General features: G+C 34.5%; 1 long non-coding RNA gene across 3 annotated transcripts; it reads right to left on the bottom strand.

Annotated features, from left to right (window-relative positions):
* Window positions 1-28,571: 28,571 nt before the first annotated feature.
* On the bottom strand, window positions 28,572-111,376 carry LOC101711282 (uncharacterized). Of its 3 annotated transcripts, XR_015452330.1 has the most exons (6): window positions 111,003-111,376; window positions 78,309-78,397; window positions 73,516-73,686; window positions 67,060-67,112; window positions 66,415-66,569; window positions 28,572-64,464 (listed from the first exon to the last, which is right to left on the bottom strand). It is a non-coding gene; the product is annotated as an uncharacterized LOC101711282 (long non-coding RNA). The 3 variants fall into 3 exon arrangements; XR_205305.3 differs by lacking the exon at window positions 78,309-78,397 and having other exon boundaries at window positions 73,516-73,787; XR_015452329.1 differs by lacking the exon at window positions 78,309-78,397.
* Window positions 111,377-144,179: the final 32,803 nt, after the last annotated feature.

The following is a 144,179-nucleotide window of genomic DNA, read 5'->3' as shown; positions in this document are numbered from 1 at the left end:
GAAAGATTTGTGTCTGCTCCTTGTTTCTTACAAGAATGAATTTTGTGTTGTATTTCCAGTGTCCAAAATAATGTATTGGTGACATAATAGAAGTTAGTAAATATTTGCTAAATGGATATGTATCTTTATGAAAACCTCATTAAATTTATATTATCACTTTTTTTATTGTAGAAGAACCTAAGAAATAGAAAGTTCAAATAGTTTGTTGAAGTCTACCTAACTCACAGGGTTGGAATTTGGATTTTGCTTTTGGTATTCCAAAATCTTTTCCTTCCCTTTACATTTGGAGGTTTTCTGATGAAATCAGCTTGTGAAAGTTGAGATACCAATGATAATCCAAAAAAATGATAATCCATATCATTTATTAAACATGTACTATGTATTGGATAGGTATTGAATGCCTTATTTATATCATTATATTTAATTTTTGTGGTAACTCTATTAGATTGAATGTCTTCTTTAACAATGTAAGATGTAGAACTAGGCAGCCTAGATTTGAATTCTGGCTTTTATTCCTATTAGTCATGAGAACTCAGGTAAGTTGTTTAAACTCGCATTGACTTCTCTATAGTGATGCTATGTAGGAGGGACTACATTGGTAGAAATATGTAGACCACACGATATAGTGTGTGGCAATAAATGGTGATAAGAAATTTTAGTTTCTACCCTAGGACATTCAGGTATAGCAAATTAACCATTTTTTTAAGGTTTGGGATGTTGATATAAAGAACCAATAAATAGCACACTTTGCTAGAATTTTGAGGTAGCTGAGAAATAACAAACGTATAGACTGATTTAGTATCTTTGGTCATATTTGGGACAAAATTAATGTTAAGAATTGTGCCAATTTCACAGGTTCTGATGTAAAACAAAACAAAACAAAAAACTAACAACTTCCTACCTCCAGAGTAGCTAGTAGTGGTAGTAAGATTCATGTGAATGTAAGGATATTAAAATCACAAATCACATGTAGTTTACCTTCAGTAAAATATGGGAGATAGATCCAGTTTTTACTTTTATTACAGGCTAAATGATTTTAAAGAATGCAAAATTTATTTGTGAGCAAATAAACTTAATAAAACTGAAACCTATAATTAGACTATTTTTGTTCAGGTAATCACAGGCATTATTGAGCTACCAATTGGCTGTTCCTTTAGGAATGCAATTTCCGTGCATGCAAAGGATTAACTAATAAAGACAAGTAGGAAATAGGCCATTTACCTAGAGGAAGGAGAAATGAAGAGGCTGGACTCTGGGCACTCAATTTCTCCTCCAACTACCAATCAGAGTTCACTGTTCCTAGGGAAGAGGTCAGGATTGTTATATTAGTAACAATGGTTACATTAGTACTGTCACCTTCACATGAAGGAATCTCAGGAACAAGGTAAATATCTCATTGCATGGCAGAGCAAGTATCAAGTATAAGTTTGATTTCCACATCATATCTTTATTTATTGTGCTTAGCATACTTAAAATAACAGAAAGAATGGCATATGCTAAAGAATACAATTCTGAAAATTAAGCCTCAGAATGCACTGTGACTTATGAAAAATGCTAATGGTTCAAAGAGTCATGTAATTTTTAATTAAGAGTAAAAGCTACAATTGGATGAACCAACTGTGATGAAGAACTACTGAGATATAAACAAAGACAACTGATAGATTAAAGTCCTAATTTATTAAAAGTAATTATACTTAAATGAGCTCAAGTTTTCATATGTAAAAGAATCATGCCCAAGATTAGTAAAATGTGTTTAGTATTTAGTCAAGTTAATTCCAAGATTAATTTTGAGTATTCCTGTAGAAGAGAATGATTTTAGAAATGAATGAAAGATAAATGTTGATTGTTCTAAAAAGTAGAAAAAACGAGTTAGTGGAAAGGATAATGATTATTGGCAAAATAGTACAGTAGATTACCAGATGGATAATGGTACAGCAGATTACCAGATGGATAATATGTGAACTCTTCAGAAAGAGAAGAGTGATTACTTGCATCCAGCATGTATTTTCTTAGAGTTAATTATTCAAACTCTCCTCAGTATGCTCTATGCCAAACAACTGTACCTTTTCAGAATCACTTTCATTATTTATCATTATCATCTCCTGCTCTTTGACAGCTCCTCTCCCTCATGCATTTGAAACTATGACTCTAAAAACTTCCTCTCAGGTCCAGGGCATTGTAAGACTGTGGGAGCCATCAAAGATCTACAAGTAGGGAAGCAGATTTGACTGACAGCCTCAGATCTTGTCCCTTTTTGTCCGCCATTGTTTATATAATAAAGTTGTGCTTTCTTCTGGACACTCCCAAGCAAAGGCTGAGCATGAAAACCGTGCTAATAACGGCCTGTATCTGGAAGAGTTGAGATTCTGCTAGGTGGCGTTGTCTTAAGTATTTCTTTGTTCTGACCATGGTGCTCTTCCAGGCATGATGGAATGTGAAACTTGATCTGACTCAATTCTCTTTGCTTTCCTCTCTTCTGCTACAGATTATTTTGTGCTGAATGTCCTTATTTATTCATTTTTTCCCTTTCCCCTTCACTTTCATAATTATTTTCTTCAATGAAGCTTTCATCTGTTTAACATGGAGACATTAACAATAGAGAGGTTACTCATTGGTGACAAAATGAATCATTATTTAGAAATGTAAAGCTCTTTCTCTAGTAAAATATGCATTTATGGCCCTTTCTTTATTTCCTTCATAATTTCTTACACCAGGGATATAGTGTATTTCTTCATTCTTTTTTTTTTTTTCTTTTTTTTTGGTACAGGGATCGAACTCGGGACTTTGCACTTGTGAGGCAGGTGGAAGAACCACTGAGCTACATCCCTGGCCCTTCTTCATTCTTTTAATATTGCAATTTGTATGTGTCTTGCCTTGACTAATGGACTGTGGGAAGAGCTGACAGTTTACTAGTTTGGGCAGAGCTCATAAAGCACCGGGTTTTTCTCTCCTTGCCTTCTTGTGTTGGTGTCATTCTCCGTAAAAGACCCTGCTCTAGCTTTCTAGAGCTAAGGAAAAGGAGATTTTATATGGAATACTCCTGATCCAAACCCAAAGCCTCAAGCCAAGCATAATCTATGCACAACCTGAAAGAGAGCCTCATGAAGAAATAAGAAAGAAAAATGAGTGCTTACCATTTAAGTCACTGTATTTTAGAGTGATTTATTATGTAGAATTACCTAAACGACCCAGGTTAACTCTAGGCAAAAGATTCTCACCCTTGAGACTATGGACTTTTTAAGACAGGTAACTGTTGGGAGGGAGGGGAGTTCTTCTATGCATTGCATCTTTGATATTGTTGACATTCTCTCACTAGATGACAGTATGAGTTGTGTCAACCAAATATGTCCCTCGAGTGTCAAATGTCTGTTGGATTGGAGGCAAAAACAGTAATAGTTGAAAACCACCATTCTGCACTGAAATCATTACCTGATATGGTTGTTAATGTTTGAAAATTATACAGTAGGTGCTATGGTCTAAATCTTTGTGTTCTACCAAGGAATATCCGCTGGTGTCTTGATCTTGAACTGTTCAGTCTCAAGACCTATAAGCAATAAATTTCTCTCATTTATAATTTATCCAGATTAGGTCTTTTGCTATAGTAGCCTGAAAGATTCAAGGGAGTGAATAATCAAAACTGGTTTTCCTAGCACCATGAAGATTCTTCATGCAGCATTTACCTTAACTTGAGAAAGAAGAGATTAAGTAAATCAAGCTACTGATAGGAGCTAGTATTTCTAATTCAGTGGCAATAATAGTCAAAGGATCTGTGGTACCCAGAAAAGTAGAAGTGTGAGAGTAGAAGTGAAATTAGGGATAGAAAGAAGAAAACAAGAAAAATGAACAACTCTTGCTTTTGACTCTTTTGTAGTAGTATCCCAGCCCAAATGAACATACCTAGGGCAAAATGTATAAATACAGCTGCTAAGAAGCCAAAAAGCAATGTGAGAAAACTCAATCAGCTCATAGTGCTATACAGACAAAAGTTGGAGTTCAGGGTTTTCCATGTGCACTGTACTGGAAAATCCTTGTACTTAATAATGTAGAAAAGTCATGGCTTTTTACCTAAGAACAAATTTAAGATGGACCAACTTCAATTGTAACAAGAAGCTCTCTTTGTATGTTATTTGATATCCAGAAGGAACAATTTACTTGTAGGACAAAGAACAATATCCATAGCATTATGAGTTTTTAAAATTAAATTGTTAACAACCAATAAAAAAATTAGACATGCCAAGAAACAGGACCAAGTAAACATATGAGAAAAACCAAGCAATTTAAATAAGAAAATTAAATACTAGCCTTTAAAATAACTGTAATTAATATATTTAAGAAAATAGATTAAAAGAAGGTGAATATTTCTAGAACCTGGACTTTATTAAAATATGACAGTGGGAGTAGAAAATTGTAAACTAAATTAACTGAGCATAGAATTTAGAAAACAGATTCAACAGTAGATTTGACAGAGAAAGACCAATGATTAATGATCTGTGTCCCCCCAAAATCAGGTGCTAGAAAATTAACCTATGACAGATTTGGGAGGTGGAGAGTTTTGGGTGATATATAAATCATAAAGCTTCTGTCCTTATAAATAGATCAGTGTCTGTTTTAGTATGTTTTATGCTGCTAACAACATAATATCACAGATAGGGGGCATTGTGTTTGCTTATGGTCCTAGTACAACATTTATGATCAACATCTTGAGATGGTTTTCTTCTAGACACAGTTTCATCACATGGTTCAGGAAAGGGATGGCATAAGAGGTCTACATAAGCTTTTTTTTAATACCAGACCTATTCTCCAGAAAATCTAGTAGCTCACTAATCCATTAATGACATGAATGGATTAATCCACTCATGAGTCAGAGAGCTCTAATCATTTCTTTAAGGTTCCTCCTGGTCACAACTCTTATTTTTTATAATGAGGATTAAAATTCAATGTGAGTTTCAAAGGGGGCAAACATTGTCCAAAGTTTAGCATTTATAAAAAGCCATTATGAAAAGGCAGAGGATGTTCAGTCCTTTTCGTCCTTCTGCCTGTCCTATGAGGACATAAATCTCTTCACTTTGGAGGACATGGTATTCAAGGTGCCATCTTAGAAGCAGACAGCAATTCTCCCCAGAGGCTAAGGTCTTGATTTTGGACCTCCTCTCCTCTACATCTGTGAGAAGTAAATTTCTGTTCTGCCTAAATTACCCAGTCTGAACTATTTAAACTATAACCAATTGGAAGGTAAATCAGACAAAGAAAAAATTCTGAAACTCAAAAAAGATGAAAGATTGAAAAGTGCTAAAAGAAGTTAAATGGCATGTAGAACAAAATACCGTTTTTAACTTTCTATGAACTTTCAATTGTTCTTCAAGAGACATGAGAAAATAGTGAAGAAAAATTCTTTAAACAGAAACTGGCTAAAAAACATTTACACTGGCTCAAGATGCCAAATGGACAACTACAAAGTAATATATACATATAGGCACAGCATAGTAAACTGTCTACCAAACCCAGAGAGAATCTTAGTGAAAAACAGAAAGAGCACTTTAAAGAGAGCAACAGTAGAATAAACTGTGTAAGAGAAGGAGACTACAGTGAAATTTCAACTTTAAATGACTGGAAAAACTAGTTTCCAACAAAAACCCAATCAAAATCTTCAAAAACAAAAGTAAAAGATTGGTGTTTTTGTTTATTTGTTTGTTTGTTTGTTTTTTTAACAAATAATAGACAGTTGTTTGCTATTAGGCCAAAAATAAAGAAATTCTATGGAAGTTCTTTAAACAAAATAAGAATGATAGAAATATGGAAATGCAGGAAGGAATAGAAACACTAGAATCCAAAATCTCATGAGTGAATCTCATTAGATACTCAGTCCAGGAAGATCCTCTGGGCTTTAAAATATATGTACATTTACCATCTGTCTTAGTGAATTTTTCTTTTTGCTGAGACAAAATATCTGATACTAAAAGTTAAAGGAGGAAAGGTTTATTTAGCTCACAGTTTGTAGAGGTTTCAGTTCATAGTTGGCTGGCTCCAAGGCAGTGGCATGTCACAGGGGCATTCCAGAGGAGAAATAGTTCATGGTGGACAGAAGGCAGCAAGGCAAACAGCACACCACAAGTGACAATAGCAGCTTCTTTTACCTCTTTTATGTTCTATCTTGGCTACTTGGCTTAGGGTGGCTGCCAAACCAATCAGTGGACTAATTTAGTAATCACACACCCTTAATCCCAGCATCACACACTCTAGATCCAGTTACCTCTGAAAAAGCCCCACCTATGACTGCATGAGGTTTTGGTGGGGGTGGGGTGGGGGTGGGGGGGTACATCTAGACACAAACCATAGCACCATCCTAGCACAACAGTGTTTTAAGGATATTGGATATTAGATTGTCAAGAAAGTGATAAAACAAATCTTGAAAGACAACATGCTACTAAGGGAAAGTCATATCTGAGTAATAGAAAAATAAAATAATACAAGCAACAAAAATAAATGAAGAAATGAACCAAATGGAAAACAATGGTTAAGGTACAATATTTAAAACCAAATGTACCAGTAGTTCAAATAAATTGATAATATCAAAATAAACTCAATAATCCAAATCAGAAAGAGTATTTCATAAACAGAGAAAAAAAGATCACTATATTTGCTGCCTTACATCAATATAAGGACAGGCTGGAAGTAAAAAATGGGGAAAAATGAGATGCAAACCTAACCAAATGTATGTTGCTGGAAGTATAATAATATTGAAACAAACAAGAGTATTAGTAAATGTAAAGAGGAATATTTTATGATAATAAAAGGGAAAATACAACAATAATTGTTTGGAAAGCCAAACAATGCTTGCAATTCACAACATTATAACAGAGCATATACCTGAAAAGAACTTCGAAAGAGAAATAACAGATTCACTCTATCAGCTTTTAAACAGCACTGTCAGTAACTAATGGAACAGGTAGAAGTGAATCTGAAAACGATGTGGACTATTTCATTAATACATTAAAACTGATCTAATGAGTCACGTGTCTAAATAAATTTCAATGGAATCATCTAATATAAAATGTTTACTAAATGCCATTAGATAAATTCAGAAATAAATAAAAGGAAAGTAAAAAGATATATTTCAAACAGGTCACAAAAAATCAAGAGAAATTAGAACACATATTAATCTAAATGAAATTTAAAACACAGCATATTGAAATATATAGGGTAAAAAAAACTAATGATGAGAGGTAAAGTTACTGATACAAAAATAAAACAGAAATTGAAAAAAATATTAACACATTCAAAATATGGTTCTCTGAAAAGAGTAACAAAATTGGTGAGTTTCCTGTAAGATTGATCAAAAAGATACTATCAACACAAATTAGCAGTGAAAGGATGGGAAGAACATTAAACTTAGTAGATCCTCTTCCTATCAAAAGGATTAAAAGGGACTATGAACAAATTTATGCCAATAATTTTGACAAATTAGAGAAAAATAGATAATGTTCTTTAAAAACACAATTATCACTGTGTCTATTAAAGGAATGAAATCAGGTAAGAGCCATCAAATAAAACTTCAAGTGCAAACATTTCTCTGGTGAATTCTATCAATAATGAAAAAATGCTGGCTATAAAAACACTTTCAAAAAATAGAGAAAAAGGAACCAAAACAAGATATAATTTTTGGTAGTCAGCATAATAGTCACACTAAATTCTGTCCAAAGTATGTACAGAAAATTTTATGATAATATAACTCATGACTATAGACAAAAATTCCTTACTAAAATATTCTATTTTTTCTCCAAGGACTGTATAAGTAAATTTGCCTAGCTGCTCTTATTCATTTGTAACTGCAAAATCAATACTGTCCCAGTCATTTGCACACATTCTCTGCAGACAAGGACAGAGCAGTGGAAAAGCTGAGTCACCAGAGGTGTATGTTTCAAGCTGAAGTCTAACTGGCGGGTATGCTCCCATCTTCGCTCGTCTTTTATTCTGTAAACTAGTGTGCGTAGTGCCATGTTTCTCACTTTTTTGTTGTTTTGTTTTTCTGTTGGTGATTTTAAGATTTAAAATAGCATCAAGTGTAGTGGAAAAGAGCTTCTAAGCTAAAGTTTGTAATGTGCTGAGACACAAAAATGCATGCGTTGGATAAGCTTTGCTCAGCAACCTGTTACAGTACTGTTGCAAATAGATTAAATGTTAATGGATCAAATATATATAATATATAATATTATAATATATGACAAAATTAAGCAGAATACACATTAATGAAAATTATATATTGATTTGTTGACAAAAATTTTGTGACTAGGCCCATGGGAACCCAACTCAGTCTCCTGTTTCAGTGTTGGTGGCAACTTTAAAGAACATAATTAGGAAAAATAAAAAGACTCAACAATATTAACAACTCAAAGCCTAAAGTATAGTCAAAAATAGTCAGGTGAATATTTTTTTCTGGGCTTGAGAATTGATTAGGAGTGTATTTACATTACAATTCATCAAACTACATTAAAACTTGGGGTATTTACTATTTACCATACATCAGAAACAGTTACAACATAATAAAAATGAAGGTGATTAATGTCAGTAATCATGAATAGGTCCTCTTTTTGAACACAAGTTTGAGACCCACACATGTTATAATCTGTTCCTCTAAAATCTATTATTATCATTCCCTTATCCATCATTTAAGTATATTTTATTTGATTCACTAATCAATTTATTTCTGCACCTTTTCTTGGATCTGCTTCTTGCTACTTTCTTTATCTCTTTTACTGGTTCTGGGATCCAGAGGGAAAAATTGACTGAAATAGTGTTCTGGATCCAGTTTCTAATATATTTAATGCTATATTTATTACATGACAAATAGCAGTTGCCCAGCTTTAGGTTCATAGGAAGGAACCCCAAAATTTGGAAGATCAGCTATGCATTTTAGAAAATCAGTTCCAATTTTGGATGGAATTTGATGCTTAATCTGATATTTACTGTCCTCTCTAAGAACTGAATCATAGTGAGAAACCTAATACCAGGGTATTAGTGTAGTAGGGAAGCTCAACAAATATGCTCTAAACTGTATAGCGGCTTAAGCACAAGCAATTTGTATCTCTTTCATGTAAGATTTCAAGATCATCACAGATCTTCTTTGAAGGAGGTGTTTGTACAACCCTGAAGGGACCCAGACTGATTGAGGTCCTGAGAACTTCAACATGTGTTTTCCAAGGTCACTGGAAATTGAAATCTATAGAATGAATTCTGTGAAATTCATAGCATGGAAGAGTAGATTTGGGTGATTATATGGGCACAGTCTGTCAATTGATGAATTGACATCAATTCTACTGACAATTCATTGGCAAGAACTCATCACATAGCTTCACCTAAGGGAATTGTGGTCAAGTTCAGTTTCGAGGAAGGGGACAAAGCATAGATTTTGGTAAAGAGCCAGCAATTTTCACCAAAACTAGGAAGCATGATGATGTTGGAAATTTCAGGTATGATTGCTGGTACTTTTCATGATATCAATTACTATGATCTTTAGGTAGGGTAGCATATTACCTTGGAGCTTTTCAGACTTATGCTATCTATGCTACAAGACAAAAGACCTCATAAAGAAGAGGTCAATGCAAGATAAATTTCACAGAATAGATAAAGCCATTTATTTGTTTCAGAAATCACCAGTGTAATTAGAATCAAGAAATAACCATTTTCATGAAACCATCAGAGCACAAATTATAGCAACTGGGAGATCATTTCAGGATTGGAGGGAATTGTAGACATGAGCTTCATTATTTGTAAACCCTTCTATCTGTGGAAATAGATAATGACATATGCACTATTATAAGCATGGCTAGTGCTGCCACACAGCCAGTTTAACCTCTAGTTCTCAGCTGGATTTACTCTAAAGTTGGAGACTGCTGATGTTCCATATAATGATCCTTTTACTTGTTTCCATTTCAGTAGTTACCATTTTGTCTTGGCTCTCATAACTTCACACATGGGTTATTTCAACGGATTCCTAGCTCTTTTCCCTCAATTCGGTTTCATGCCAATCCATTCTTCATAGTGCTTACGAAATTAATCTTCCTGAAACACTGGTTCATCACATCTCTTTCCTTTTCCAGCATGACGTTGTGCCCAGTTACTTTCTGAGTCAAACATCAGGCCATCCACTGTTTTCTTTTAAATTCTGCCTCCATCATACTAACGTGCTTTTAGGAACCCTTCACATAGACATATAATCTTACATCTCTTCATTCAACATGTTCCTTCATAACTTAGTTTTTTATTCTTTCTTTTTATTTTTTATCCAGGGCTCCCTTCTTCAACTACAATTTACTCTTTCATTATGCAACCTCCTAAAAGATGTATACTCTTGATTTACACCAAATTTCACTGGTGGCTTCCTATTTACAAATTGAACTTTGTTCTTTGCCATGGGCTGGAGGAAATGCAGACATGCCTGTGATTTCCATGAACAAATAACATGTGTTCTAAATCTCTTGTTTGCCTTCAGAGTATACAGGATGAGGGACTATGTGCAGAAATTATTTGGCCTAAGTTATGTATTACTTATACAGGGATACTTTTATTTTGATCCTACATGTCAGGTTAAGACTTAGCTTTTTCACATGCATATTATATGGTAAGACAAAGTATATTGCATGTACCTGAGGCAAGAAAGGTTCTGACAAAAGTATATACCACTGACATCCTATAAACTTAATGAAAGCAAACCAGAAATTTAGCTCCGGTATTTGTAGCAGTCACCTAGTAGAGGGAATTCTGCATGGAAGCAAACTGATTTATCAGAAGTATTACATCTAATCCATATCCCATATGGTACATATAGCCTTATCCATAACCATATAACTATTTTTAAATAGACATTTTAAGATCATTTTTACTTTTTGACTTCTGAACCCTGGAATGGAGTTGATTAGGACAGATGAATGTTAAAAGAATTGCAACATGCATTACAACAAACCTCCCTAATATTCCAGGTATTCACTACAGAAGCAAGATGACTAATTGTTGGTATTCAGAGAAAACAAAATGATCTAATATTCAGTTGGTGCTAAGGAAGAAGAATTCAAGAAACAATCATCTTTGCAATTTTAAAATTTAAAGAGACTTTTATGAAAATGAGAGCCTTATTTTTAACCTACTTTGAATACTCATTCAACTTCATAGCTTTTTTGTTAAACTATTGGAAAGGGTCCTGTGTTCTTTGCTCAACATAGAAGGAACCAGCTGTCTATACATCATAAAGTGCTCCTTTTCACTTACGAAGAGAATCTGATTGAGTTCAGAAACTAATATATCAGTAAAAATAATTACTTGTTAGATTCTTGTCCTTGAGATAGATCCTTAGCACAGTACTGTCTAGTGAAAGGTAATGAGGATTTCTGGAAAAGCTTCTACTTTCCCAGTACAGCATTTAATTTTATGTCCGGGACATAGTCCTGTTGTCTGGTGAAGAAGCAGTAAGTTTATGGATTTGAGGCTACCAGTATAATGATGGTTATGGCTTGTATCTAGATGTGCCCCCAAAGCCTCATGTGGTCATAGATGGGACATTTTGAAGGTGGCTGAATTAGGGTGTGCAATGTAGGATTAAGGATATGAATTGGGGATGGAGGGTGTGATGCTGGGATTAAGGGTGCCCCACCCTAGGCGTAAGTGGCACCACACAAAGGTCAATAGTCTGGATGGAATATAAAAGAACAGAAGGAATCTGCTTCTGCTGCTGCCATTGCTTGCTACTTGCTGCTTTGCTGTCTCCTCCCTGCTTTTTATGGAATATTTCTCCTCTACCATGCCACCCTGCCATAGAGCAAGCTATGGACTGAAACCTCTACAAACTGTGAGCTACATAAACCTTTCCTCCTTTAACTTTGGGTGTCATTATTTTGTCTCAGCAAGGAGAAAAATAAGTAAGACAATGAAGGTCTACATCATTATGTTGGAGGACAGAGACAGAAAGGTTATGGTCTCTGTGAAAATTGTCATGCCACTGCATGAGTCATGGACAGCCTACCCTTTGATGTCAGTTATGTTATGATTTAAGTCTAAACTGTGAAAGTATCTTGAGGATATATGCTAGAATAATGGAAAATGAGGTGAAGTTGGGTAGAAGAAGGCACATCAGGTAAAACAGGACTAATGTGACAACCTAACTGTGAATTTGACATTTAGGCCTAAGGTCCAGTATCTATTGCCCAAAGTGTAGTTAACTGTTATTTAATCAGAGCTATCACTGGTACTCTATGGAGTTGCATATAACAGTTAAAATATTTAACAATTGCTTTATATTCAGGTAGGGTTATAGTGTTTCTAACTGATTGGAATTCCAGCAAGAAATTAAATATATGTGCAGTAACATTTTTTATTGCAGAATAAGATTAGTAAAAGCATGGTAACTCTCAAAATCCATATCCCTATTGCAAATTTCTCAGATTCAGAGTTGAATTTTCCTGGAGAAATAAACCCCTGCAGAATAAAAAAGAGGAAAATATTTTCAACAGAAACAGTCTATACAGTGAGTATGGAGACATATAACTTGAAGACACAGACCACTAAACTAAAACATTTGATATGAGGTGAGAAAGAAAGAGAAATGTCAGCCATGATCCAAGATTTTTGGCTCAGCCATTGGAAGGATGGCCATATCTTCGGGTGTTCAAAGAGACTTGTGGAGTTGTACCTTTGCAGGAAGATCAGTTCAGATTTGGACATTTCCAATTTAAATGTTTAGCAGACATCCATCTAGAGATATCAGGAAAGGAGTTGGAAATGCAAGTGTAACATTTAGGGGAAAAACTCTAGGCAGGAGATAAAAATGAGAATGATCAGCAAATAGATGATATTTAAGTTAAAAACACTAACTACGTTAATTATGATAGGTGACCTTGACTTGAATAAGATCTGCCTAGCAAATTAGTAAGGTTTTCCATATGTCTGTGGGTGGGTGGCATGTAGAATAGCAAGCTGAGTGGGGAAGACCCACCCTGGATGTAGGTGACATGAACCAATTGGTTTATATCTGTTCAGAATAAAAAGTAAAAGAAGAAGGAGGTCTTTCCTTTTACTTTTTCTTGGAGGAGCTCTGATCTTCACCACTGCCATAGATAAACATCTCCAGTTTCTTCTGCCCAGTGCTGACTCTTCAACCTTCCAACCCAGATTCTTTGGTTTTCCAACATAGACTCATCCTGGACTCTACAGTGAGTCTGAGGTCTTTAACCTTTGACTGGTTTGACATCCAGCATGCAGATGGCCACTTTGCATTTTTCTACCTCTGATTTGGTAGAAGGCTACTGGGAATCTTACACTTCTGATCCTGTGAACCTACCTAGTAAATATTTTTGTTAAATTATATGTAGTAAACCCTAACTAAAACCCTAACTAAATATAGTTAATAAAAGTTGAAGCTTGAATTGGGGTTTTTTTTAGATATAAGCAAGCATGTGAAGACAGGGTCTACAATGGATGGGTATGAAAAAATGAAGGCTAATACACAATGATAAAACCAACTGACTTTCTTGGCTGAAAAGCTGGTCAGAGAATGTTGTGTACCTGATACTGTAATGAGAAGTTTGCAGCCATGAGAAAAATGGAAGAGTAATTTGCTACCTTGAATTCAATATCTAATGTATCAGGGAAATGTCTGGAGTTAAGCTTAATATGGGATTAGGTGAAGACAATGGGTTAGAAAATAGTACATCAAGGACAATAAGGAGGCTCAGATACACAAGTGCACACCTAGTTATTGAGAACTATAGAATGCAATAGGCAAAGTGGTTAAACAGTTGCAAAAAATTGTTAGCAGGATTTATATAGTTATATATTATATAGCAAACATTCTTATTTTATGTATGATCATTCTGAGGTCTTCCCTGAAAATGCCATTTTTTTCTTGTATAGTTCTTATTTTTGAATGTGAGCTTATGATCTCTGTAACTATTATTTTGTACATTTTTCTGATTTAGAATGAGATGTTGAGTGAAATATAATTTTCTACTATGACAACTTGCATTAACTTCTAACTGGTTTCTAACTGGTCTTAACACATGACCATTAAATGTGAATCCTAAGGGGTATTGGGAAGAAATAAAAGTGTGATAGCATCTTTAATAAATGGTGCTGGAAATATTGGATACCCATATTCAGAAGAATTAACTCGGACCTCTATCTCTCCACATATACAGAAATTAATTAAAAATGTATTAAAGATTTAAATATAAGACCAGAAATTATAAAAGAAAAGAATAAAACATAAGGAAAATATTTCAAAACATTTGTATTAACAATAATTCTTTTCTCGATAAGAGTCCAAATGCTGGGTAATAAAAGATAAATGGCTTCATATTAAACTATCAAGTCTCTGCACAATCAATAGCATAATCAACAGAGTAAAAGAAATAACCTAAAGAATGGGGACAATATTTGAAAATTATTCTCCCAAAAATGTATTAATATATGGAATATACTAGTAAATTTAAAAACTCAACAACAACAACAACAACAAAATAATCCCATTGAAATGAGCAAATAATTTGAAGAGACATTTTTCTAAGAAAGTTTCACAAATGGCCACAGATTGAAAAAAAAAAGCTCAATATCACCAATTATCAGAAAAATACAAATGCAAACCACAATAAGATATCTTACCCCAGTTGAAATGAATGTTATCAAAAAGCAAAAGAAATGCTGAAATGGATGGGGAGCAAAAGAAAGTGTTAAACACTGTTGGTGGAATATTAATATTTCTCAAAAAACTAAAAATAGAGTTATCATATGATTCAACAATCCCACATGAAGGTATATGACCAAAGGAAATAAAGTTATCACATCAAAGAGATAACTGCACACCCATGTTTGCGTCACTATTCACAATAGCTAATGTACACAATCAACTGAAATGTCCATCTGCGGATGAATAAAAAATGTGCTGTACATATACCATGGAATATTATTCAGCCATAAAAAGTATAAATTCTGTAATTTGCAGTAAAACTGATAGAACTAAAGGACACTACATTAAGTGAAAAAAAGGAGAGATGGAAATACAAATACTGCTTGTGTTCACTCATGTGGACACTAAAAATGTTGATCTCCTAGGATAGGAAAATAATGATCAACAGAGGCTATGGGAGGTTGAGGAGGGTGGTGGGGTATGAGAAGTTTGGACAAAGAGTACCAAATACTTTGGTAAGAGGAATAAATTCTAGCGTTCTACAGTACAAAAGAATTACTTGCTTTCCAACTTAATATATATTATATGAAGAATTAGAAGAAAAGAGGGCACCGGTTTCCAACACAAAGAAATGATAAATGTTTACGGATATAAGGATTAAATCATTGCCATGATTGGGTCATTACACATAGTGTACATGTACTGAATCATCACACTCTCTGAGCACCATAAATATGTACAATTACTATGTGTCAATTTTTTAAAGAACTGTATGTATTATATGCAGTTGTATTGTAAAGAATAGTTTAGAAGCTCATGGGCTGCATTGGACCTTTGTTTCTAAAGAATATACTGTTAGTTTTGCTCTTTCCAAGAGGTCTTACCCACATAACTAAAATAAACTTTTATAGCACAGACTACAAATTCCAACTCATATAGTAAACATAAACTTAAATAACACAGGATGGAAATTGTTCACTTCTAGTTTATTCATCATGAAATGTGTGTTAATAGTAACCAAAATCTTGACTGGACTGGACTGTATCATATCCCCAAAGCTGAGAGGATGATGCTGTGAAACCCATCCCCATTCTGAGTGAAGTACCATGGTTTTTATAAGGGCAGTTTTATCATAAAATTGGCAGGAAATTATAGAGCAGTCTTTGCTAGCTTGTTTCTGTGATAAAAACAGGCATGAACTCTGGGACTGACCATCTGGCACCTTCAATAATAAATTAGAATTTAATTTTAAGTGCCTCCATACTTAATGTTAACAATTATTTTTGTGCAAAGAGAAGGTAACCTTTTCAAATTTAGAATTTTCTTCCTAAACTTTTGAATACATCTTGTCCTAATGCATTAATTTATCTCATATCTGCCTAAGAAAGGAGAATATCTCAATATTTATCTCTGGGGTTTGTGTACCATTTTACAGATATTAGTGCCTGTCTTAGTCTGTTTGGATTCCAATAATGAAATGTCATAAACTACTATAAATAATAGAAATTTATTTCTCAAAGTTCTGGAAGCTGGGAAGTCTGAGACCCAAGCAAAGACATAGTCAGTGTCTGGTGAGGACTTGTTTCTTAGTTCACACATGGCACTTCCTGCCTGTGTCCTCATATGATGAAACAAAGACTGCTCTGGGGCTTTTTCATTTGAGGGCACTGATCTCATTTATAAGGGCTCCAACTTCGTGACCTAATCATCTTGCAACCTAATCACCTCTCCCCACCTCCAAATGCCATTACATTGGAGATTATATTTAAAAGTATGATTTCAGACCATAGCAGTACTTACATGTCATCAGTTATTCAAGAAGTGCCCAAAGTAGAGAAATAAATATTATGATCATTTTTCCTCCAGGATCTTTGTGTCCTCCCAAATTATCAGAATGATTGGTTATAAAGCTGGGAAGTTCAGTATAGAAAACAATTACTCTACACATTACCACCAAAGGTGATACGGACTGTCACTGGACTATACTCTTTTTAGTATTTTAGGTTCATTTTTATCTTTATGGATAGGATTCCTTTTATAGAATCCTGGATTGTGCTTTTGGTTATAATTCCACATTTAGATAGAAGATATTCTTTTCTTGGCAAGGCTGATTACCAAATTTTAGTGGGCTTTTATTTGTTAATTTTGCAATGCATACAGTTCAGTATGTCTGCGTAGTCAATTTAAAATATGGGATAAGATCATATATATGCGTATATATATATATATATATATATATATTTATAGTGTTGAACAATATCAAGCTTAGCCAAGTGCAGTTTCTTCCTTTGCATTGATCTGAAAGATTTGAAATTTGGATTATGATGTAGATTTTGATTTTTGACTTAAAATTCACAGATCAAAGTTTTCTGTTTGAAGCCTGTTTCAATGAGGCCCACTCCAGTACTGACCACCAGGTGGCAGATAAAATAGTTCTCACGTGGAGCTATTTTCTTTAATTGCTTGTTGCTATCAGTGAGCCGCTATCATTAAAACTTTAGAATCTTAAATAGTTTCACCTTGGTTACTGTTTGTGGACTTTATAAAACAGGTATTTGGAACACTGGTCCATACGCACGCTTCATATAGTCATTTTATTTCACGTATTTCCGTTTTTAAAAGGGACTTTGCAAAAACCATTTTGGGGCTTGGCTGTTCGTGCCCGAGCACAACCCACCATGTGAGCCTTTCTAGGTTGGCCACTGGGTCCTCCAGAACCTTTCAGTTTGAAGAGGGTCTCACATGGAGAGGAATTTAAAAGCATCCCTTTGGAAGAGAAAGAAGGACACCAATTTCTGCCACATATTCTCTCATCCTTAGTAACAGCCAGTTTTCTCAAACATCAAAATAGTTTCCAAGAAGCAACTTTATTGCTTTTCCTTACAATTAGGGAAAAGGAGGCAGTGGTGTTCAAATGATGCTTGACAGCCCGGGTAACAGCACCAGCCATCTGTGCTAGAGCAGCACGGTTTGTATTTTTAATGTTTACACATACAGCAAAGATAATTAAAAATAACTATAATTAAAAATGATTACAACAAATTACTTTTCCCTCAACAGTAATATGTGTCTGTAACTTATAAGTTGTACTTACTAAAGTAACCTTTATGGAGTTTAACAAGAAAACATTAGAATTCTTGCCTTGTTTCTGAAAGTTTATAGATTTGGGGGAGGGAAAATTTTCCCAACCATGAAACCATTTCACTTATTGTATTTTGCTCTTAATAGTGTAGGAACTATTTCTGTATTAATAATGCAGAATATTTTTTGGACAGGAAATTAAATTCAGGTTTTTTTCCTCTAAAAATGTAAAGTAAAATAACTGGGCTGGGGGTGGGGGACTGGGGGTTTGTGAGAGAAATTTTTAAAATGCTACCTGAGCTTCCTGCACAGTTTTCCATTATGATTGCAATTATTGCTTTTTTAAAATGTCACATGCAATTTGCAGAGATCATTCACTTCAGGAACAGTCCTCTTCCTTGTCAGGTATTTTGGAACATTGGGATATCCTTGAACTCTTTTGTAATGATGGTGGTTATTAACTAAAATTGAGTAGATCATCCCAGGGGAAAAGTAGGGAAGTTGATACAGTCTTGTAGAAGGGCCTGAGATTTATCCAGGAAGTACACTGCAGGGGAAGGGCATGGCTTTGGGAACCATTCCTCCTCAATTCAAATTCCACACCCAGTATTTTTTAGGGCAGAGGTAATGTCACTCATGCCTCATTTTCCTCATCTGTACCACAGGGATTATAATGACCTATTTCAAATTTTAGTGAGGATTAAGGAAGTTCATCTATATATACATGGCTTGATACTCTGCACAAGCATAGTAAATTTAATAGTGACTGATATTAAATAAATTTAATAATGACTGGCTTATTTTTAGAGCTGGTTACCTGTGAAAGACTTATGATCAAGTTTATGTTTTTATACCCTCAGATCCTGACAATTACCAAATTCACTGTATTTTTCTTATTGTTGATAAAGGAGACCGTGTAACTATATCTTAGTTCCAATTCAAGAAATGAGGTCTCCATGCCTTGTGGATCTTGATGTGAGAACTCCAAGAGAGGAGATCCTGAAGGAGGCTGAGAGACAAATTAACATTTTTATGGTTTTGAAATACATTTTATTATTTTTTATTATTTCTGTTTATTAGTACATGTTTGTAGTATATAATGCTTAATATTTTAAATTCAGGTTTTTTTATTAGAAATCTCACAGAGATTTTCCAAAATTAGAGAATATCATCCTGTGTAATGACTGGCCTGACTCACACGACTGCTGTTTCCTTAGGGATTTCTTGGAGTTTCTAGACAGACTCTCCCGCATGCTCCAGGGTACATCTACGTTATGATATTTACACTATGTTCCCTCTTCCCACATGCTCCTGGGCTCTAGAGGAACTGTCTCTCTGCTGTTGCTCTCCAAGTCCCCAGGAGGTGCAACAATTTGCTGTTGGAAGCAGACCTGACCCTCCAGGTTACCAATACTCTATTCCAATCATAATTATGCTTCAAAATACTAAAATAATAACTTTTTTGTTTTCCTTATTTTTTTCCTAAGACCCAAGAATGAATCTAGGGACAAGAACAGACACAAATAATAACACCTCTCTGTTTATTTTTCCAGAATCTTGATTTTTTTCCAACAGCTAAATCTTTGTTACAAATGTCTTCAAATTTATCAAGAAAGTTCCTTCATCTCCAAGAATATGTTCTCTCCTAGGAAATTTTCTTACTTTTATTCACCTTTTCTCACAAATGGGCATCTGTGAATCTACCCCTGTGTTGGCCAATCATGCTCACATTTTTCTGGACCCCCATAGAAGTCACAGGTAAATACTTTTCCAAAAGCTTCTTAATTCCTCTAAATCAGTTTCCTTTAGACCAGAAACACCACTCCACTCAAGAGGCCCAGACATGCTATTAAACACAAAACCACTCAAAGGAAAATTTGAAACATATTTTGGTTACAGATACTCTGTCTTTAAGATTTTTTTGGACAATGCATACTTGAGCTATTCACAAAATTATTCAAGCTGAAGTAAATTCAGGTAATTTTGAATATTCTCCCTTTTATCTTTGAATGGACATTTCTTTCTCTTCTCTTATTCTCTTCTTCCTTCTATAACCATTTTTTTTTTTTCTCTCAAGTTTGGCTATTTTTATGGGAAATTAGATTGGAAAATTAGCTTGCTATTTTTCATTCCATTATATAAATCAGAATACCCCTTGAAGTCTCATTTTTAACAAATTTTAGAATCTGCTTTTTAGAAAAAATTAAGATATGGAAATAAACTTTATACTACCATGATTAATATATGATAATATAAATTACAATATAAAATATTTTTCATCAGATGAATTTCATATGTTAGTGGTTCATACTTCCTAATACTGTTGAGTTTTATGTGAACTCAGATATTTTCCACATTTGTAACACTGGTGAAATAATGGGATATAACAAAGAAAAAGGAAAAGAATCAATTTAGTACTTCCTGGTGTGTGATGATACATAGCTAGGTTATAAACATTTTAAGTCCTTTCACTTTCTCCAGAGAAATAAGTAGAGAAGGGACTCTAGGAAGATTTCGTTATGACTCATTCTCTGATACCTAAGAATTAAGGTTGTTTTTGAAATGGAAAATCTAGTGAAACAAAGATCTGGATTGCCACAGGAATACAGATAAATTAGAAATACCTATTTCATTTTCTGAGAAAATAAAAACATTGTATTAATAAATTAAACCTATTATATGCTTACAAGATTTATCAATTTAAATTAAGTGTTCCATATCAAATCACTAATAATTCAATTAGATTTAATAATGTATCTAGTTGGAACATACTAAAATATTTAATCCTTATATTACTGGGGAGGGATTGTGAGATTAATTGTATTTCAGAAACAGAAAACATAATTAAATGAGCACTGTTGTCATGCATATCATGAACACAAACTATACCAACAGTTTATCTAATGAGGTTATCACAAAGTCAACCAAACAAATACCCCAAAGGCCAAGTTTTGAGCAAGGAGAGCTGAATTTTGCTTTTGTTTGTGAGAATACTTCAGAGTGGACAAGTCTGAATGACAACTGGCAAATGTAGGCTGAAGAGAGCTGATATCAATGCCAAAGGAACTAGTCTTGCATTAGAGGTGGGAGAGGTCTGTATCTCAATGTAACAGGAGTTGATTTGACTGAGGAATGCTCACTGAAGAATGCAGGGGTATGAGCCAGGGTAACGTTGCCAGAACTCTCTTTCAGTGCTATTGAGTTTTAAGCTGCTGGCTCAGAAACTAACTTTGAGGACCAACATGAGGCTAGATCTATATGAATGATTGGGTACTGCTCTCGGGTTGAAATTGATGGGCAAAAATATTCTAGTGAGGATACGTTTAGAAGATTATATATTACATACCAAATCTGTACCAATTTGAAATCAATAAAAAATACGCAGCACAATATTAACTCTTGCACAAGAATTTTATATTTTTTCTCTTAGAAAATTGTTACAAACCTATGATTGATCATTATAACAGGATATTGACTGTATTGACAATGATATAAAACCAAAACCCAAATAAGAAATCTACCAACTCTTTTTCCTCTTGGACTAAATTTCAAATGGAATGTGTTAGCAAATTATGTTAAAAACAATAATAAACAAATACTACTTAAATTAATTTTGTTTTAAGGTGGGGGAAAAAGTATGTAGAAGGTAAAGTCTAAATAAATGAGCAAATAAAGGACAAAAAATGGAAAGGATCAGATGATAGAGGAATGGGATAAAATTTGAAAACAGTAACTCAGTTGAGTTTTAGATATTTCTACATATTTCTTAAATTTCTCAGAATTCTAAAAATTGGTTTTCATATAGGAAATCTAACGATGTTGACTGTAGCAATCTGTATTGTCTTATTTTAAGAAGTCAGCATGCATGGCTGGTTAAGCTGGGGAATTTCAGGTCATTTTTCATGTAAACAGGAGAAAACAACAGAAACAAATGAATAAACACTTTCTCAATCTATGTCCCATGATAAGAGATCCTTGGGCTATCACAATAATCAAATTAGATTGAATACATCGAAAAAATGATAACATTTATCTATATTTCCAATGTGACTTTGGTTTAGGTTGGTGAAGGCCTCGCTAGGGAGGTGACAACAACCTGATGTACAGTTTCCCAGTATGAGCCACAGGAGTCTGTTCCCATTTACTACCTACTCTCACAGGCAGCTTCACGATAAGTCCACCAAAAGAATTTTCAAATGTCCCTTTCATAACTTATTTATATATTTATTCTGGAGTTTGGAGATGAAGGTTTTGTAAGAAGAGAATTATGGAAGAAACTGGAATTCCAAGAGTAGCAAATTACATCATTTATTTTTGTTCCTTTCAATACAAATTTCATTTTAATATTTATTATCATATGCCTGTTTATAAAGTAATGAAACAGATTTTTTTAAAAGCCAGAGTAGAACTTACATAATCAGAGAATGTGATATTTCAAAGCATTCCCCAAGAGAATGCATACATTTATTTGAAATACGCTGATGTATTTCAAGCCACATTCACAATTACTCTTTTTAGATTTTCTAAAAAGTTACTGTTTTATAAGCCACACAAGAAAATACATCTTTTTATGTCATAATTAAACCACACAACTGAGAAACCAAATGCTCTATTATCCAACTTTATCACTGAATTTTCATGTCCCATCCTAGCTATGAAAAATTTCTTACTGTTACAAAAAAATATCAAGAGTCAAAAGATTAAGATTTATCTCTAGTTAGAATATCTTTGATAAGTGAATAAATGCATAGAACATTCAATAAGTTCAGAAGTATGCATTTTCAGTTTGGAAGATAATCTTAAGTGTTTCAACCTGATAATCTCAGCAACAGCAGAATTAGTCTGCAAGCTTTAGACTTATCCACCTAAAATAGAATGAGATTCATTTGCAAGAATAAGTGCTTCTATGTTCAAAAAGTATCACATAGCTTTATAGGCACACTGTGTAAATAGAAAACAGTGCTGCACACATAAAAATGAGTATAATGAGCATGTCCTTTTACCAAAAGGAAGCAATTATACTCAGTAGCAAGTAATTATTTTAGTGAAAAGTACATTTGCTTTTCAATTTTATTCCACACTAGAACTTGAGATGAAAGAGACCTTGGAGACAATTTAGTCCAAACCACTTAATGTTTCATAGAAGAGGAGAATGAGGTACAGAGAAATTGGAAACTAGGTGACTTTTCCAAAGTTACATAGTTGTCAGTCTTGGATGACAATTTACGTCACATGATCAGTGATAGGAGAGTCTTGCAGTTACACCATAGAACATCTCTGGTAGGATATATTTCATAGGAGATTTACATAATCTAAGGCAATTTTAAATGTTAAATTATAGAATATGTTAATGTGTCTTTTGTGGATTTCGAAGGGATAAAACAGTGCTGTTAAGTTTCTTTCACATGCCAAGAACAACTATGCTTTTTCAAACTCACATGTGGGTGATTCAGAAATGTGGATCATTTAAGAAAAAAGCCTAGTTCTTTTTTCATCAGTTTCACTGTTTGTTATATTACTTCTCTCAGACTAAACAATGAAATCAGAGTACTTATTTCCAATTTAATTCATTCATTTTCATTATGACATTAATATTTTCACAGTGGTTTTAATTTAGCCAATATTTTACTCTGTTTTCTTGGAGATCATTTCCCAAATATTTCAGAAAAACATTTTTTTTTTGCATTTTCTGATTGATAACTTTTTACAAAGTCATGAGTACCATCTTAGTCCATTTGGGCTGCTATAGTAAAATATCTTAATCTTGGTAACTTACAAACAGAAATTCATTTCTTACAAAATTGGAGGCTGGTAACTGAAAGATCCAGGTGCCAACAGCTTGGTGTCTACTTAACAAATGGTATTTTCTCACGCCTACCTCACACGGCAGAAGACGCAAACAAAGTCATTCAGGCATCTCTTATAAAAGCATTAGTTCCATTGATTAGAGAAAATGTCATTATTTTTATTACTTCCCAGAGTGGAACACTATTATACTGGAGATTAGGATTCAACATAGTTATTTTGTGGGGACACTAACATGGAGATCACAGCATTCTTACCATTCATTATCTAAAACATGTCCACAGAATACTTCCTTTTGACAATAATGGATACTTATAAATTGTTTTCAATTTCTATTCTTTAGAATTTCAATTAGATAATAGACTCAGCATGACACAATTTTCTTATTTCACTATAAACCTCCAATTTAAATTCCCAGCACTCACACTTTTGCAAGAGCACCATGGAGTAACTTCTCTTGTTTTTTATGTTATCTTTCTACATAAATTGACCTTGAGGTATGGAGGTGAGAGGATTAGTGAGAGTCCAGCAATCCCTTCATTAAGATCATACCACATGAGGGCCGGGGATTTAGCTCAGTGGTTCCGGTGCCTGCCTCGAAAGTGCAAGGTCCCAAGTTCGATCCCCGGTACCAAAAAAAAAAAAAAAAGATCACACCACAGCCTTTAAAAGAGACCTTCCATATCCTCAAAAGAAAGACTAAAGGAATGCATAACTCTGAAAATTATTTTCATCCAAAAGTAATGGAACTGTCATAAAATTATGCTGTAATAGTCTCAAAAAAGATGCAGAATATCACATAGTCTTTGTTAAATACAAATAGGAATTGCCAGCGTGATATAAGGTAGAACAATGAACACAGTATATTGAACAGTAGTAGTCCAAGATATGATAACCAAGCAGGACCGGAACAGAACCTATATTGAAGGGTTCAATAATATCAAAGCAAGCACTTGATTTTTGTGTGAGGAGAATGTTCTAGAAAGAGAAATCAGCTTGTGCAAAGACCTTATAAAAAAGAAAAGGCAGAAAGAATGTGGTCTTTTCCACAGCTAAAATCAATCTATTATGCATTAAGAGGAGAATGCTGGGGACATAGGCCAGGAATATGATGGGAGAAGTTAGCACAGTTTTTGATGGATCAAAGAAACATTTTTAAGGAGTTTATATTTCATCCAAAGGTAATATGGAGTTCCTGAAGATATTTCTTCTTTGTGGGATTGGTACAGAAAAAGTCATATATTAGAGAGATCATTCTGGCTGTAGTGTGGAAAATAAACTATACCTAGAGGCATGGGTGTTAGGTAAGAAATAGTTTTAAGCTACACGATACAGGATGGTAGCTTGGGTAAGGTTAATGTTGATAGAATTGATGTAATTGGATTCAAGATATATTAAAGTGCTTAACTGGATAAAATTTAGTGATCAGATATGTCACAAAAGGGAGCTGAATAAATTGGAGGTAAAATGTTGGTCTTTAACTTATTAAAAGCATACATGATGTGTCATTTACAGAGAAGGAAATGAAGAAGGAGCAATGACCTTTGGAAAGCATACCAACATCAACCTTTCATGGTGTATTTGAATTACATGTATGACAGGCATAATGGTTAGGGTTCTCTAGAAGAACAGAGATATATATTGTATATATATATATTATATGATATTATTAATAATTTATATCATGTATTAATACATAATATAATATTGTGAACCTTAAAACTTATTCTAAATGTCAAGCTTGGAAAAAGTAAGCAAAATACATGCCTGTGTGTTACACAAACACAAGAAGAGAGGAGATGAATGGATGACTCTTATGGCTTATATCTAAAATGTTCCCCCCAAAGTATCTTGCATTCAGAGGTGAGATTTATGGAAGGTGATTGGATCATGGGGTACTATCTCACTAGAGGATTAGTTCATTCATTAGTTCACGGCTGGCAGTATTATTAGGAGGTGGGTCCTGTTTGGAGAGGGGTCACTGGGGCATGTCCAGTGTCCTGGAAGTGTTTATGCTTGTCCCTTACTTTTCCCTTGTCTCTATACCTCCTGGCTGCCATGAATTCAACTGCTTTCCTCCGCCAGGCCCTTCTATCATGCTATTTCTGTCTTGCATCTAGCTAAGCACAGACTTATCTCTTTAAAACCATGGGCCAAAATCAACCGTTCCTTTAATTTGCGGATGTTTAGTTTTTGTCTCCATGATGAGAAAATGAAGAAAATTAATACCAGAGAACTGAGGTTTTTGTTGTGACTCACATAACCATGTGGTTTAGCAGTCTTTGGAATTTAGAGATGTGCAGTAGAGAAGCCTTAGATGGTTGTAAGCCAACAGTGGTGGGGGTTTTTGGGCAGATCTTAGCAGAACACAATGACAGTAAGTAGACCTTATATGTCAAGCCCATGATGCTTCAGAAGGAATTGAGGACTATATTGGAAATTAGACTAGAGGGCATGTATTTTTTATTCTGGAAAATAATTTGTCTACATCTTGTCCATGTCACAAGACATTGTGTAAGGCTGAATTTGAAGGTGGCAGACTAATGGATCTGGAGGAGGAAATTTCAAGACTGCCCAATGTTCAGACAGTGACATGGCCACTGCTGGCTGCTTTTAGCCAAATGTACAATGAGATTAAGAAGCAAAATACAGAGCTGAATGATTAAAAGATTCAGATACAAATGTACTAATTCCCTAAAATAAATAAAATTATTATGTATCATCACCATGTACTAATAATTTTCTTTAAAAATGCATCTTGGCCTGAAATAGTGTGTGTAAAGGTGAGGTCAAGAAGACAGTGGTTGCTAAAAGGCTTAATATTTTTTAAAAATCCAAACACTTTGAATCAGGCAAATTTGCAAGATTCCTTGAGGAAATGGCTGGACCACACACATCCCAAATTCAAGGCTGTAAAAGGGTAAACTCCCTTGAAAGACTGCCTTGAGAAGAAAGACCGCCTTGAGAAGAAAGACCCAGTGTGTCATGGTCATTTGGTCATTTACCTAAAGAAATGTTTCCCTGAGTTTGGCCATTCAAATATTCAAGGCCATTAGAGCCATTTTCCAAGGGGGCAAGTTTACTGCTTAAGCTGATAACACACCTCGGTATCATCCACATGGTGTTGGTTTTTCAGGCTTGCTGAATGTAAGCATCAATGAGGGCATGGAGGCTCCCGCCAAGATTTCAAAAGAAGCCTTCAGAGGTCAGGCTGAGATGTGTGATGGGTCACAGTCCTGCAGGAGTCCCAGATAAAGCAATACCTGAGGCTGTGAGAGTAAAGCTTGAAGGTGCAGTGGACACCCCAGGAAGCTCGAGATGATGTAAACATGGGATTTCTTCAGAGAAAAGTTGCACACAGTGATCAGAGCCAGCCCAAGTGAGAGTCCATTGGGCTGCAATCAGCAAGGCAATAGGGGCAGCGCTGTTCAAGTCATTTAGATCTCTTACCGCACCTTAACTTGCCCTGGATGCTAGACATGGAGCTACAGTTCACCCTGCTGGATTTCCATCTTGCCTTGGTCTGATTCCATTATATTGGCCTATTCTTTATTGGAATGGGAATGTTTACTCTGTACCACTGTATGTTGGAAGTATTTAACTTTTTAAATTTTACAGGGGTTCACAGCTTTGAGTCTTAGAGGAGTCATTGGACTTGAACTTTTCAGCAATGCTGGGACTGCATTTTGCTAAATCTTAGAAATGGACTAAATATTGCATAATGAGATAGTCACGAATCTTGGAGGCCAGAGGCAGCATTGTATGGTTTAGATCTAAAATGTCCATTCATGGTATCATGTTTTCAGAATATTGGCATTTTTGGAAGGTGAATGGATCATGTGGGCACTATTCCCATTAGTGGATGGATCCATTGGTGAGTTCATAGCTGGGTGTGCTGTCAGGAAATGAGGCCTGGTCAGAAGTGGGTTGCTGTGACTTGGCCTGAGTGTATTCTTGCCCCTGACTCCTCCTTACTCTCTCTGCTTTGTAGCTTCCAAAAGTGAGCAGTATTCCTTCCACCCTGATGTTTCTGCCTTGGAGCAAGACAGTCACGGACTGAATCCTCTGAGAACTGTGAGCCAAAATAAACCTTACCTCCTTTAACTTGTAGGTGTCCAGTATTTTGTCTAGCAATTGGAAAGATGACTAATACAATAAATAAATAGTGGTGTATATATACAATGAGATATCATTCAACCATAATGAGGTTTTACATGATACAATGTGGATGAACCTCCAAAGCATTACACCAAGTGAGAGACTCCCAAAACAAAAGACCACATATCTCATAATATCATTTGTATGAAATGTCCTGAACAGATGCATCAGCAGGGACAAAATCCAGATTGGTGAATGTCAGGGTCTAGGAGCAGGATTTGCAAATGAGGAGAAACTATTTAATGGGTAAAAGATTTTGCTCTGGAAGGATGAATGTGTTTTGAAATTAGATAGAGGTATTGTTTGCACATCTCTAAGAATATACCAAATGTTATGGCTTATATCTAGTTGTTTCCCTAAGCTTCATGGGATCAGAGATGGGGCTTTTCAGAGATGGGTGGATCTAGGATGTATGACGTTGAGATCAAAGATGTGATGTTGGGGTTGATTCATGGTGTGATTCTCAGTTTAATGGAGCCCAACCTGGGTGTGAGTCCTATCTACCCTAAGCTTGGGTAGCCCAGATAGGATATAAGAGACAGAAATAAGGTCACCACCAGTTCCTTGCTGCGTCTTTGCCACTTTGCTGCTTTGTTGCCTTCTGCTGTGCTGCTCTTCCTGTGGAATCAGCCAACTATGGATTGAAATCTCCACAAACTGTGAGTTACAATAAACCTTTTCTCCTTTAACTTTGAGTGTCAGGTATTTTATCTCAGCAATGTGAAAAGTAAGTAACCAAATGCCACTGAATTGTTCATTAAGAATTTATTGAAATTTTTATATAAAAAAATAAAAGAAAAAAAGAAAAAAGAAAATTTTATATCAATAATTTATTTTTATCTAAATACAAGGAAGGTAAAGGACAAAAATCAAATACATTTTCAGATTAAGGAAACTAAGGTCTAAAAAGTTTTCCTTTGTTCTAAAGGTAAAAGATCTCTTGGTATTGTAGTGGGAAGAGGCCAGATTGTACTGTGCTGAGGAATGAGTGGGAGGAAGTGGAGGTATTAAACGCTGAATGTGTGAGGACATTTGGCTGTGAAGGGTAGGAGGAAGGTAAATTTCTATTTGATCAATGTGTTTTTCAGGGAAAACATTTTCCTAAGCCAAGGCAACTTTAATATGTTTAACTGTTCACAGAAATGAGAAGGTAGAAAATGAGAGGTAGAGTTATAGGTCTAGCTTCCTTGCCACAGAAATAGGGGCTGTAAATTGATAAGGTGAGTAGAGATAAACTAGATTTCCCATTGAACTCATTTTTTCTATAGGATATGAAAGTAGAAGCCATCTTCTGAAGAGAGGCTTGGGTGGCCCTTCAAGGGAGTGAAAGAAGTTTCAGAGTATCTTTGTTGTAATGAGGAATGAAGCTAACCTGAAAATGGTATGTTGAGACCTCTGGGGTTAGAATGTGGAGTTTTGTGGCACTATGTATGCCTTCTTTTGAAGCGCTCATCTTCTTGGAGCAAGTGCATGTAATATGACCAATCCAAATGACCTTTGCGTGAGTTCCACCTATTTGAGGGACAGCAGAAAACAGTTAACAACTAGAGGCAAATCACCCTGTTTCTAATAACAAAATCTTTGCCTAGCTGTTTCAAAAATGCAGAAATGACCAGCATTTACACATTGTTTTCATTTTGCAATTTCATATGCATTATGCCCTTGATTGCCAATATAACAAAATGGGCTTTTTACTAATATTTCCATTTGATGAGTGAGAGAATAAAAAATCAGAGAGGTTAAAATGTGTTACAGTCCACATAGTCTTTCTGACTTTAAAGATTGTGCTCTGGAACATGCACATTAAGCATTAAGATCTATATTTGATTGGATGACTAGAGTTGGAATTTACCAGAATATAAGCTAGAGAAACAAAGACAACACCTAGATGGCAAATAAAAGAGAAAATGGAGGTTTCTATGAAATCTGACAACACACTTAGATGAAATATATAAAATGTATATTATATTTTAAAAGAAATCAATCCTTGGTTCATAGCTCAAAATAGCACATGTTTTTTCATGGTGTAGCAGAGGATGCACTGGTATTATATCAAGGAACATTTAGTGACGAAAAGTAACTGAATGCAATATATTTACCGACAAGAGTGCCAAGGCTTTTTAAGGCACAGAATTGATTTACTTCTTTCAAAACCAAACTGACAGCAAAAGGGGAAAAAAATCACATGATTCAAGGAAGATATCTGAGGATTTAAAAGTAGCAAACACAAATCCATTAGTTTTAAAATGGGTCAAAAGACAAACTAGAAAATCTGTTGACTAGTAAGTGAATCAGTGGATTCAACATCTATTACTGTATAGGAAAAATACAGGATTTAGTGTAAAGGAGATGGTAGGAGAAAAGCTTTCAGAAAGGAAGTAGCATAAGAGTTTATGAATCTATACTTGACCAAGTTCAGAGATTTTTTATTACTCTATTCACCAGTAAATTATGGGTTTTAGCATCTTATATTCAGGAGACATGCATAATTTATTTATTAGTCATTTTTAGAGTATTTGTAAAACTGTTCCAATAAGTTACTTATCATTGGAGAGTAAATATGGCAGGATCTTGTTTGCTCATCTCTTTCCCTGAGTGTCTCAGAATAGCTCGGATAACATACCCAGCTAGACCTACAGGAGGTGAAACTATACCTTCCTTGCTCTTATTGTTTTGTGGAGATTCTACCCTTAAGTTTTGAATTAATAGAACTATGAGCCTTGAGCAGCTAGCTGCTTATGTAACACCTTTCAGAATAGGTTGGTTATATTCGATTACCAAAATATTTCACCAAATTCCTATTTACTATGATGGAAAGGAAATGGGTACAAGCTTAGAAGGGATTCCAGAATGGCTGAGTCACTCCTGGGTATGAGAAGATGGAGGGATAACTAATACTGAGCCCAAATTTATATCACATCAGCTCAACCTTCATAATTTGCTAAATGCAGGATATTTTGTTTGCTCCAGTGCCATATCAATACCACTAATTCCTAAGCCATGAAAAGTCAGGAAAATCTTGCAAAAATGGTGTATTAGTTGTCTAAAGTTGAAGTAAAAAGCTCTTTTTACTTCTAAGCCTTTTACTTAGCTGTGCATTTATTTATACAAATGTACCAAAAAAATGCTAGAGTTGGTAGAGTTCTATTCAATAATTTTCCCTTGGTTGCATTTTAATATTACTACTATTTTTCTCATTGGTTCTTTGACAGACTCTGTAATTAGAGTTTCATTACCTTACAACATTCAAAAGCAGTATTTTTCAAAGTGTGCCGAGACTTTCAAAGTGTGCTTGTTAAAATGATCCTGTCCTAGTCCTATCCTAGATTTTCTAAATCAGAAGCTTTAGGAATACAGCACTGAAATCTGTATGCTTAACAAGATCCCTGGGTGACTTTTTAAAACATTAAGTGTAATATCTATAAAGAAAAGTGCATCTTTCACAACCACATATTGTGCTGAATTTTCATGATCTGAATAAATTCTAGTAACTCGCACCTTGATTAAGAAAGAGTATGACAAGACCCTTTTAAGTGACCCTTATTTTTTACTGTTCTCACCAAGTACAATCACTACCGAATTTCTAAAATTATAGATAAGCTCCACCTGTTTTGGTCATTTATATGAGTTGAATCAAACAAACACTATATACTTGTTTGTGACTCTTTTCTTTTGTTTGATATCATGATTGTGAAAAATGATTCATATTGTTGTTTGTTGTTGTAGACTGGTCTTTCCTAAGGTTGAATAATTATTTTTGTGAATATACCATGAATTACAAATCCACTCAATTGTTGATGGACCCTTGGCTGATTTCCAGTTAGAGATTATTTTAAATGGTGCCCCTAAGAACATTCTAGTGCATGTTGGGAATGTCAAGTTCAAACTCGGACTAGCCAATGTTGAGCATACAAGAAAGACTTTATTCAAAGTCACAATGAGGTACAAAGATCAGATGCAGTCTGAACTGTACTCTGCAGTAAGCATGAGTGGGTGGGAGAGTTATCAAGTGCTGGGATAGGTGTTTTTTAGACTTTTGTGTTTGCTAATTCACCACACCCAATTATCTGTAGTTTGGAAACAGGTACCCATTGAAGTTATCCTCCTTCTTCTCCCACAAAGACTGGGAGATAGATTTCCCATTCAATTGAATATTGATTTTATTTCAAAAGGTTGGCTCCAGATCCTTGAGGAAGCTGATTCTGTGTTGTGAAACTGGCAAGTGACATTTAAAAAATTTACTTCACAAACTGTAAGAAAAAATTTTTTACAAGAATTACAAGTTTTCTAAAGCAGAGGCTTTAAGGAAAGTGAAATCAGCAGCCTAGAGTAAGGTCTAAGAAGAATCCTATCTACCAACTCCCCATGGTAAATGGAAATCATTATATACTGTAAACATGTATTAATAAAAATAAAAATTAAATAAACAAGATGAGTCAAGCAGAGGGAAATATTAAAGTCCTCGTGGTCAATTATATATTTATGTGGAGAAGCTGGCCATGGTGGTGTATACTTATAATCCAGAACTCCAGGGCTGGAGATAAAGCTCAGTGTGAAGACCTAGGGTTCAATCCCCAGTACCACACACACACGCGTGCACACAGATGCGCATACAAAGGAAATTCTGCATCAGCATTAGGGGATATGATTCCATTTTCCACAGATGTTCTGCTAATTTAGTTATATTCCTTCTACCAGTGTAGGAAAGTTCTATTGGGTACACATCTTCATCAAAACTTAGCATTTTCCTTTTATTCTATTTTAATCATTCTTGTGGATAGAAGTGGCATTTCATTGTATCCATCTATTTCTATTTTATTACATGACTTTTAGTAGCTATGGGCTTTGAATTTTGTGCATGGCCTTTTATCACCCTTTGAGGCATTTTTGTGAGTTTTTCCCTTATAAATATTAATATGGTGAAGTATTTATATAGAATATCTAATACTGGGCCATCCTTTCATTCCCAAATTATTTGTATTAAAATATTTTACTTAACCATTGAATTACATTTGGTGATATCTCATTGTGGAATATTTCATTGATATTCCTGTGAGATTATTCCATAATTTTTTTTAATCATTATAGTCACTTATTTGCAAGCCTTTCTTGAAGAGGAGACGAAGCTAATCTTCTATGTATTGTTCCAATTTGAACTGAAGTGAACACATGCCCACTAAGGATTTTTTTTGTTATTGGTGATTGAACCCAATTGAACCCAGGGCCTCCCAGGGAGCTACATCCCGAGCCCCTTTTCTTTTAATCTAAAACAGAATCTTGTCTAAATGGCCTAGATTGAGCTGGACCTTGCAACCCTCCTGCCTCAGCCTGCAGAGTGCTAGGATTATAAGCATATTTAATTGCGGAGTGTAAATTGTTCACTATACTTGATTGTAATTGTCTTTTTTCCTCCTCTTCTTTTTCTTTCTGTTTCTCTTGCTTCTTGAGGTAGTTAATTGACTGATGGTAACTTGAGTAGGACCGCCCCCCTAATTTGAGTCAGCATGGTTTTCTGAACGATGTAAAAGGAGAACAGGAGGGGTTGGATTTCAGCTAATCTTCTTTGAAAGAACTTCGTTGTAGCTACTGTTCTTTGGAAGAGTTTCGGCGGTTTTTCTTCGAAGGAGCTTGGGCTGCTTTCTTTCTTGAAGGAAGCTTCAATCTTTGTCTTCATCTTGGACGTCATCTTGGACATTGTTTCCTGGCTTCCAGGGAGAAGCCAGCTGCTATCCTATCACTCAACTCCTATCCTTCAGCCTTTTGGCGCAGACACGTCCACTTCTGGCACTGGCCTTCAGGCTTTTCCAGCACTGGCCCTCGGGCCTTTCCAGCGAGGGTCCTTCCGTCTCCCATGTCGGATCCTTAGGCCACCTGAGAGGAACTTGCGCTGGACCTTGCGGCGGGCTCCAAGCCCTCCCATGGGTCCTTCAGGTCTCCAGCACGCAGACAGACATCTTGGACTCGTCTATGTCTGACTCTAGTAAGCAATGACTAATACACTTCTTCCTTCTTCTTGACCCGCTTCCTAGTTTTTACTGTTGTTTCTTTATTTCTTTTATATCTTAATTTTTTCATTGATTATTTACTTCATTTTATGGAATGTTTTGAAGCCTTTCAGGCTTATTGCAGATATCCGGTAAATATCAAATGAATGAAGAGTTGATAGAATAAATTTATTCTGTAATTTCAAGGGAGTTTATTTCTTTGGAGGTTTGTAATTTTTTTTCTTGTGAACTTGGCAGAGGTCTGTGGAAGTTCAGTATAAACTGGAAGGGAAAATGCTCAATTCTGACAGGAATTTAGGGGGTTCAATAACCCCCCTCAAACAGTATTGTGTTAATTTCCTAGGCTGTGTGCGTAACTTCACATAGATAGTATATATATTTGTACTTCAAACAAATTAGAAACATTGGTGAGACAATTTAATAGTTTAATACAATTAATTATTTACCATTTATCACAGTGGTATGATATGAGGCAGCTAAATTTCTATTCATTTCTTGTTGTAGAAAAGTGTTAACATATTGGCATTTTGCATCAGCTGAGGAGATACAAAAAGAGATGGTATAAATCATTTAAATGGCCAGGATATGGCCAGAGAGATGAAATGTAAGGAAATCCAAGGAAAAGTAACTTCTCAGAAGCTAAAAAGAAGCTTGAGTATGAATGGTAAACAGAGACAAATGCCACAGAGACTCAGATTCTGTAAGGACAGAAAATTATTTCCTTTGAAATATGAAGATTGTTGACCACTAGTGACTTTAGCAAAATTTGCTGTACCTGTTGAAATGGAGGTCAGACTGATTTGGGTTAGAAACTGAAAGCAGAGTAAAGAGCAGAGGCCATGAGTAAGAATTACACTCCAGAAAAACTTGGCACCAGAGGAAAGGAGATAAGTTGCAAAGTACCTAAAAGCAGTTACAGGAGTATGAGGAGGTTTTACTTAGCATGGAAGGGAGGAGGTCATGTTTCTAATTCTGAAGGTGAAGAGACAACAGAAAGAGAATAAAGCTTACCAACAGGGAGATGGATGGAATCACTGATGAAGAGACCTACCTGCCCTGGCAGTGGAGTCTAGAAATAACTTGAAAGGTTGTTCAAGAATTATCAAGGCATATAAAAGCCATAATTTTAATGTTTCCACAGCTGTGGCCAAATCCATTATGTGCTTACCCAAAAGCCATGCTACCTCTACTTACTTCATCTGTAAGCCTTTATTAGAGTGGCAATGTAGCCCACTCTAGGAGGTCATTCAAGCCATTACTGACTTAAATTGGTAATGAGAACTTCAAGATATTTATTGAAGTACTTATTTTCTTAACTTTTCTTACAGTTTGGTCTAGGAAGTGGGAAGTTCCCTAGGGGCCATCTGTGTTAAGTTTGTCAATTACTGGGAAAAAGAAAGAACTTAACAGAAAGATCCCTTTTCTACCACCCTGACTTCTGGCTTTGAATACTGTTGTTTTATGCTTGACTCACAGAACCCATTCTGAGACTGTAAGGTAAGGGTATAAAGATAAAACTTCAACAAGAATAGGACGGAAGAATGTCCTCTAAATCCTAAATATTTGCTAAACCAGTGAACAGTGCCTGAGTGTCCGTTAGTATTTCTCTGTTCATGCAAACTTTCCTTTCAGCAGTGATTCTCTAGATCCTTAGGATTACCCAGTTGATATGAAAGTGTATCATATACTGAGTAGTATCTCTATTTCAATTGATCCTAGGTCTCAAAACGTTTTAAAAACTGTCTGAAAATATCCTCCGTTTCACTATGATATTTCCATTTTAGTCAAGTAATGAAATTATAGCAAAAATTAGTCATTAGGAACTTTCATTAGGGAAAGTGCTTTGTTTTGCTTCCCATTACTTGTATAACTGAGATCCAATAAATAGCTATGCAATAAATCAATAAAATATAACTCACCTAATTCCTTTTATGGGAGAGGTAGTCTAAAATGTTTTAACTTTTCAAGGTGAATAGATTCTTCCTCTTTAAAAAATGTTATTATGTGCTATTTTCATCAATTTTGTAAAATTTTTTTCTTTTATTATAATTGAGGTATTTATTGCTTCTGTTAATATGATGCATGAAACAATTTCCAGCTAATTGGATATAAGCAGAAATAATCTACATCATTTCCAGATGCTATTGTCTAGTAGGGAATGTCCCACTGTCCTGTCTTAGAACCTGGAACATGGAGGGTGAGCCTGCACATGTGGGCTAGAGAAACAGTCGAGGGGATCTGGATTCTGCAGAACCTTACTAGAGCATTTTTACTTATTTGCCTTTTTTTCCCCCCTTAACTGACCTCACACAATATCCAGCCATTACAGAAGCTTTCTCTAATCTCAACTGCTGTTCATTGAAAAGGATGAGAAAGTATGGTGAAATCCTGACAATCCGAATATTTCCCTTAATTACACTGTGTAAACCTGGAAATAACTAGGTCATCCTGAATCTGATATGACTGTGTTTGTCCACTCCCTCACAGAAATGGAAGTTTCCACTAGAACTAAATTCAGTTTGATGAGCAAGATTTTTGCATATCTGCATATTTTCTGCATAGTTGTGACTGAGGATTCTAAACTAGATTACTATATGAAATATGAAAGATGATTTATTAATGTCTACTGTTTTAGCATTGTGTTTTAAACGTGGGGACTGATAGGAGGAAGTGAGACCTCTGGCCCATGGAGAGTACTAGTGATTGAAAACAAGTGGAACTGTGTAACTAGCATTCAGTTAGGAAACTATTAGCCAGAAAAAAATGTGAATAAAAGGTGGATTAATTCTAGAAGAATTAGAAACATCTTGTAAATTTAACGATTTCAAATACTTGTGATTACATTGTTGTTGGTTGAGAAAACAAAGCTGAAATCCTAAGTGTCACACTTTTATTAGGGATATTAAATAGAAAAAGTTCAAAAGCTTCCATATTTGGAGACTACCTTGGGGCTCTTTGGAATAAACAATTTCTATTGCGATTTTGACATTCACATTTGTCTTCATTGCTGTGTGTTTTTAAAAGCAAACAACCATGTTTTAATACAATACACGAATATCATGACAAATGCAAACTTCCTTAGAAGTGCGACTAAGCACAATACTGTAAACAAACTGCTTTAATACCATTTTTGGGTTCTATTGGCAGCTATATTAAAATGGAGGTTCCTTTGTAGGAAGATCTTGACAGAGATCAGATTCAAGAATACTAAAACACAGCATTGCAAGAAAATTTCTCCCTTGTCTATCTGCCCTTGGAGCTCTGATCGAGATTTTTCTGGGCACGGCCGAAGAAACACTGCTTCAGTGTCACCTGCCAATTTTAAGCCAGTACCAGCTCCCTAAGCATTACAGTCTCTTAGCTATTGTATAATGTTTATGAAGGATCTAGAGGTGATTATACCCACTTAACTTTTCCCCTGTTTATTTTAAATAGGAGCTGGATAAAGGAGGAAAGGGAATCTGAATGTTGCACAAATGTAACGATAAGAGAAATAACATGCACAGATTGTGACAATCCACTTGGACAAAAATCCAAACTAATTTTGTTCTATTTCTTCTAAGCCATCTGAGAGCCTTTCTGCATTTACCCATATAGACTAAATTATACTGGGATTGAGTTTATGGAGAGATAGCAGCACATATGTAGATGATAGCACAGACAGATATTTATGAAAAACTGGGTTTCTATAAAAAAATGAAAAGGAAAGTTGGTGGGTATTTTGAGGTATATTAGTTAATGTTTAAAAATGGAAACTTTAAAGAATATGCCACATACTCAAACATGCCGCTTTTGCTCAAAAAAGAGAGAAACAAGTTTTCCATTATAGATGGTTGTCAAATGTTGGCTTGGCTGGTACAGACTTTTATCTTCCCAGATGCATGAATCACCTCTACAGTATGTCTCTTTTGTTTGCATACTGGGATTCAGTGCCTGCCTGGGGGCGGGGGGAATGTGTGGAGAAAAACCTGTTACTTTGTTACCCTACGACCAGATTGTTTCAAGTCTGTGTGTGCATATTTTATTTCAGAGTCTTTCCTTAAATCTTGGCTTTCTTTCTTTTTTGCATATTTCTGCCCATCCTAAAAGAATAAACCTTGTTTTGAACCAAAAATAAATTGCATGTTATTAATAAATTAAATTTTCTAAATCCCTTCTGTTTATTCTGAAAATTGCTGGGATGAGATAGAAAATACACTGGCCTCCTGTGTCCCACTTCCAGAAAATCTAGCCTTTTCTTTATAAAACTATAATTTCCAAAATGCACTTGCATTTGTCAGTATAAGATTATGTCCGACTTCTTGGGCTTGCAATCTGTATCTATATTTACATACAGGCAGTTTATGTTATTTATAATTTGTACATGTATGGTGTACATACATTTACCAAGAATCTAGGCATTGATGGGAACATTATTTTTGTTAAATTCTTTTAAAGTTGGCACCAATATCACTGTTTCAGATATGGAAACAAACTTGGAGAAGTCAAAAAGAATTTGTCCTCACAGATAGCTTTGTCGCTTCACTACTGAACACATGCAGACAACCTGGTGTATAGAGGGAGGCCAGCCTGGGTTCCGCTGGGAAGTAGAGCCGTAGTTGAATCCAGAACTGTCAGGCAAACCCATGGTCTTTAAATTAAGCTAAATGGTCTTTTTTACTCACCCCAAATGGAAAAGAAATGTTTTAAAATGTTGTTTGATGGGACTGAGTCTCATCATAGGAAATATGTTTCATTACTTTTTGGGTTTTCTTTCTTATTATTTTGACAATTTAGACTTGGCCATCCATGCTGTAATCTTTCTGTTAAAATTTTTGTAGTTAAAAATTATATGTTCACTACAGAAAATTTGGAAGATACATAAATGTACAAAAAGTTCTGGCATTAAGCCACAGTCATTCTGGAATTCTTGCCCGATATACTTGTAGACTTTTCACAATGCATTGTGTCTGTATGCACATGCTTTTTTAGTTCTGGAAAAACTTTAGTTTTGGAAATTGTGTTTCCACAATTTCAATTCAATGTTCAAATTGTAAGAGTTGAAATCTCTCATGTCGCTATTGTAAAATGGCAATTATTTCGAAATAATGTATCATTATAAGATTGTACTTAATTTTTTGTAGCCAATCTTTTATTGTTTGGAATTTTAAGTCCAATTTTTCTGTTTTACAAATATTTCTCTGAATATGTCACAGTCTCCAACAGCAATATTTGCAAGTTTCTGTTTGCATACTTATACAAGTGTTGGATTGTTACAATTATGAAGTAATTTGCAAATTAGGTCGGCAAATGTTTTATTTTAATTTTAACTTTTATGTCTTGGTTGATTGAATCTCTTGCTCTTCCGTTCATGTGGTGATGTTTATTCATTCTTTTAAGTATGCAAATTATGAGATTACTTGCAGAGAACATTCTGTGCAGTGAAGTACATATTTGGTTCCAGCCCACACAAAACTTACAGGTTCTCAAGCCTAATGAACGGAGGACATAACAAACAAATGATTTTTTAATTGCAAATTTTTCTAAGTTCTCTGAAAAAAAGTCAACAGGATGCCAATATAGGAAAGAAAAACTTTCTTCTTATAAACAATGTAGTTTACATTTGACTAGTCAAAATATATGCATATACAAAAGTAAAAATATATTAAAGGAAACACCATGAAAGTAGCTCTCCTTAATCTATTCCAAATTTGATCTCAAAGGAAATCAATATTCATGTATTTCCTCTATGTATTTATAGAAATATTGTTTGCATGCATGTACACAAGATTTTTTAAAAAAGAGAAGACTCACCACTCCTCGTAACATTTTCGTTTCAGAAATATCCTTTTCAGTACATGTACAACTGCCTCATTCTTTGTAATGGTTACATGTATTTCAGAAAGGTTTCCCTATATGGTGCAATTTAAGATACCGCTAAAAATATTTCCTTTGAGTTGGTAGATGTGTTTGATTTCAATTATGCAGTCGTACCTTAAGTTATATTTTTTGTATTTATCAGGTTACTTTTATTCTTTCATATTTTATGTTCTTTGTAATTTTTATTTATTCTAATAGTTTATGCAGTATATTTATTGTAAATTTATGTGCAATTATAGTTCATGAATATTTTTTTAAAATACTGATGATTGTCTTACTAATAAACGAATGAAATTAATAAATTTATAAATAGGTTTTCTCTTCTACAATTCCATTTTAGCTGACTATATTTTTTTTACTTCAATGTAATGACATATACATACACAGTTATTTTATTGCTTATGAATTATATATTTTGCTTTTAGCTATAAAATATCTATGAATTTCTTTGTAATTATTACTATTACATAATTTCTTTGTGATTCTTTACCAGGTAATTTTTCTTAGTTTACTTTGTATGTGTTTATTAATTTTAATGTGTATTTTGTATATATCTGACAAATACATAATTTTTGATACTTGTATATATTGTAGAATAGCAAAATAGAGCTGTTTAACATATACTGTACATCATAAATTTATAATTTTTGTGGTGAAAATGATATCTATTCTGTAGCAATGTCCAGGTATACTATATATTTACTCCAACACCCATGTTGCACAGCAGATCTCTTATTTCTCTAGCATAACTGAAAGTTTGTGTCCTTTGACTAACATCTCACCAGTGTCCCCACTCCCTGAGATTCTGGTACCCACAATTAACTCACCATTTCTCTGAGTTTGATTCATATTATATGTATGAGTGAGAAAATGTGGTATTAGTCTTTCTGTGGCTATAAGGTGAACATGACATGTAAATGAATTTCATGTTTAGGTTTGGGGCTCATCAAGATACTTCATTATGTATATGCAAATATTCCAAAATTTGAAAATAACCCTTTAAATTCAAGACACTTCTGGTTCCAAGCATTTCAGAAAAGTGCTACTGCACCTTCAATTTCTCGTGATGCAGTCTAGTTCAGATTGACTTTGATTTGAGAATTTTGAGCCTTCCTCTATAGTATTTTGATATTTTTATCTTTCTCTATAATTGAAAAGTTCTTTGCTTTTATTTCTTGAAACATTTTGTTCCTTTGTCAGTGTCTTCACCTTCTTGAACTCCTGGTGTTTGAATATTTAATCTTTTGATGCAATCCATTAATTCCCCCAATTTGTCATATATGTATATATATGCGTGCACGTGTGTGTGTTTGATGAGTCATTGGAAAATTAATGTTCTTTGGTGGTATAATGTCTTTTTGGTTTTTCATGTTATTCGTTGACTTACCTTGATGTTCTGTGCATTTGGGGAGCTGTTTTCTCTCTTCTGTGCTCCAGTATAGTTTTTTTGTGGAAAGACCTTATCCCAAGAGGAATGAATGGGTGACTGCCCTGGCTAGGTAGGGTGCAGTGGTCCAAGTCCCAATGCAGGCATGGTTGTGAGATCTCTGTCCATCTACTTCTATTTATCTGTCCAGTTGAGGTTACAGTTTCTGGGGATTGCAAGATTCCTCAAGAGGCGATACTGTGGATATTCCCAGTTCAACAAAGATTATTTTGGACTTTGGTATCCATGGCTGCTAAAATCTGCCCAATTTCTTTTCCTCCCACCCACCAATTATGCTGTAATACAGGGAATCCCTTTTAACATTGGTTCTGCTTTGCCAGCTTGCTTGCTGTGATGGTAGGACTAGTTTCTGATGTGTGGTGCCTTTATACCAGCTACTAATGTCATTGTTACCCAGGACACAGACACCACACTGTTGCATTGGTAATGTGAGGTAGAGACACTTGTTAAACATTCAGGGAGCTAAGAACAGGTGTGGATACTCACCATGGTTTATGATAGGGTCACAGAAGGGCCTCACTATATAAAAAGCCTGAGCTAGTGCCTAGAGTATGGGCATATACAGTGAAAGCTTGGCTTAGAGGCCTGGAGTACAAAGTAGCTTATTTTCCTATGGTGATGGCTTTGGTGCCTGATCTCCTACATAGCAGGGTCTGCAGGCTATCTGGAGTATCGGCACTCCTATGGCTGGAGGATGCACAGGACTGGGAGAGGTGATGGCTTCTCTTTGGAGTCACCTTAACACTCAACAGCGGCTGCCTTCTGTGGGTGGGGTGTGCAGCTATATCTCCATCTTTGGGGATCCGTGGAAGGAATGGAAGTTTGTGCCTCAGTGCCTCACCAGAAGATCCTGATGTCCTTCATGGAGGAGATGTTTGGGATCACCATTTTCCACCATGTGGCTGATATTTGTAGAGGTGGCCTTTTGTCCTTGTTCCTAGCCATGTCCTGGTCTCTGTCATTTTCTGATCTTATCAGAGGTCTGTGTTAATATTTGGTTTTTATTCCACTTGATTCCTGTAGCTCCTTAAATGAATACTTGAGCCCTCTCTGAGTATTTTGGGTTGTGAGTAGTACATATATTTGTGTGTGTGTGTGTGTGTGTGTGTGTGTGTGGCTGATATTGCCTACTCTGCTCTCTAGTTAATTACATGCTTTCATTTTTCTTTGTAAATTTAGTTGTATATTTAAATATAATCAGTGTCTTACATTAAACTTTTGGTGTTTTTTTTCCCCTCATTTCAGCAACAGTAATAGCAACAACAGAAAGAATGGTGATTAGGCTTGCCTTGAAGTTATAGATTAATTTGAAAAGAATAACAATTATTTTCAGATTTCAGATCCATAACCACCATATATCTCAGCATTTATTTAGACTTTTAATTTCTTCCATCAATATTTTATAGTTTCAGTGTCCCAGCACTACTCCTATTTGTTAAATTTATTCATCAGTACTTTGTGTTTCTCTATGTAAATTAAATTACATATAATTGTAAGTTTCATTATCTACTCTCTTCTTGCTGCTATGTGGAAAGGTATTTGATTTTAATATTAAATGGTTACCTGTGACCTTGCTAAATATTAACACTGGAGCCAAAATATTTTTAAAATCTTCTTTTTTGAAATGGGAAACGGGGTTGGGGAAAACAGCCACAGGGAAAAGCAGAGAGTAGGGGAAATGGGGATTAAAATCAGAACATATATATGTGTAATTTCTCCAAATTGTAATTATTATGCATCACTAGCATATATCATAAAAATAAATATCCCTTTTAAAAGAAAAAAATTTAAAAATATTTTAAAGTCATCTATAGAGAATCATAATATACACAAACGTAGATATTTTATTTTAATTGGTATGCCTTTTAGTTTTTCTTGCTTTCTTGGTTAATTTAGGTGTGATGGACAAATTTCTTTAAAAACATCCTATCAAACTCACATGAAAAGAATTTAAATGCCCACATATTTCTGTATCAGTTCCAAAATTAAAATCATATATATACATACACATATACACATACACATACCTACATATATATAAAATATATATATATTTATATTTGGCCAGGACCTCCAGTACAATGTTGACTAAAAAAGTTGAGAGCAGACATCTTTTCTTTGTTTCTGATCTCAGGAATATTGCATTCAGTCTTACACAAAGTATCATGTTAGTGGTAGGTTTGGTCCTGATGTCTTTTATCAAAATAAGTTTTCTTCTATTTTTAATGCAGAGCGATTTTTCTTATTATTAATCAACATTAAATATTTAATTATTTTTTCTTTATCTGTTTAGGTAATTTTTTTCAGGCTGTTCATATGGTGACTTGCATTGACTACATTGATTATAGTTTTTCAGAAAAACAAAACTGATACAAGATATATTAAGAAAGATATATGCGAAGGGATTTCACAGAGGAATTTGCTTTCTTAATTATACATGCTGAAACATCCTAGAACAGGCAGTATGCATGATGGAGAACCAGGAGAGATACTGCTGTGACTTAGTCCAAGTTCAAAGGCCTTAGAGTCAGGGAAGCTGAAGCCAGAGATTCAAGAGCTGGAGGTGAAAGGAAAGTCATGGATATAAATCCCAGAGTGAAAAGGCTGGTGTTCTGATGCCCAAAGGCAGGAGAAAAATGACATCTGAGCTCCAGAGGACAGAGATTAAGAATTCATCTTATTAATTTATTTTTACTTCTTCCATCCAGTGTTCCCAGCTGCTGAGATGGTGCCCACGCATACTGTGGACAAATCTTACTCAGTCCACTAATTCACATGCCAGTTTCCATTGGAAACACTCTCAGAGACACATCTGATGAAGCCCAGTCATGCTAATCAAAGTAAAACCCATCTAGGTTTTCTTTTCAGTTCATATGGGATGAGCTCACTGGCTACAGAAACATTGTAAATAAATAATGCTTTAATAGCGATATGATTGTGGTGGTCAAGCTTCATTTTGTCAGAGTTATTGGCTTGTGAGCTACCCAGGCAATTAGTAAAACACTACTGGGTGTGTCTAGGCATGTCTAGATGGGTCATGAAGGGCATGACTTTGGGATTTGCATATAGTTCATGGTCCTTTCCTCTGGTGCTGTTCCCCTGCTCTGTTCCTCAGGAGCCATCAACTAAGCATCTTTGCTTTTCCAGGCTCTTCCACCGTGATGTTTCTGCCTTGGAGCGAGCTAACCATGGACTGAATCCCCTGCAGACATGAGCCCCATACATTTCTCTTCTTTAAGTCTGTGTGTCTAATGTTGTGTCTCAGCAACTAGAAACCTGGGTGATACACCGATGATGACTTGAGCCAGTTAATTTGGCAGTCAAAGTCAGCTATCACCACTGATTTTCAAATGATGAAATTTCATTACATTCCTAAATATCACTTGTTCATGATGTATTGTGCTTTTCTATATAGCTAGCTTTGATTTCATATGTTAAAATTCTCTGGGTCTATGTTCATAAGGGATATTGCTTTCATTGTTTTTTGCAATGTGTTCACCTGGTTGTTGTAAAAGGTTAATATTGTCCTCATAGACTGAGTCCTGAAATCTTTTATTCTCTATATTTTGGAAAGATTTTTAAGAATTTGTACTATTCCTTAATGAATTGTTAAGTCACCAGGTAAGCCTTACTGGCATAGACTTTTTTGATGTATGAAACACATTTTAACTACAAATTCAATTTCTTTAATACAGAACTATTTGGATTATCTAGTTCTTTTGAAGTTAATTTGCTAATTGGTATATCAGTGATTTTGTTCATTTCACCGAAGTTATCAAATTTATTGGCAAAAATGTATTAGTGGTATTCTATATTTTATTAATATCAAATTGTAGTGATATCCCTCATTAATTCTTGACAATTGAAATTTTGGGCTATTCTCTTTTTTCTGACTATATCTAGACAGATTGAGCAACATTCCTAACATTTTATATAACTGATACTTATTTTATTGATTTCTATTAGTTTTCTGATTTTTCACTAAATTCCTCTTTTATCTTGTCTGCTTATGTAAAATTAATTTTATTCATTTTTTTCTATTAAGTTGAAAGTTTTGATTAGTATTGTTAGATTTTGCTTATTTATTTATGGATATAAATTTTCCTCTGAATGTCAGTTTATCTGCATTTCACACCTGCACTTGTGAGGCAGGCATGATGCCACTGAGCTACATCCCCAGCTGAAATATTGAATTTTAATGTTATTTAAAATATTCTCTAATTTATTTGTCTTCCTTGATCCATGAATTATTTTGAATAAAGTAGTTTAATTTTACAATAATTAAGAATATTCTAAATTTAAACAAAAATTAATCTGAAGTTTAATTTCTTTATGTTCAGGTAATTAAATTTGTTTTGCTTTAGCTCTTTTAAATTATGTGACATTTGATTTTAAGTTCAGTAAATAATTTACCCTGGTGAATATTATTAAGTACTTGGAAAGAGTGGTAGAATGCTTTCTATTTACCAATTACATCAAGTGGGTTGAAACTATTGATTAAATATGTTATGTTCTTACAGATTTTATTTCTATTTGTTCTATAAATTATTGAGCTTGGACTATAGAAGTCTATTTTTTTGGTTTAGTTTTGTTGTATTTTACTTTGAATCTAAAAGATTAAGTGTATTTTTAAGGTGTTTTGACTAATCAGCCTTTATACCATTATACTGTGCCCTTTGCCTGTGGTGACGTCTGTTCAGAACTCCATTTTTTCTCAAATAAAGCTACCTCAGCTTCTGACTGGTATTATCATAATATAACTACTTTAATGATTTATATTCTATTTGCTTTTAAATTTAGTCTTTTTGTGGCCAGTATATGAGATGTGATACAAAGTATGATAAATGTATACATTTTAAAAAATTTATTATATAAAAGGCCATTAGTCACTCTCAAAATTCTCCTCTTGCTCTTTGAACACACTTATCCTATCATTCTTCCCACTTTATGAAACAGTTCTAGAAGTGCTCTTTCATGAATGCATTTACAGGTGTGATGAAAACTATGGTAAATGTTACTGCCAAGTACCATCTCATGATAGAAAGCCAGAGTCGTAAAGATATTATTGTGCATCCTCATCCACTTTACTCACCATACCTGGCACCACACAACTCTGGCTCTTTGCCAAAGTCTAAGTGTCCAGGAAAGTTAGCTGTTTTGAATCAGGACATCAAGGGAGCCAGGACAGAGCAAGTAAAGTCTTCCAGAACTGCTTCAGAAAGTGGCAAAAATGATGGGATAAGTGTGCTCAAAACAAGGAGTTTTTTTGAGTGGAATTAATGGCAATGTGTTTTTTAATATAATATATTTTTTAAAAAAATTAAACATTCACTTTGTTTTGATCATATATTATATAGTGTGATACTTGTCTGCAGTTTATAATTTTTGTATCTATTTACATTTAATATAGTTGTTAATATCTTCACATACCTTGTTCTTGCTATATATGATTTCTACAATTTTTCACTTTGATTTTTTTCTATTCTGTTGTTTAATTTTGAAGTAAATATTTTTATGGTTCTGTTTTATCGCCAGTATTGATTTACTAGTTATACCTCATATTTTAAAGTAGTTGCTTTGGGATTTACAGAATACATCTTCATTTTTTAAATTAATTTTATTGGTACATTTAAGTATACAATATAATGACATTCATCATTGGAAATTTGCACCTTTACATAATCTCTCTTGGTTATTTTTTCCCCATTCCCTGCCCTCCCTTCAACCCCTCCACCCTTCCCTATTTACGAAGACTTTGTTTCCATTTTTTCATTTTCTCATATTAATTCTCTTCCCTTCTTTCCTTTCCCCTACCCCTCCAACTTTCTCTTCCCCTTTGTCCCTTTTCTTATTTCATATTATCTATTACACCTTTTAGTCCTTATTTACACTTTCAGTTACTCACAGTAGAGAAATTATTTGGTATTTACATGTGTGTCCTGTTTATTTCACTTAAGAGTATTGCCTCTATGTGCATCCATTTAGCTATAAATGTCTCTAGTTTCTTATTCTTTATGGCTGAGTAGTACTCCATTTTATTAAAAAACCACATTTTCTTTATCCAGTCTCCAGTTGATGGGCAATTGGGTTGCTTCCAAGTTTTAGCTATCATGAATTGTGCTGCTATGAATATGGGTTCACATAAATCACTGTAGTATGATTCTTTTAATTCTTTGGGGAAGATACCCAGCAGGGGAATAGCTAGGTCAAATGGGACTTCCAGTCCTAGTTCTTTGAGGAATCTCCATACTGATTTCCACAGTGCTTGCACCAGTCTACACTCCCACCAGCAGTGGAGAAGTGTTCCTCTTTCCTCACAGCCCTGCCAGCATTTCTTATTGGTTGATTTCATGATAGCAGCCATTCTTTCTGGGTTGAGGTGGAATCTCAGTGTTGTTTTCATTTGCATCTCTAGAATGACCAGTGATGTTTAACATTTTTTCGTATGTTTATTTGCTGCTTTTACTTGTCTGAGAAATGTCTGTTCATTTCAGATGCCCATTTTTGGATTGGGTCTTGAAATTTGGGAGGTCTGATTTTTTTTAAGTTCTTGAATATTCTAGATAGTAGCCCTTTGTCTGGGGGACAGCTGGTGAAAAATTTTTCACACATTGTGGCTTGTCTCTTTACACTGTTGGTCGTTTCTCTTGCTGTCCAGAAGCTTTTTAATAAGAAGATCCCACTTGTTGACTGTTTATGCTAGTTTACGGGCAACTGAGGTTCTCTTCAAAAAAACTTTTCCTTTTTTTTTTGCTACTGGGGAACAAACTGGGGACCTTGCACTTGCTATGCAGGTGGCAGAATCCCCAGCCCCATAAAATCTTTTCCTACACAAATGTCTTCAAGAGTTCTCCCTAACCTCTCTTCCAGTCTGTTTAGTGTTTCTGTTTTAATATTTAGATCTTTAATTTTAGTTTAGTGATGGTGAGAGATATAGGTCTAGTTGTAGTCTTTGGCAAGTTGAAACCCAATTTTTCCAGCACCATTTATTAAAGAGGCTATCTTTCCTCCAGTGAGGGTGTTTGGCTCCTTTGTTGAAGATGAGATGGCTGAGTGTGTATGGAGTTGTTCCTGCATCTTCTAATCTGTTCCACTGGTCCTCAAGTCTGTTTCTTTGCTAGTACCATGCTGTTTTTATCATAGTAGCTTTGTAGTATAGTTTCAAGTTCTGGATTGTAATACCCCCTACCCTGTCTTTATTGCCTAGTATTGCTTTTGCTATGCTAGGTCTCTTCTTGTTCCAAATGAATTTTTGGATTGTTTTATCCAGGTCTGTGAAATATGGTGCTGGAATTTCAACTGGGATTGCATTGAATCTATATAGCAGTTTTGGAAGTATGGCCATTTTCATTATGTTAATTCTTCCTATCCAGGAGCAAGGTATGTCTTTCCATTTTCTGATATCTTCTTCAATCTCCTTTTTCAGAGTGCTATAGTTTTCAGAGAAGAGGTCTTTGATTTCTTTTGTTAGGTTGATTCCTAAGTATTTCATTTTTTTGGATGCTATTGTGAAAGGAATTGTTTGCCCCATTTCTCTCTCAGTCTGTTGTTCATGTAGAGGAAAGCTATTGATTTTTTTGTGTTGATCTTGTATCCAGCTACTATATTGAATTTGATTATTAAGTCTAGAAGACTTTTCGTAGAGTTCTTGGGGTCTTCTATATAGCGTATCATGTCATCTGCAAATAATGACAGTTTGACTTCTTTTTTTCCTATCTTTATTCTTTTATTTCTTTCTCTTGTTTTCTTGCTATGGCTAATATTTCCAAAACTCTATTGAACAAGAGTGGTGATAGTGGACATCCTTGTCTTGTTCCTGATTTTAGTGTGAAGGATTTCAATTTTTGACCATTTAGTATGATATTGCTGTTGGGTTTTCATAGATGGGTTTTATCAGATTGAGGTAGAGACCATCTATTCCAGTTTTTGGAGAGTTTTTATCATAAATGCATGTTGGATTTTGTCATATGCTTTTTCTGCATATATTGAGATGATGATATGATTTTTGTCCTTGCCTCTATTAATACAGTATATTACATTGATTGATTTGCATATGTTGAACAATTCCTGCATCTCTGGGATGAGTCCCACTTGGTCAAGGTGTATGATCTTCTTGATGATCTTCTATATTCTATTTGCCAGTATCTTATTAAGGATTTTTGCATCTATGTTCATTAGTGAGATTGGCCTATAGTTCTCTTTTTCAGTTGGATCTTTCTCTGCTTTGGGGATCAAGGTGATCTTGCTTCCACGAATGAATTTGGGAGTATTGCTTTCCTTTTAATTTCACTGAAGAGTTTAAACAGGAGTGGCAGTAGTTCCTCTCCAAATGTCTTGTAGACTGCAGCAGTGAAGCCAACAGGACCAAGGGTTTTCTTAGTTGGTAAGTTTTTAATTACATTTTCAATTTCATTGATTGATATTGGGTCATTTAGAATTTTTAGGTCATCTTTGTTCAACTTGGTAATTCACATGTATCTAGGAATCTGTCCATTTCTTCTGTGTTTTCCATCTAATTGGCATATAGGTTCTCAAAGTAGGTATTGATAATCCTCTGGATTTCTGCTGAGTCCATTGTAATTTCATCCTTTTCATTCCTAATTGCATGGATTTGGGCCTTTTCTTTCCTGTTTTTGATAAGGTTGGCTAAGGGTTTGTCAATTTTGTTGATTCTTTCGAAGAACCAACTCTTTGCTTGATTTTTTTGTATTGTTCTCTTAGTCTCCATTATACTGATTTCTGCCCTGGTCTTTATAATTTCCTCCCTTGTATGAGCTTTGGGTTTGTCCTGCTCTTCTTTTTCTAGAAGCTTGAGGTTCAGCATTAGGTTGTTTAATTGATCTCGCTCTGTTTTCCTAATGTTAGTATTCCCTGCTATGAATTTCCCTCATAAGACTGCTTTCCTTGTGTCCCGTAGATTCTGATATGTTGTATTGGCATTCTCATTTACCTGTAGAAACTGCCAGATTTCTTCAATTTCCTCTGTAACCCACTGGTTATTCAGAAGTGTGTTGTTCAATTTTCATATGTTAATGAAATTCTTGTGGTTTCATTTGCTATTGATCTCCAATTTCATTGCATTATGGTCTGACAATATACAGGGGATAATTTCAATTCCTTTGCACTTAAACATGTTGTATGAATGAGTATGTGGTCTATTTTGGAGAACAACCCATGTGTACCTGAAAAGAATGTGTATTCTGATTTTGTGGGGTGAAACACTCTGTAAACATCTGTTAAGTTCATTTGTTCAAGAGTTTGAGTTCTAGTATTTCATTATTTTTTGTCTAGTTGATTTATCTATTTGTGACATTTGGGTATTGAGGTCCCCCACTACTATTGTATTAGTGCTTGTATGATTTTTCATGTGTATTAGTATTTGTTTCATATAATTGGGCCCATTAGTATTTGGTGCATATATATTAATGATTGTCATCTCTTCCTCTTGGATTGTTCCCTTTACAAGGCCATAGTGTCCTTATTTGTCTCTCTTAATCAGCATTGGTTTGAAATCCACTGGATCTGCAAAGAGGATAGCTACTTCTGATTTTTTGGGGGGGGTTCCTGTCACATGGAGTATTGTTTTCCACCCTTTAACTTTCAGTCTATGAGTTTCTTTTTGAATTAAGTGTGTTTCTTGTATGCAGCATATTGTTGGATCTTGCTTCTTAACCCATTCTACCTATTCCTTTTGATTAACATTGATGGTTATAACTGATACATATTAACTTATCCTTCTCATGACTTTTTCTTTTTGTTGGATTCACCCCTTTGTGTTTAATTTCTTGTCGTGCCCAATGGATTCATTCTACAGGGCTTCCTGGGGTTGTGATCCTCATTGTCTTTTCCTAGGATAGTGTTTAAAATTTTTTGGAGTGCTGGTTTGGTATTCATGAAGTTTCTAAGGTCCTCTTTGTCATGAAAGTATCTTATTTCTCCATCAATTTTGAAAGATAGTTTTGTAGGGTACATCAGTCTGGGTTGGAGGTTGTTTTCCTTTAGGGCTTGAAATACATCACTCCATGCTCTTCTCGCCTTGTGGATTTGTGTTGAGAAGTCTGCTGTGATTCTGATGGGCTTTCCTTTTTATGTGATTTCTTTTATCTACGTGCTTGTAGTATTTTGTTCTTCTGTTGGATTCCCGAAATCTCAACTATTATATGACTATGTGAAAAATTTTTTTGATCATGTCCAGTTGGAGTTCTATATGCCTCATTTATCTCTGTGTCAAGTTCTTTTCCCCTGTTTGAGAAGTTTTCTGCTATTACTTCTGTGAACAGTTTTTTTTTTATGTTGTCTACACTCTGTCCTGTTTCTTCATTGACTCCAATCAGTCTGATGTTATTCTTCTTTGTATCGTCTAGCAGCTGCTGGATTGATTTCTCATAGTCCCTTGCTATTTTTAAGAAATTTTTCTTTTCATGGTCACTAATTGCAATCCTATCTTCTATATCTGAAATTCTATTCTTGCATTGGCTCGTTCCACTGCGGAAACTTTCAACGTAGTTTTTAATCTCCTGGAAATCTGTTTGCATGTGTTTTATAGATTCCATTTGTTTCCTATGTTGGGATTACATCATTTCCTCAGCTCCTCTATTTTTTTTTAATCTGTGTCCACTCTAGATTTATTAATCATGTCTTCTACTTGGGCACAATCTCTGCTGTTATCTGAGAAATTATTTCTGATTTCATTTTTTCCAGATCCTCTTTCATTGCCAGTTCAGGGAGTCCAAGTGGTTGAATATCAGATTTTTCCATCTCATTGCCCTTTGGTGTTGCCTTAGGTGATCTGGAAGTCTGGTTTTGAGACTTATTTATATGTCTTCTCATTTTAACAGATGCAGCCTCTGTGCTTTTGTTGAGGTGACTTTTTGCTCACCCAGTGGTCTTGAATTCTCAGCAAGCTACTGAACAGCCTTTACTGTGCTGCTCAACAGTACACCAATTCCTGGGTTCAGAATGGTGTCCTCTTTGGATCCCTGAGCTGACCTGTTGTCTGGGCAGGCTTCTGGCTGGGGCCTGTGCACACTTGGGATGGTATTTAGTTGTGCCTCTTGCTGGAGCACCTATGTAGCTGTTGTCTGGGAGGGCCTTTGGCTGGGGGCTATGCACCCCAGTTCCTGTTGTATGCGCAGCCTTTGGCTAGGGTCTCCATGCACTTATCTATGGTATTGGGGTGAGCCTCTGGGTATTGCTTGTGTGCCTGTGTGGCTCTTTTCCAGATGGGTCCTTGGCTGTGGCCCATGGAATGGTGGGCCTCTGGCTGAAGCCTGTGCTCCTGTGAAGCCCCCTTCTGGGTGGGCTTTTGGCTTGGGCAGGTGTGCCAGAGCCTTTGTTGTGGGGGCAGAACCCTGGCTGGGATCCGCCCACAGCCCCACTGGTCTGGACTGCGCAGCTGCTCCCCAGGATCTTAGCACACTTACCTATGGAATGATGGAATGGTGGGCCTCCAGAATACATCTTTAAATTACTGTAATATAGCTTCAGATGTTGTAATACCATTTAGAAAGTTTTTATTTTTCTCATTTTGAAATACATTTCATAGAATTCTAAATTAATGGGCTTTTCTTTTTTTAAAAAAATACTTCAAATATTTTATTATTATCTTCTGACTGGCATAGTCATCAGAAATCTGTTGTAATTCTTATGTTTTTATACCCCATAAGAATATTTTTTTTATTTGAAAGTTTTAATGATTTTGCCATTGGTCTCAGCAGTTAGAGTAAGATACTAAAATAAAATACCTGTATTTTTCTTTGTCATCTCCTTCTTTAATTTCTCTGAGATTATATTTGTTGTTTCCTCTTTAAGATATTCAAAGGTCTTCAGCTTTTGTCTGTTTTCTATATCTGAAATTCCAAATATATGAATGGTAGAGCACTTGATATGTTTGAAAGATCTTGTTTTCATTTTGTTTGATATTGCATTTTGGCAATTTCCACAAATCTTCAATTTCATCATTTTTCTGCTTTCTTCATTCTGATGACTAAAAATCATGTTTGATACCATATTATTATGTTTTAGGTATTTAGTCTTTGAACTTTATTCTGTATTATATACAGCCTTCTTCATTTTGATGAAATTATCCATATATTTGTTTGTGGTATTCACAGTATCCACTTATTCATTGGGTAGTTTACTGATTAATATTAAGTCCCTATCTGGTAGTTTTCACATCTGAGTCTTTTCTGAGTCTAATTTTCTTAACAGCTTTATTTCTTGACAACCAATTTTGTTCTTGGGTTTTTACTAATGTTGCATGATGCAAGCCAGACATGGTGGTACACACTTGTAATTCTAGCACTTGGGAGGCTGAGACAGGATTACCATGAGTTCAGTGCCAGCCAGGGGTACATAACAAATTCAAAGCCAGACTAAACCACATAGCAAGAACCTGTCTTAAAAAATCAAGGCAAACAAACATGATGCATGAAGAATAGAAATGAAGTACATGCAATTTGTACCTAATTAATTTTATAATTTACAATCCAAAGATTTGTCTTTTGTCTGTTTATTATTATGGGGGTGCAAACAATGTATTGAGTAGTTAAATTAGGTTTTTGAGTTATTTTGGCTTTATGGTTTTTTAGTGTGTCAATAATGTGAAATTCTGAAATTCCCATATGGCAGGATGATGTTATTTTACGTTTAGTATGTGACCTAGAATCCTACATTTCTTTTGCTTAGTGTACCTCTTCTGTGTGTGCCCCCTGGTGCTCTCTCCATGCTCTTCTCTTCTACCAGATATAAACTATACTTTCATGCTGTGTGGATCAAGTTTTCTGGTTGAGACAGCCATGAGAATTTTCTTGGTTATTCTCTTTCAACTCAATTTTAGACAGATCCTTTTACTTGTTTTTATGGGTATAGCATTTTCAATACTTCTGTTTTTTCTCCATAGAAATCTAATTCTTCCTTGTATCTTTAGGGGAATGGTCTCTAAATTCTGCATATGGTAGGATGCTCTTATCCTATGTTAAATGGAATTTTTTGACCCTTTCCCAGTGGTAGCAATCCTCTACTTTGGTCAGTGCGGTGTACTTAGCTTGAGTGGATTTTCTAAGCCCAGACCACTGTATCTAATGGACTTTTCTTCCATCCCTTCCCCTAGTGCAACAGATTTTTGCCTGGTACCAAAAGTGGCAGAGTTTGCTACTTCTGCCCCAGTGGCTTAGGGATTTTGTTTCTTTTGAAGCTATTCTGGGAGGCAGATAGCTTTTCATGTCTGTGTAACACAAAAAGCTCTCGTGGCTCCTGCTGTACCACATTCTTTCTTATAACTACCAATAGAAGCTCAAAATATTTTTTTTGTGATGTGGACTTCCAAAGATTCAAAACTATCATATTTAGCTAACATTAGGATTTTAAGAAATTAGTAACAATTTGTTAGTTTCTCAATCTGTTTTTATGTTAGTTATAACTATTTTCTGAACTCTGAAAAATGTAAAACTTTTTATGGCTAGGTTTTGGCTCATTTTTCATTTAGTTAACCTAATTAATCTATCATCTCAACATTCTAGTAAAATCAAGGAAAGTTATAATTTTGTAGATTTTAAAATAATTATTAGGCCAGAACCAAGGCTCTTTGGACTTTATCTTAATTCAAAGTAGAAACTATGATTTATTTGATATTTATTTTCTTGAGCTTTTCTAGTTAAGGTTTTGTTTCCTAGTGCTGATTTGCTGTGAGTATCTCAGAAAACTACATTGTATTATTTTTAAAATTATTTGAATTTAAAATTATAGAATTTTCATAGTTTTTGTGATAAATGGCTGGTGAAGTCTTCTCCATCTTCAATGTTTGTTTTATATTTCATCTTTTAAATTTTTAAAGTGTATTTTAAATAGTTACTATGTTCTTACTTGATAATTATTTCTCTTATAACATGAGATATTTGATCAACTCTTTTTCATGGAAAAGAAGGAGGGCTATGTTCATTCAATAGAATTCTTCCTAGTATCACCAAAATTCTAATTGTAGAAGATTATATGTGGATGAATTAGTAAACTTCTAGGCTCCTCACAACTCTCCATTTTTTCCTTTAATTCTGTTATTTCAGATAGACAGTATGATATATTATTTATGTGTGCTTTCTTTAATTCTTCATGGAGAAAATAAGAAGGTCCAGTCAATTTCAGATGTCACCTTGTGCAACAGGTCTTATTGTTCAAAATATAGGTTACTGATTTTTTACTCTTAAACTTGTTATATACCTCAGTTCTCTTTTCCTTAGGCAGGAGAAATAGATGTCTCAGGTTCAGAAGAGAGAGAGAGAGGAGAGAGAGAAAGAGAGAGGAGAGGGAGAGAGAGAAAAGAAAAATGGGCAGAAATGAATAAATTAATGGTACCATTCATATTCACTGAAGATGAATTTTCCTTCCTTGTCCACAGATTGAAATGCCAATTTCCTCCAAGAATACTCTCCTAGACATACCCGGAAGTGATGGTTTCCCAGTGATGTGGATATGTCTTGATCCAGTCACAATTACACCTAACATTTAACCATCCAAACCTCAAGAAGAATAATTTAATCATGGGTTAGAATTTTGAACTTTATCTGATGGTAATGATACATAATTAAACATTTTAAACTAAAGAGAGAATCATGACCAAATTAAAGTGCTAAAATAATTTACCTCATATGTGGATAATGTCTTGATTGGAAAAAACCAACAATGGAAACCAGTAGAAGATTTAACAGGTTATTTTGTGATCCAGAAAAATTAAAAATTATGATTAAGATTAATGTGGAAATTGAGAGATACAAACAAATTTAATAAATGATTTTAACGTAATGACTCCTTTTAATTTGTAGTTGACTTCTTGAGTACATGTTTATTATTTTGATTTATTTATAAGTTCTTTCAACATCTTAAAATGTGTTAGCTATACATTTGTAGATTTTCTTTTGCCTTTTACTATTTGACATTGGATTTATTTTATAGTATTTTGATATTGTTTTCAAATCAACATTCTTCTTTCCTTGGTGTTAACATTTATTGTTCAGGAATTGTACCACCACCTGTGTAATCTGTGATATAATTAATACATATCAATACGCTTCAAGGTACAATAGCATAATTATATACCACATAATAACTTTGTAACCTAGAGAAATCTAAATAATAAATACATATGCTATAGTATTATGCTGTTATTTTAGAATTTCAATAGAGTAGAACAAAACAAAACAAAAATATGAGAACACTTTTTCACTCAAGATTTTGACTTATGTAGAATCTTACCTAAATATTTTGGGTTTTATTTTTAGTAAGAAGAAAAAAAATTGTGGAGGCCTAATTTTACTGAATTATATACAGCATAGACATGTAGTCCCTTTGATTTTAAAATATGTGTACTTGAAAATGTGGATTTTATTAACACTAGATAAAATAAAGAAAAATCTCAGTTTATATTACATAAGTGTTTCTGGTACTTGAGAACTCACAACTTAAAAGTTACTATGATCATCAGTATGGTGACCTTTAGAAACAACTGAAAAGACTCATTTTTTCTTTTAGAGCTTCACTTTGCAAATCTGTGACGAAATGCCTAAGATCAGACTCAGAACTCTCATATTGAAAGGAAGCAAATACATTTCTAATATTAACAGTGCTATTCTCTACAAGTGTGGCTGGGTATTATGAATGTGTCAAATGTACCTGGACATTTTTGTCTTGAGGAAATTTTTAACACCAGTATCTGATGGTTTTATAAATGGTATGATGCTCCTCTCCCCAAGTTTGTTCTTTGTCCCCATTGATAGGAAGACCATGCATCTCCTTTGAGTTAGGAGACTGTTTGAAGAAATATTTCAATATCACTGTCAATTTCAAGTTATTCTCATTCTCTAGGAGAGAGTAACTAATCTATTGATAAAAAGCTTCTCATCCTTTGGAATATTGGACTCAGTAAAGAGATTTATGAGTTCCTTTTGGACTGCAGTATCAATAATAGAACAAAATTAGTTACCATCCAGGGATAGATACTACTGCATAGCAAGCGTACTCCATTGTTTCCACTCAGCCTCCAGATCAGTTTTCAACTCTTCCTTCCTGTGTCTCAGATCATATCATACTCCTTTCGCTCATACTGGCTGACCTTAGCACATCCCTGTATGATATTACAAGAAATGAGAGTGATGTCTGACCGTTATTCCCTTGTCATTTTTCTCTCTACAAGGTTATGTCTTTACCAGTACACTGAAGTTTACTGTTCCTCTCAGTGTTTCTTAACTTTGGTGACTATGTCCCTCTGAATTCATATATATATATATATATATATATTGCCCTCTTGGGCATGGGATGGTAGCAGTGTGTTACTAAGCCTAATGATGCTTTTTCTATATGACACACCTGAAACTATACATTTGTGAATAGTCCTTTTCTAAATAAGTTACCTCAAGTTACCATATTTTGAATGAACCATCTAACACAGGATGTCCTCATAGCTAAGAGCTTCATGGAAAGAAGAAAAGATGACTGGCCTTTTGAATGGAACTTGTCAACATTGAGATTTTATTTTGTTTACCAGCATGAAGGATCTGGATTTTGTTTGATGATAAAAGCTACCCTATGGGTAGATTTAATTTAAGAAAAATATCTGCAATGAGTCTCACCCTCTTGAAGCTGTCATCAAGTAGTAAATTAAAGTAGAAACTACTTATAGAATAAATCTCTACTTCCCCAATTTTCCTTTGCTAATAAACACTGCTATCAAAGCCAGGACCAGGTAAGCTGGGACTAAAAGCCAGGATCATAATGTTGGGTAAAGGCTATGAATGGTGGGAAAAGTTGCCATCTCTTCGAATGAAATATACTCCAGATTGTTTCTATTGGTAAAATAGGAAGAATTTCCTCATTGATAGGAAGCCATGCATATCAATCCCTTTATCCCATTCTCATAATAGTTGGTTTTATTTCCTGACTTCTTTGAACTTGTGGCAACATGCGGCTCTTCCTATGTCCCTGTCTTATTGGGTCCAAATTGGAGCTCATGCTGTTTTCTCTATTCTTAAAGTGCAGCTGAGACTAGGTTAGTCCATCTATGCCCTAGACAACTTAAAAGAAATATAATCGAATATTAGCATGGAGCTTAGTAAATATGAGAAAATATTGATCTCATTTTTAGATTGGGGAAACTTGCAGGCATATTTCTTGACTAGTTATCAACATGTCTACATGTGGAAAAGGCTCTATTTCCTATAAATGTTGAAATGATTCTCAAGCATGTCTAGGAATTTCAAAATTTATACTCTGAAAAGATTGCCTTAGAAAGATTAAGGCATTTCTCATGTCTAGGTTAAGGACTTCCTCCTGAATGGTGTAGTTGTTCAAAAATACAAACCTACTTCCAGCTTATGCACCAGGCTATTTCATTCACTGGACTCTAACCCAAATTTTCTCAGACACACCATTACTGTTTCCTCAACCTAATCCCTTCTGTTATAAAAATGGTCTCTGTGGCTAGCTGTTCTACTTCACAATAATACTAAGCACTTAGCTCTTGAATCATCTAATTGAAAAAAGTACCTCCCAAGACACTTTAAGTGAACTTTGTCCCTCACTTGTTCTCAGAAAAGAGGATAGTTTGCATGTTTCACCCTCTGGCCTCTTTGTTCATAAAGGTGCTTGGCTCACGCTTTTTTTTTTTTTTTTGTTTCCATGAGATCACATTCACAAAGGGTGGCTAGTATATAATAAACGCAAAATGGGCCTTACCATGAGAAAGGAAAAAGGGAAGACATGGATGTTACACTTTGATATCTATAATGAAATACTGCTGAACAGAAATTTTAAAGATTGGCTGCCTTGGAGATACAACACATCTATTAGGTACTAGTTTTGGTTCTTGCTATCACCCCCTCCCCAAAAAAGCCCCCAAAAACCTTTAGCCATGTTTCCCTGTGACTCTTGGTCCTTTACAAAGCTCTTCACTGCCCTCTGTGGCCCTATTCCATAGATTTCAACAAACTGTCCAGCCTTGCAACCCACTTAATTCTGTGCACGTATTAAAATTCAGGAATAGTTTTAGGATTTAACCAGATTTTTTTTGAAGTATAGTTTGTTGTTTCTTCAGCAATGGCATTTCCTTAAAAAATTTGCTTTAGGTTAATTCATGTCCAATAATTTTATGTTCCATTAATTACACCAAATTACTTTTCAGTCATCTTTCTGAATATTAAATATTCATTTATCCCCAAGATCATTCACCTTTCTTTTCATTTTAATGATTATAACTATGATAAAACAGGCTAATAGCATAAAAATGTTTTAATATGTTCCTTACCATTAGGCAGCTGGCTGGCTTTCATTTTTGTTGTTGTTGTTGTTGTTGTTGTTGTTGTTGAGAAGTCATAAGAGATGTCAAATATCTGGAGCATTGTTTTCTACTATGTGAGTTAAATAAACAATTAACTTTTCCAACCCAATCTATTAATAGCTTCTAGGTGTTCTAGTGGAAGCAAAATGCAAACAAAATATCCCTTCTAGAATTATAGTCAATTCTACCTCTGGCTTGAAATTTTATCAATTTCTGACTGAGTTCATCTCTTTCTTATACCTTTCTAAAGGCATTAAGAAACACTCAATAGACTGCAACACGCAGTTTTCATCTCCAAGCCCCAGGGTTGCCTCTCTTAATGGCAAGTGATTTACTTTCCAAGTAATTGCATGTGACAGTTTAAAAGAAATGGTCACGACATAACAAGACTCATAGTTTTCAAATTTGCAGTATCTGTTTTCTTAATGTGTCTGATCCAATAGCACATACTTTAGTTTTTTCAAAGACAAAATTGTGTTTTCATTGCTTATTTTGTTACTAGTTATTATGTACGCTAAACTATGACAGCACTGATAACAAGATCCTAAAATGGGGTTCAAATAAATCAGCAGTTTTTTCTTTCACTCTCCAAAACCAGTGCAGGGTGGCTGGTTGAAATCTGGTTGAGGCAGTCATCTCAGAACATGGCTTGCCATAGTTCATCTCTGTCCTCAATGTATGTGGTTGTGATGGTTTACAAGGGCAAAATACTAAAAACTGTTAGCAATTGAATACTGGTTTGTTGTAGTGGAATATACCTGAGATTTTTAATAATTAGAATTTAAAATAAATCTAAATATAAATAAAGTGACAGTAAAACTTGTAAAAGTATATATATTCTTCCAGCTTAACAGATAAGCATCTATGGATAAAAATTCATGATATGATTAAACAAGTATAATATGATGAACATTTCATTCACAGTGTAGCATCATATTTCTAGGTTGATACTCTAATATTAATTATGATCACTTAGCAGCTTGATAAAATAGCACTCTTCCATGTCATTTGCATGTATAATGACAACTAGATATTTTTCTTTACTTAGTCATCATAATATAGAGTGAATAATACCTATTCTCAAGATTTGTTGAACATGACAGGTTTTCCTAGGGAATGTTAAGCCCACGAGTCTATGTAAAGTGGCCAGTATGTTGTTCAAAGCACGGTGTAGTTGAAGGATATATAATAATAAAATAAATTTCTACTTCTTTTATGTTAAATAGGTCATCATATATGCTTAATGTGCTGTGTTTAACAAATAAATTAATTTTTCAAAACAGAGAAGTTTAAACTTACCTGAAGGATCTGAGACTTAGTAAATCATATTCATTTAGTTATACATTGCACAATAGCACAGACAATTTAACAGTTAGAAATGGAAAGAATGAGTGCTTACATTTAGAGAGAAAGAAACATATTCAGGCATTAGAAAATAATCTTCTGCAATAATGTTTTGAGGGAAGTGCAAGGGAGCAAAAACAGTCAAGATTAAAAAAGATTGGAATACAAACCATGGAATATTAAAGGTACCATTTTTTAGAAATTTTGAAACTATTTCCATGTGTGTGACACAATTTTCACTGGCAAAAATATCTGCAGAAGTAGGGTGAAGAATGAATATTAGTGTCAAGCATGGTTAAGCAGGTAAAACTTCTTCCAAACAAGTTAAAAAAGTGAAAATAAAGTACGAGTGAAAATGTGTCAAGGTTTTGAGCACCAATAGAGGCTGTGCGGTAAACTATCTGGTGAGAAGAAAGGAAAAGCATGCTTGAGGGTGGAGACAGAGGAGACATTACTTGGCTTTGCAATCCTAGTGGACCATCTTTGCACAGATGTTCAGTCTGCACTTTAAGGACTCTGCATCTGGCTTTTTAGAAGGTGGTGGAATTAAGGATTAAATAAATGAAATAAAGTTATGAATGTGAATGAGTTCTGCATAGCCAGAATGTAAAGCTATAATTGTTCAACAAATTAGTACTTTACTCTGTGGCCAGTGGGGTAGAAGTAAAGATCAAGAGGTCAGCAAAGTAGGTATCTTCCCTGCCCTAGTGGAACTTGCAGCATAGTTAGGCCAACAGAGGTAGGGAAACAACAATACACATTTTCAGAAATATATACTGTGGTAAGTGCTAGTAAATAAATTCCTGAGGTCTGTATTAGCATTAAATGAGGTTGACCTGGATGCTTACAGGGCTTTCTTAAAGAAGTAACTTGTCGAGTGAGAATTGTTGGATGAGAGGGATTAACCAGGCAAAGAATGGTTACCAACAAGAAAAATTCATGTTTTTTTCCTTATTGATGCATTCTCTAAACATTTATTTACTTAGTTATTTTTGCCAGAGTGATATGTTCTGAAAAAAATCAAATATCACCTAGAGATTTATGCTATGAAGGAACTGCTCAACATTGTGGCTCCTTAGGGAATTGTACAAAAGCTTGGGCAACAAAGAGTTTAACCAAATTGTTTAAAAGGAAAATCTGCAGAAATGACGCGTTCAAAGAGACTTAAAAGCACTTAGATGCAACCTTGGGATTCTAAAAGACAAGGAAAGCATGTTCAGTTGTGTGCCTGACCCAGACGGCATGTGTGATCAGGAAGGAACCCGAGCCCTGTGATTCCTTTCACCTCTGTCTAACCTTGAGTTTCTGCATACGAAAGAAAGGAAAGCTAAAGTAGAGTAGCAAAATGCCAAGCTGAGTGTCAGATGTGCACCCCAACACACACACACACTCACATGCATAGATAATCTTGGTAAATACTGTAGGGCTTATTCCTAAGTATTTAAGGAAACCTCTGTGGAATCACTAAGCCAACTAAACAGATCACGCGGGCATAAACAAACTAGTTAATGAAAATTACCTAAAAAACAAGAAAGTTTTTGTTACTTTTCCCCCTCTCAGCAGCGCATTACCCTAATTGTATCCCGCTTCTTTTGTGTCTGTATTTTTTGGTCCTTATTTCATGTTGTAGCCTTTCCTCAGATGTCCTATAATGCATGGGTGGGTGTCGGTCTATATTTAAAGTTAAGACACTGAAAACTGACTGGAAGTTCTGATTCCCTTTTTCAGGGTGAGTTCTGTGCCTGTGAGGAGACCTTGCTGATGATTGGAAGGAGAATGTCAAGCATCCAGAGAGGTTACAGAACCAGACAACCAAAGGACTTTTACCAAGACCACGGAGAGATTCCAGGAGAAGATACTCTAGAATGGCAAATGCAACAGAGAGAAGAGGTCTCTGTGAAGAGGTCAGTGGATTTGACAAAGAACAGCCTGCAGATGGCTACAGAGAAAGGTATTTCCACAGAATTACAGGTGTACACAGAAGGCCAGAGAGGCAGTGAAGGTGTTGGTGGGTGAAGGCTGTTTTACAGATGATCTAATTGAAAAAGATAGAGAGAGAGTGAGGATGAATTATAATCTGAAGCGGAGCCAGTTTGGGTGTTTGTTTTAGATGGTCTCTGTTAAAATGAGACAAACTCAAATGAATCAAGACAGTAGTCATTTTAAATTTTTCATTTACAAAAGCTCCTGCAAGTGATGTGCACAAAATGAATTTAGAGATTTTAATTTAATCTGTAATGGTTTCTCTAGTCTTTTGATTGATGGGCTGATCTATGGAGTAGTCTAGAGACAGATGGTGGGAAGGAGGAGGAATATCCAAAGGCCTAAGTCACTAATAATTTAGAACATTGGCCCCTGAAAAATGGTAACCATGGTTTAAGAAGGACCAGAGCCATCTTTTCATAGGATTGAGTTTACCTAAAATAATGTTATAAAATGTTGGGCCTACGTAATTTAATATGGTAAAGAAAACTTCCTTCCTTCCTCCCCAGTCTCCTATCCCTCTTTCCTTCCCTTCTTTCCTTCCTCTTGTAATAAGTTCAAAACTAATAAATGTGCTGAACTGGGTAGAATATTGTCTATATCAATCTATCATCTATGTATCTATCATCAATTATCTAAATATACATGTATATGGTTTATGTAGTATGCATATATAGAAAGGGAAAGGAACAGATTGATTTTTATTTTTTAAAGATTCCATCCAGTTGATGACTGGCAGAATAGCAGAAAAGTAAAAGAAGACAAATAGAAAAGAATTTCACTGAATATGTCTGATAAAGATATCATAAAAATGTCATTCCAATACTGCAGTGGTACTTTTTTGTCATTGCATTAGACTGGAATGCTTATTTGAAACAGGATCAGAATAAAAATGATAAATTATAAACATTTCTCTGAGGCAATGCAAAGTTAGCATCACAGTTTTTGTTGGTGAATAGTGAGAAGATCAGGCAATTGGGAGCTAATTTGTGTTTTCATAAGAGCACTCAGGACAGAGTGGGGCATAGATAAATGAGCATGCATATTACTCTATTTAATGGTTTATGTGGAGGTTTGGTAGTGACCCAGTTTAATATGTCATCAAGAATTTCTTTGGTGTTCAATCAACATTTTTCAGGTGTTTTTGTCATTTTATCAAACAGGACCCAAAAGTTACAAATTCTTAGAGAATAGATCTTTCATCCTGTGTCTTTTTCTCACAAATTGTGTAGTTCAGCATTTTGTCTACAGAAGTTTCTTCTAAGAAGCTTATATGGTGTCGGATGAACTAATGACAAAAGGAAGTAATATTCCCCATTAAAGTCCTCCAAATGAAAGATAAGGGATTTAATACAATTTGGAACCTTAAAAAGAGAACACTAATGATCAAACTTCTCATAACGCATTAGATCAATAATATTGAAAACTCTCTTTAATAGACAGAAAATGTTTTAAATTTACTAAAAATTGAAGTAAAAATTCTTATTGTGAGTGACTCCATGGCACCTGGATGATTATCAGAGTTGTGGAGGAAAATCTTCAATAGGATTGTTTTCTGTGTTCTAAAGGTACTTACTCCATTCGGTTATGTAAAATAGTTACTTTTCCCAACAATTCAACATAAAACAACACAGGAACAAGAAAATGGCTGGTTACTTTTGACATCTGCTGCGGCGCTTTACATTGTTCAGAATATTTATCCACTGACCGAGTCCATCCACTGGGTCTTGCTTCTGGCGTAGATGATTTACTATATCCTAATTTTTGTGCCTGGTTCCTGTGAGATGGGCTGTAGGGTAATGGTAGAGGCCCTTTAGCTGGAAGTTTATATCCAGTTTAATTCTAAGATCTTCTCAACATAAAACGCAACACAGTATTTTCTTTTAAAATTGGTTCTAAAATTCCACTTTGAGCTATTTTTAACAAATGCCTTTAGTCCATTTGAGATCATTTGGACACCCTGGGGTACTGACATTAGCTCCTATGTGATACTTCTGTTCCATTTTTTTCCTATTGCAAAGAGACCACAATCAGGGAGTTATGTTTGTGGGGCTGCCATTGATAGTTTTGTTGGTACAATTCTTCATTTTTCCAGACAGCCTAAAATACCCCCACTCACTTTGAAATGCCCCTAATGGATTGAATTTCCTGAGTCTGGATACCACTCAGCTGAAGTGTGAATGTGGGGTAATTTTGACAATGAAATGGGAATTGATGGTTTGGATATGTTTGAAGAACTACATTTTAAACAGTTGGTGATGGATTATGGTTGCATTTCAAATTCTCTGTTCAATTTTGTGGTGCTCAAATGCCTTAAGGGAGAAAGACTTTAAAAATCATAACGAAATTTCAACATATTAAAGTTATTGCTAATATAACTTTATTTCTTTCTCACAGTATCAGTATACAGTGGGGGATTGCAAACCTGAGTCTTGGTATTGGTTTCACTGGAGGTATATTCATTTAATTGATAGGAATAAATGCTTTAATAATACTCAAATCCAGAGAGTATGTCAGGAGAGATTCACATAACATTTTAGAGCACTTGAATGATTTTTTGAAAATTATTGGGGAACATTTCATGTGGCCCCAAGATGTGATATCAAAACAGATAGGCATTTTAAAAATTATGGTCATTTCCTTTCCTCTATAAGCCTATTTTGCCTTGCAAAATAATTTTTATTTATGCAATATACATATTTGAGTATTTTCATATTATGGGTTTTCTTTGCATCAGAATTTTTCCATTTTATTTCTCCCTCAGTAAAAATGAGTCACTGTGTATTCCTTGTCTTTTACTTCCTTTTATCTCTGCCTGTAGAGTGAGAATGCCTGAGTTGACTTTTCTCTCTCTCCTATGGGAACATCACAGTCAATAACTTTAATGAGAACATTTGATGCATAAATATTACAAATCTGGGATCCCAGTGATGAGATGGTGGAAAGAGAAATAAATAGCATAACTGAAACAAATGTGATGTTAATGGTGCTACAGGAACTGCTGTCCTGTGAGCAGTCAGCAGTGGAACTCTGGTTTTCCCAATAGGAATGGAAGCTTTGCAAGGACAGAGACTGTCCTATGGCACATAAAGAAAGGAAAATAAAGTTGCTGTTTGACAAATACTCTGTGGTTTGAAAGTCAGTACATTTCTTATGAAGACAAAATTTAAGTCTAAAAAAGAAATTTAAAAAGTAAAAAGCCATCAGAAATGTAAAATAATTATGAAATAGAAATTAGCATGAGATTTTCACATTTATCTTGATTGGCTTTTAAAACAATATGTAGACCAGAAGAGAAAATACAGCATCCAACTGTGTTGGAACCAATTTGACTCACATTTCTTTTTTAGTGAAGTACAAAATACATCAACTAAAATAGGTAGACTTTCTTGGATGTAAGCCCTCTTCTACTACATTCTATGTAATGTGCTTGCACCTGTGTTTTCCTGTAATTTTACCAATAACAGGTCTAGGGAAGCGCTGCTCCCATTTGGCCTACAACCAAGCCAATAAGCAAAAACGTCATTAATCACTGTCACTTGTCAATTCTCCATTCAAGAAATTGTCTCTTTTCATTGTTGCTACTAAAACACAAGGGAAATTGATAAATTTTGTTTGGATAACTATGACTAAGTTTTTAAAGATGGAATTTTTTTCAGAGGGACAAACGTGGCATTTAAAGGTAGATTACAGCTGTGACTGAGTATATATATCTGTGCAAGCAAAACCAGGCACATACCTGTGGCTGGCTATCCAAGAGATGGTACTGAATGGGATGTCTATTTTAATACAGTGCTATTTCTGCAGGATGTTTCTTCTTCTTGGTGGTTGCAAACTCAGTTATGATGTAGGGTAGCCATGGTTGTGTTCTTCCCATTCACTCTGCAAATGCACCTAACAATGGAGATGCAACACAATCTAAGAGAAGAACATCCATAAGGTCTTCTAGGTCCCTACCCCAAAGGTTAGGTTATCAGCTCCTACTCTTCCTTAAACAGAATGGTCAAATTAACATATATCCAAATCACTTAATTCAATTTACAGAAACTTGGAATGGGCCGAGCAAGTGTTTCTGTTAATCTGGGAGAAACTGCGTGATTTGAGAACCTGCTGATAGAAAATATTTAAGTCTATAAATTTTACTGTATAGGATTTAAATAAGTTCATTAGGGGCTCCAAGGTGTAGTCCATTAGTGATAGAAGAAAGATAAAAGTTGGAGATGGAAATGGAGACACTATCTGCAAGCAGTATGTTGAAGTGGCTGAGAGTATGGTTATGAAGTGAAGCCAATCTGAATTAGAGCCCTGGGTCTACCTTGTAAAAGCTTTGTCACCCTGGACAATTTAATAAATTTCTATTTTATATCTGTTAAATGACACCTACCTGGCAACACACACACACCCCTCTTGTAGAGTTCAGTGTTCAGTAGCAAGTGTCTAGTGATGTAAACACAAAGATTACACATGCATAGACTCTGTAAGTGCACAACTATAGGATTAGGTTTAAAATTTCATTATTTTCTTTTGTAACCTCTGTACAGCACCACTATTTTCCTTAAATTCTTTTATTGGTACATTTTAGGTATACAGTATATTTACATTTATCATTGGGTGCTTGTACCTGTACATGATGTATCTTGGTTCTTATTTTTTTCCCCATTACCTGTGCGCCCTTCATCCCCTCCAGCCTTCCCTATTTATATAGATTTTGTTGCCATTTATTTTTCTATTCTAATAATTTTTCCTTTCCCTTCCCTTCCCACTACCCTTACACCTTTGGAGCTTTTCATATTTCTAATTATCAATTATTCATTTTAGTCCTTATTTACACTTTCAGTTTCTCACACCAGAGAAACTATTTGGTATTTACATGTGTGTCCTATTTATTTCACTTAAGAGTATGGCCTCAATATGCATCCATTTAGCTATAAATGTCTCTAGTTTCTCATTCTTTATGGTTGAGTAGTACTCCATTTTATAAAAAAAACCACATCTTTATCCAGTTTCCAGTTGATGGGCACTTGGGCTGTTTCCAAGCTTTAGCTATTACAAACTGTGCTGCTATAAACATGAGTGCACATGTATTGCTGTGGTATGATTCTTTTAATTCTTTTGGGAAGATCCCCAGCAGGGCAATTCCTGGGTCAAATGGGACCTCTAGTCCTAGTTCTTTGAGGTATCTCCATACTGATTTCCACAGTGGTAGCACCAGTCTGCACTCCCATCAATAATGGAGAAGGCTTCCTTTCTCTCCACACCCAGGCCAGAATTTATTATTGGTTGATATCCTGACAGCAGCCATTCTTTGTGGGGTTAGGTGGAATCTCAGTGTTGTTTTCATTTGCATCTCTCGAATGACCAGTGATGTTGAACATTTTTTCCTATATTTATTTGCTGCTTTTACTTCTTTGTCTGAGAAATGTCTGTTCATTTCAGATGCCCATTTTTGAACTGGGTCTTTCAATTTGGGGGGGGGTCTGATTTTTTTCAGTTCTTTGTTTATACTCGATAGTAGACCTTTGTCTGAGTTACAGCTGCTAAAATTTTTTTCCCACATTGTAGGTTGTCTCTTAGCTCTGTTGATGGTGTCTCTTGCAGTGCAGAAGCTTTTTAATAAGATGAGATCTCAGTTGTCAATTCATTGTCATGGTTCCCGTGGTACTGAGGTTTTGTTCATAAAGTCTTTTCCTATGCCAATGTCTTCAAGAGTTCTGCCTAACTTATCTTCCAGCAAGTTTAGTGTTTCTGTCTTAATATTTAGATCTTTAATCCACTTTGATCTTAGTTTAGTGCATGGTGATAGGTATGGGTCTAGTCTTAATCTTTGGCAGGTTGAAATCCAGTTTTTCCAACACCATTTATTAAATAGGATATCTTTCTTCCAGTGAGGATGGTTGGCTCCTAGGTCAAAGATGAGGTAGCTGAGTATGTCTGAAGTTGTTTCTGCATCTTCTAATCTAGTCCACTGATCCTTGGGTCTGTTTCTTTGCCAGTACCATGCTGTTTTTATCACAGTAGCTTTGTAGTATAGTTTTAAGTTGGGGATTGTGATACCCCCAGCTATGTCTCTGTTGCCTAGAATTGCTTTTGCTATTCTAGGTCTCTTCTGGTTCCAAATGAATTTTTGGATTGTTTTCTCTAGTTCTGTGAAGTATATTGTTGGAATTTCAATCAACATTGCATTAAATCTGTATAGTTTTGGAAGTATGGCCATTTTCACTGTATTGGTTCTTCCTAGCCAGGAACAAGGGATGTTTTTCCATTTTCTTACATCCCCCTCGATCTCCTTTTTCAGAGTCCTTAAGTTTTCAGTGTGGAGGTCTTTTTGCTTCCTTTGTTACATTGATTCCTAGATATTTCATTTTTTTGGATAGTATTGTAAAGGGAATTTTTTCCTGAATTTCTCTCAGTGAGTCTGCTATTTGTGTATAAGAAGGCTATTGTTTTTTTGAGTGTTGACCTTATATCCAGCTACTCTACTGAATGTATCAATTAGGTCTAGAAGTCTTTTTGTCGAATATTTTGGGTCTTCTATGTAAAGTATCATATCAGCAAATTATGACAGTTTAACTTCTTCCTTTCTTATCTTTATTCCTTTTATTTCTTTCTCTTTTCTAATTGCTGTGGCTGTTTCCAGAACTACATTGAAAAGGAGTGGTGATAGTGGACATCCTTGTCTTGTTCCTGATTTTAGTGTGAGTGTTTTCAGTTTTTGACCATTTAGTATGATGTTGGCTGTTGGTTTTTCATAGATAGCCTTAATCAGGTTGAGATAAAGACCTTCTATTCCAATTCTCTGTAGCATTTTTATCATGAATGGGTGTTGGATTTTGTTTAGTGCTTCTTCTGCATCTATTGAGATGATCATATGGTTTTTGTCCTTGACTCTGTTAATATAGTGTATTCAATTTATTGATTTACGGATGTTGAACCATCCTTGCATCCCTGGGATAAATCTGACTTGGTCAGGGTGTGTGATCTTCTTGATGACTGTCTGTATTCTGTTTGCCAGTATGTTGTTGAGGATTTTTGCATCTATGTTCATTAGGGAGATTGGCCTGTAGTTCTCTTTTTGGGTTGGGTCCTTCCCTGGTTTTGGAATCAAAGGCACACTTGCTTCCAGAAATGAATTTGGAAGCCTTGCTTCTCTTTCAATTTCCTTGATGAGTTTAAAGAGCAATGGCAATAGTTCTTTTTTAAAAGTCTTGTAGAATTCAGCAGTGAAGCTATTAGGACCTGGGCTTTTCTTTGTTGGTAAGTTTTTTATTACACTTTCAATTTTACTCATTGTAATTGGGGGGGTTAGAGTTTCAATATCTTTTTCATTTAACTTTGTTAATTCTTATGTATCTAGGACTCTATCCATTTCTTCTGTGTTTTCCATTTTATTGATGATCCTCTGGATTTCTGCTGGGTCTGTTGTGACTTCACCTTTTTCGTTCTTCATTGCATGGATCTGAGCCTTTTCTTTCCTTTTTTTGATAAGGTTGGCTAAAGGTTTATCAATTTTATTTATTCTTTTGAAAAACCAACTCTTTGATTAATTTTTTGTATCGTTCTCTTAGTCTCCATTGCATTGATTTCTGCTCTGATCTTTATAATTTCCTTTCTTGTACAAGCTTTGGGTTTATTATGCTCTTTTTCTAGGAGCTTGAGGTTCTGCATTAGGTTATTTAACTGAGTTCTCTGTTTTCCTAATATGGGCACTCACTGCTATGAATTTCCTGCGTAGAACTGCCTTCATTGTGTCCCATAAATTTCTGTGTGTTGTAATGGCACTGTCATTTACTTGTAGAAACTGTCCAATTTCTTCATTAATTTCCTCTTGGACCCATTGCTGTTCAGGAGGATGTTATTCAATTTCCATGTGTTTGTGGGAGTTTTGCAGTTTCTTATGTTATTGACCTCCAGTTTTATTGCACTGTGGTCTGATAACCATAGGGGTAACTTCATTTTTTTTACATTTACGTAGACAAATAAGGTACTTAGGGGTAACTTCAGTTCTTTTACATTTACATAAACATGTCCTATTAGCTCTTATGTGGTCTAGTTTGGAGAATAACCCGTGTGCAGCTGAAAAGAATGTGCATTCTGATTTTGTGAGGTGAAAGACTCTGTAAACATCTATTAAGACCATTTGTTCAATAGCTTGGTTCAATTCTAGAATTTTGTTATTAATTTTTTGTCTAGATGATCTGTCTACTTGTGATGGTGGGGTATTGAAGTCCTCCACTATAATTGTATTAGTGATTATTTGGTTTTTCTTGTCCATTAATATTTGTTTTGCATAGTTGGGGGCATTCATATTTGGTGCATATATATTTGGGATTGTCATCTCTTCCTCTTAGATTGTTCCCTTCACAAGGATGTAGTGACCATCTTTATCTCTCTTAATTAGATTTGGTTTGAAATCTACTTTGTCTGCAAATAAGAGTGCTATCCCTGCTTTTTTCTGGGTTCCTGTCACATGGAGAACTGTTTCCCATCCTTTTACTTTCAGTCTATGAATTTCTTTTTGAGTTAGGTGTGTTTCTTGTATACAGCATATTGCTGGATTTTGCTTCTTAATCCATTCTGTCAGTCTGTTTCTTTTGATTGGTGAATTGAGACCATTAACATTGAGAGTTGTAATTGATAGATATTGACTCATCCTTGTCATGATGCTTTGCTGTTGTTGGCCCTTTCATTTCTTATTTTTCCCCCTTTCCCTTTAGTTTCTTACCTGGCCTGGTGGCTTCTCTCTGTTGGTTCTCAAGGAGTTGTGATCTTCACTGTCTTTTTCTAGGATATTGCTTAGAATTGTTTGGAGTGCTGGTTTGGTATTCATGAAATTTCTCAGGTGTTCTTTGTCATGGAAGTATCTAATTTCCCCATCAATTTTGAAAGATAATTTTTGCAGGATACAACAGTCTAGGTTGGAAGTTATTTTCTTTTAGGGCTTGAAATACTTCACTCCAGGCTCTCCTTGATTTGAGGGTTTGTGTTGAGAACTCTGCTGTGATTCTGATGGGCTTTTCCTTTGATTTGTTTCTTTTCTCTAACTGCCTATAGGATTTTGTTCTTCTGTTGGGTTTCTGGAATATTGACTATTATATGTCTAGGTGTAAGGTTTTTTTGATCATGGCTAGTTGGAGTTCTATATGCCTCACTTACCTGTATGTCCAATTCTCCTCTGTCTGGGAAATTTTCTACTATTACTTCTGTGAACAGTTTTTTTTGTCAATTGTACTTTTTCCTGTTTTTTCATGGACTCCTATCAGTCTTATGTTATTCTTCTTTGCATCATCTAGCAGCTGCTGGATTGATTTCTTGTGATCTATTTTTAGGAATCTCTGTTTTCATGGTCCTTAACCACAATCCTGTCTTCTATATCTGTTATTCTATCTTCAGAGTCCCTTAATCTGCTCTGCATGCTTTCAATGGAGTTTTTAATCTCCTGAGTATCTGTTTGAATCTGTTCCATGGATTCCATTTCTTTATGTTGGGCAATCGTGGTTTCCATTTCTTTCTTATGCTGGGTATTCTTGGCTTTCAGCCTTTTTCTGAGCTCATCTATTTTTTTTTAATCTGTTTCTGTTCTAGAGCCTCTAATCATGTCTTTCACTCTGCTCACCATCTCTGTATTTGTCTGGGAAATTATTTCTGCTTTGAATTCTTCTAGAGCCTCATTCATCTGTTTTGTTACTTCCTGTGCTATCAGTTCAGGGTCCAGGTTGTTGATTATCAGACTTTTCCACCTTTTTTTCCCCAGAATTTGCCTTTTGTGGGGTGGAAGTCTGAGTTTGTGCCCTACTTAAAGGTTTTATCATTTTTATTTTTGGTACTGTCCTTGGTTTAGTTCCTGGGTTGATACCTTAAAGTTGCTTATTGTATGTATATTTGTTGATGTATTTAGAACTTTTATGGAATGATTGCTTCTCAGAGGTGTCTTCCAGATATAGCTGGTCCTTAGCTTTTGAGTCTCTAATGGCTCTGAGGCTGTCTCATTGTCATTATACCAGGAAGGACAACTGATTAGATCAATCACAACACCTTACCCCAAGTGATATAATCAGCAACACAATAACATCAAGTACCTCTTAGAAAATGATAATTTGTGTAGTTATTAATCTATCACCTTTAACTCTGAATTAAATCAAAATTAAGGACCAACTGAACATATGTTTATAGTGAATAAGCTCTTCAATATAGCAACTTTACCCTTCAGGATGGGTTGTTATAAATATTTGGGGAGGGAGGAATAGGTAAGTAGAAGGATAGAGGATGGATAGCAGTGAGGCTAGAGGTCCCAGGCAAGAGAAGAAATGAGAAGAAAAGAAAGAAAAAGAAGAAATAAGAATTAGGGGCCGAACAGGAACACAAAGGGAGATGAAGAACAATGGGTGACAGCAAAGGAGTGGTGCAGAGAGAGAGAGAGAGAGAGAGAGAGAGAGAGAGAGAGAGAGAGAGAGAGAGAGAGAGAGAGAGAAAAGAGAGATACAAGAAAAATAAAAATTTTAAAAGAGTAGCAAAGAAGAAAAAAAATTAAAAATAAGAGAAAAAAATAGTGGTAATTTTGAAAATAACAAATAAAATATAAAAATGAAGGGCCTCCTTTAAGGTATGTCTCTGCTGTCACAACAGACAATGTGGGCAGCAGTGTGCGGTTATAAGGCAATGAGTCTCAGTAAGCCAGTTGCAGACTCATGAGATTCAGGCAGATTTCTGGCTGCAAGTCCCAAGTTGAGCTCCTTGTCCTCCTGCAGAGTTGAACTCTGCAAGGTTCTACTGCAGATTCCAGCTGCCCTTCCCCTGAAGATAGTCCAGGTTCCAATGGGAGGTGATGATCCCTCCAACTTACCAAGCATGGTGGTCTGGTGTGCATTTATTGCAGAGATTCTCCTCACTTTTCCAGTGGGCTTCACCTGGGAGCCTTAGAGAGGCCCTTTCTGTTGTTCACTTCTACAGCTCAGGACAATTGGCGTTTAGGTCCCCCTGTGCCTCTGTAGTATGGATCCAAGTAGCTGTATAGCTAAGAGGGAGTGTGGGGGCTGTTGTTGCAGGCGCCAACTGGTGGCTGGTGGGCATGCCGGGGCGGGGGTCCTCACCAGCCCAGCACCAGTTTTTTTGTAACTAAAAAATGGTGAAAGTGGCAGAACACAATTTAGAAACTTTTGTAAGGATTAAGTTAATAATTTAAGTGGTAGGACATAGGGGAATACTTACCACACGGATTTTCCTCAATCAATGTCAGTTGAATATGAATTTGAAATTGTACGTGAAAGTATCCTTACCAAATGCACAACAAGCTGCTAGGCACTTTGAGGCACTTTTTCAGTCAACATGATGAAAACCTTGTCTATAGATTACATTGTCCTAGCAACATCTTATTAGATTTCAGTGCTTCAGTAATGTTAAGCACCCATCATTACACTTGCCAGTCTTACCTGTCAGTTTGGGATCTGGCAGTACTGGGAAAGACTTGACAATGTAGGAGCCAGTGGCTGAAAGATCTCTAAAAGAACCCCAAGCTTAGGCTCTTCAGTTAGTGTGAGCAAAATACAGTCCAGGAATCTTGTACAATTTGCCCAGTGGTTCGGTTTTCACTGCTAGTGTACTAGAAATCAGTTTCATCACGAATGTAGAACTGTCTTCATGATTTTGATCTGTGACAATCATGTGGACAGCAGTTTTGTAGCCAGATTCACTATTTAAGCAGAGCAGGGAGAGGTGTGTTGTGAGGCTGTATCCGGGAGAAGTTCAGGACATCTAGATATTTTATTCTTAGTTCAATCACTGATTAATAGAATCACAAAGTTCTATATTGTTTATTCTTTATATAACAAGTCTGTGGAAAGGGTACAAAATGCCAATTTTAACTTTAAATATCTTTTAATATTAAATTTTTCAAATGTAAGTAGACATTTTTACCTCCAAATTTCCTAAAACACTGCTAGGTATTTGTAGCCCTGCCAAAACCACCTTTACAAGATGAGTTATTTGGAACATAGTTCATTTATCTTTCAAAAATAGAACGTGAAATGACTACTGGGGTTTGGATTTGGATATCTTTCCAGGAAAATTAGGTACTCTAATCCTGATCATTAAGCCATCCCTAATAGCTCTTGGCTTGATTTCTATGGCACTACTATGTTTTTTCAACATTTAACTTATCGGCTAAACTGCTGCTACTGGAGGTGGAGAGAGTGAACACATTAGTGGAGTACCAAGAATAATTTTTATATTAAACTCATTTTTAAAGAAGTGTGTACACGTGACAATTTATACTCAAGAAATTGTAATCTACTATATTTTCATGGTGTTTTTCTTTTTTTTTTTGGACTGGGAATCGAACTCGGGTCCTTGTGCTTGCACAGCAGGCGACGAAACCACTGAGCTAAATCCCTGGCCCCTCATGGTGTTTTACTTAAAGAGAAATGTTTCTTGTGAGCTCATTTCATTCTTTCCAGTACTTCTCTTTTGGTGCCAAGGATATTGATGTCTACTAACTAGTAAGGTAAACGGCAGTATAAATATTTGAGATATTCTCAAAGGCAGAAATTGTTTTTTTTTTTTCTTTTTTTCAGATATAAAGATGACAATCAGTTCTTGGGAGAAACTGGCTATTAACTACCTGCTGAGTTTATTTGCACATGTCCTTCTCTTTATATTCAGGCATTTAAAATTAATTTGTTGCTAGATTACTTTTTTGTATATATTATTATATTGAATAATATTAGGTTTTTGAGGGAAAAAAGAGGGCAATTCTAAAGCATTATTTTAGGTCATTCAGTCTCTAATCTTTTCTATTGGCTTTTTTGCATGTAAAGTGTCTTTTTATTAAGTTATGGAAATTGGAATCCATCTCCTGGTTTCTAAAAACAGTTATTTTTGTCTGTGTACCAAAGGTGTTTATTCCTTCTCCTCTTTCTATTATAATGTCTTTTCATACGATTGTATTAAATGTTCTGCTCCCTGAGTGAAAATGTCTGTTTTGCTGTTCTTGCTTTTACCTTTGTATTTTTCATTTTCTTGAGTACTTATGCTTTGGTTAAGTCTCCTTTGATTTATCCTTCCTAATAAATTTTTCCAGCTTACCTCTTTGAAATTGGCTCTATTACTAATGATAATATGTAGCATATCAATAAACATATACCGTATCATAATCATCTTCATCTTTCAATTTTTCAAATATGCATCTTTTTGCAATTTTGTATTGTAAAATACTTTTTAGGAAATTCTGAATATTGGTAAATGCACGAATGCCAATAGGTCCTTTTTCCATCTGCCCATTCTTGTATCTGTCTGTATTTAGAGGCAAGATCTTTTATGTTTGACATCCAAGACTATGAAGTAAGTGGAGCCATTATTGTTTTCTTTTTGTTATGATAATATTTCCTCTGGTAGAATTAAGGAAGCAATGTGATTGTAAAAGCTACCCTTGATTTTGTTACATCTTGCTATTACCCTGATGTAAGCACTTACTCCACTACGGTAAGCTACTGAAACAGATTTCTTAGTAATTGCTTTTTATCCATTTCAGGTTCAGTTTATTCTACTTAGGGCTATTAAATTAATTTTCTGACAACATTAATTTGGACAAACGTTTTGTCTGGTTCAGTCTTCATTGACTCTACATTGCTTGGAAAGAAATATTCAAAATACTTAAAGTTGGCATTCAAAATCTTGGAAAACGAAGCCACAACCTAGTGTTCCAATATTATCCTTCAAGATACTGAAGTGTGAAAAGTGCTGGTTCTATAGACTACTATCTTATGAACTTGGGCCAATTATTCCCTTCTCTAATCCTCAGTATCCTCAGAGCTAAATTGAAGAAAATAAGGGCACTGATCTCATACTCTTATTTGATTATATTAAATGTCATAATACATGCAAAGTTTCTGGACGAGAATACAGACAAAAAGTGCTCAATAAAACTTAGTTTTAAAACATTTTTATTATGTATTTGGCTCATGACTTCTCCTTCATATTATATACCTCTCATTCCTAATTATCCCACATGAACAAAAACATTTCTGTTGCATATCATCATAATTCTTTCCTCCTATAAATTTTGTATATTATAAATCTGTGTGAATTACCTGATGGCTAATACTATATTTTATTTAATTACTAGTATAATTAGATAGGTATATTGAGCCACCAATAGATGTCGAGCATCTGTTATGTTTAACATGCCAGGGTAGATATATATTTCAGATTCAGCTCATTCTATGTACAATTTATTCCTATAGTCAAGGCTTTATTGCTTGTAGAAAAAGTAGATACATAGAGCCTTAAATGCTCAATTAATGCTTCCATTTCATGATAATGTTTACAAAACTGGACAAGAAAATCTGCAAAAGAGTATATAGCAAAAATACCTTGCATTTATTTTTATTCCTCTGAATATTGTTTGTAACTATCTTGAGGTTGGAGGACAATAATTAAATATGATTAAAGTTTTGTTTAAAAAGTATGTGTGTACATTTAGATATCTCTAGGTAAAAGAAACAAATATATACTAAATAGAAAATGATAATTACCCTGAGAATAGTGAAGTGAGAAAGGGAGTATCAAGAAGATAGAAATGCTTACTTCTAATTTTTATAATTCTGATAAAAAGAGATGGAATTAGGTTTGAATTAAAACTTATATAATTCTTTTAAAATGAAAACTATGTGGGCATGTGATTATAGAAAGGTCTCTGCATAGTAATAAAAAGTTTTAGAAACAACACTCAAGACTTCTCATGTTAGTTTCAGTGCATTAAGAGCTTGAAAGTGATTATTCCTAAATTCATACTAAGAAAAAAACTTGAACAGACTGATAAGCAATGACTTTTCTGGGATCCCTCAGAGAATTTCAGTCATAGGACAAACCACCATCCTAAAAACTAGAGACAGATACATACAAAGAATTAAGGTTCATGTTAATCCATTTCTTATTGCTGTTACAAAATAAGTGTGATTGGATATCATGATAGAGGAAAAAGGTTTATTTAGCTTATAGTTCTAAAGATTTAAGAGTATGCTGCAATGTCTCTTTCAGAAAGTGACAAGAACAATGGGATAAATATACTCGAAGTGAGGGGAGCATTCTGAGGGGGTATAATGACAATGCAATTTTACAACAATACATTTTTCAAAACTTAAATATTCACTGTATATTTAGATCATATGTACTATTATTGTACTTCTTTATTATTACTATACCTAGTAATATGTTGCAATTGCAGAAACCAGACATTCTTTAAAGAAACTAAAGTACCTTACCTATACAGGAGAAGTATAAGAATTATATAGGATATCTCTTCAGGAACCATATAATAAATAAGATAGAGCTGTGAAATGACTATGTGCAAAGCAAGGGAAAAATAAACATGTCAGTAATATTAAGAGACAGGAGAAAGGAATTGGCAATATTTGACTATTGATACTGGGTATTGATATTGTCACTAATGGGAAGCAGAATATAGTTGCTTGAAAGTATATTTGTATTAGTAGCAAAAGTCCATTCTAAATCCTAGGACAACTAAAGGATATATGCTAATAAATATAATCACTTTAAAACGAATGATCTAAATATATGATTTGAAAAATAGAGGCTGTCAGAGTGTGCTAAAAGAAAAAAACCAGATGTGGCAGCACATACCCATAATTCCAGTATTCTGGGAAGCTGAGTTAGGAGAATCACAGTTTTTATCTCAGCCTAGGAAATTTAGTGATGTAGTGAGAAAATGTCTACAAATAAAAAATAAATTACCAAAATAAATTAAAACAATAAATCACTCCCCAATACTGCAAAATAAATTTTAAAAAGTATAAATACATAGTTAAAAGACAATAAACAAGATCCAACTATATTCTATAATAAACTCACATTAAATATAAAGATATATAGACTAAAAGTAAAAGGATGTATAAAATATACTGTAGTGACACTAATGAAACAAAATTAAGTGAATACATTAATTTTAGATAAAGTGGACTTAAGAAAAAATGAAAATTACAAATAAAAGAGATACCATATTAATGATAAATGGGTGAGTTCTCCAAGATTCCTTAATAATCCTTAACCTGTATGCACATAATTAATACCAGAGCATCTAATTACATAAGGAGAAAACTGATGGCATTGTGAGGAAAAATACAAACCCTTATGTTTAGAGACTTCAGCACACCTCTATCCCTTGTAGATCCAAGAGGGAGAAAATCAATTTCAAGTACACAGTTCAACTGAATAGCATCATCAGTAAACTGGATCAAATTCTAATTACAGAAGAGTTAATCTAATAATAGAAAAATTCATATTTTTCTGAAGCTCACATAGAAAGTTCATCACGATATAGTTTGGGCTGTAAGACCCATTTAACCAAATATAAAATACAAATTTTGTGTTGAGAACATTCTGCTTTAGGAATTAAACTGAAAATCAATAACAGAAAGATAGCTGAGAAATCTTCAAATATTTGAAGATTATACAAGATACTTTAAACAACAAATGAGTTAAAGGGTAAGTCTCAAAAGAAATTTAAAAATATTTTGAAGTAATGAAAATGCAACATAAAAGATTAGAAATATAGGAAAAGTGGTATTTGAAAAGAAAATTATAGTATTGATGCAATTAGGAAAGGAAGAAATGACATACAAACTGGAAAGAAAAAATGAAACTAGAGATGACATAATCATGTATATAAAAATTTCAAAGTAGCTATAAAACAAACTTTTATAACATGAAAATGTTTATAGTGGGTAACAGGATGAAAGATCACTGGAGAAAATGTTTGGACCCCCCTAAACTAAGTGCTCTTAAACTTAACACCTAAAGTGCAATCCTTAAAAAGAAAAAAAAAATAATGCTATAGGACTTTGTCAAATTTACAAGCTTCGTTTTGAGGAAATCCTTGTGAATAGGATGAAAGTGTGAGTTACAGAATAAGATCAAATATTTGGAAGCCATATATCTGACAAGGAAATTGTTTCTAGAATATATAAAAAAAGTCAAAATCCAACAGTAGAATAGACTATAAAAAAGACAAACATAAAATAATTTTACTAGAGACTATATATAGATGAAATGTCCACAATAACCTTAACCATGAAAGAAATGAAAATTCAACAATAAATTATCATGGAATACTTATATTAACTGAAATAAAAATAGGTACAATATTAACACTAACAAAGATACAAAGAAACTGGATCATTGATACATACTGCTGGGACCACTAAGACACTTGTTAATGAAAGTAAATATGCAATTGCCTTCATGTTGGCAGTTGATCCTTAATCTGTATCACAGAGAAATTAGATCTATGTTCAGACAAAAACTAATATATAGATATTTATAGAAGCTTTACTAATAATAGCCCCAAACCAGAAACACTCTAGATACACTGCAAAATGTGAATGGTTGAATGAGCTAAAATATTTCCATGTGAATGAACCACATTTATCAATAAAGTAATCTATTAATACACACATCCAACAACATGATGCATGTCTAGTGAATTGGGCTGAGTAAAATAAAAGCTAATGTCAAAAGTTATGTACTGTGAGTATATATTCCCAAAACTTCATAAGTAAATGATAGATCAGTGGTTGTCAGCCTTTAAAGATGGGTGGAAGGTGGGAGGAAGGAGATTGGATGTGGTTAAAAAAGGACACTAGGAAGGATTCTTGTGGGGATGCAACTATTCAATATCATAGTATATATAGGAAGTTGCATGTGAAGTATAAAGTCGTATAGAAGTAAATATACACATACTCATGAGTACATGTAAAATGTGGATGTCATGTAGCTTTATCAGAGTCAATATCTTTGTTGAAATATAGCACTAAATGTCTGCAAGAGGACATTATCATTAGATGAATCTGCCCAAAGGGTTTAAGGGACTTCTTTGTATTTGATACAACCGCATTTGACTCTAAATTATCTCAATGAAAATTTAAATGAAAAGCATAAACACATATTTAGTTGTTTTTTTTATATTCTACTTTACACTTATGTTGCTATAAATGTTTTCAAATATCTTTTCCAATTTCCTTACCATATCAATTATTGTGACGATTATTGTCTTTATTTTATAAAACAGAATGGAGATCATCTCTTTCAAAAATCCTGAGATAATTCCTATTGTGATACATTTGTGATATTCAATTTTTTAATGGAAAAGAGTGGTTGTTCCTGGTCCTCTGCTTTCTGTATTGTCTAAAATTTTTTCAATGACAGGTCATAGCCCATAAAATGGATTTTAAAAATCCCCTAAATTTTGCTCTGTGTAATTTAATTTTCACAATTTTGAAATTTCAAAGATTTCTATTAAAGTTTTTTAAATATTTTTAAGGGAACAGTGCAAAAGTATTTGTGTACACGCTTTAAAACCATTGTAAAGATTTCATCAGGTTAAGACTTCTTTTTCTAGTTTAAAATTTGTTAAAATAGTAAGAATTGAAATTAGTTAAGTACTTGCTTGAATCTGATAGTATATTCATATTATTAGACATTTTCAGGTAAAATAGTAAATTTCATAGATTTTTTCAAAGATTTAGATCACCCCTGCATTTCCAGAGCAAATCCCCTTGTTAGGATGCATTATCCTCTTAATACATTCTGCATGTGGTTTGAGAGATACTGCTGTGATTTTTCTTCATTTTAATGTTTTCATGCTTTAAAAGCAAGGTTTTGCTGGTCTCATAAAAATTTAAAACACCTACTGTCTTTGTATATTTTGGAAGAATTTATAAACAGGTTCTTTACTTCTCCCTTAAATATAAGCCACTGGGATAAGAATGTTCTTTGTAATGAGAGATGAAATTCTTCAATACATATTAATATGTTTTATCAGTTTCACTAATATTTTAAAAAGTCTGTACACTTGATCTGTTATATGAAAATTATTAACAATGCTCTTTATGATATCCTCATATTATTTTTCTGTTTTTTCTAGTATCTGTAGTTATTCTTCCTGTTTTTAATTCCTGTGAACTGAAATTTGGGTTTCCTCTTGTTTAGTATCCCTAGGTGTGTACCATTTTAAAATATTCAAATAATCAAATTTAAACTTTAAAATTTTATGTGCTATGCATTATTTTCTCTTTTTTATTTTTATTACTTTTTAAATGAGTTCTTAGATTCTATTTGCAGGTTTTTTGGTGTTCTTGAGATGAAAGCCTAACCTTTGATTTCAAGTAACTTCTTTTATGTTAATATGCTACTTTTCTTTTTTTTAATGTTTGTATAAGCTTTTCCTCTTTTGTTGCAATCTTCAGAATGGGAATTTATGTTTTTCAGGATTTTTAGCAAATATCTAGTTATTTTCTCTTTACTTCTACCTCACATTTTTCTAAAGGCCAAAATTAGATTTAATGCAGAAATTCTTCAGGCTGTGTTGTTTTGTTATTTTTAATTCTGATGTTGTAGTTGTGTATTTTCTATTGACCCATCTTTATATATTTTGATTTAAAAATATTAAATCGACAATAAAAATTGTATAAATTTACTATGTTCAACATCATAATTTGATATATTTATACATTGTATAATGATTACAATAAACAGTAATTAACATTTCCATCACTATTTATAGTTACCATTGTTTCCTGTGTGTGGTGAAAACATTCTAATTCTGAACTTTTATCAAATGTAAGCAATGAACATAATATCCTTATTTTTATTGCTGTGTGTTGCACATTAGATTCTAGTGTTTATTCACCCTATAACTGAAAACTGTACACTTGGACCACATTATTTATGTGACATCTTTTTAAAAAATTCTTTTCAAATTAAGTTTATTGATACATTTTAGGTATACAATATGATGACATTCATTATTGGGAATTTGTACCTTTACATGATATATCTTGGTTCTTATTTTTTCCCCATTCCCCTACCTTCCCTTCAACACTTCTACCCCTCCCTATTTTACAGACTTTGTTTCCATTTTTTCCTTTTCTCCCATTTTTCCCTTTCCCTTCTTTCCTTTCCTCTACTCCTCCCACTTCCTCCTCCCCTTTTGACCTTTTCTTTCTGTTTCATGTTATCTATTATACATTTTGATTTTTATTTACACTTTCAGTTTCTCATACCAGAGAAACTATTCAGTATTTACATGTGTGTCCTATTTATTTCACTTAAGAGTATGGCCTCAATATGCACCCATTTAGCTACAAATGACTCTAGTTTCTCGTTCTTTATGGCTGAGTAGTACTCCATTTTATAAGAAAAACCACACCTTCTTTATCCAGTCTCCAGTTGACGGGCACTTGGGCTGTTTCCAAGCTTTCGCTATTATGTGACATCTTTCTTTTTATCATTATATACAGCAATGCCTCCTTCTCTGTGGTTTTATTTTCTACAGTTTCAGTTACCCCCAGTCTACTGTGATTGAAAAATATTAATATTAGTATAATATTAGTATAATATTAGTTAAGATATTAACAATAAGTAATAATATAACTGAACAATTATAAAAAAGTATACTGATAAGTTATGTGAATATAGTCTTTCTTGAAGGGTAATACTAATATTAATATTAGAAACTAGAGTCATTACTCAATAAACAAAGTGTAAAGGATTTCATTACTATAAGATCTGCCTTACAAGAAAGAGTTCTTCATGGTGAAGAAAAGAACATGAAGTAACTACATGTACACACATGATAGAATAACACTCATTTATAAAAGTAAGTATACCATCATATTCAGAATATTCTGCAACTACGATGCTGGTATATCAATCATCTCTAACTCTAGCATAAAATACAGAAGATAAATTATTAAGTTAACTATATTTATAATAACTTATTAGTGCTGCAGATTATAAAATATGTGAAGTGTGATAATAATAACATGAAGTATATTTACTTGGGAGAAATAAAAGAGGGGTTGTTGTTTATAACTGAGGTTATTCTCAGCTTAAATTAGGATATTGTAACTGTAGGATGTTTTATGTAAGTCTATGGTAACTACAAAGAAAAAACCCACTAGTACATACCAAAAAAAAGATAAAAGTGAAAGAAAGTAAAGCATGACATACAAAAAAATGAAAAATCACAATGGAAAAAATAGGAAGAAAGAAGCAAGTATAAAATATTTGGAAAACAAAAAAAAATGTTAAGGGGAAGTCTTTGCTTAGTAATTAGGGTGTAGCTTTCAGTTTAATAATCCCGTTCCATTCCATTTAGCCATTAATGTAACCAAACATTAAATTGTGTAATTTGGGCTTCATATTTTAAAATATCTGCTGTGTCCATTTAATGTTTTACATATTTCATTTCTCATGTGATATGTTCGTTTTTCAACAATTTTCTATTTTTTTTTTACATTTTCTAGTTATTTTCTCTTTTATCAAAACTGTGGAAAACTGCACATCCATCAACTGTCAGCAGTCTCTTTGAGTTACAAGCCATATTTTCTCTGTGTTGCCTATCTAGTAGTCATTGGGCATGTTATGCACAATGTTGAGATAATGTAAATTTTCACCCAAACAATTTTCCTCTCATCTTTTTTGCAAGTGGCACAGAAACAGTCATTTTAATCAAATTAGAAATAAAACTTGGTATGGACTTAGCTATTTTAAGATTAACACTTCCTTTAGTAAGCACATATCTTAATCTTCCTATTTGATTGAATTGGTTCCCCATTTTCTCAGCATCCAAATACAGTGATACATTGAGCTTTTTCCTTTGATATTTTAGTTCATCTCACAAGCCTTATGAACTTAAAATTATGTTAATGGTTTCAAAAGGTAATAACTTCAATGATGTCTTTTTTCCTATGCTTTATAATATTATCAGTGCTTTTACTCTGTCTTTTAGCAGCTTTTCTTTTCGATACCCTAACTTATGGTAGAGACTATAAGTCAGATGATATTTAACAGGACAAGGCTTGCATTTGAATCCTTTTAAGTTTCCAATTTGTCCCACTAATACCTCACAAAGAGGAAAATTCTATTATGTATTCTTGCACTAAATAGTGGGATTGAGGAAAACAGTCTTTCTGTATGAGAAAGGCTAATTCTTTGTCCATGGCAAGAATTAGCAAATAAACAAGCAAATAAAACAAGGAAACTGATATAGATTGTCAACTTGTTTCCAAAAGCCCTATTGTCTATAAAATTTGATTTTATCTATTCTTTGTTCTTCAACATCACTTGGATGTCTTTAAAAATGTATTTTAAAAGATTTTTCCAAGCTTTCTTCCTTGTTGAGGTGTGAACATTAACCTTCCATGACCAGTTTAATTGTTTCCCCAAAGCAAAATCCTTTCCTTGGGTTTTGGGACTGGGCAAAATTGTGTATTTTCTTCATAATGAAAGTAATAGAAAATCTAATGGTTTGATTATTATGCCATTTTGCATCTTACAGTCTGTTAAAGGCAGTTTTTCAAAAAATTTTTTGTGAAAAATACATGTTATATAGAAAAGAGCAGAATAAATCAAAATTTCTAAGAGGCTTTTGAAAAAATATCACATAAAACAGCCTAGTACTTGTGTATTTATGGAATAAAATTCATCATCAATTAAACCTTCTAGAACTGGTGTCTTTGAGAGCATTAAAATTTCTTTTAACCGGCCGGGGATTTAGCTCAGAGGTTTCGCTGCCTGGTGCGCAAGCGCAAAGACCCGAGTTTGATCCCCGGTACCAAAAAAAAAAAAAGAAAAAAAACATTTCTTTTAAGGCCATAATAAAGCCAGTAATAAGTATTATTATTTATGAGAAAATGAATATAGACTCTATTAACACATTTTCTAAATGTATCAGTAGATGGAAAACAGTTTATAGAGTTATTTGACTCATTTAATTTGCTTATAACATATTTACATTACTGTGCTGTGCTTTTAATTAAAATTTATTGAATTGAAAAAAATCTCTGAAATTTCTATTGTTTTTATAATGACTAAAATGGATATTTTGAAATTAGTTTTTAAATGAAATTAATTTTATGTACATCACTATGTACATAAATAATAAGATAATTTATAGATAAATAAACATGTAATTGATCCCATGTCACAGTTTTGAGGGACAAAAGGGTACAGAGATAGAGGGACATATCTGGGGAATCACTGCTGTATAAGAAGGTCTCCAGATTATTCTTAAAACCTATCTGTTTGGGGGCTGGGGGTTTAGCTCAGTGGCACTGCACCTGCCTCACAAGCTCAAGGTCCTGAGTTTGATACGCAATACCAAAAAAAAATTAAAAATACATGTTTGGGCACTGCAGGTCATGAATTCCAGTATAATAAATAACTGGCAATACACCCTGAATATATAGATCAGTTGATGGCAGATTATATGTTTTGAACTTTTATTTCCTAACTATTTCATTAACTACTATTGGTATACACTCCTGTTTTTCTTTTCTTTTTTCTCTCTTTTAGTATTAAATCTGCCTGGTGTCAATCTCTATTCTTTTTATGTTTGCCATTCTCAAACGAATCTCTTAAATTTCTGTGTAAGAGTGAACTTAAAAATGTTCACAATCCTGTTTAAAAATTTTTCCAATCAGAATCCAATAGCCAGCCAAGGCCTTTATTTAAAAAAAAAATATATAAAAACAAGAGTGAGCCTCATGTTAATAAATTCATAGTTTTTGTAGGATTGTATATCTTTTCCTTCCCTCTTCTCTCAGATTTATTTTGTTCAAATGTTATCCCTCCTGACTTTACTCATATCAGGAGAACTTGTTTGCAGACTGAAGAACTCAGTGAAATTTCAAGGTAGTTATTTCTTTTGATGGAGAGCTACAGAAAGAGAGACAGACAGACAGAGAGAAGCACATTTTGTAAAAAGACATCTCTCTTCTTTAAATTTTCAAAGAATATTATTGCATGGGACAGGAGGAATACTTTCTGCTACTGAAGCACATATTTATTTGATCTGATAATAAATGTAAAATATAATTTTACATAAACATATATACTTGCTAACAGTTGAAGTTGGAAAATGAATTATAGAATACAAAACAAATCCCTAGTAGCCTAACTGTCCTGTGTGTATGAAATTGCGTACTGTGTGAACAGAACTTCTTTAAAAGACTTTTCCTGAATAATATTTCTAACAGTGTAAGGAACCAAGACCTTGAAGTAAACCTTTTCATTTTTGAAAGTGCGTTTACTACTTTAAGATTCTGTGTGGAATCCTCTGTGCATTTATACACTGCCTTCTACTTCTTGCCCTGTGTACCTGAGTTCTGACACAGTAGAACATGAGAAACCAGCTTATCCTCCAAAGCTCATTTCTGACGGCTGATAGGGTACAGGTCAGTGCTAGTGTAGACTGCTGAATCTTATTACTTTGCTACCTGTGTGCTGTGTATTGGAACTCGTGTGAAATGCAGTATTTGGAGAGATCAATCCACAGATGTTGATTAAACACCCATGATGAGCTCCACAGAGAAGGATATTAAAGTTGTATCAAGCAAAGACTATGTATGCTCTAAGGATATCAAAATGTAGCCAGTAATAAAACATACAACAAAGAACATACCAATAATATCATAAATAAGTGTATAAAGTCAGCTAAAGTTGGAAGATAACAGCTGCCATGTATAAAATCAATGCCTGATTAATGTCTAGAATATAACTCATGCTTGCATATCAATAAGTGAAAGGTAAACAGACTCCATCAAAATGTGAAAAGGACAATGAACAGTAATTTGGCCCACTGGCAGTAGTTTGTAGACAACTGAGGTAGAATTTATTTCATTAATACTGATAAAGTCAGTTATGGTTGTAGTGGTAAGAGTTATGCAGTAGAGTTGTTATTGTATATAATTTGAAATCAGACTCAGAATTTTCTTATTTAAGGTGAGAAACTTAGGGGAAATATGAGATAAAAAGATATCAAAGATGACTAAGATTTTAACCTAAGCAGATGAAAGTGTACATTGCCACTCACTGAGCTAGAGAATACTAAAGGAAGATCCCATTTGAAGAAGAAAAGTGGACATTTAGATTGAGACATGTTATGTTCTTAAAAATTCTAGTGTAAATGGCAAGGAAATGTTCAGTAAACTCACTTGGAACTGGAGTTTAGTACGAAGTGGAGATATACTACTGGGAGTCAACAGTATATAGATAGTGTCAAAGCCATGAGACTTGAAGAGATTGTGAGATAATGAGCATGAAAAAAGAAAAGATCATGGAACACTTCCTTAAAACACTCCAAGATGAGGATTTGCAGATGAGATAAAGAACCATCTGTACTTAGGAACGGAATAAAGAGATTATGTGATGTGTGGTGGCACATACCTGTAATCCCACTACTGGGGAGGCCAAGGCAGGAGGATTGCTGTAAGTTCAAGGCCAGTCTGGCCTACTTAGCTAGTTCAAGGCCAGACTGAACTACATATTTAGACCCCAACTCAACAAATAAACAAATAAACAACTAAAAAGATAGTATATATGAAAAAACAAGCAATTAAATTGGTTTTGTAGTGTAGGTCATGAACAATTGCATCAATGGATTAGGTAAAGTAAGGTTAGCGCTGCCAGTGAACCATTGCCCACTGTAATTATTGATGTCTGACCTTGAAAATGGCAGTTTTATAGAAAGATGTGGTAGAAGAAATCATTAGAGGGAGTCCAAAGGAGAAGAGAAAACTATAAGGAATGGAGGCAAGCATTTCTGGAAATTTTAAGTATAAGAGGAGAACAAAAAGAAGTGTCAGGTGAGAATTGGGTGCAAAAAACTGTACCTTTTCATTACGGAAGATATTTCTACATATTTATATGCTGTTGGAATGATCTAGTATAAAGAAAATAAGTAAGTATGAATAAGGGAGTGGTAAAATTCTGGAGATGTGGTTTTCAACAAATAGGAAGAATAAATGCAAAGGGAGACACAAAAAAATAGCTGACCTAACAGTTGCCCAATGGACCATACTTTCTGTATGGCTACAGGAGGCAGGCCGAAGGATGAAGCAGATTCAGGTTGGTGGGCATAGAGGTATTATTATAGGTGGTATCTCTTCTATTGCTTTTACCAGGTTAGTGAAACAGGAAGCAAAAATAGAAACTCTGAACCAGTTGGAACAGAGATTAGGTAGAACCCTTGAAGACATCGGTGTAGGAAAAGATTTTATGAACAAAACCTCAGTTGCCCATGAACTAGCACAAACAATCAACAAGTGGGATCTCTTCTTATTAAAAGGCTTCTGCACAACAAGAGAAACCACCAGCAGTGTGAAGAGACAACCCACAATGTGGGAAAAATCTTCACCTGCTCTTCCTCAGACAAAGGTCTACTATCTCGAATCTATAAAGAACTTTAAAAGATCAGACCTCCCAAATTTAAAGACCCAATCCAAAAATGGGCATCTGAAATGAACAGACATTTCTCAGACAAAGAAGTAGAAATAGCAAATAAATACATGAAAAAATGTTCAACATCACTGGTCATTCAAGAGATGCAAATGAAAACAACACTGAGATTCCACCTCACACCAGAAAGAATGGCTGCTATCATGAAATCAACCAATAACAAATGCTGGCAGGGATGTGGGGAAAGAGGAACCCTGCTCCACTGCTGGTGGGAGTGTAGACTGGGGCAACCACTGTGGAAATCAGTATGGAGATACCTCAAAGAACTAGGACTGGAAGTCCCATTTGACCCTGCTATTCCACTGCTGGGGATCTTCCCCAAAGAATTAAAAGAATCATACCCCAGTGATATATGTGCACCCATGTTCATAGCAGCACAATTTATAATAGCTAAAACTTGGAAACAGCCCAAATGCCCATCAACTGGAGACTGGATAAAGAAAATGTGTTTTTTCTATAAAATGGAGTACTACTCAGCCATAAAAAATGAGAAATTAGAGATTTATAGCTAAGTGGATGCACATTGAGGCGATACTCTTAAGTGAAATAAATAGGACACGCATGTATAAATACCGAATAGTTTCTCTGGTGTGAGAAACTGAAAGTGTAAATAAGGACTAAAATGTATAATGAGTAATGTGAAATAGGAAGAAAAGGGGCAAAGGGGAAGAAAGTGGGAAAGGATAGAAGGGAATGGGATTAATATGAGAAAATGGAAAAATAGGAACAAAATCTTTGTAAATATGGAGAAATGGAGGGGTTGAAGGGAGGGCTGGTCAAGGGTGAAAAATAAGAACCAAGAGAGACTATGTAAAGGTGCAAATTTCCAATGATGAATGTCATTATATTGTATACCTAAAATGTACCAATGATTAGAATGAATAATCGATAATGTAAAATAGGAAGAAAAGGTCCAAAGGGGTAGGGGTAGTGGGAGGGGCAGGGGAAAAGAAAGAAGGGAAAGGAGAAATGATGAGAAATGGATAAAATGGAAATAATGTCTTTGTAAATAGGGAAGGGTGGAGGGAGTGAAGGGAGGGCTAGGAATGGGGAAAAAATAAGAACCAAGATGCATTATGTAAAGGTACAATTCCCAATGAGAAATGTAATTGTGTTGTATACCTACAATGTACCAATAAAGTAATTTAATAAAAAAATTATTTTCCAAGAATAAATTTAGTGGGAAGATTATTAGAAAAAATATAAAATAATTTTTAACAATGTTTGTTGAATGACGAGACTACAAACTGGCAAAATATACTAGAAATATTAAGTAGCACATATATTTAATGACCTGGGACCAATAAATCTGTCTGTGCCATTGGGGTTATGTGCTTTCAAGTCACATTCATTTGTTTAAATGCAAAGGATAGAAAGTTATGCAGTTTACTATAGAACATGGAACTTTAAAAAATTATGTAGAGTTGGGTGGCTTTGACATACGATGAATGAAATTATAAAGTCTGATTCGTTTTCAGCCTTGGTATTTTTCTGCCATGTATTATCTGAGATTCATCCATGTATTTTTTTTCTTTGCAGTTAGTTCACTATTCTTGTTTTGTAGTCCAGTGTAAAAGTCTACAATAGCCTACAATATTTTATAGTACACAGTAACCTATCCGTTCTTCTGCTGACATTTTGTTTTATTTCCAGTATTTAGCTATAATAACCATGTTTGACAAATTCTTAAGATAGGATATCATTTTTGCATAAGTGAAGTATTGGGTGGTAATTAAAATAAATATTTGCACGTTCTTAAGGAAATATATAATGTGTTTTTACTATGGTGCATCTTGAATGAAATTGTGGCTATTTCTAGGACAACATATGAGTACTTCTAGATTTTTATTTAAATTCATAAATTTGTGTGCCATAAAAACCCAAAAGTTTCTAGTTAATTTGGAATATTTTATACTGCCTATGTGATTTTCACATTTTATTATTGCTTCGCTGTTTTATTAAAAGTAGAAAATAATACATTTTTGATTTATTAGTCAAAACAATAGACTTATATAAATGAGTCAAAATCTCTGCTTTATAAAAAGATTTACAGTATAATAGCCACAAGTGTACTGTTTGAGGATGAATGAATGGTTGGTATAAGTGGCATTATCTTACGTGTAATATCTTTTGGCCTATATATGCATTACTTTTTTCTATCAAACCTTTACTTCAGAATACACATGAGGGTCATAACCAAATAGTTATAGTTTAGTAAATATCATATATAGTGCCAGGAAAATTAAAGGATCAAATCTGCCAGTTCCCAAATATAATCCAGGGAAATCATACAATCTCTCTGACCATAATTCATTCATTAAATCACTAATCTTTCCTTTGTGTTGGTCTAGAAATAAAGGGTAATATATTATAGAAAAGTTCTCCATAAGCTGCAAAGCTAGGGGTTGTGGGTAAATCTCAGTGTTATAATGCTTTTCTACACGTGAAAAACCAATAGTTTAATCCCCAGAAGGATCCCCAACATAAATTAATAAATGAATAAATAAATAAATAGATAGATAGATAGAATATGATTATCAACGTATGCTAAACTGTTTTGACAAAAAGTTAGCCTGATATGCATCAACTTTTTTCCCCTTAAATACCTGGGAGCCAAAGAATAAATTGGAACTCTTAAAATTTTATTGATAACCCAGAATAGTAAATGTTAGAACAGTTAACTTCTTAAAAAGTGGTGTTTTCTAATTTAGTATAGGTGAAAGTTCTCTGTGTTTTAAACTATGAACTATGTTACAAATACTGTATTCTCCCATAAATCAAAAAGAATGAAAACTATATTACAAAACTACTGTGCTGCTGAGATGCCAAGACAGATCTGTCCATTTAGAAAGCACTCAAATCTATCTACATTTCATTGACCTTTTTCCAAATACAAAATGCTGCATAAATTCTTAATAACAGCAACAGTGACCTAAGTTACAGTTGTTTGAGGGCTTTCAGTTTTAAATGTTGCTGGCACAAGTTCCGTTCATGAGAGCCTAGTGCCTACACCATGGAAACCTTTATCACAATCAGCACTGATTTGCAGTCTAAACAGAAAGGCCAAGGTTTGAATAAAGACGCTCAATTCCCTTCTTCTTTCTGTGACTGTCACTTATAGGTTGACATTACAAGCAAATTTTTATATATTCACTTTGTACAAATTCCTATTTACGCAGAAGATAGAGCTCAGCAGATCCAATTTGCATTGAGAAGATCGTGTGGCATGGTTCAGAGTGAGAAGACATGGATTTGAACAGACTGTAGTTTTTTCAGTTTTGTAACTTTAGGCAAGTCACCTAAGCTTTGGAATTCTCCATTACTTAATCTGTAAAACAGGGATAACAATACCTACTGAACAAATTTGTAATACTGTAAGACAGTGAATAAAAAGCATGGTGAAAATCTGTCAATATGATACAGGTTATTCAGTTCTAAGATTTCTTGTTAACTAATTTCTCACATCACCTTGGTAGCCATTATCTACAGTGGTTACAGAAGTTTTAAGAAGTTAATGAAATCTGTATCAATTCTCTGTTTCTTTTTATTTGGAAGAGTTGCTATGAATCTAGTTGGCTCCAACTGGTGGAGTTCAATTGCTAACAAGCAATAAGTGATAGTTGAGTTGTCCCTTGCGAGATGGTGCCCTCATTTATTAAGCAGAATCTCAAAACTGGATTATTATTTCAGTATTGCTTAAAATACACCTCTTAAATTTATTAGTATGTGTTATCAATATCACCTAAAATTATATTTAAAAACCTATTAATTTTCCTCTTTTTTCCTTGCTTCTACTCGCTCACATATTATATACTTGTCTCATTGAAGTCTTTTGAAAAAACAGACTATGTTTCTTCCATGTCTAAAACTAACCATTTCTTATTGCATTTAAAATGAAATACAAGCTCCAGATAGGCATTAACTGGCACCTGCCTCCTTCTACATTTATATTTCAGTTCCTTCTCCTTTCTCTAACTTAACCAAAAAAGGCTTTCTTTTATATTTTCATTTTGACCTGCCTTTTTATTTCCTTCCACATTGTTGCTAATCTTTGATTCTTTGGAATATTCTTTTTCCTCCCCCCCACCCCCAAGATTGATACTTCAGTCTTCAAGTCAGTTAAATATAAGCAATTCAGATATGCATTCCTGATCATCTTACATAGCCTCCTTCACATTGAACTTTAAAATATTTTGCATTAACTTGCTTTGGTCTAGCTTCCCCACTAGAATAAGAGTGGTATGCCCACAAAAGCCATGCATATAAAAATCACCAATGTATCTCATGCTTTTAATTGAGGGCCTGTCACATGTTTGCTTCTCAACACATATTGATGAATGAATGAATAAACAACTGACCTCAGAACTCTCTGAATGGTTCAATGCTTTAAAACCTTGCACTACCATCAATAAAATGATGAAACATAACTACCTGTCAATCGGGATATTGATATTACTTGTAAGAGTCTATATTTAGGATGAAGTTTCATTTTTTAAACATGATTTCCCTTTATATTTCATGAATTATGTATCATTTATTTGCTGTGATTTTGGTATGCAACTGTTTTGAACAACTTAAAAATATCTGTCCTCAGATTCTTAATAAAAGAATAGAATCAAATATTCCCAAGGCCTGAAGAACATTGATCTCATTATTGTCATTTCAGAACCAATGTCCACTCCTTAATCCACAGGCTGGGATCCTCTTTATATATACAAACCGTTCAGTTTGTTAGGTACAATTTCACTGACAAGAACTTCATTATTTTCTGAATATTTGGATTTCAAAAGATACCAAAGATGGCATAGGAAAGAACAAGTAACCTCACTATTTTAACCATTGGATCTCAAAACTCTAATTTGGCAAATTAGAAAGCTAATATATGTGTTTCTATATTTCTGCTTTATATGTTTGTTTTTTGTCACATGCACTGGAAATAATGACAGTTACATATATTATGTTTAGTGCACAACTCTTCAGATAAAATGAAATAATAAAATACTGAAAAATTATTCTTATTTTGGTCTCACTAAAATACTTACCTCAGCTATTTACACAGAAAAAGGCACTATTTATTGATTAAATATGTAATCACATATTGGTTGATGCTGAATTGTATTTTGAGACTTAAATTATATTGGAAGTCTCTGCTCAATATGTTGTGAAAATACCATGCCTTACCCAAGATTTCTGCTGATTATTTGAACCTTATGTTCTCAAAGTCCCCTTTCATTTTTTTCATATTTTCCTCTCTTTTATCATACCTTACAAAAGTCTGGGTCCATTTACATTTACTTGGAATTTTAATTTCATTCAAGCTTGTTACCCAAAGCATATATGTGAAGAAAGTATTAATAATGTCTGTTTACGGAGAGCAGTTTACATTGCAGCCAGGGAAATATTACTGGTCAAGGTTTTAATTTCTTCTCCTTATCTTTTTGGCTATATGCTACATTTCTGAATGATGCTCAAATAAGTGATATCTAGATTTTTTTCTTTTCTCTGCACATATTCTTATTTCACATACTAAAGTAAGTGTTTTAAGTAATTTAGAAGAGAAAGGTAATCTTTGTTAACTAATAGAAAGAAGAGATATAATAGCAATGAAAGTTCCCAATGAGTGACCATACAGATGAAATTTCCCTCAGATAACCCAAATCTCATCTGGTGGTAAGAACAGCACATCTTGTCAATATTTGAGTCATGCACCAATTCCTTGGTAAGCAGGGGCAGTAACTTAAAAGTACATTAACACGTAAAGGGGAAACTTGTTTTGGTAATGTTCACCTATGTGACAGCATAAAAATCTTGCTCTATCATCTTAGATTCTTTATTGGAAAACCATACTGTTTTCCAATAAAATTTTAGTCAGAATATAAAATAAAGGAAATTAAGTAAATTTCTCCATAGGTTGATTCTCATCATTTCACAACCAAAATTGAGTTCATTTTAAAACCCATACACATAAGGCTTTTTCGTTATGTTGGGTGATCTTTGTAAATGCATACCAAGAGGATTATTCTGGAGGTTGCAGACCCACACGAGTCAGGTGACAGCCTTGCCATGAACTATACCAACCTTTTGCTGCTAGAGCTACTTCCTTAGGACTTGCTCCTTTCAATTAGATCAATGCATAATTCCAGTATCTCATTTTCTGGTCCTGAAGGAAGAATAGGATGCTATTTCAAAGATTCTCTGAATTCCATGAAGCATGAATTGTACCAATGGGTCCCACCATAAGATTTACTCACAAAGAACATTGGTTCTTTCAGTTTTGTCCCTAAACTGAATTTAAATTTTTTTTTAATTTTATAAACTAAAGTCCATTGTAAAGAGCCACTAAACTATATAAAATTAATTAGTGACTAAAAGTATTTGATAATATAAGACTGTAGGAATCTTTTTATTTGACCAATGTAAAAAAAAATGGAAGAAATTACTTCAGTCTTCATGGTAATAATCATATAAGAGGAATTTTTTCTCAAATTTAAAACTAAGTGGAAGCTGTCAAAACATACTAGCAAAGAATTTGAGGAGCTAATTCTAGCTTAGTCTTTCCAATTAATGCCCATTTTCCCCACACAATCTTATTTCTGCTGGATCCACTGTTGCATAAGATACTAAACACATCTGTGGATCAAAAACATCATTTACCGATCCATGTCATGGATAAGATAAATGATGGAACTCTCTTAAGTTTCCCAGTGCCATTAGTTTTCAGACATGTCCTAGTTGTAACTGAAATTCCTCACTGAAGTTTCCTTAAATTGTTTCCTTTTCTTCTAATCGTCCATAATTTTTTTCACTTTTATGATTAACATTTTATTGTTGGTTTCAAATAAGTCCAGTTCTATAAGAGCTGTAAACACGGGCTCATGCCTGGCTGTGGGCACAGCCCATTGTCACATAGGTTCCAACTGTTAAAATAACACCACAGCAATTCATGTATGTTTTCCCAACAATGGCATGGACAATCTAGTATGTACTACATTTCAGTGCTTTTGAAAATCCAGGATGCACGTTTCAGGGCTGGTCAGTTCATACTGATGCAGAGACCAGGAGAGAAATAAACAAATCACAAAAAAATCTGAGGAAAAGTTGATGCTGGTTTTATTCAGGGAATTGAAATTTAAGTAGTCATTATAATCATGAAATTAAAATAATGAAGGATAATGGCTAGATAAATGTCCTTATTTCTTCTCAATTCTAGTGTAATTTGTGAATCATTGGTTGGTGATGGTGATGTCACTGAGTTAAGTATTTTATGTGTGTTACTTCATTCATTGCTGAAAATAATTCTAGAAAATAGGCTGGTCTCCATTTTACAGATGAGGAAGCATGACTTAAAAGAGCTTTTCTAAGGTTGCACAAACAATATATTATTGAATTAAAGCTAGATTGAGGAGATAACGTGGTGAAACTACACTTAAACATGTACCATATATATACAATCTATAGTCTTACAAAAGGATATTTCTGTCCTTATCTATGAACATCAGACCACAGGAAATTATTTATATTTAAAGTTAATTAAGCCACAGATTTAGCTCAGTGGTTTTGCTGCCTGCTGCGCAAGTGCAAGGACCTGAGTTCAATCCCCGGTACCAAAAAAAAATAATAATAATAATGGTCATGGGAAAAAAATTTACAATGTCTTAAAGTTAATTAAGAGTATCCTGTTTGGTTGCTCAGTTGGCTGTCCACCTTCAAATGAAATTACTCTTTTACATGTGCATTCTTTTAATACTTAACGTGATCAAAATACAGTATTACTCTGTTTATCTTCCAATTGCATCTTAGAAGATACATTATTTGATGTATATTTCAGGTACTAAGAACTGGGTCTAACAGAATGAGAATATTTTATATTTTGGGGAGATGTTGGTAGAGGACATACATCATACAAAGTGAATGGCCAGAATTCAGTCTTGACAATCTGCACTGAACTGGGATAGCAGTGGATGTCTTCCAAACTGTTAAATATCATTTTAACTCTTGTGCTTATGCTTTTCACATGTTATCTAGAGAAATATTTGCCAGAAAAAGTCTCCAGGAAAAGCACTTCTCCATGCCACCCATCTATATTTAGAAAACATTTAGAAAACATCTATATTCAGAAAATGTAGTTATTATCATGTAATTCCCTTTGCTTCTGAAACAATTTAATACATTAATATAAGGTTCTCAAAGTTTTCACAAAGTTAGTACATACAAGCCTATGAAACACTTGGTGTCTCCTTTTGAATTTTAGTCATCTTTGTGAAATACTCATGGAAAATACAGCCTTCGGTCTTTTCTTCTGAGCTACTAAGTATATATTGGATGGTCTTTCTTGTGCTTCTGAAGCAAGTAATTATTTAGAATTCAATCACCTTAGAGATTATCCTTCATTGTTATAATTAAATGAAAGAAATAAGTTTGACTGTTATGTGCTCACTGAAAGCTCAGGGAAACATAAATAGCTTTTTAAAGTACAACTCTACAAGAGAAGCATGCTGCCTTTTTAGCTTTTTGTGCAATTCTCCTTGGTGATGAAACAACACAATTGAGCTCTTTGAAGATAAGATCAGAATTTTTGTGAGCTATCACAGTTGGAGAGGGAGAATGTTTGATTTTTAAAGTTATGATGTTAGCAGGAAAAGAAAAATAGTTGGAATAAGGTTACATTTGAATATGTTTAGCATTTCATGCATTTTTGACATATACTTTAAAAATATCAATTAAGAATTCATGATTCTTGCTCTAGGTTTTTACTGCATATTTTCATGGCCTGGACAAAAATCTTTGAAAACATTGATCAAAGTTTATTATTATTACTGGTATAATTAGTGTTGAATAATGAAAACTAACTTCAAAATGTGGCTGTACAGCTAAGAAAATATATGGTATTAATATATTCTTATACTATAAAATACTGGAAAAATTATAAGGAAATATTATGTTTATACTCTAGATTAATCATGTACTGACACAAATAATCAAAATCCCTTACAAATCTCTGAAAGAAATAAAAAGAAATTCCATGAAAATTTCTCCAATTTTTATATATTACTTATACTCATATTTTTTAGGAAACAAAGTGTAACATTCAAAAATGATCTCAATGATGTAAAAGAAAGCCTCCAATTCTTACATATAAAAATAAACTTTTTACATAGCTTTTGAATTTGATGATTTTTTATTCTTATTTAATGAACCTAATTAAGTGAAACATTTTTAGACTAAACTCATCAAAGCATATTGCTGACTTCTATGAAGGGACAAAAGCAAATGTTTGCCTTGGATGGCAGAGTATGTAGTCCCTGCCTTTATTCCAGATGGAAAAGCTGTTTTAAAAAACCTCCAGGGATTATAATACTTCATGAGGCTTCCAGAACCCAGATGAGAGGTCACATAAGCTGCTATAGTACAGCAATTAAAAAAGTTAAATTGAACAGGTTAAGTTTCACTTATGCAAACCAGCCATCTTCCAAGCTGGCATTGTGCAAGAAAGATGTCCTTGTTTAACAAAAAGGTAAATCTACACAGTTCCTGAAAAAAATTCAAGCTAACTATTTTAAGCTCAGTGAGCTACAACAATCTCAACAACTAATCAGAATTAAGAAATTGGTATATGAATAAAATTGTAAGTTCTCCAATGAAAAACCACTAAAAAAAAACCCCAAACATAAATTTTGGAGCTGAAGACCACAATGATTGAGTTGAAAAATTCAATAGAGACTGATAAAACCAGCTTTGATCAAGCAAAAGAAAGAATCAGCAATCTTCAAAACAGGTCATTTGAAAATATCCAGGGAAGTAAAAAAGGGACAGGGATGAAAATGAGTGAATGAAGCCTATGGGACATGTGGGGCATCATCAAGTAAACCAATATACATATTATGAGAGTTATAGAAGAAAAGAGTGAAAAACAGAACATTTATTTAAAGGATACTGGCTGAAAATTCCTAAATCTAGAAAAAGAAATTCACACTTAGATTCTGGAAGCCTGTATAACCCCAAAATGAGTTTATTCTAAAGAAGTGTATATCAAAATGTATTATGATTACATTGTCAAATGTCACAAACAATTTTTAAAGCAGCAAAACAAGAAGGACTCATACAAGGGAACACTATAAAATATTAATGGGCTATTGGCAAAATACATGCAGGCCAGTCAAGAATAGTATGACCTATCTAGTAAAAAACTCAAAGGCAAGAGTGTTAAGAGTATTAGTAGCAATAAAAATTTGTTACTAGTTACACAATAAAAAAAAATAAGTAAATGATAACATCAAAACAGTATGTGTAGGAGAAATTAGTTTTTCCTGTTATTTAAGTTAACTTGATATCTGCTTAAAATACACTGCTACAAATATAACCAATTTTGAGTGAGAACAAAGTTGAAAATGTTACATTCCCTAATTTAAAATGTTACTTTGCTACAGTAATCAAAACACTCTAGTAGTGATATAAACATATACATATTTACCAATGGAATATAATAGGAAGACCAGAAACAACTCCACACATACAAGTTAACTGATATTTGCCAAGGATCCCAGGAATATACAGAAAGTAAAGGATAACCTCTTTAGTACCTACTATTGTTCAAAATCAGATATCCACATTCAAAGAATGAAATCAGATTCTTCTTCTTCAAACACAAAATTAAAATGGATTAAAGACTTAAATGTAAGACCTGAAACTATAAAATGCTTAGAACATACCAAAAGATCTCCTTGATCTTAGCCTTAGAAATTTTTCCTTTGATGTTGCACCAAAAGTATATGCAACAAAAGGAAAAATAGACAAATGCGATAACATCAAAATAAAAATCCTCCATACAGGTTAGGAAACAATCAACAAAACAAAAATGCTAGCTTGGGACATGATTCACAGGTAGAGTATTTGCCTAACATGTAAGGCCCTGGATTTGATCCCCAGTAGTGCAAAAAGTTATTTAAAAAAATAAAGGAAGAAAAGAAAAAGGAAGGAAGGAAGGAAGGAGGAAAAAGCAACCTGTAAAATGGAACAAGGTATGTGCAAATGATAAGTCTGATAAGGGTTCAATGTTCCAAATATATTTACACAACTTAATTTCAAAAAATCAAATAGTCCAGTTTTAAAAGGGGCAACAGAGCTAAGTATATACTTCACAATCACATACTAATGTCTAATAGGCATATGAAAAAAGCTAAAAATTGCTAATGGGAGAAATTAAAATTACAGCTACACAGAGTGATATGTTAGGAATATATCTATATAGATATAGATATATATCTCTCTAGATAGATATATAGATAATTGTGTTTATAAAGATGTTGAGAAAAGGGGAACCATTTTACCTTGTTGATGAGAATATAAATTTGTTTAACCATTATAGAAAACAGCATGAAATTTACTCAAAAACTTCAAAATAAAACTACCCCAGTGTTTTGATTACTTCCTTGTAGTTGAGATACATGGATGTTGCCAGCCTCTCATCCACAATTTAAAGGAGAGGGTTTATTTTTTTCTTACAGATTCAGTCCGTGGTCAAAGGCAAAAACTGCATAGAGGAAGGAGTTGAGGCAAAGAAAGCCATTTATCTCATGACAGCAAGGAAACCCAAAGAGAAGGGAGGAGTTAGAAAAGGAAATATTCTCTTTTCTGTCACATCTCCCAGTGCAACCTCCATCCAAGCCCTACCTCCCAACAGCAAGTCAGTTATGAATGCAACAGTGGGTTAATCCACTGATGAGTGCAATACACCAATGATCCAATTACCTTTCAAAAGCCCCGCATCTGAATACATGAGACTTTGGTGGGGACATTTTAGATCTGAAGTATAACATTCTGCACCCAGCCCTCAAGAGACTCAAGCCCATCTCATTAAGTAAAATTTATTTAGTCAATCTCTAAGGGCTATCAAAGTCATAACAATTGCAGCATTTCTGAAAACTCCAATTTCAATCTCCTCTAAGAATCAAGACCAACTCTTAGCTGTTAGCCCTGTAAAAATAAATAGTTAAATACTGCCAACATACACTACATAGTTTAAATATTCCCATTCCAGTGTAAGAAATAGGGGGATATAAACAATGGGATTGACTGAAGAACAAAACCTCACAGGGAAAACATTAAATCCCATAGTTCCATGTCAAGCGCCCAGGGCAAGTTGTGTCTCATGTGAACTACAAGGGATTGAGCCACCCTGCCTCTATGGAGATGGCAGTTACAACTTCCATTACCTCTCTCTTGGGTTAGCTCTGCTTATTCCCTGAGGCCTTCCTTAGCAGATAATCCACCTACCTAGCATCTCCACCTTCCTGGGATCTCAACTACATTTTCACTCACAACTTCATATAGTGTCCTCTTAAGGGCATACTGACTGGCTGCTGTTGAAATCTGGTTGTACACCTCCTCAATTCCACAATCCTTGCATTCTGCATGCCCATAAAACCTGCACCACATGGGTGTCCCCAGAGCCTTCCACCAGCTTGAGCCATAGCTAGGCCCCCATGCATCAGAGTTGCAGAGGTTTCGGAGTGCATGGATAGCTAAGCACTGTGAACCAAATCCTGGGAAAAAAATTCCCTCAGCAACATTTCTCTAGTAAGTTTCCTCCAGTGCTCTTTTCTTAAGGCAAAGTCTTTCAAAGGAGTTTACATTATTTACTTTTTTTTTTTGAGATGGGGGTCTCACTATGTAGTGTAGGATCACTTCAAACACACAGCAAACCTCTTGTCTCAGCCTCCCTTGTGGTGAGATTACAGGCATGCCACCATGCCTGACTTATATTTACTCTTTAATACTCATGAGCCAGCGGAGGGTTTCTGCTTACTGATTCTGTAATGCCCTCCAACCATCTTTGCTGTTCTGATGCAAAGTACTTGGCTTCTTTTTAATGCTAGTCTTTTCAGCACCTATTCTCTCCTTTTCCTTAACTTTGCAGCTTCTCCCTTTCTGATACAATTAAAACCATTTCAAATGGTTTTCTGGTTCCTATTCTTAATGTTAGATTTGGCTAAAAGCAGCCAACAGTACCCATGCCATAGCCTGAATTTTGGGCTGCCTTGAAATTTCATCCACCAGATTTAATTAGTCTGTTGGAATTAATCTCGGATTCTTGCAAAGTCTAAGGATATGGGCAAAATGTGAACAAATTTTCTGCCAGAGAATAAAACACATAGCCTTACTCCAACTGCAAATGGAGTCCTTTCTCCAAACTGACATCTCCTGAGCCTATTCTTTGTATTTCTCTTACTTTTCTGGTCTACTGTGCTCTCACTAGAATATACCATCAAGTTCAGCTTACAGAATTCTATGGGTTCTCTGTTCAGTGTCCCAAACCTTTCTAAACCCCTCCAGCAAACCAGTTCCAAAAGCTTCTGAATCACATGATCATCTATGCTGCAGCAATGACCCTACCCTCTGTATCAAAAGCTTTCTTACTTTCTTGTTACTGTCACAAAATACTTGACACCCACAACTTAAAGGAGGAGATGTTTATTTTGGTTCATAGCTTAAGTCCACAGGGAAAGGCAAAAACAACATGGTAGAAGGTCTTTGGCAGAGGAAAGCTGCTCCGGACATCATGGTCAGGAAGCAGAGAGACAATGGAGGAGCCAGTGATGGAGCTTTATCCTCCCCGGTCACACCTGCCGTGACCTACATCCAACCAGGCCCACCTCCTAATATCAGATTACTTATAGATACATGAGTGGATTAATACACTGATTAGTGTAGCACTCCAGGTATCTAATCACTTTCCAAAAGCCCTGCCTCTGAACACATAAGGCTTTTGGAGGAGCATTCTAGAGCTTAACAGTAATACCTAGGAATCTCAGTTCTGGCTCTGTATCCAAAATAATTAAAATTAAAATATTGTTGAGATGTCTGTATTCCCATGTTCACTGTGTCGTTATTCATAATAGGTATGATATGGGAAAACCCAGCTCTGTTAAATGATAAACTGATAAAGAAAATAATATATGCATACAATAGGTTACATGTGTTCCTGGCCATAAATGGGACCATTACAATAAATGTTCTAAAAAATGTATTACAAGTTGAAGATATAAGTTGAAAATGCCTTTAAAAAACTTAACATACCAAACAACATAGCCTAGCCTAGATTATTTTAAGTGTGGTCAGAATATTTTTCATGATAGTGCAGTTGGGCAAAGCCATCTGACACAAAGCCTATTTTATAATAAGGTACTAAGTAGCTTATGTAACTAGTGAAATGTTCTACTGAAGGTAAAAACCAGAATGGTTCTTCTTTATCGCTAGCTTAGGAAAAGACCTAAATTAAAATTTTGAAGTACAGCTTCTATGGCATATGTATGGATGTTATATCAGTTTAAAGTAGAAAAAAATCAAGTCATCATAAGTCAGGGGCCATTTATAATTTTTAACCTTAAAAAAGAAGGAAAGTCTATCATTTGTTCCAACAGGAATGAACCTTGATGAGATTATGGTAAGCCTAATAGGTCAGGTCTAGAAAGATAATGACAAAATGATCCATATATTTGGGCAACATAAAATACCAAAACACATACAATTGAGAGCACAATCATGGATTCCATTGACTTCAGAAAATGGGGAATGGTAAGATACTGTTCAAAAGGTTTTGGAGAGCATTATCAATAATTGAAATTTTAAATATTTTCATATATATATATATATTTGTACTTAACTGGTTGCTTGTGATGAGAAAAGAATGACGTCTGATAGTTTTAAAAATACCATTCTCAAATATATTGTGCTAATATTTTAGTTCCGAAATTTACGTCAGTTCATGGTACTGGGATGTCTGGATTAATATTAACAGAGGACTTTGCACCATCATAGGTAAATATATGAGTATGAACATGACTTGATCCCAGCTGATAAATGACGGGTGATGTAGAAGCTCCCACCAATTCTCCTTGTCTTCCTCTTTACATTCAAGAAGACAGTTGGCTCTTTAAATCATAAATAATTAGTTTATGTAGCTATACATAAAGGCTTCCAATAAAGTGTGATTGTTTAGGTGATTAGATTTAAAATCAAAAGGAAACTGAAAATGAGATTGACTGCAGGTAGGATCGCATCATTTAGAACAAAACACAAAATTCGTGCTACTGGGGAGCTGGTTGCTCATCTGCAGTCATAATGCAATGCAAAGAGTTATTATAGCTTGTGATTATTTTATTTACATACAGATCAAACTGATGAGATGAGGTTTCCATGTGCTCTACTTCTTTGTTTCCATCTGACTATCTTTAATTTTCTAGATTAAATAAGAAACTTATTGAAATGTAACATCAAATACTTATTATTAAATTGCTAGGTAATTATATATGTATGTAGTATATTTATATATTTATACATAGCCTACCTAAATCGGCAACCAAAGCCACTGGTAACTTTGTATAACTCTGCACCATTAATTTCTTCAGAGTGACATTCTGATGTGAGCTGAACAGATGGAATTGCAGGATTGTTCTAGCAAATTTATCATAAAAAATGTATCCGACACCTGTGTAATTTGCCTAATCATTTTCCTAATAAGCTCCCACCATTAATTATGCACGATTTCCACAATGCAATCAAGATAAAAGTAAATCTGATGACTTAATACCCTTCAAAATAATTGGTTCACCCAACACAAGGCCTCCTTTGCTTTCCATAGCCATTTTAGTTAATTAGAAAAAGGGTGCACCCAGTCGGAGTCAGCAGAACCGAGGCTGATCACTTGGTGGGAGGTAGACCTGCTGGGTTTTTGGGCAGGAGTCAAGGATATTAACTCGTGAAAGAATGGAAAGGAATGTTGCCTCTACCTCTTCCTTTCTTCCCTTCACAACCCGGCTTCCAACTTAACTGCCTCCCCCCACCCCAGTAGCAAACAGATGCGATTAGTGTTCTTCAGCCATCAGAAACCTGACTGCAGGACTCTGTGGGTCTAATGAGAATCAACTGTTCTGAGGCTGCTGTCTTGCGGTGCAGTCCACCTGTCACATCATTAGGTGCGGCATGTGCTTTGAATTCACTTTGCTAAATGAGATTTACAGGCCCCGCTGAAACCCATCCCGCAGCATCCCTGCTTCAATTAGCTAAAGATTAATTGTCTGAGAAAGGGAATGAAAGTTTTACTTCAACTGACCTGAAAAAAAATGGGGGGGAAGGAAAAAAAAAGAAAGGAAAAAAAGTATGGTTCAGGTATTCCACATAGGCCTGAGGCAGTGTGGAAAAACGTGATAATTTAAAGGTGCTGCAAATCTCTTACACCTCGCCTGGATGAATGAAATTAACTAGCACTAAAAGCTGTCAAATTAAAGGTTGACTTCCAGATATTAGCACCTTAAATGTCACTGAATATTCTTTTTCATTTTTCCTTTTCTTTTTTTTTTTTTTTTTTGGCAAACATTTGCATCAACACACCTGCACATGAACACAGCATTTTCTTTCTGCTGTTCCTGCTAACTGCTTGTTCGTGCCCAGCCGGGAGTTACTTGCTATAAATCTTTGATGTAACCATGGCTACAAAATAACTGGCAATTACAAAATTTCCTCCATGTTAATGTTACACTAATTATGTTTGAATATGTTTTAATGGAGAAGAGGAGTTGGAGGCGAGAAAAGCTTTGGGAAGAAGGGTCGACTGTTGGATGTCTGCTCCCATCTGGAGTTTGTTCCCTGCGCTGGCCAGACACGGAGTCGTCAGGCAGAGGTCTAACACTGCTAGCTAGAATTTCTTTATTTCTAAATCTTAATGCAAATTATGGAAAATAAAACCTTTAACATTATGAGGAATGACCTTATATAAATAAACAATCATTCATTTTTACCACTGTGGGATATGCGTGAATGTAAGATTTGGATAGGTAATAGTATAGCTTTTCTTATCAGCTAGAATTACTTTTTAACTAATTAAATAAAAAAAATTTAGTCTTCCTAGTATTCAGCATAAAGACTAGCACTGGCAATCTCATTTGGCTGGCATGTCAGACTGCACAGATCAAGAGGAGAGAATCGCCATGCCCTGTATTTGGGGCATGTGGTCATCCATGGTTCCTCTAGATTTTATCTCATTTTTAGGATATTGCAAGTGGTCACATTTTGTTTGTGCCCACTTGAATTTGCTGGCTGTAAATGCCTAGTTTCAAAAATAAATTCAGACACTACAAACCTAAAAAGGTAAAATCCTTACCCAGACAGGAGTGATAGTAAAAACATACACAAAAGAGAACAGTAAGAAAACTGAGATACTTTGGCTTTGAGTGTGACTTCCCTGTCACCTACTCTAAAATATTAAACAAAAACAAGAAAAAATCAAATATGGAAATGAAAAAATCTTGAATAAATTATTTTATGACATTAGGGGGTCTATTTCAAATATAAATTTGAATCTGCTATTATAAACAATAAACCCCACTCTAAATGTACAATATATTTAACCATTCATCACTAAAATACTATGATACGTAGAGATTTTTAAAGTCAGCTAAAATATTGTTTCTTTTTAAACTGTATTTGCTTTAAATGAGCATTTTTAATATAGTATGCATTTATATAACTTTCATATATATAGACACTTAGCTATATCTTCATTTAAATTTTTTTATTTTAATTCCTTATTTCACAGTGTACAAATCCAAGAGTTTCAGAAAATTGAATTCTAAGATTTCACTTCACTTCCTCATCTATAAAATTAGGCAAAGGCTGGAAGAACTACGACTGCTAACTATGGTTAGTTTTCTAATGAACACAATTATTTTTGCATTTGTGGAGCTTTGATAGTTTAAGATACTCATTCCCCAATTCCAGTAGTTTAGACCTAGTCAGATAGGAGGTGATACATTCTCCTCATTGCGCAAACCCTCTACATATTCTGTTTTCATGTTAGTATAAATATCTGCTGTGTTCCTAAAACAACTCTTTGCAAAAGCATGCATGTACTGAATATCTTTTTTTGAAAACTACCTAGCTTAGCCATTAGGATTTTGATTTAAAAAGATAGGTATCATGTGCTCAGGACCCCCTCTCTCTTTTTAAATACCCATGTTTATGTAATAATGTCTAAAGCATCAAATATTATACTACAGACGAGTTAGCAGTTAGCAAGTATTACACCATTTAATCCTTACCACAATCCTATGAATAAATAAGTTTTATTTTTCCACTTTTTCTGATGAGTAAAATTGGGCCTTAAATGATAAATACCTTGCTCGAGTACATCCTAAATAACTATAGGAGTAAGGTTCAAACACTTTCCATGGCTTACCTGTACTGTGCATGACAAAATTCAAGCCCATGAATTACTGTTTAAAACAGATACCCTTGTGATTTCCATAGAAATTTGAAATAGTGATGAAGCTTAAACGATTTCTGTTTTATAGATTTGGGTGTAAACAAATGACTGTGGTTAGAGGGGTAGGGAGGTTAAGGTGATTATGTATGATTTATCATATAAATGAACTATCATTTAACTGAGTCCTAGGTGGTATCATTTCCATGGTTTTAATATCTGTAGTTATGAGACCATATAATTTTTACCTTTCCTTATGTTTGAGTTTAGCTTATTTTTTTAAAAAAAAATTAATAGACTCAACCTTGCAAAAAGTGCTCAGAAACAAGTAAAAGAGGCTGTACAATTTTAATGAAACACAAAAGTCTGAACACATTTTTTCATTAGAATAGATCTTGAATACAGCTCTAATTAAAACCTTAGTAGATTTTATCTGGAACTTAGCAAAATAATTCTAGAGTACTTCTGAATAATATAATAAATTAGCATTTTGAAACAAGAATAAAAGACATTTCCCACTAAATAGTATATTATTCAAAACTATAGTAATAATAAGGTATCATTTATAAGGAGTTTACTTAAAGACCAAAAGATCAAACTAGGTTCCATGGCAAAAACACATAAACATGTAAAATTGTCCAGTTAATGATGTCATGGAATGGTGTATGTCATCATGATGGCTAAAGAGAGTTGCCTGTCACTTGTCCCTTTATGGAAAAAGGGACCACAACAAAAAGTAAGTGACCAATTCAAGGTGGAGTGACTAAGGACATTCACTGAACAGTAGCAGCAGAGTGCTAAGATTCATTTGGATTTTTGAAAACCCTACCTTTCCCATATAGTGTTTCTTGCCTGGATGGGTTCAGAGCCAAGATAGACTTCTGCTTAGGGGGAAATTCAAGGTGGAGACAATGAAATCTCTATTTTCTTTATAGATAATGGCATGAGAGACTTCTGCAGCTCTCAAAGGCCAAAAACAAGTTTAGAGAGTTGCCCAGAGTTCATGTGACAGTATTGACACAGAGTAGAAGTCCACATTATATACCCATCTTAATCCTTGTGATCTACACAGCCATGATTTGGCATTATCTTAGAAAGGATCCACCAGTAGTCAGAAAAAAGTCTCCACCCCTTCCTTTCTTTTTTTTTTGGTACAGGGGGATTGAACTCAAGTCCTTGTGCTTGTGCAGCAGGCGGCGAAACCACTGAGCTAAATCCCCAGTCCCCCCACCCCTTCCTTTCTTGGGCAACCTACTACTACCTAACTCAACAGCTATCAAGATGATGGCTCCACTGTGCCCACCACACAGCCATGCAGCTCATAGAACCCACTCCCAGTGCTAGAGGCATACGAGCGCCCAAGCCCTAACCCATACTGAGCCCTTGTATAATCAGCTGGACAATCATGCCCCTGTAGACACTTGTCCATCCCAATAACCAGGTAGTTGTTCTTTCTACAAGATCTGCTGCAAAGGTGGCCAAGTCATAGCACTCATGGATAAACATATTCAGTCCAGTACTCATCCAGAGGGTGACCCCATTTCATGGTAAACCCATTGGACAGCTCATTGTTCTGCAACCCCGATGCACAACTGAGCCTAAATCAGCAGCCAGCCAGACTATACCAAAGTTGCCCTTCAGAAATAAAGTATTTCTCAGACATGGAAAAACTGAGGGAAATGATCACCACTGGACCATCCACTCAGTGAAGAGCCCACCATATAGCCACTGGTCAGCCCAACAGCCAGTTTAGCAGTGCTTTACCCCACTGACTATAGTCCCATCACTGAAGTCACAAGGACCTGCAGGCTAGGCCACTGAAGAAATCTCCATAGCAGATCCCAAAATGAAGGGGATTTACAAAATGCCTGAAAATGAATTCAGAGTAATGTTTTCAAGAAATCTCAGCAAGATACAGGATAATACAAGTATTCAATGACATCAGAAAAAAACAATTCATGTAATTGAGAAATTCTCCAGAGAAACAGATGTCATAAGAAGGAAGCAAACAGAACTCTTGCAGTGGATGCCTTCAATGAAAAAAAATATATATAGACTTGATAGTCACAACATAGGACATGAAAGAAGCAAAAATATTTCTGGCTTGAAGACGTCTTTTGAATTAGAAGAGTCAGAGGAAAAACACAAAGAATTTAAAAGTGCACAGTTTATGGAATCTCTTATACACATTGAATGAACAAATGTTCACTTCATAAGAGCTCTAGAGAGACAGTTGATGAAGAAAGTTGCAAAAAGATTATATAACAAAGTGATAGATGATAACAATGTGTCAGCCTTTGGCACAGGTATGGAGACGAAGATCGGTGCAGCTCAAAAACCCCCAATTAGACTCAAAGAGGCCCTCTCCATAGCACACTATACCAAGTTATCAAAAACAAAGAGAATTCTGAAAACTGAAAAAGAAAATTATCAAGTCACATAAGAGAGAATCTCCATAGGATAAATAGTAGAAATGTAAGCAGAAACCTTACAGGACAGGGAAAAAATAAGATGGCATTTTTCTGAGTTCTGAAAGAAAAACAAAACTTCAGGTAAGAATGAAATACACAGGATAGATATCCCTCAGAAATAAAGGTAAAACAAAGTATCTGTCAGACAAGTAAAAACTTAAGACAATAGACGAGCAACAGAGCAGATTTATAAGAAATGCTTAAGGGAATCCTAGATCTAGAAATGAAAGGATGATATTAACTAATGTGAAAACATTCAAAAGTATAAAAATCATTAGTAGGATATACAAATTAGGAAAAAAGAAGATATCCAACCTAGTCACTACAGAAAACTACCAAAGTACTGGAAATCCTGGGCAGAACAATTAGGAAAGATAAAGGAATAAAAATATCCAGGTTACAAAAAAGAAAGATTCTATACCTAATTGCAGATAACCTGGTGTTGTATATAGAAAAACCTGAAGATTTCACCAAAAAAAAGTACAAAAATTACATAAATTCAGTGATGCTTCAGGATAAAAGATAAATATAAAAAAAATCAGTAACATTTCTATACACTAATAGCGAGTATCTCAAAAGCAAATTAAAAAAGTTTAGAAACAAATTTAACAAAAGAGGTAAAAGAACTCTACAATTAAAAGTATAAAAGACAGGGCCAGGGATTTAGCTCAGTGGTGCCACTGCCTGCCTCACAAGCGCAAGATCCTGAGTTTGATCCCCAGTACCTAAAAAAAAAAAAGTACAAAGACAGAAATTGAAGCACCATTTCAAAAATTTACATAGAAGCTTTCAAAAGACCCCAAATAACACAAGCCAACCTGAGGAAAAAGAACAAAGCTAAAACCATTAGAATACCTGACCTCAAACTACACTACCAGGCTACCGTACTGCAAGCATCATGGTACTGGCATAAAAACAAATATCTGTGCCAGTGGACTAAAATAGAGAACCTAAGAGTAAATCACATATTTAAAGCCAACAGTCTACAGACAAATTCACCAAAAACATACCTTGGAGAAAGGACAGTGCCCTCCATAAATGATGCTGTGAAAACAATATCCAAATCAAATGACTGAAACTAGATCCCTTCTCTCATCATATGAAAATATCAACTCAAAGTGGATCAAAGACTTAAATGTACATGTAAAACTATGAAATTATTAGAAGATAACATATGGAACTTCTTAACATTGCTCTGGTCAATGACTTTTCAAATATAAGCACCAAAGCATAGGCAGTGTATTAGTCAATGCTTAGTAGAGTCAGATGTAGAAAAAGGCAAGAGATCTGTACCTGTGCTAGCAATCCAAAGTATCTGGCGGGAGGCCCAGATCCCACAGCAATGTCCGGTGCAGAAGGGCGAGGAATCCGTGGTGAAGACTGAAGGATCCGTTCTGGGAAGTCCAAGGGCCAGGGCTGGAGACTAGCGTCTGCAGGAGCAGGCTGGGAGGGGAGTGCTGGCAGCCAAAGAATCCACACAGAGAACCAGGAGACGATGCCCAAGCCGAAGGCGAAGACTAGAATTCCCTGCTCAAATGTCTGTGCCAAAGGCCAAAAGAGGACTCTCAAGGGCAAAGCAAGGGACCAGAGCTCCTCTCAAGACAACAGCAACCATCCTCAGTGAAGGCGAACCCTGAGCTCAGCTGAGGAGAACAGCTGAAGCTTGTCCAAGGGAAACCAGGGTAAAGTCCGCCCCCCCCCCCCGTCCTCATTTTATACTGTTCCCCAGAACCAGGCTAACTCGATTCAGCTGGGCATTTCTGCTCAAGGTAACCATTAATTAACCACCAAAGGCAGCCCCCCCCCCCAAAAAGACAAATGGGATTATATCAAAGTAAAAGCCTTCTGCGTTGTAAATTAACAATCAGCGTAGTGAAGAGACAAACTATAGAATGGTTGAATATACTTGCAAGTGATTGACAAAGATTACTATCCAGAAGATATAAGGAGTTCAAACAACAGTTATATATATATATATATATATATATATATATATATATAAAATATACAATGTATCCCATTAAAAATGGGCAAATGAAATCTCTGAATGTATATCAGTCTGTATTATGTAGCTGAAATTGGATATGCATAGATTATTTACTGATTTTAACCTAATGTTTTAATTAACTCAAAATATGCTAATGATGTTACTTTAAAATGGAAGTTTTAAAATGGCCTCACATGTATTTTCTTTATAATTTATTAAACAATTTTCCAGTGGCAAAAATAACGGGCAAATGAAGTGAGTAGATATTTCTCAAGAAAAGCTATTAAATATCCAGTAAACATCACAAAGTGCTTAGTATCACTAGTCATGAGGGAAATGCAAACGAAAGTCATAATGATAAATCTCACCCAAGGTGGAGTGGCTATTATAAAAAAGACAAAATAATGCATGTGGGTGAAAATGCAGACAAAGGGAAACACTCATACTCTCTTGGTAGGATCCTAATTTAGTACAGTTCTTACAGAAAAGAGTACAGAAGTTCCTAAAATATGTTAAAATAGAAACAGCATATGATCCAGCAATCCTAATACTTGATGCATATTCAAATGAAATAACATCAGTATTTCAAAGACATATATGCTCTCACAGGTTTATTGAAGCCCTATTCACGATAACCAAAATACAGCACCAACTTAGGTGCCCATCGACAGATGAACGAGCAAAACAATGTGGTATATTTATATAGAATAGAATATTGTTCACCTGTAAAAAACAGTTTTGCTATATATGGCAAGAAGGATGAATTCCATGGACATCATGCAATGCGAAATATAGCAGGCCTAGTGAATCAAATACTGCATGTTCTTGTTCATATGTGGAAACCAGAAGTAGGGAGTAGAATAGTAGTTATTAGAGCCTCTGAATTGTGTAGGGGATGCAGGCGTGGAGAAAGGATAATTACTGGTAATTACTTTCAATGTTCTATGGTAGACTAGCATGGTACTTCAAAATAGGTAGTAGAATTTTTGAATGTTTCCAACACTAAGAAAGTGTCAGCCCTAGTAGCCGCACATGGCAATTACTCTTACGTAATTCCTATGCACTGTGTATGCAGAAACAGTGGTCCTTAGAAAAATATTCTACATTTGAAAAAAATTGGCAGTAGAAGCCAAGGCTATTTAAATGTCCTTATATTTTTACTATACTGAAGTATCTTGTTTCAATCACCTATTTTGATAAAATAGCTAGTATTTTATTATAATATGCAACAAGAGAAAATAATCAAAGTGTCCAGAAAAAGGGGGATTTGTTAAATACATATTATCAATTTAAAGGTGCAAGTTAAAAGAAAATAGAATTCATGAGTGAAGGCTCTGAGTGTTCAGTGTTATTAAAAAACAACAACAGTATACAGTATAAGAGCTAGGCGTGGTGGCGCATACCTGTGATCCCAGCACTCTGGAGGTTGAAGCAGGAGGATCACTGTGAGGTCGAGGCCAGCCTGGACTACATAGTGCGACCCTGTCTTAAAAAACAAACAAACAAACAACAACAACAACGAAACAGTTTAAGAAACTACATTTGATTTAAAATAAATAGCATGGAACATTGTGGATTTGTATAAAATAGATGAAATAATTTAGCACTTTATAGGGTTAAAAGCTAAGTTTTGTACACTGAAGTTTGAAATCTAACATGAGCATTTTAACTGTGGATCTTGGCAAGTTTATACTATTTGAATTTAAATTATTTGGTCTTGTAATGACAATAATCTGTATCTTACAACTTTATGGGATAGAGACTAGGTTAAGTGTATGGTGTGTTTGACACAGAGCCATGATAAATATTACCAGATCCTGGGGTCCCTAGGTGGTGACTATTTTCCTTGCTTTTAAATATATTTGAAAAGTTTTTATAATCAAATATCAACAAGTTTATTTGTTGAGGCCTCAGGACAGATCTGTATCTATTTCTCTAGAGTCAAAGTAGCGGTATTACCTAGAAGAAATACATGTAGATAAAACTCTTTATTTCACCCTTTTTTATCAACTGTCACTGTATTATGTTTATTTACTACATTCTTTTATTTATTTATTTATTTATTAATTATTTAGTATAATAAGTGCTGGGTAATAGTCTCAAGTCTGAAAACATGTCAGTGAACAAAACATATCTCTTTCATTACCCAGTTTATAATCTCTTGGCAAAGAAACTTAGACATTGATTAAAAAAATGAACAAAAAGTACTATACAATAAAGAATACTGTTCAGCCAGAAAATAAATAAATTCTATCACTTACAACACAATAAATGAATTTGGAGGACATTATTTTAAGTGAAATGAATCAACAACAGAAAGAAAATATATCATGACCTTACTCGTATACTGAATCTAAAGGTGATGGTCTCCTAGAAGTAAGTAATATATTAACAGGTGTTGGAGTGACTTAAAAAAGGAAAAGATGAAGGAATGTTGATCAAAAATATATAATCACAGTTAGATGGGAACAATAAATTGAAGATATCTATTATGCAGCATGGTAACAATAGGTAATGACAAAATATTTTGTATTTGAAAAATGCAGAAAGAGTGGATGTTGAGTGTTTTTACCACAAAAATAACTATGAAGTAATGCATTCATTAAGTTAAACGTCACCCTTCTACAATGAATATATACTTTAAAACATTACGCTCTTCAAAACATAAGTATAATTTCATTGGTGCATTTAAAACTTTAAGACCATAAAATTATTTTAGATGTAGTTCATATATATTTATGAAACCAAACTTCCAAATATAATTTTCATATAACTACATAGATTGATGTATCACACATATTAATAACAATAACCAATACTATTCACTGAACACTTATTTTGAGGGAGAATATGCTAAACATGCCTCACAAGAACCTGAGGTTGTCATCAGTTTTATCCCTATTTTAAAAAGTTTAAACAAAAGACAGCGTCCTTTTTTTCCAAAACCATCCATTTGTAAATGTTAGGGTTCAAATGAGGTCTATTTGGCACCAACACCAGTATGATTGATCCATAGGTTATAACACTTTAGGGTTGCACTCAGAATCCATACGAGAGACTTTTAACTAAAAACTTCTCTAATTATTTTTAATTAATAAATTCAAACTTTTAATCTTTCATGTGAAAAAGATCTTAGTAGATTTGGCTGCAATACAATGATTTACTGGTTCATTGCTTTTAAATATGCATATGGGTCTGAAACAATTCAAGTGTTAGTTCATTAAGTCTAATGCAAAACGTCACAGAATAATTCCTTGAGATTCTAGTTTTTAAAGTAAAGGGAAGTTTAGAAGTCCCATGTGTTACTAAACTAATAAATAATGTAAATATATAATGATGTGTCTCCCAGGTCCTGCCATTTTATAGATATTGTACAGATTATAGAATAGAATAATAAGCCAATTGAAAATAAGTCAATGAAACATTTATTAAATGTAAAGATGTCCCAGAATAATTATAGTAATGTCATAATAACTATAAATAAAAATGGCTTATTTAAATAAAGTGCTTATTATGATTCAGCAGCTATAGTTTTCATGGTTGATATGCTGTTTTTCAATTACCTACAGCAACTTTATCAAGTAGGTAGCGCCTACAAATGGACAAACTAAAACATTGAAAGCTTATATAAGATTGCCAACTCTTGCTGGCTGCTTACCTAGAGACAGACTTTAAACTTATATTGGCCAAGTAATAATAAGGTTTCTACAGTGAAATCTATGTCCAGAGGTGAAACATTATAAAAATATATTTTTTTGTTTATATCATATCGTCCCTTGTAGTGCAAAGGTTTCTTTCCAGAATGACAGGAGAAGTTCTGCTGTTTTAAAATATATATAACTAACCTTCAGTACACCAAGAATACAATTCATTTACTAACATAAATGTTAACTATATAATTAGTTTTATAATGCTCGAATTAGAGCTCAGATTTTGGACCAAGTATCAAAATAGAAGTATCTCTGTGAGAATGTGGAATGTCTCTTAGTTGTACTGGAAAATCATAGCAAAATAATCATTTACTCATATATCTTTTACAGTAATGAATGCAAAGGCTAACTTTGATTGCTGAGATAATCTCTCCAAAGTATTAGAAAGAACTTACTATATTGTTACAAATATTTTAATGTAGGGCAAATAGCACAGTGATGTTCTGCAGGAATACTTCATGTAACTTCTGTTTCTGTTGCTTTCTTTCTTTTTTTTTTATCTTGGAAATAAGTAAATTTTATTTACTTTACACTGAATTGTATGATTTTATGTGCCTTACACCTATTGAATTTTAATTTCCATTTCCACATTAGACATAAATGTATCTGCTAAATAGCTATGGAATATATTACTAATTGGGTATTAGATCCTACGAAGAGGTCTTATTTCCAAAAGGTACCATCAGTCTCTGGTCTCATGAGCCTGACTTTGCTGTCAGTGGCTTTTACCAGTGACAAAGTCAACAAATGGAAATAGTTTGAAAAGTCAGACAATGGGGGCATGGGAATGTAGGATACTAAATTCTTAATACATAGGCTTATAGTAGGTAAATGCTTTGTATTTCTGAATGACAACTCCACCTTACATTGCAAATACTAAGCACAAAGAAAAAATTATTTTACCCTCCATGTGTCCATTGTATAAAATATATTTCAAGTATATTATTCCTGCATTCCAATATTTCACATTGAATAAAAGGAATTTAAAGTGGTAGATGTCAGGCAGTCTTATTTAGTAAGTTGTCAAAAGTGAAGTTCAGGAAGTCAGGAACAGAGAGATATTTTTGATATTGTTCATTTATAAGCATGAGAAACATTTCACTCAGTGTAACATTTCTCTCGCTTTTTGCTTTCATATAAGGGAAATTTTACACACACCCACACACACCCACACACACACACACACATACACACACGCACGTCCACAAATGACTGTGGGACGAGAATGCAATTACAAGTTTTCTCACAGCAGTTAGCTCTCGATCCCAGCTGTGCCTTCAGTGGCCTGAGCCAGCTTGATTATGCTAAAGCACCCCTGGATTCCTTCCTCTTTTGTTTCATTCCACCCAGGGTCTTAAAGCTTAAACATTTGACATGCTCAGGCACTTTTCTCTCTAGTTTCACCCAAGCTGACTGTGCAGTGAGTACAATGTGGAGGTGTAGCCTGTAGGTGCAAGTAGCTTCTTCAGTATTTTTTCCCCTTTAGCCATCTGAACATGGGATGTAGTCCAGGTTGGAGCAAATCTGTTATAGTAAAAAGTTAAACCATTTCACAAGAGAGATAACATTGCCAGAACAAACTGACTTAGATCAGTATCTTTGCAGGCATAAGATGTTTGAAACTGCAAGCTTTTGGGTTTCAATAACATTAAGAATGAGACTCCTTAGGAAGTCAGCAAATCGTCTTCACATATGAGGTACAACAAATTTAGTTATGACCTTTTGAAACCCAGTGATAAGAGAACAGATAGGATGCTTTGTTCAATCTTTAATTTTTCATGATCTAAGATTAAAAAATATATATATATATATATGTATATATACACCATATACAGAGTCTGCTAAAATATGTATACACATTTCAGGAAAAAAACCTTGTATAAATATTTTAATACTAAATTTATTGAGACATCATGAAATTAATATGTTACCTTTGGCCACTACGATTAAAGAGGTGCTCAAAGTGGTGGCCATCAGCTTCCAGATATTTATTAGTACAGTGAACTGCTGCTTGGGTAACCTTGGTCACTGAGATTGCTGCACATGCATTTTCAATTTCTTCTCTAAGGGCCGGTAGTGTAGATGGTTTTCTGCAGTATAAGATATCCTCTGGGGTCCCCCATATGAGGGTATCACCATCTGTTGAAAAGAGTCATACTATAGTCTATCTATCTATCTATCTATCTAGGGAGATCAATATACACATATGTGTATGTGTGTGCGTCTGTATATATATATATATATATATATAAATTTAGAACAGAAAAACACTAAACTTTTTTAAAACATCAAATTTGGTCCAAAACCAGAATTTAGAGCTTACTTATAATCATGTCTCCTTTTGAAGTGTTCTGGTACTCTTTGCTACTTTGTGAAAATAGCGCAAAGCTCATATTGAAAGTTGAGAGTCTAACACAGAGACCACCATGAGAGAGGACAAGCGTCTCCTGGACCCTTGACCTGTTGCTCATTAAAAGCATGATCTGTTTATTCTTCTGAGGCAGACAGGGACTTGAATGCTGCTTTTGCTGAAAGAACAATGATTCTTCGTCACTTGGGCCTATAGATGTCCAAGAGGTAACTAAAAGCCAAAGCCTGGCCTTCAGTTTAGATGCACTTTTTATTGTGTTAACCCACTGATATTTCAGAAGTCTATCTATTATAGTGATTGGTGTCACCTGACTGATGCAATTTGTAAATTTACTTATTCACGTATCATTTTTCTGCGAGGAAGACCTCAAGTTCTGTATATAGGCATGTTAATCATTTGAAGAGTGTCTGTCTAAAAGCCAGCAAAACAAAGTGAATTAGCCATAAACCTAAATGACTTATCTCATTCCCCTTTAAGACGGAGGACACCAAGATATTTACAAAAACACTGAACTACCAATGAGTCTCCAGACATTGCCCTAAACCTATAGTCACTTTGGATTGCAATAGAGCCACCACAAGTCTGAGACTGCCTGTAGCACAAACAACCATCACATGGAGACCCAATGCCCTCTTCAGCAATAGGCATTAATCCTGGAGCATTCTTATGTCTCCTGGATCCATCTTACAAAACCCAACTGAGATAATGACCAACTGGCCCCTAGGCCACCTTAACTAATCTAAAAGTTGATCATATTCTTTTGTTCACATGTCAGTCTTATTCTGTTCATCAGAGCTGTTCTCTCCTTCAACTCTTCAAACTGATGCCCCTTCCCTGTTTTTGGTTACTTTCTAATTCCACCTAATAAATCAATTCCACCTACTTGCGCCTCACACAGACAGACCCTGAAATCTTATCTACAAGGATGTGTCATGAACTTAGGGTGAGTTAACACCTCCATCTCCTCCTTAGGGGCCCTTCGTGGATTCTATTAGTGACATATCTAAATCCTAATGGGGGTATTGTAGCATACCTATAAATCCCAGAATATGTATATCCTAGACTCCCATATATGCCTCCTCTGTTCTGAAAAAGAAAAATTTTTTTGGTTTTACCCTTGTCCATTTTTGGTCATCTCAATTCCTTTGTATATTTGTTCAGAATTTTAAAAAATATGCACCTTCAAGGAGACATGACTTTTGGGGGTAGCATTTCAAACCTAGATTGAAATATGTCAGCGATGAGGAAATCTTGATGTTAATTTGTAGGTTTAGATTATATGATATGTGTATATATGAAATTCCAGAAGCAAATACGTTGAAATTAATGCTCCTTGAAAGAGAACATGTTGGCCTGTGGCTTTTGCAGCCATTCTCCATCTTTGCTAGATGTACATCTAGAGAATGGCAGTCACATGAATAACAAACACTCTTGTCCTGAGCCAGAAAATGCTTGGACTTCCACACCTTTCTCTTTCATTCAAGAAAGCATGGGTGGTCTGTGTGTCCCATAAAAGGACTTGTGTAAGAATGAGCTGAGAGGGGCAGAGCTAAAGAGATGAGGAGAATTACTAAGTACCAGAACAATTAGAAAATTCCGCAAGGGCATTTCAGAAAATGTTGTGTCCATTCTGTCACAAGGCTAGAGGCATAGAAGTGCAGATTTTTTTTCCAGGACTGTGTCCTTGGAGATCGTCTATGATATCATTGTCTAGGGCTGCTGTAGCCCTGGTTCTAGTGGTCCACTAAGCTCATGTAAGTGGCAGACTTTTGTGAGATGCTTGTGGAGTTGGCTTTACCGGTATACAAATGGCAAGAGTGAGGGAATCATGGTGGGGTCTCCCAAAATTTCAAAGCAAAGGCTAGGATGCCAGGCAGAACTTTGACACAGGGTCAGAGCACCTGCAGGAAATCTTTTTTGGGCACTGTCTGGAGGAGCTGAGGAAGTGGAGCTAAAGCCAGGACCCCAGAAAGATAGAGCAAAGAGCAGCATGCCATGTGAGCTTGGGAAAGACACCAGTACCAATCAGCATGGGGCCAGTGAGAGAAACCGTGAGCAAAGCCAGAGGGTAGGGCCACCCTAGAACTTTGGTACTCATCCCTCGAAGCAGTGTCCTCCTGATGCCGGAACTGAGGCTTTGAGATTTAATGCTTGCCCTACTGGGCTTTGCTGTTGCTTTTTAATCTTGATTTGGATTTTGCTTTATACCTTTCTAATTCCCTGTATCTCCTTTTTGGAATATGAATTGTTATGGTTTAGATCTAGGGTGTTCCCACAAAAGCCTTGGATGTTTCAAAGTTGATTGGATCACGGGACTGCTATACTCATCAATGGACTAATCTGCTCATGAGTTCTTAGCTGACTTGTTGTTAGGAGGTGGAGCCTGTTTAGAGGTGGGTCAGTAGGGCATGGCCTGGAAGAGTGTACAGTATCTTTCCTTCCCAACTCTTCCCTTCTCTCTTGCTTTCTGGTCACCATGACAGGAGCAGCTTACCTCTGCCATCCCCTTCCTGCTTTTGTGCCAACTGACCATGGACTGAAAATGTGAGCCAAAATGAACTCCTCCTTTGAGTTGCAGGTGTTGAGTATTGTCTCTCAGCTGCCACACAGTGACTAAGACATGAATGTGTATTCTATACCTGTCCTGACATTGCATTTAGGAAGGGTGTGATTTTTTAAATTGTTAATGTTTTACAAGGGTTCAAACCTGAAAGGATTTGTAAGTTTTAGAAGACATTTTAAGCTTGAACTTTTAATGGAATTGCAGAGGTGGAATGTTATGATTTGGATATGATTTGAATGTCTCCCTAAGGTTTATGTGTTGGAAACTTGGTCTTCAGTGTGATGGCAGGATTTAGTATGGAACCTTTAAGAGGTGGGGCTAGGAGGGAGGTCTTCAGGTCAGTTGGAGGCATCTCCTCACAAAGAATTGTGGGAACACTGGCTCTCTGGAGTCTCCTTTCCCACCGTGCTCCCTTCTTCACCCCATGATTCCCCTACACTGTAATGCAACCAAAAGTGCCCTCACCAGAGCTGAACCAATGCCCAGCACCATGTCATTGAACATCCAAAGCTATGAGTTAAGAAACTTTTGTCCTTTATAAAGTTGGGTTGCACTCAATATTTCATTAAAATAATAGAAAATGGACTATTGAAGACAAAATTAATTGTGTAACAGACTTGAATCATGTTTATTTCTTAAGTAGTTCATTGGAAAAGGATGATAATGTAAATGATATTAGGAACTTAGTTTGAATACCTCACAATGAAGTACAACCATGTGTTATCATACCTATGACAAGAATCGCCATCTTGGAGCAGCAATGAGGAGGACATTAGGGACACGAAAGCTCAGCTTTTGTACCTACTAAAATCCTTTACTTTAAAATCATGAAGATTTAACCTAGTTCTTATAAAACTTGTCAAGAATCATTGGTAGATGTGGTTACCCTAGACCTTATGGGAAAACTAATAGAGTACTGACTGTGACCTTTACCTTATTTACATGCTCTGATTAACCAATTAAAGACTGTCATTCTGTCAGAGCCTCAGCACTCAATGCTGACTAAGGAGCCGATGTTTGGGCACCTGCAGTGGTGTTTTAAAGGCAATACGAGATAGATAAATTATTCTCTGTCCCAGTGCATTAAGAGTAAATTCTGTACCCACCATAGCAATAAAGAATTCCCCAACTAAATTTGCTGTGATTCTGACTGTAGATTTTGGGATGCAGGTGAAGCTTGAAGGGAGAGTTAAGAGGAACTGTATTAAGTTATTTCATTTTTTAAAAAAGACAAGATGAGCACCATAAAAAGAAATGAAAGCCAAGTTCTGTATATTGGCCTCTGCTCTTACTAAGATATTTGATTGGGCATGATGTGACTGCCTTGGCCTTTCATTTTCCATTTGTTAAATGAGTGCAGCTTATCTCAATGTATGGCAAGAAACAGTGGTTCCCTAAATGTAAATAGAATGTATACTGAAAAAATATATTCAGTAAACTCTGTAAATGTGGCATGATCTCTCATGCACTCATTTTGAAATGAACTTGAAGAATTTAAAATATGTAAAGTGTCTTGTCATGAAACTTTACTTATTTACCGGATTCTTTACTCAAACTGAGTGTATGAAGCATCTAGAGGGTTGTGGGAAATTACTCTGTACCTCGCTGTAGACAAAGTAAGATTCTCTAAAGATTGGCTGGGGGAATCAACAATTTACCAACATTTGTCCAGTGCCCAAGTGAAGATAATATTAATTTAGAAAGTTAAAATAGAGGGATTTATCTAATCGGTTGAAGGGCTAAGAAAAATAGACTGATCTCAAGGAGAAAGAATTCTGTCAGCTACATTCAGACTCAGTAGCTACACCAACTCTTTCCCAGGTCTTCAGCTTGTCAGTCTACACTGCACATTTTGGACTTACCAGGCTTCACTATTGTATTAACTGATTTCTTAAGTTCTTTATCTGAAAACACACACACACACACAAACGCACCCTTGATTCTTTTTCTCCAGAAAACTCTGAATAAATTTTGGATTATAGACAAAGTGCTGAGATAGAGGCAGTGGTTCTTTGCTGGTCCAAAGATGAATGAAGACTAAGAGATTTAATTTTTAATGAAATATTTAGTTAATTTTTAAGATAACTAATATTTGGTTATTTTAAATATACTAATATTGATTATTTAAAAATCGATCATCTCTAATTTTATGTAGCAGCATCCATTTTCTTAATGCTTTTAGAAACATTGCTTATATCTATAATATTCAAAAGGAAAGATAAAAAGTAAGACTAATATAGAAAATATTTCAGCCCATGACTATGTGAGAATATGGATATGGTTAAATTTAGAGCAACAGTTCTTAACACATCAATAGAAGTGTTCAAGGAAGAGCTATAGTGTTCACATAGTAAATGAAATAGGAAACAACATTTGAATGCAATTTTGTGCATTTTCTCAGAGGATGTGTGGATAGATCCATTAGTCCAGTGGTCTTCAATTAAAAATAAAAAATTATAATCAGTAATTAAAGAGCATTCTAGAGATATAAATCTCTTTCCCTCTCTTTCTCTCCAAATTTCATGGATTAATAACAAGATATATACCAAAAAGCTACTTTGCTTATGCTTCATATTAGTAATAGTAGAACATCTCTCTCTCTCTCTGATTTTATCTCTTTATCTGTCACTCTCTACCTCTCCCTTTCAACAATAGCAAAGCATGTCTGTTAGTAGATTTGCTCATTTTTTCCACAAACATAAAACATTAAATATATTTTGATTCTACCATGGTATGTAACCACAACTCTTTAATGTAACAACTCTTTAATGTAACTATTTAGTATTATCACAGTTGGGTAAATATTTCCTGTCAGATCTGTTTTTATTTTCTATACCCTGTGCTAGCAAAGATTTTCTTTACAGGGCCAATAATAATTACTTTAGTTTTTGTAGATCATGTGATCTCTACTGTAAAAACATTTATTCTGTCCTTGTGGTGCAAAAACCATTGTTTTCTAAGAAAAATTTTAACTTCAAAAAGGAGTGTGAAGCCATGCACACAAAGTGTGATCCTCCTGTAGATCATATAAAGATTATTTTTAAAAGTGTTCATTGGGTCTAATTATAATATATTTAATTATCAATAATGAGTTATTGCATTTATAATCTGTGGTGCTATTCCCCCATATCCAGATCATTCTGTCATTCTGTCTCAAATATTTCTTTTAGGAATATGTACCTGCTTTTTTCTTAATTCAGTATGAACTTTAAAATATTTACTTCTAAATTTGTTTCTTTTTTATTATACTTATTTTGTTTCTTAGTCTTTGGCTTCATTGTGGATTTTCTCCATACCCTTTCCTAATTCCTAATTCCTAATACCTAATTCAATAGGTGTTATATTATTTCTTCTTCACTTGTTTATAATTTTCATTTTTGTAATAAGATTTAGAATATCCTACAAAAGTTGATTATTTCTTCTCTTTTATGATATTATTGTCTAAGTCCTAAAGTTGATTCGATGTGGAAGAATATCAGCTAAGATTATGTTTGTAGATTTTTAACTCTTTTCCTTCCTGCCAGATGAAACATGCCAGTGTAAGTATGACAATTTAATCTGAGTTATAATTTCATGGTTTGAAACGAGGGAATAAATTAAAAGACATTTTATTTTGTGATTTTACAAAGCATATTTTATGACAAAGAACCTTGAAAGTTCAGCAGTTGTACATTTTTCCACCTTTAAATCAGTGCTCTTTTTCTTTTTTTGGTACTGGGGATCGAACTTAGGTCCTTGCGCTTGCGCAGCAGGTGGCGAAACCACTGAGCTAAATCCCCGCCCCAAATCAGTGCTCTTAGTTGAAGCCCGTTGGCCTGTATGAATGCATTTATCAAGAGAAACTTTTGTTTGGCAAAAACAAATACTATATCGGAAAATCAGCTGCAGAGAAATCAGAGAACCATGCATCAAAATGTATAGTAGCTGGCCAGGAATTTAGCTCAGTGGTTCTGCTGCCTGCCTCGCAAGCGCAAGGTCCCGAGTTTGGTCCCCAGTACAAAAAAACCCCCAAAACTGTATAGTAGCTATCATTTGAAAATGAAGCTATATATTGTCAATATTACAGACTATATAAAAATACAAAAATAACTAGTAGATATGTCTTAGGCTCCAGCATGTGGAGTGTACTACTAGGGTTTTTTTTTCCATTAAGATAATTTCAAACTTTCATTACTTCAGATTTAAATAAATTAGATATTACATCAAGTTCCAGAAACCATTGTGGAAAGACTCTGGTATCCCACTTCACAGTCTTGATAAATTGGAAGGGAAATTCAGTATTGAAATTGTTTGCTCTATAGACAACTTATTAAAGTGGTTAATGTTTTTTCTCTTTCTGACAATTATTGAGATATAGGTTACAGAAAATGAAACACACCCATTTGATGTACACACTTTTGTGTGTTTATATGCCCACAGTAATTGCCATGGAACCAAGATTTTCACCATGTAATGCTCCCTCAGCGTGTTTGTAGTAAATCCCAAGCTTCATGCTTGCCACACCCAGTTACTGCTCTGATGATGGGTTATCCCCATTCTGAAACTTCACTTCAGTGAAAATATACAGCATACACTCAACTGATTCTGGATATTGGCATAAAAAGTATATGTGAACCTCAAGTTGTTCAGTAGATTTCTCCCTCCTAGTGAAATTTTTTAATTTTTATTTTAATTCTTACATGCATACAGTACATAATAATTAGATTCATTATAGGGAACTGGATTGCTCCTTTGTATTGATGAATCTATTTTTAAAGACCTGTATGAATAATATATAATTGGATCCCCTTTTCTTAATACAGCATAAAATTTCTGCTTTTTGTTTTGTATGTTTACTCCACTCACATTTAATGTCATTATTAGAATTGTATCTCACACTATGTCTTGGCCCTGTTATTTCCTTTCTATGTACTCTATTTTGTTCCTGTTTTTATCTGTCTTTTTCTCTTAGGAATTACTTAAATATGTATTATTTCATTTTATCTTTTGAATTTTTTTAACAAATTACTTTTTTATAGTATGTTAAGTTGCTGCAGTGTTTAAAGTATATATTTTGAACTCACTGCAGTTATTTAAATATGTCACTTACACATGCAAATATATATTTACTTCTTGTTTTCATTGTCATATGTTCCACTTCTATACATAGTGATTGCATTGACACTGTTTTAATCAAAATAATTATTTTTTGAAAACTTAGAAAACATAAAATATTTTATATTTTTACATATAATAGATAAATGTAACTCTCTACATGTGCACAACTCATAAAATTTTCCTTCACTCCAAAGAAGTTTATATACTACAGACTGATAATTAGTATAAAATTTCAATTTTTAAATTTTGGTGCTGTGCATTGAAACTAGGGCATACTAAACATGTATTCTGCTATTGACCTACACAGCCCAAGCACTTTGGTCTGTCCTAAAATAGAATTATGGTGGCGGTATATTTGGAAGATATATCCACTGTGTACAGAAATCTATTATGACCTTCTTAATAAATTAAAAGTTAATTTCCCAAAGAAGAGCAAGATAACCTCAAAGTTCATACAAGGAAGGAAATTATAAAGGTCAGAGGAGAAATCAATGCAATGGAGACTAAGAGAATGATACAAAAAAATCAATGAAGCCAAGAGTTGGTTCTTCAAAAGAATCAACAAAATTGACAAAACCTTAGCCAACCTTGTCAGAAAGAGGAAAGAAAAGGCCCGAATCCATGCAATTAGGAATGAAAAGTGTGAAATTACAACAGACCCAGAAGAAATCCAGAGGGTCATCAAGACCTACTTCCAGAATCTATATGCCAAGAAGATGGAAAACACAGAAGAAATGGACAGATTCCTAGATACATATGAATTACCAAAGTTGAATGAAGAAGACCTAAAAATTCTGAACAACCCAATATCAACCAATGAAACTGAAAATGTAATTAAAAACTTATCAACTAAGAAAAGCCCAGGCCCTGATGGCTTCACTGCTGAATTCTACAAGACATCTAGAGAGGAACTGCTGCCACTACTGTTTAAACTCTTCAATGAAATTGAAAGGGAAGCAATATTCCCAAATTCATTTCTGGAAGCAAGCATCACATTGATCCCCAAAGCAGAGAAAGACCCAACTGAAAAAAGAGAACTATAGGCCAATCTCACTAATGAACATAGATGCAAAAATCCTTCATAAGATACTGGCAAACAGAATGCAGAAGATCATCAAGAAGATCATACACCCTGATCAAGTGGGATTCATCCCAGGGATGCAGGGATGGTTCAATATACACAAATCAAACAATGTAATGCACTATATCAATAGAGCCAAGGACAAAAACCATATGATTATCTCCATAGATGCAGAAAAAGCATTTGACAAAATCCAACATGCATTTATGATAAAAAGCCTACAAAAAATTGGAATAGATGGTCTCTACCTCAAACTGATAGAAGCCATCTAGGAAAAACCAACAGCCAATATCATACTAAATGGTCAAAAACTGAAATCCTTCACACTAAAATCAGGAACAAGACAAGGATGTCCACTATTACCACTCTTGTTCAATATAGTTCTGGAAACATTAGCCATAGCAATTAGACAAGAGAAAGAAATAAAGGGAATAAAGATAGGTAATAAAGAAGTCAAATTGTCTTTATTTGAAGATGACATGATACTCTATATAGAAGACCCCAAGAACTCCACCAAAAGTTTTCTAGACTTAATAACCAAATTCAGTCAAGTAGCTGGTTACAAGATCAACACACAAAAATCAATAGCTTTCCTCTACACCAATGACAGACTCACTGAGGGAGAAATAGGGCAAATAATTCCTTTCACAATAGAATCCAAAAAACTGAAATACCTAGGAATCAACCTAACGAAAGAAATCAAAGACCTCTTCTCTGAAAACTATGGCATTCTGAAAAGAGAGATTGAATATGATATCAGAAAATGGACAGACATCCCCTGTTCCTGGGTAGGAAGGATTAATATAGTGAAAATGGCCATATTTCCAAAACTGCTATATAGAGTTAATGCAATTCCAATTGAGATCCCAGCAACATACTTCATGGACCTTGAGAAAACAATCCAAAAATTCATTTGGAACAGGAAGAGATCCAGAATAGCAAAAGCAATTCCAGGTAACAGAGACATGGCAGGGGGTATCACAATCCCCAACCTGCAACTCTACTACAAAGCTACTGTGATAAAAACAGCATGGTACTGGCAAAGAAACAGACCTGAGGATCAGTGGAACACATTAGAAGATGCAGAAATAATCCCAGACACACTCAGCCATCTCATCTTCGATAAAGGAGCCAAACACCCTCACTGGAGGAAAGATAGCCTCTTTAATAAATGGTGCTGGAAAAATTGGGCTTCAACTTGCCAAAGAATAAAACTAGACCTGTATCTCTCACCATGCACTAAACTAAAATCATAATGAATTAAAAATGTAAATATTAAAATTGTAACTCTCAACCAGTTGGAACAGAGGTTAGCTAGAACCCTTGAAGACATCGGTATAGGAAAAGATTTTATGAACAAAACCTCAGTTGCCCATGAACTAGCACAAACAATCAACAAGTGGGATCTCTTCTTATTAAAAGGCTTCTGCACAGCAAGAGAAACCACCAGCAGTGTGAAGAGACAATCCACGATTTGGGAAAATATCTTCACCTGCTCTTCCTCAGACAAAGGTCTACTATCTCGAATCTATAAAGAACTTTAAAAGATCAGACCTCCCAAATTTAAAGACCCAATCCGAAAATGGGCATCTGAAATGAACAAACATTTCTCAGACAAAAAAGTAGAAATAGCAAATAAATACATGAAAAAATGTTCAACATCACTGGTCATTCCAGACATGCAAATGAAAACAATGCTGAGATTCCACCTCACTCCAGAAAGAATGGCTGCTATCATGAAATCAACCAATAGCAAATGCTGGTGGGTCTGTGGGGAAAGAGGAACCCTTCTCCACTGCTGATGGGAATGTAGACTGGTGCAAGCACTGTGGAAATCAGTATGGAGATACCTCAAAGAACTAGGACTGGAAGTCTCATTTGAATGATCCTGCTCTTCCACTGCTGGAGATCTTCCCCAAAGAATTAAAAGAATCATACCACAGTGATATATGTGCACCCATGTTCATAGCAGCACAGTTTGTGATAGCTAAAACTTGGAAACAGCCCAAATGCCCATCAACTGGAGACTGGATAAAGAAAATGTGCTTTTTTTTTTATAAAATGGAGTACTACTCAGCCATAAAAAATGAGAAATTAGAGACATTTATAGCTAAGTGAACGCACATTGAGATGATACTCTTAAGTGACATAAATAGGACACACATGTATAAATACCGAATAGTTTCTCTGGTGTGAGAAACTGAAAGTGTAAATAAGGACTAAAATGTATAATAGGTAATGTGAAATAGGAAGAAAAGGGGCAAAGGGGAAGGAAGTGGGAGGGCCAGGGGAAAAGATAGAAGGGAATGGGATTAATATGAGAAAATGGAAAAATAGGAACAAAATCTTTGTAAATAGGGAGGACTGGAGGGGTTGAAGGGAGGGCTGGGCAAGGGTGAAAAATAAGAACCAAGAGAGACTATGTAAAGGTGCAAATTTCCAATGATGAATGTCATTATATTGTATACCTAAAATGTACCAATGATTAGAATGAATAATCGATAATGCAAAATAGGAAGAAAATGTCCAAACGTGTAGGGGTAGTGGGAGGCGCAGAGGAAAGGAAAGAAAGGAAAGGAAAAATGATGAGAAATGGATAAAATGGAAATACTGTCTTTGTAAATAGGGAAAAGTGGAGGGGGTGAAGGGAGGGCTAGGAATGGGGAAAAAATAAGAACCAAGATGCATTATGTAAAGGTACAATTCCCAATGAGAAATGTAATTGTGTTGTATACCTACAATGTACCAATAAAAGAATTTAATAAAAAGAATTTAATTTCCTTTTTGTGCTTTTGCCTTAAAGTCTGTCTGATGAGTATTCAGTGACCATTTTAATTTTTCTCCTATATACAATGTGTATTATTTCTTTGGTTACTTCTAAATTTTTTTTTGTCAATGGTTTTCAGCAATTTGATCATCATGTGTTCAAGTGTAATGTAATTGGAATTAATTGTTTGTATAGAGGATTGATGTTTTCATCAAATCTGGACAATTTTAGCTATTAATTTCTGAAGTATTTATTTGCCCCCTCCCCATCTTTAGGAGATTCTGGTTATAAATGTAGGCAACAATCTTGTACAAAGATCATCGAGAGTGTCCATTTTTTCAGTCTTTGTTTTTCTTCTGATGTTTTAGTTAGGATAATTTCTATTGCAGTATTTTAAATTTAGATATATCTTTTAGAAAAAGTAAATACTATTGATTTCATCCATGTCTGTTATATTGTCAAGTTTATAAGATTCTTTAATTCTTTATAATTCCATTTCTTTTATTACCTTTTACTCTTTTGTTTAAGATGCTTTTTTTTTTTTTGGTTCTTGGTGTAGAACTTAGGACCTTGGACTTGTAAGGCAGGTGCGGCACCACTGAGCTAAATCCCCGGCCCTTATGCTTTTATTTAAACACACAACACACACACAAGTTTATAAAAGCTTTTACTGATTTCAATCATCCCTGGTTCTGTTTTGTCTATTTTTCCTCCTGGCTATGTATCACATTTTTTTCTTTTTTTCCTAGTTATTAGTGTGTGGTTATTAGATGTTCAAGTGTATGGATCCTTTTATCCTGTAGTATTTGGTTGTGTTTTACTGACTATCAATTTACTTGAAAGTCACCTTAATCTTTTTTTTTGCTTTAACCTTAATCATTTTTAAGCTTGTTTTTATATTTTGGTAGTGCACATCTAGAGTATTAGTTTATTCATTATTCTAAAACATGATATTTTGAAAATATCCATTGAATTTCCTAGCTATTCAATGAGCTGTGTTTGAGACTGGGGGCTCTTCAGTGTGTGAGGTGTTTGTAGTGTCTGTGTAGGTCTTCCTCATAAACGTTTCTCACCTTCACAGAGTCACCATTTGCAAAATTACCTCAATATTTAGCCATAGCTTTAAATGAGTCCCTTTACATATTTTGGATATATCTTTCTCTCTGTGATTACCTTCTCTAGGGTAATTTGCCCAACAAACACTACCCGGTTCAGCTTTCCTCACCTCAGCAAGATTTGCTTCAGGAATTCTTTCTTTAAATTTCAGTCTGGAAAGTTTCTCTACCAAGATGGCCTGGCAAAAGGAGAGGATGCTTCATTTCCTTTCTCACTTTCAGTGAGGGATTCCAGCTCTGTCTGTTGTTCATTATCTATGAAGAAATTTTAAAATCTTGTTTATTTATTTTGCTAGTGTTTTTCTTCTCCCCCTCCTTCCTCCTTTATCCTTCCTCGTCATCTTCTTCCTCTTCCTCTCCTCTTTCTCCTCCTCGTCCCTTCTTCCTTCTTGAGCCTCCTTCTTTTTATCCTTCTCTTCTTCCCCCTCCTTCTTCCTCCTTCTTTTCTTCCTCCTCCTTCCCCCCTTCTTCTTCTTCCATGAGGGTGTGTGTGTGTGTGTTTCTCTGTGTGTGTATGTGTTTGTGTGAGTGTATGTTAATGGCAGGAGGGTTAGTCCTATGCTAGTTATTCAATCTGATACAAACATTTTTTACTATCAGAAGTCTAATAATTTTGTCTGGCTAGTTTAAATTATGATTCCTGTATATTCAAACCTTCCCAAAAATGTTTTGTGACACTTCTGTGTGACAGAATGCTTATATACCTCTCACTAGATAGACTCTAATGTTCTGTAGAACACATTTTAGAGACTATCACTTCAGCAGCAAAGATCATTATAGTTAGTGTGTGTGTGTGTGTGTGTGTGTGTGTGTGTTAGGACTAAATAGAATGAATATAAAGTCTCAAAAATCATTTAAAAATATATACCTTCAATTTCTATTACTATGCAGCCTGCTTAAAATAATAGAAGAAACATGCATAGCAAATGTATGAAGATATTTAGGAGGAAGTATAACATCTTGGTTTCTTAAGGATGTTAATATCCTCTCAGAATCCTGCAATATTCACATTATTATTTTGTTCAGACAAGATTTTCATTCATGTAATGCAGCTATTATCATAAATTCTTATGTTTTATCCTGTATGGTTTCAATTTCCCTTTATGATGACTTTTGTTTTCCTTAATGCTACTACTTTTCACTCAAATCTATAGTAAAGGATATCTATAACTTCTTTTTATACTCAGAGTCATAGAAATTTGTGACTTTTGCCTGAAGCTTTTATTAGAATCAATAAAAATGCAGCATTAATGAATACCCTGATGACTAAGTCACTGAAGGCTAATTTCATTTGCCCCCAAAAGTGTGCAATGTGTGGAGAGAAACATGTAAAGAAAAACAAAAACCACAGAACTACACCAAATCACTTGAGAAACCTTTAAAAATGGTTGTTATACTCTATTAAAAAGACTTCCTGTGTGACACTGATGAATATATGTGGCCATATCAGATAATTTAATATTTCACTAATATTTCTTTATACCCAAATATGTATGTTTTAACCATTAATTTACAGAAAAGATAGTCATAAGATACAGGCAAGCTGGCTATTGCTTTCAAAGGACACTGAAAACTTCTCACAGTGATGATAAGCTAAATGAATCGATATTTTACATCTAAATAACTCAAGTGAATTGAATTGGACCTACGTGGTATGATCAAAAACTACTTTGAATATCTAAATTCTTTTTTTTTAATGTACTACAGTAAAAAAATTACCATTAATCCTCCCCAATACACTTCCCCTTGCATCGAATGTGTCCCATTCTTCTTGACATTCTCTGAAGCAGTTCTGGAAGTCCTTTTCCATGTCTTGGTCACACTGTCATGGCTGCCTCAATACCCTGAATCCATTCAAACTGTTTCCCATTGTGGTTGTTTTGACCTTGAGGAAGAGCCAGCAGTCACGTGGTGCCAGGTCCGGTGAATAAGGTGGATGGGGACGCACGGTAATGTTTTTATGAGTCTGCTTCTCCATCGGATGTTGCTCAGCAGCTGCATTTGCTGTACTTTTGATTACACCTTATAAAGAAACTCAGGAAAGAGGACTTCTAAAAGTGCTTCAGAAAATTCAAAGAGGAATGAGGTAACTGAGTTCAAAGTGAGGGGGATTATTTTGAGGGGATTAATGATAATATGTCTTTTACTGTAATAATTTTTAAAACTTCAATATTCGCTAGATATTTTGATCACCCTTTGTGTGTATGTCACAGAATCTTCTTAGAATCTTCTTGCCAGCTCACACTCTGGCCTTGGTACATATTCCTCCACTGTGACCAATAAATAGCTAATAAAATGTGGTGATGTGTACTTTTTGTTTTGGTTTATTCTCGCTCAAGACTCATTACTTTTGAAGTGCAGTTGTATTCCATAGAATGTACATAGCCCCACTAGATCTACCAGTCCCTGTGCCTCATCTTCCTTATGATCAACAGATGGATGAAGAAAATATAGTATTTATTTACAGTGGAGTATTTCTTTGCTCTAAAGCAGAATAATCCTGTCATTTGTATGCAAATGGATGCACCTTGAGATGATAATGTTAAGTAAAACAAATCATGCATGCAAGCTTAAATTTTACAAGGTTTCTCTTATATGAAGAAAGAAAAATATAAATAAAGAGTGAAATAAGAGGTAGATAATGGGAAAAAGGGAGCTAGATCTCTTTCAAAAGAGAAGGGGACCAGGAGATGGAAGGAAGGAGGGAGAAAGGAGAGGGTAAAGGGTTGAAAAAAATAATTCAGATGTGTTATGTACATGTACCAACTCCCACAAGAAATGTAATCATTCTGTACTGCAACCATGTACTGATGAAAGAGAATAACTGGAAAAAAGAATATCTCTGTTGCTGCCCCCCACACACACACAACCAACGAGGCATATATCCCAGTCAGAAGTAATCTAGACTTTTCTTGGCAAGTCCATATAGATACTGTCACAAGGTTGCTCTATGGGCATGGGAAGAGAGAAACTGCCCTTCCTTTACAGCTGTGAGAATTGGTCAGCTGGCAAGTTGTGAATGGATCTGACAGTGGATGTCTTCCATGCTATGTGGAGAAAATCTACTGCTGAATGAAAGCAATAGGAAGAGACTACTACAGTCAAAAGGTGCACAAAATGACCCCAGCATTTATGTCCCTGAATGCAAGAATGTCAAAGCCAAACCAAGAGCTGAAATTTCTAGTCCAAAAGCCAATTTGTATTGACATAAAATATTTTCAATTAAGTTCTTATGAATTGCTATAAAAATTAGTAATATAAGAACTAAAGTAAGACAATGTTTTAAATTCTATGTAAGACTTAGGATTTTGTAATTGCATCTCTGTTGATACATTAGCATACCTTCATTTAGTAGTCTGTGGTGTATCATGTGTTTCACATCACTTTATGTTTCATTTTTTCTAGGTGTATCTTTTATGATTAATATATAAATGGACATTTTAAAGTGTATTCTCAATTTTCAAATTTTGGTAACGAAATCTATATCCATTTTATTTTCTCTATATACATTTTATTTTCTTACTTGGATTTAATGTCTCATTAGATGCCTCTTGTTTACTTTCAAATCATTTCTTGGCATGTTTATTTGTTTGCCTTTCTTTCATCATACATTGATAAAGATGTCCACATTTCTGTCGTACAAGTTGAAAAACTCATCCAAGTTCACACATCTAGAAAGAAGAAAACAGAGAATTTGGACTTGGGCAGGCTTGAACCTAGTGCTTGCAGCCTTCATGACTAGAATATATTGCTCCTAGGGTACAGAAAGCTAACATTTGCTTGCAACCCTTGAAGTGGTAATGGAACTCAAGGGAAAGCAAAGGAAATACTATTAATTTGAATTGATGAGATTCACAATGATTCAACTTAGAAGTAAAGGAAGTGGAAGCCCTGAAGCTCCCTGGAGAGTCCCGGTGTGATTTTAAATTGAAGTCCAACATGAGTCTGATGTCCAGAGGTGATGGCAGCAGTAAAAGAAGAACCTGCTCAAGCAGAATGGAATTCTTCAGCACATCCTGACTTCCTCCTTCTTCCCTTTTAGGGCTAGCTGGACTGCAAGCCTATTGGATGGTGCTTCTATCAATCATGTTAGGTCTTCCTCCTAAATGTCCTGGCCTACCTGCCAGTCCCCTCTAGAAACACCTCCACAGACTCACCGGAAACGTGTTTTCCTAACCAGGTGCCTCTCAATCCAATCAGGTTAATCATCATAATTATGGTTAATCATAATTAATTACAGTTAATCATCATACAAACAAGTTTGTCAGTACTTTGCTAGAAAATTTCTAGTTTAGAAATATCTTCCAGGCTAGACTCTTGAGGACACATTGTCTAAATGTCTAAGGAAGCCATGGATTTAGGTAAGGAGACTCAAAGGGGTGTGTCACGAGGCCAGAAGACGAAAAGTTTCTGCGCCATTGAGCAGATAGAAATTTGGGTTGTTAGGATTAGATGAAATACATGTGCAGACCATTGGGAATATCTCCTGATATAAAAGAATGTACCAGACAGTACGATGATGATGATAATATTATAAATTATTTAAAGCTGTCCATGACATGACTTTTTTCCTTACGCACATTTGCCACTAGGTTTAATTCTAAAACCAGACCTTAAAGAATTAGTCCGTTATTTACCTCATGTGATAATACTCTCCAGCTCTTATTTTGAGCTAGAAAGAAATATTATTCCAACACCCCAACTACACTTCTAATGAAAAAAAGTGGATGAATACTAGTCAAGTGACTATGAGAAATACTTTTGCACGTATGTTTTTCAGACTCTGCAACAAGTACACTAATTTTTAAGGCTGCTAAAAGTAATCTTAGATAAATATCGGGAAGTCATATAGCTATAGCCATATAAAAATTTTCTCAGATAAAACAGTAAGATTTATCTCCACAGTTCTTTACATTTCTCATCATGTTATACTGGTATAATTTGGTCATGTTCAAGTATATGTGAGGTGTAGTTTCAGTTTTTTCTCCAAACACATCTCCACACAGTGAAGGTGAAATTTGTGCGTCTCGGGGGATTAGGAAAAAGAAGCAGAAGGAGAACTTGAAAGGCAAAGAGCAAGTTCAAACCGTCAAGCCATGTGATCCGCCGAAATTTTACCCCGGGGACGACCCGTTCTTCTTGTCAGGAGCACAAAGATCTTGGGAAGCAAGAAAGAGAATTCAAAACTGATGGGAAATCCCAAGCGAAGTGGTGAAAATGAATGATAATATTTCACACAGTGTGAAGTAGTTTAATTCCAAAGGGCTTTTTCAGATCAAGCAGTTTCTTACCTCCCTACGGTTTCTGAAGGTGATAAGCTTCATAAAGATTGAAATAATCTTGGGAGAAATGGGGCTCCTCAATTAAGTTTAATATATATTTTGTTTACCTAAAATATTTTCATAATAGAATTTTCAGTCTAAGTGAAAATTATACAATGATTTTAAACTCACCTGATTCCACTCCCAACACTTCTAATTGTGATATATATATATATATATATGTATTCATACATAATTTTTCTCCCTGTAATTTTGACAAAAAAAAATTGAAGCTGGAATAAACAAATAACCTTCAAGTATTACTTTAGTAAGGAAACCCATTCTGATATCCTTAAATTGGTAATACATATCTGATCTGCATTATATATTGAACTGGGGATAATCAATATTTTATTAACTTATCCTTGCAAAATTAAAGTGATGTCTATTTTTGCAGATCCAAAAAAACTTGCTTAAGGTCAAAGAGTAATAGAATTAGGACTAAAACCATCTAACTTCAGAATTCAAGTCATTATTTCATTATACAAAGTGATTTGGGTTTAAGAATTTTCAGATTCATGGTTATAAGAAATCATTTTTTACTTTATGAAACATATCTACAGGCATGTCACTTGGTCTGAACTTGAGAGTTTATAAGAAAATGCACATGCTGAACTCATGTACATAGGCATAAACTAGTCAAAAATATAAAACATAAAAAATAACCTTGTGAATTTTCATATAAGTAAATTGTGAATTCACTTTAGAGACAACACATGAATAATAATTTCTTTTCATTTCTATTTATATCTAATAGTTTCAGGAAATCAGTAAAGCTTTTCCAATAATATCAGTCATGAAAATTTCAATACAGTATGTTATAATTGGTATAATGTTGAATATATTACATGAGTATACCCCTCATGGTAGTAAAAGAGAAACAATACATAGAGCAACATAAAAACACCATCTGTACCATTGGAATATATTGAAATTGGATTGTGGATGCTGAAGACTAATTTGTACTGAAATACCCTATTAAACTGATTTTCCTTTCTTCCTTTTATGCAGCTACTTTAATTTTTCTTTTTTCTTTCCAGTGTAGTTTGAATGTTCATTGTTGGGGACATAAAAAAAACCAAAGCAGGTCATTTAAGTATGTCACTTTTGGATTTGATTAAGTGCTTTTTGCCACGGGTGTCATAGGAAGGCCTGTTATGAACATTTATATACAGTCTTTTCATGCATATGTGATTTTATTTCTCTGGGGCAAATGCTAGAGGGATTTCTTGGATATAGTACTAGATAATTATTATTAGAAATCAAAAATCTGTCCTCAACAGTGGCTGTATCTTGTTAACACCCCAGCAGTGAAATGAATGTGCGGCTTGCTCTGTGTCCTCATCATTGGTGCCATCAGTTTTAAAGCTTAGCGATTCTGGACAGATGTAGTGGTGCTCACAGTCCACTGTGGTTTATTTGACATTTCCCTAGTAATCTATGATAGTAGCCATCTTTTCACAAGTTTGTTAGCTAATTACTGATTTTCTTTACAAAATATTTATGTAAATAGTTTTAATTTTTGTGAAATTACTTGATTTCATGTTGAACTTTAATAGTTTCTTATTATGAACACAACTCCTTTGACAGATACATATATTGAGAATATTTTGACCTAATCTGTGGCTGGCTTTTACTTTTTATTATTTAAATATGTCTTAAGAAATGAAAGTTTTTTATTTTGAAGAGGCCCAATTGCTCATCATTTTCTTTTATCATTAGTAATTTTTATGTCCTGCATAAGAAGTCTTTTTCTTTTTCGGTATCAGGAATCGAACTCAGGACCTTGTACTTCTCAGGCAGGTGCAGAGCTGCTGAACTACATCCCAGGCCTTATAAGAAATCTTTTTCAACCCCAAAGTTGTATAGATTTTTAAAAATATTTTTGTCTATAATTGTTATAGTTTTAGCTCTATATTTCAGTCATTAATTATGAGTTGATATTTTTATTTTATATTTTTTATTTTTATGATTTTGACTATTTAGGCCCTCATCCATATTGCTAAGTGATAATTTGTGTTATTCTCTACATAAATCTTTTACAGACTTTATTAAATTATAATTATTTTATATACTTATTTCTCTTGTAATGTTTTGAAATTTTCTTCCCCTTTTAAAATGACTTTGTTTTGAAATAAAATTTATTTGTGTATGCTGACCTTGTATTTGAACTTGCTAATTTTATATATTAACTCTTAATTTTTAAGTAGATTTAAAAATTTTTCATGTACCCAATTGCATTACCTTTCTGTAGCTGTAACAAAATACCTAAGATAAACAAAGAAGAAAATGTTTTGGTTCACTTTCAGAAGTTTCAGTCCATGGTTGCTTTACCCTGTTGCTTTGGGCCTGAGGCAGTAGAGTACATCATGGCAGCAGCACGTGGTGAAAGAGACCCAATCACCTCTTGACAACTGAGAAAGGAAGAGAGGAAAGGGGTGGGGAGAGAGAAAGAACTCCAGATTCCCACATCCACTTCAACAGCTCACCCACTGGCTTAGATAGATGTGCCCTCAAAGCCTTGTGTAATCATTAATGGGGCTTATGGGAGGTTGTTGGATCATGAGTGTGTGATATTGCATGAAGGTTGTAATAACTGTACTAGTCCACTGTTTGGTTTACCATAGTACTGGGTGTGGATAATGGGAAGGTGTGTGGGTAGCACCAACCAATAGGCTTGTAGCCTGAATGAAAAAAATAAAGGGGGGGGGTTCATTGCTTGATACTTTTTGCCTCCCTCAGCAAGGACTGTTTCTCCTCTGTGATGCCCCTCTGCTCTGCCACCCTGTGGACTGAAACCTCTACTGTGAGCTATAATAAACCTCTCCTCCTTTAACTTGTGGGTGTCGGGTGTTTTTTCCAAGTAATGAGAAATTAACCAAGACACCCACAGTGATATAAGTTCCTTGAACTAGGCACCTCTCGATAGCAACACAATTTGGGGACACTTTAATAAGTGGGCTTTTGGAGACATTTCAGAACCAAACTATAATAGTCGTATTATTTATGGGTAATTTTAATCTTTGTATGCTTTGAATCTCTATTTTTTCTCCATTAATTGTACTGACTAGGACTTTGAGTATAGTGTTGACTATAAGATCATTTAGTCTGTAGTTGATTGTATTGATGAATTTTCAAATATTAAAATTTCCTTACATATCTGGGAAAAAAGTGAGTTGGTCATAAGGTATTTTACTTGTATGTAAAGCTAATTGAATTTACTGATATTTTGTTAAGCTTTACCATTATTAATATGGGATATTAGTATTGTTCTTCCAGTAATATATTTGTCTGCTATTTGGAAATATCTTTACTTCTGTGTGTTCTTATTTATATGTTTTAATATAGCTAGCCTTATATATTATAATTATATATTATATATCTATATATCATATCCTTATATATTCTTATATATTAATATATAATTTTAATATATCCTATTAATAATAAAGAAATTTTATCCTTGAGAATCTCTTTTCTTTTTACTTTTTGTGTGACAATGTTTTAAATTCTAATTATATACCATTTAGTCCATACAGGTTAATACAAGTTTCCTGTTTTTTCTTATGTCAATTTTATTAATTTGCTTATTGTAAGAAATGTGCATATTATTTAAATTATTGAATTAATGGGAAATTTTTAAATTTCCCTTATAATTTTAATATTTGTAGCACCTGTCAAATGTTCTAGTTTCATGGCTTTTTATTCTTTTTTCCTTCAGTTTAGCTAGAGTTTTATTAGTTGCAGGGATACTGTCAAAGCAACTCCTTTTATTTTCTTCTGTGTTTCTCTGTAGTTTCCTTTCTTGATTATTTTACTGAGTTCTAAAGTTATGTTTTTCTTTCTTTTTTGAGTTTAATTTGTTCTTGCTCTGACATTTTAAGGTAAAAATTTGTGTCATATATTTAAGATCATTCTTTTTCTAATATAAAAATTTGAAGTCATGAATTTCCCTATAAACACTCTTTGGTTTATATCTACAAATTTTAATATCTCCTTTTCAATATCATTAAGTTTAATGTATAGTACTTTCTAATTTCTTTCATTCTTCTTTGATACATAGGTTATTTAAAATATTTTGTTCTAACTAGTTGATGTTTTTCCAGATAACTTTTTGTTGTTGCTTTCTGTCTAATTCAATGTTCTTGTGAATGACATCTGCTTAAAGCCCTCAAAAGTTTATTTTACCTTATTTTACTGCTCAGCCTGTAGGCTATCTTTACTGAAGTTCCATATGCACATGAAGATAATGTTATTTCATTCTTGTTTGGTAGAAAGCTTTGTTGATGATAATTAGATAATTTTGGTTGACAGGATCATTAGAATTTTCTCACTGATTTTCTTCATAATTTTTTTATTAAGTTCCAAGACAAGGAAGATGAAATAACCAGGGTTGTAAATTTGTCAATTTTTTCTAGTTCCTTCTGTTTTGTTTCACATATAATCACCTTAATAGTATTGGGTAATATACTTTCACTATTATTTTATACAAGTTAAAGAATTGCCAACTCAATTGTTAAAAAGTGACTCCAAGAATCTTTGGTGGCTTACACCAGATTTGGTGTTCCTTTACACTCTAATTAGTTTAAGCATTATCCTTGTATGTGTGGCTTCTAAATTTCTACAGAATATCTATGTTTTCCACAAGGTCTTTCCACTCTGGTTGGTTAAACTCAAAACAAATATTTTGGGGATTTTGAAAGTTTTCCATTTTATGGATCTATGATAGCTGAATTTCCTTAATATTTTACTTGCCTGCTCTTCAGAGTTATTCCACCTATATGGAACTTAGCATTTGTCTAAAGAATCAAGGTGGCCATATTGGAGATGGGTGGAACTTTTTTTGGGTAGCTTCCTTTTTGTCAGTATTTTTGCATTCCAAATCCCAGATCTCTGTACCTTGCTAAACGACAATTTCTGTGTGCTCTATTCAAAAAGAATACAGCCATGTTTATGCCACTTTTCCTTGTTCCAGGGCCCAGTAATTACCACCATGCAGAAAGATGGGGAATTCTGAAGGCTGTTTGCTTGTTACCTCCTTGTATAATGGTTGACATTTCTTTGTTGTCTAGTGAAACCAATGAATAAAAAATAGATGTTTAATAAATGTTTTCCATTTCTATAGTTGCGTATAGCTTGATGCAAGTTCCATATCTGTTACTTCATCATATTTGAAAGTTGACCCTTTATTCCATTTTGAAATATTATCACTTATATTTATTAGGTTAAAGTCAACTTTCTATAACTTTTATCCATTGATTTTCATTTCTTTGGGCACATAATTTTTAAAAGGCATACTTCTGTTTTTTATCTCACTTTAAATACCCACCAAACACTAAAATATGGGAAAACTAGTATTTCAGCTTGTTTCTCTTAATTGTTACTACCAAATGCAGAGCTCATTTTTTGTTTTTAACTGTTTTTGTCTCATTTGGGATTAAACCCCAGGCCTTGAGAATACTAGGTAAATGCTCTATTACTGAGCTGCAATCCCAACTCAGCCTTTTAAAAAAATCCTTGTTCATTTTACTTTTAGAATTTTGAAACTAAATTCTCATTTAGTCATTGTACCTATTTGCACTTTATTTATTGAGGTAATTTTATTATTTCCCTGAGCAGTAACTGATATCCATTAAAAATATGTTGAAGGGAAAAATTACCAAAATGAAATACTTAAAATCCAAATAACCTTTTGTCTTTTTTATTGGTATAATTTGGAAGGTTAATTCAGCCATATTTTATAAAATATCTGAAGTGCATAGTGAATCTTGCCTGAGAGAATAATCGTCCAGAAGGATTTCTTGTCTCTAATTACTAAGTTGCTATGATGAGAAATATCAATGTATAATAAAAATTTATTGTTCTAAAATCTCAATCAATGTTATTTTAAAATAAAGTTTTGAGGTTTCCCCTTAAGTATTCTTGATGTGGTCAATTACATAAAAATGTAGCAATACAACATCAACTTGAAAGCAGAGAGCAGCCTTCTCCTGATACATTGGTGCCTTGATCTGAGTTTCTTGGACCCCCAAACTGTGAGAAGTAAACTGTTTTTTGGTTTTTTTTTTGGTAATGGGGATTGAACTCGGGTCCTTATGCTTGCGAGGGAGAAGTAAACGCTTGTTCTTCATAAATTAATCAGTTTGTGAAAGTTTGTTATAGAGGCATAAACAAAGACACTGAGCTTTATGTTATGAGGTTTAATCTTCAAATTATGTTTTTATTTGTATTCCTGGAAATGTTTTTTTTTTTTGGTACGGAAATGGAACTCATGACCTTATACTTGCCAGGCAGGGTCAGTGCCACTGAACTAAATCCCCTACCTTGGAAATTGTTCTTAAGGAGCATTGAATTTAACTTTCTTAACTTAAATTAAAATGTCTGATATCCTTCCTGAGGTGTGATCAAATGCATCAATCCGTATAAACATTTTTTTCACATAAACTATTGAATTTTCCTCAGTGTATATAATGATTGATAAAATTAATGTTCAACTGCAAATCAATTTTAGATACAACATTTATTGCCAGTCTTTTCAGTTGCCTTATTTGGTTAATGTGTACCTGTCTTTGATTATTTGCAGTACACATTATACCTTACATGTGGTAATTCGAACCAAAAGTAGTAATATACAGATGAAATATGCAAAGGTTATTTTTTTTCTAAAAGTTATGAAGAACCTGTTATATCCATGCAAATTGTCAAGTTGTATGAACTGGGAGATAAATCATTTGTATCATGTCCTTTTCTATAAATGTGGAAAAGTTTTCATTGTATGAGATAAGATGTATTTTATTGACCAATCCGAGTTTGGTCTTTATGCAAATAGTTTCATGGCAGATCCAGGAGAAACACGTGTGTTAGCTCGTTTATGAGTAAAACATCATAGTGACCCAAAAGGGGATCAGGAGAAACTACTGAGCCTAAAGAACATTTTCCCAATTCAGATGTCTTCTTATGATTCTCTCTGGAAGGCCATTTGTCTCAAGCTATTACTAATTTCAGTTTGAGGAGATCACTAAGGAAAGAATTCTTCTGCCAGTTTTACCTGTGCTGAGTTTGTGGACAGTGACACAGAAGCGACTGGCCAGCAATAAGCCCTGTCCCTGGGAGTTGAGTACAGGGAACTGAGAGGAGATGAGATATAATGAAAGGTCGGGCTATCTCTTTCCAGGTGAGTGTCCCTGGGAGCACATCCCTGGGCTTCCCTTGGTCAGCTGCTCCTCTTAAGTCTCAAATGCCCTCATCTAGCATAGGAGAACAGTGGTGCAGTAATGGCTAAGTGCCTGGCACACCACGGTGTGCACGATGGTATTCAGAAATCCTTCTTCTCACATGCTTTGGCTGTGCAGCTCAATTTTTAACAAAGGACTGGAAAGGAAAATGTGAGTGAAAGAGAAGAGCAGGGGGTGAAAGACCACTTTGTAGCAAATGAATTATATTCAAAGTCAATTTTTAACTAATTCTTCCTGTGGCTATTAAAAGAGCTGGTGTTACAGAGAGTCACAATCCAGTCCCCAGAAAATGAGTATCAGTGAGAGATCCACTTCTGGGCATAAAGCATCCTCTTTAGAGAAAATCATTCTTGAAATCCATATATTAAGTTTGTTCTCAGTATTCTAAGGCAGGTTAAAAAAAATAAAACAGAATAGAAAGGAAAACTGTTGGATTTATCCATCTTAAAGAGACCATAAATTGACCTCCCACCAATGACAGAGTACTCAGTAGGGGAAAAAAACAAAAAAAGAAATAGCAAACCCTTCACAGCCACAATAGAGATCGCTTCAGTTCAATTTCCTCTCATATATAGGATTGGGTTTTATATTTTAGTCCCATACTACATTGATTAGAAGAAAATTCAAGAACATTAGCAAATAACTGGAAATAAAGCCTAATACACACAGGCACAAAACATTTTTTATAACTTCTTTGCCTTAACATCTATAAACAAACCAGTCTCCTTCCTTCCTTCAGTTCTTTCCTTCCTTTCTTTCTTCCCTCCCTCCCTCTCTTCTTCCCTCCTCTTCCCTTTCTTCCTTTCTCCATTTCAATTTATAGAATATACTAAGGAAACCTAAATTGCTTTATCTTAAATAAAACAAGTTCTTTCTTAGCCTTTACTTTTAACATGAGGTCATGCACTCTTAATTCTATGTTGCAATATACACTAACATATATTTTAGTCATACCAGAAAGGATCTCAGAAAAATCTCAGAAAACAGCCTTTATTTCCAGTCACCCAGCTGGTGTATTAATTACTATGTAGAAACTTTTTGGAGGTGACCTCTTCAAGATATGCACATCTTGACATCAACAATACATGGGAGAGTTTAAAATGGGGTGTGAGAACTTGCCACATTTTACTCAGTGTCTTGGGAGACACCATTATCATGACCCTTAAATTTAATTCTTTGTAGACAACTTGCTATGGGAAAGGGAAACTTCAGAGTTCACTCAG

This window comes from Heterocephalus glaber, unplaced genomic scaffold (genome assembly GCF_053883595.1).
Source record: "Heterocephalus glaber isolate CG9 unplaced genomic scaffold, H.glaber_assembly_v1.0 deba00001444, whole genome shotgun sequence".
Lineage (NCBI taxonomy): Eukaryota > Metazoa > Chordata > Mammalia > Rodentia > Bathyergidae > Heterocephalus > Heterocephalus glaber.
The sequence above is the reverse complement of the archived record's forward strand: the minus strand, read 5'-3'. Positions and strand labels throughout refer to the sequence as shown.